The following is a 144179-nucleotide window of genomic DNA, read 5'->3' on the forward strand; positions in this document are numbered from 1 at the left end:
GCTTTCCTTGGCATGGCTGAACACCTGCCTGCCCGTGGGAAATGGTGACCAAATGCCTTGTTCTGCTTTGATTGTGTGTGCAGATTTTGTTCTACCTTTTAAATTGTCTTTGTCTCAACCCATGAGTTTTCTCACTTTTACCCTTCTGATTCTCTTCCCCATCCCACCGTGAAGGAGTAAATGAGTGGCTGGGAGAGGCTGAGTTGCTGGCTGTGGCTAAACCACAAAGACCCCAGGAGACAGAGAGTAGAAGAACCTGTTATTAGGTCAAGGAAGACCTTGTGTTTAGGGTTGGGAGACTGTGTAGATTATTGCTATGGAAATTAGTCAGTTAGTATGTATACTCATTCCCTTCTTTCCTGAGCAGTTTGTGACCATTTGGAAGATAATAAACACCAAGATTTTATCTTCTCTCTGTCCCAAGAAGAACTAAGAAGAATTTATACCACAATGAGATCAAGCAAGGCTGGCTAAGTGAGAGTAAGAACTTGTATTATCTCTCTGTGTCAACCAATAGCATTTCCTCCCTGCTGACTGCAGATCACAGTAAAAAACTCTATATTTAAAACAAAAATTTACTAAGGATTTTATACTGTTGTATCAATCCTTTAACTTTTGAGGATGCATCCTGAATATATTTTGTATTTAGCACTGAATTAGAAGCTAAATACATACAAAATGATATCATTTTGTGACTGATTGCATACTCCTAATGTTCTTGTTTCAGCCCATTATTTTGGTGCTTTTAAAAGATGCCACCAAATAGGTCTTGTGGCAGTATTGCACTGAAGGGGTATTATTGTACTTACAGAGGGTTTCAAAAGATATTAATTCAGAAAAAGGAATATATTCTCCAGTTTCCTCACTTTCCTCTTCTTTGATTTCTATGAACTGTCCATACATATTGCAGTTCCAATATTAGGTGTGTCTGAATCATTCTCACAGAAAAGGAAATGGACCTCAAGTGGTCACTTAATTAATCCTCTGCATTAGTGAGAGCATTTAGAAATTTAATAAACTCTAACCTCAGCCCCATGAAACTTGGAATAAAAGGAAATAGTTCTCTAAGGTTTTGTGCATTGAGGAGCCTGTGCTGCAGCAGATTTGCTGGCAGGAGTTGTGACCCTGTGGGGACCCACATGGAAGCAGCCTGTTCCTGAAGGTCTGCACTCCATGGAAGGGACTCATGCTTTGAGTCATGAAGAACTGAAGCCTGTGGAAGGGATATATGTTGGAGAAGTTTGTGGAGGACTGACTTCTGATTTGTTTGGTAATAAATTAAATTAATTTTTTGCCCAGGTTATATCTTCATGACATTCATATTTTTCCACTTCTACTTTGTCCTGTACAGTGTTCTTTCCCAGATAGCAGAGTCTAAGTCAGCTCTCACTTACATGGAATCCAATTCACAGAGCCTTTTGCAATAGAACAAGGGGTCATGATTTTAAACTGAAGGAGGGTTGATTTAGATTAGATATAAGAAAAATGATTTTTACAATGAAAGTAGTGAAACGCTGGGACAGGTTGCCCAGACAGGTGGATGCCACAGACCAGCAAACATGTAAGGTCAGGTTGGACAGTGCTTTGAGCAACCTGATCTAGTTGAAGATGTCCCTGCTCATTGCAGAGAGGTTGGAATGGGTGACCTTTAAAAGTCTATTCCAATTTAAACTATCTCATGATTCTTGATTGTCCTTGTTGTCCTTTCTGAACCTTTTTCAAATCTTAGACAGCTTTTCTTCATTTTTCCAAGTCGGAGTCATTGGAGCATTTTACAGAATGAAACAATGAAAGCGTTACACAGAAACAGATCACAACAGATCCCTGTGGAGTCCTATATACCATCTTGCATTTGGAAGCTGATCATGAATAAAATCTTGTTGGGGTATGTTTTCTTTACATTCAATTTTTACATAACTTTTTTCATTCTCACTTTACAGCATTGTTACGTAGCCCATACTCCCCTGGTTTGCCAAGATTGCAGCAACACCTGAAGCATCATTAAAGCCAAAATACCCAACACTGAATGCTCTGTCACGCTTTACAATATGTATTATTGTCCTAGAGGAAGAAATGAATTGACACGCTCATGCTTGTAGCTGTTTCCTTGCACAGTTCCAAGTGTCTGTAGATTTTGTCCAGGCACTAAAAGGGCAATGCAGTTGGTGAAGGGTCTGGAGCACAGGTTCTTTGAGGAGCACCTGAGGGAGCTCATGTGGTCTGGCCTAGAGAAAGGGAGGATCGGGGTGACCTTATCACCTGAAAGGAGGCTGTAGCCAAGTGGGGTTGGTCTCTTCTCCCAGGGAACCAGCGACAGGATGAGAAGACATAGTGTTAAACTGCACTAGGGGAGGTTTAGGCTGGACCTCAGGAAGGAGTTCTTCACAAAACGGATGATGAGGCATTGGAATGGGCTGCCCAAGGAGGAGGCAGAATCACCATCCTTGGAGGTGTTAAGGAAAAGACTGGGTGTAGCACTTGGTGCCACTAGGTGGCATGGTGGTGTTCAGTCATAGGTTGGACTCGATGATTTCAGAGGTCTTTTCCAACCTGATCGATTCTGTGATTCTGTCCCGCTTAGCTGCGTTTGCAGCCCCATTCCCTTCTGTGCTTCCGGGGAAATGAGCCCGCACGGGCAGGATCACCTGGCAGGGGCGGCTTCAAAAGGCAGCGCTCTTTTATTTTTATTTGTAACACAGATCCATTTTCTACGAGATTTAAAAATTCATCCCCCACACCCCCTTCCTCCCTCGGAGAAAAAGCAAACTGAGGGAGTTCGCCTCCGCCCCCAGCTCCGCCCCGCGCATGCGCGCAGCATCCCGGGGTGGCGGCGGCCTGGGCGGCCTCGGCGCCGCCAGCGCCGCAATGGGCTGAGGGAGGGCAGGCGGTGGCAGCGGGGGGTGTCCGCGGCTCCGGGCTGGGCGCTCCGAGGATGGAGAGAGCCATGGAGCAGCTTAACCGGCTGACCAGGTCCCTGCGCCGCGCCCGCACCGTGGAGCTGCCGGACGGTAGGAGCGGGGCCCTGACATAGCGGTCGGTCCAGGCGGCCTCCGCGCCCGAACCGGCGGGGATGAGTTGAGGCGGCTGGGGAGGATGGGAACGGGCTCTCTCCGCTTCTGACAGGCTCTGTTTGTTTGTGGTGCTGACAGCAACAGCGGTGTCCCCTTCCTTCCCCCGCTGCCTCGCCGCCTCCGTGGCGGGGCGCGGGGGATCCCTGCCGGCTGCTGCCGCCCTGAGCCCGGGCGAGCCGGGGGTGCCGGACGCCGGCTGTATTCGCTTCTAAATCCTTCGCCAGGTGCCTCGTCGATGACAGAGTAGTGATGAAAAGTCTTAGTGGTTTTTTTTTTTTTTGGTCTTTTTTTTTTTTTTTTTTTTTTTGTCTTTTAGCGGTGCTGAATTTTGTTTGGAAGGGTATCGTAAGTCACTGTCACCCGTCACAGCCTAAATTTTTTTGGCTCTAAACTGCTTCACATGGGTGCTGGTCCCCCATATGAGGATGGATTTGAAAGGAGAGCTTCAGGCTCTTACGGCAAGTGGTTTGCTGTTCCAGCCGGGTCCAGTTTTTGGGAGGACTAACTGTAAAACTCTTGGATGTGCAGAATTTCTGTTCTTGTGAGTCATGTGCTGTCACTGTGCTTTCTTCAGTGTTTACTTTAATGGATGAGTCTTTGGCTGCCTGTCTGCCAGCTTTCATCTGCAGTGGTGGAGGAGAGGGAGTAATATTTTGTTTTCTCCGTGCATTCCCTGTTTGGACTTCCTGGTGTCCTGCTGAACTGTGCAACTTCACCCTTCACTTATTGTCACCTGTCTCCGTTCCAGTGTCTTGCAGTGCAGTTGCTCATAAATTTCACCTGATAGGCAAGTTTCAGGCAGATTTTGCTGCTGCTTGTAAGCCTTTGAATGGCAGCAGTGAAAATTGATGTAATACTACTAACTGAAGCTTAGGCTTACAGAAATAATGGAGTAGCATCAGTTAAACTGATTGAAGATGCTCATATGAATAATACGTTGCACAACCTTTGTCAATTGGAGCTGCTTTAAATTTACCTCAGTACTAATGTAGGCAAATTGATTCTGAATTTTTGTTTGTTTTCTTCGCATCTTGGGCATTTTTATCTTACATTTTATAGGTAGTTATGTCTGTGGAATGGCAGTGCAAGTGCAAGCCTTGAGACCTTTGGAACAAGTATTTCTGTCATTCTCTAGTGCAAGTGCAAGCCCCGAGACCTTTGGAACAAGTACTTCTATCATCCTGTAGTGCAGAAGGAATGTGAATTCTATGCATTCCTTAGGAATTGCACGAAACAAATCAGTGGGACTGATATTAGGAGATAAATGGGCTTAACACACTGAAATCTCAAACTGCATTGCAAGAAGGTCTCTGCTCAATGGCCATCCAACTTTGGGTCCGTTTCAGCTTGTTAGGTATCTTCTTTCTTGACCTTGGTGTTCCTTAGGTTTCTGCAGGTCTGCCCAAACTCTTCTTGAGAAGCAGGTTTGGCTTGTAGTATGTTGTTCCAAACGTGTACTGACAGGATCAGCTTGGGATATTCCATGCTGGTCTAGGATAATATGTAGTTTGGTGGCTTGTTGTGTGCTGTGTCTGGCCTCTTGAATTATGACTCCCCTCCTCTTTACCCCCACTGTATTTGAATAACTTTAATTTGACATTTAATTTGAAAGATACATAGTTTACTCCTCCATCCTTAAAGTGAGAGTCATGGTTCTCTTGCAGGAGATGGAGATGTATGTTTGAATTTACTTATGCTGAAGAAGGCAGTAAATCCCACTAAATGGAAGTATTAAAGTTCCATTGCATGTGCCATAGCCACTAGGGTATTATGTGCACAGTGCTGACACTTCTTTAAGATTGTGATCTCTTGTCAACTTCATGATGGTATCTCTGAGGAAATAAAGTGGTCAGTGTATCTTGCCAGGGCAGGATTCGAGATGATGAATTTCAAGGGTTTTTTTCTTTAAAGCAAGTCTTAACACTTGAGTCCAGTGCCAATTAATACCCTGAGCTCACAAGTAGAACTTTTTTAATCACTCTCCCAAAGTATCCTCCAGCAATTGTTTTCTGGACGCTTGAGAGCTTGACACAAATTTCCGGATGATGCTACTGAGGCTCAGTGACTGAAAACTAGGTCTTGTGGCCCAAAGCTGTGACACTGTTTGGTGTGCCTTTTTTTTAATCTTTATATAATTGCAAGCAAATAAGTTCGGTGAGTCCATGAGGTGTATAATACTTTTTCTCTACCTGCTGTCACGTAGTTTATGTCAGTTGGATTTTTTTATGACTAGAGAAAATAATCACCAAAGACAGGCATAAAAGATCCTTAGTCCCACACCCTCTTAATTACTTCTTACAGAAAAACTCTGGGAAAATCTGCATGTGCTCCACTGTGTAATTTTTGTTAATAGAATAGCAAAAGGCTTGGTTTTGTAATTGTGCCATAAATGTTTGTTATGGCCCAGCTACACTTGTATTTAACTATGGACTTTTTCTGGATCACTGCACTTGCAATATAATTAAATATAGTTAGAATCAATATTAAGCATTTCAGTTAAGTGTGCTGATATATGTAGAAGTTTTTTTTCACCTTTTTTAGATGTCTTGTATGGGGCCTGATTGTGGAAATATATAAGGATGTAATGTTTAAATTTAGTTGAAGTTCTTTAGTTTTTTTTTTATTTTTATTTGGAGAGCTTTATCTTCCTGCCCAAAGCTCTTTGAAACAGAGTTCAAGATATTTTTTTTTTTAGTTGCGTATACTGGGAGCTAATCATGGATAGATTTTGAAAAAGTGCTCAAATATTTTCCACAATTGATATTTATTTAGCATCTATTTAATTTTGTTTCAGGATTCTTTCTCTCTGTGTCCCCTCCCTCCCAGCTTGTTCTTCCCTGAGCAGTCAAATTCTAGGGGTGTGTGTTGGAGATGGAGTTTTCTGATGCTCTCAGAACTCTGCCATAAGAAACACTTTGTAAAGAGTTCAAACTTTAGCTTGGTGATGGTTGGTGACTCTCTGCAATGTTTAATCATAATTTGTTGTTTTGGGAGGCTTGTGTCTCTTGCACCATGTGTTTTCTATAAGCAATGTTGATTTTTAAAAATTTTGTTTTAAAATTTTTGTAGCTGATGAAATGTGATTTGAATTTGAATTATCTCTGTCCAGTGTTCAAAGGTAATAATAGATTGTTAAAAAGATGCGTTGCTGCTTTCTTTTGTTAGCTAGGGACACACAACTTCAAATGGCTGATAGCAGTAGTAACCTTGGAGCAGTGTAGAACAATAACAACAAAGAGCATAGCTGCAGCATGATAACAACTTCTTGGATTCCACTTCATAATTCTGAAGAATCTTTATTTAAAATTCAGTAGATGCCGCCTTGCCTACCTAGTGGAAGTAGTGGTTATGTAGAGGCATGGTATGTAAAAGAAATGATATACTGTGCTTGTTTGGGACTGTTTTAATTCTTCCTGTTCTGGTTGCTTTGTAAGTTTGGATCAAGGAAGGTGATGAGGAAAAACTTGAAAATAATTTTTTGAAAACAGTCCTGTATTTCCATACCCTGAAACCATATATTTGGGTTCTCAGAAAGCATAGCCCCTCCTGTCATAAATTAGTGTCTACATGAACAATCTGTGGAGATTGTACTCTCAAAAATGGGTAGCTTGTTGAAGGGAAAAATTACAATAATTGTCCATAATGAAAGAAAAAATTACTGTGCAATAAAACCATTCATAATTATTATATGTTAAAATATTTTAAGTTTTGTCAAATTAATCTTCTAAAAAGAGTATTTACTTCGGGAAGTCTGTAAGTGACCAAACAGGCTCATCACACCCATGCAGTGTGCTAGCATTTGCAGCAGTAGTGATGACATAGTCTGTGTGGCTGAATGTCAGTGTGTCTGACATTCAACCACACAGACTTTGTCTTTGGCCTTTCTTTGTTTGTCTTCAAGTGTGAAATATGAAACTGATTAGCGATTAAAAAGTAAAATGAAACTTATTGTACTCAGGTATTCAAGTACAGAGACAAAATGGAATGGTTATGAAGTAATTTTTAAAAGTCACTACTACAAAATCATAGCCACAGGACTATGGAAGTCACCTTGGAAGATAGGAAGCGTCCTTCTTTTTAAAATTAAATAGTTAAGTGTTTTTGTTTTGTTTGGATTTTTTTAATGCACATCTCTTAAAAACTTGGATTTAGTGAACAGGATTGTCAATTCAAAGAAATTGACACTCCACTGAAAATTCTGTATTTTTTACTTTGTAAAAGAAAAAAAACCACATTGAAGTTTCATATATTACAATTCTGTTAATTCTCTCTTTTATCTAAATAAATGTGATGGCCTTTTCTTTTTAATGAAACTTTGGGTGTGTAGAATCTGTGTAAAAAAAATTATCTGTTTCAAGTGAACACTTGAAAATGTAAATAAGTGTTGCTAGATACATTTATTTAAAAAAAAATATATCTTTATGGTAACAGAGTAATTTAATTTCTTCCCAGATAATGAAACTGCTGTCTATACACTGATGCCAATGGTTATGGCTGACCAGCACAGGTGAGAGCTTCTTTAAATTTACCTTTTTTTTTTTTTTTTTAGGTCTGAAAAAGCCAGCCTGTTTGCTGAAGTCCTAGCTCCTAAAGCACTCTCAGAAGTCCAGCTGCTGAATTGCTGAGTTGTGTTCTAATTTGAAGTTAGTCACTGACTGTGTGCATCCCAGCATACTTTTGCCTGTTTTGATTTATGCCATAGACTGGAACTGGGATTTGTTCTGTTGAAGCACATAGGGAGATTTGTCCTAGAATAAGAACAAAAATGTTGTTTTGTAATTGTGTCTTAGTTCTGGGTGTGTATTTATGGATGACATAGAAGCTCTTAGTCTTATTAGACATCTCATAAAGACATGGAATAAGAGTTGGACAATGAGATTGAGACTTCTGGAATTCCTCATATGAGCAGCTGTTTCTCTTACTGAGTTGTCCTCAAAGTGCTTGGAACCTGGAGGCTGTATAATGCCAGCTAAGTGGTGCTTCCTTCCATGAATTTTGTAGGGAAGCAGTCAGTAACTCTTACTGAAAGAGAAAGCTGCTTTTCCAGGATAAACGTTTGTTCTGCTGTGCAGTATTTTGAGATCTCATGCAAGGGTTTTAAATTATGTGATCAGCCCATTACTGGAAGTTGAAAGGTCCTATTTAAACTTTTTATCCTGATCTTGTATCCTTCTACTTCATCATTTTGATTTCACATACCAGTCTTTCCTCTGAACTTTGCCTGTGTTTGGAAAAACTGTTGGATATGTGGTTGGGGTGATTGTGATAAGGGGGGAATTGAAAATTTATATTTTGTTTAAACCAAGCTGTTGAAGTGCTTGTTTTTCATATTTGTAAAGAAGTGATTTGGTTGTTTGGTCTAATTCTTACTAGTTTACATTTGGAACAGTTTCCCAGTGTCACTGTTAATTTTTTAGGTACAGTAAGAAATGGAAAGGTATTCTTAATCAGCAAATGCTTAAAAATGATGTGATCTCTTAGTAATTAGTTGGATGGAAAAGAAATAGTGATTAATTAAGAAATAGAGTACTCATGTACAACTTAGAGTATAAACTTTGCTTGGATACTGTGAGCTATTTTTAAAATTAAAACATTATTTTTCTATTTGAAGGTCTGTCTCAGAGCTGCTGTCAAATTCAAAATTTGATGTGAATTATGCCTTTGGACGTGTGAAGAGAAGTTTGCTTCATATTGCAGCAAAGTAAGACTTACTTGAGTCCAGTCCAGAGGTTAACAATGAAAATATTGCCACAAATCTAAGGCACCAATGTAAGCTGGAAAACTCTGTAGTGTCAGTTAACATTTTGTTTTCACACTTTTTATATCTTGTTTGTTCTTCCTAGTAATGTGCCTCCCTCATAAAGAGGACAGCTTTTACGCATGGTATCAAGTGGCATTCCAAATTCCAGTGAAGGAAGTCTGGCTAGATACATTTTTACCTTTCTGTGAAATCTCGAGTCTTTTAAAATAATGCAGCCATGCTGTGCATCCTGTGTAGCTGGGTTACTCTTGCCTTTGTAGAGGTAGGGAACTCTTATTTGCAGGTGCTGATTGTTTTTGGGGTATTCTAAAACAACGGGAAGCATTTGGATGTTTGTTGGGAAGCAGCTGTTCCACAGTACTTTGTGTGACTGTAACTGAAGGGAATATAACTCAGGAGCTCACTTCTAGTAAGTTTTGTATCTTGTATAGAGGGCTTCAGTGCAAATTTTGATCTACATTATTTATTGTTTGTATAGCTCTTCAGTGGGGATGACTCTACTTTATATGTAACTCTGCCAAGAAACAGACAGGTTACCATCATATAGATAGAAATTAACCAGATAGTTTTTGACATGACCTTTCAGGAAACTAAACTTTAAACTGATGAATGAATGCTCTGTATTTATTTCCCCTTGAAAGTTCTTTCATTTAAATGGTAAAAAAAGTGCAAAAAACAAAAAAAGGAACTAGTAGAAGAATTGCATATATATAGCTCTACTTGATCATAATAAAGGTGGAAGTTCCAGCTTCTTAAACAGACTATTAGAAATAGCTGTTTCCGAACTATTTCATTTCAGAATTACGTAGTGCTTATATAAAATTTACTTAAGGAAGTACTTATAAAAATGCAAGCAAATTTTTAGCATATGCTTTAGAAGTATATTTGAAAATACACTGTATTTCCTGATTCTAAAAATACAAGAAGTTGTGTTACACTTAGTTTCTGGATTGTTTTTTATCTTGACTTAGTTATTGGGTCACAAAGGGGTCAAGCTGCTGGTTTTGCAACATATTGTACAGTTAGTCTTCAGTTTATTTGGGTTGTTGTGTAGCAGTTCTGATGTTGGGAAGATTTGTAAAAATTTATTAGCTGGTTGCAACAGATACAAAAGTACTCTGTTTATCTTTTCAATCAGCTCTTCCTCTTAAAGAGTTCAGGAGCAAGATAAATATGTAATGCAGAGTTTCTGTCCTCTTAGTGACATTGGTTATCCTGAAGAGCTGCTATATTATGTAAAGTAAAAGAGTTCAGCTCTTTATTACAGGTTCAAAATTGATAGCAAAGAAATATTTGTACTAGCAAATAAATATTTGTACAAGTTTTGGAATTTTCCTGGTATTCAAACTTCTAACATAACTTCCAGACACAGAAGCATAACAAATCCCAAAATCTTTAATGGAGAATTCAGTCCTGTTAACAGAGTAGGGATGAGGGAGGTGAGAGGAAATTGAAAGCAAAACTTATTTAGTTTAAAGAATTAACAGTCCTAAAGACTCACTGTTGTGTTTTAAAGTCATTAAAATCAAAGAGTAGGCTGGCATCTCTTCATTGCTACCAGTTATATTTGGTCACTTCTTGCTGCATTAAGTGACTTTCCTTTAGCTTTGTGTAGCCTGAACTATGAGGGTGTAAAACAATTTTATGTAAAGATGTTCTAGTGAGTGTGATCTGTACCTAATGTTGCTGTTGTCTTTATGCCAATACTGATTTGTAAATATCCTTGTTACAGTTTTTCCCCTTTCTTATTTTCTTCTTAGCTGTGGATCAGTTGAATGCCTTGTTCTGTTATTAAAAAAAGGAGCAAATCCAAACTATCAGGACATCTCAGGATGCACTCCTCTCCATTTAGCAGCAAGGAATGGGTAAGTTTTTAAAATCCTTAAGCTCTTAAACATTTTTTGCATAATACACTTGAGCTGGCATGTTCTGTAATATTTTTGCATAGTTCAAAAAAACAGCTTTGGTTTTCACTTTTGAAAATCGAGAACATGGAGGTTAAAATCCTTACTTTGAGTATTCACAGAATAATATTTTATAAATAGTAAGTCATGTCTAAAATACCAATTCCAGTACCAGTTATTTTAGTGTTTTCTGTTAATTGGGGGCATAATGATTCTTACAACGGTAATTGAACGAGGGATACATTCACCTTCCAGTTAGCTGAGTAAGAAAAAAGGCTTTGGAGGGCTTGGAGGGGGTCAAGAGACTTCTGATTTTTCTGAGATGGTGTCTCTAAGAAAATTTTTCCTGCAAGAAAAGGAATACAATGTTGGCACAATGTTAGGAGAGAGGCAGAGAAAGAACTCCAAAGCAGTGAGTAAGTACTTTTTTAAGATCCTACTTCTGGAATTGTGTTTGTGAAAACATACACAATTCCAGAAGTAGGATCTTAAAAGTGAAGGTAATGTTGTCTTTTTTCTTTTTAAGATGTGTGTGATACAATAACTGAATTGTATCACAGCTGGTACTTCAGGTGAGGAGGTGGTAGTGTTTAGTGGCTTCTGGGTATGTGTGAGGTCTATTTGTAGGACAGGAGAGAAGCAGGCAAGTGGTGTATGATGAAATGCAGAAATACACTCAGGAGACAGTAATGTGGAAATGAGCTATAAGAAAAGTGTGAAAGGTACGAAATAAAAAGGAAAAGGAAAATAAATTTGTAAAGGTAAAGCACTTAGAGCATTAAAAATGTTAAAAAACCAAACAAAACATGAATTAGGAAAAAAATACCTCTACTTTTATTAAGAAAATGCTTGTACTTAACAAGGATTTGCTTAGTTTTACAATGACTGTCTCACTAAGTAATGATTTAGTGGTGTACTGTAAACATGTCCACTGACATGTACAGGCAACAGTGAACTTCATGGACTTCTATTAGCTGAACTCATGCTTTTTGTCTTGAAAGGGTGGTTCATGCAGAGCTGAAACTGTTAGAGTAGTGGTTAAGTGGTTCTGCACTTTCCACAAAAACAGCTATGATTTTAGCCCTATGTTGTTGTTTGCTACCTTTGCACTGTCTGTGAAGATCACTTCTTTCACGTGCTCAGTACTGTACTCCTTGTAAATTGGAACCACCTGTTATGCCTAGAACAGTCATAAATTAGATTTAGTGGAGCTCTAAGGAGATATTTAGTCTTTGTAAGTTATTTTCCCTGACTGGATTTTAATGTATTCTTTTGCTTACAGCCAGAAAAAATGTATGAGCAAGCTGCTGGAATACAGTGCAGATGTCAACATTTGTAATAATGAAGGCTTGACTGCAGTAAGTGCTGTTAATTATCATGATGTTCATAAAATGAATGAAGACTTTGGAGATTCTCAGTTTTTAATCTTTTGCCATCTCACACATAAAACCAAACTGCTATGTGTCCAGTGCCATCAAGAATCTCAAGATGTGATCAAAATATCCAAGCATATGATTGTATTGTTCAAAGCTTCTCCTAATATTATACAAAGCTTCTCTTTGTGAAAGTGTTGACAATAATACAGCCAGGTTTAAAATCATTTTTATAGGCTAGATATATATCATTGCTAAAGGAAACACATGTATATTCATTTTGTGCTTAGATTCATTGGTTGGCTGTCAATGGACGAACAGAATTGCTTCATGATCTTGTTCAGCACGTCAGTAATGTAGATGTTGAAGATGCCATGGGACAGACAGCCCTTCATGTAGCTTGTCAAAATGGACACAAGACAGTAAGTTTCTAAACTGTATGAACACAATTGATTTGTGAAGAACTTGGTAATGCCTCAAAGTTGTTGTGGTTTTGTTATAAACATCAGAGTAGTAATGCACATGGTAATGGCTACAAGTGTGAAGAATGCTGTTGTGTGTCTTAGTATCGACTGCATGCACTTCCATGGGAACAACTTATTTATTCTTGTGGAGGTGACTGATCACAGTGCCTATGGGTGTTGAGATGACTTAATGTATACTGTTCAGCTCTTCTGTGGTGCTGTTATTGGCTTGTTATTATCAAGTTTTTATGTAATTTTAAATGTTTGAAAATGTTTTGCCTTATTTTTCAGAATATGTTTAATTCATAATTGTGTAAGCGATTGTGTGATTTTGAAATCTGAAATATTAATTTACTGTGAATAAAAAATGAAAACAGAGTTGGATCAGTTATAGTTTAACTTTAGAAGTAAACAAGCTCAAATAAACTCTTCATTATTGATCTGTGCGAATAATTTTTATGTCTGGCCTTGCATTAGGGCTGACTATTTATATTCAGAGTATAGGTTTGGATACTTTACTTGAACTGCATTAGAGCTCTATAGAGTTATACAGATTGCCACCAGAACTATTTACTACTGAAAAGAATAAATTGTAATTCTACCTAGATCTTTTCTGTTGTCCTTGTCCGTGCTGGATTTTAGAAGACCAAATTCTGAAAAACTGTTACCTATAAATGTAGCAAATTTATGTGACTGAAATATAACAAAAGTTGTTTGGGAGTGTGCTCAGCGTTTTCGTATTTTAGACATGCACTAAATATTTGCAAGCCAGTAGTGTTTTCCACTGCTCTTTTTCTAAAGGTGATGTTTTGTTCTCTTGTAGACAGTGCAGTGCTTGCTGGACAGTGGTGCAGACATAAACAGGCCGAATGTTTCTGGGGCAACTCCACTTTATTTTGCTTGCAGGTTATATATTTTTAACTTTTGAATACCTTTTGCAATAACTAATTAGAAATTACAAAATATAGGAAATATAAAAGCTGACTGTTTAATCTTGTCTCATTTTTGAGTGTGGTTTAGTGTCTTATCATAATACTTAGGTTAGTACTGAATGCTTATGTAGCTCTTTCTAACAGACATGTTAAACACATACCTACCTGTACATGTTCTAGCATGAATCATAAATTGGTGACTGCTGAACCCTTTTCTGAAAAAATGAATTCTGCCAATTTAGTTTATTTTGAGTACACTAAAACCAGAGCCTTTATAAGGCAAGTTTGGCTATTCCTTAATGTACAGTATGGTATTACAGTATACATGAAATGTGCATATAAGTGTCAAAGTTACAATATTGAGTTAAAATTACATTGTTGCTTTGATCAATTATGCTTTCTTCATAGTTAAATTTCAAAAGTAAACACATATGATAAATGATCTTTTGTTTTAATCAGATAATTTCTGCAATTTGTTAGAACATTTTCAATTTTTGCAATCCCTGTGCTTTGATTACAGGTTAAATAGTTCACATAAGATTACTGTTACTGTAAGCAAAAGGAGAAATGGACTGACCTGCTGCTCTGCTAAGAGCTACATTCTGGGAGCTGGTGTCTCTGGAGTGTTGACTTGTGTATGTTGACTTGTGGCAGTTAAGAAGAAGGGAAGTAGAGAATGCTGCTAGCTGCAAGCTGCTAGCCTTGGTCCTTGATTTAGGGGCTGATATTTGTACACACTTTAAAAGAAGTAAGCAGCTTGTCTTGGCTTGGAGGTTTTTCACAGGAAGGGAATGTGGCAAGTACAGGAGTCATATTCTTTAGAAATTACCAACTGGAGCATCTGGCAGGGTAGAATGAACAGGGTGTGTAGTACAGCAAACCTGGAAAGAAAGGTTGTAGGTTCCTGATGACAGGGAGGGCAGGATATGGTGGCAGTGGCAGATGATAGCTGCAGGAAGGGTATCAGTATTCAAAGTCTGAGTCTGAAGCATCTGTTTTGTCAATGTGTGGGGTTGTGCACTTAGTCTAGAGAATTACAATGAAGATGCTGCTAGTAGGCCATTAGTCTTAGCTCCTTTCTGACCTTTAGTGTTTGGATTGAGACAAAGTCTGGTATATCAAATTAACCTGTTGGCTTCCTGGGCTGGAAGGGCAGGACTGAGGAGAACTCTTCTGTCAGTTATTGAGAGATCAGTGAAGCTACCTCTTGCCCCTCAGCTGTTAGTTGTCACTTTACCTGTGCTCTTTCTGAACTGATAGGCTGCACCTATCAGGCTGAGGATGCAGGCAGCCTCTTGGATGTTCCAGAATGCCAATACTCTTGTCCATTGGTGTAAAGGGTGTACTGCAAACTAGCTTGAGGAATAAAACATTACTGAAAAACTTATATACCTTAATTGCTATGTCTTTTTTATTAGTCTTTCATTTCACCCTTAAGACACTTCTCTGTTATGTTTGGCAGTATATGCACTTAATGCTGGTAAAGGCAATATTCAAGTAATCATTTCATGTGTTCCTAAAGAAGTAAACCTCTGATCACTGGTACTCAATTTCTCATTTTTTTCCGAAGAAAGGATTTGGGAAAGTGTTGAGAGGCATAAATAGTTGTTTTTTCTGTTTTCTAGGCAATGCTAGCATGTTGGGAAATTTTTCAGAGAATTGAGGGTCCTATACAGTCTATAACCAGATCAGTGAATAGACTTTGAATGCAAAAGTAAACTCGTTACTTCTAGAGGCTATGCAAGACATTTATATATAGAAATTAGAGCCGTTTGAGTGAGGTATTTATCTCTTGTACAAAAAAAAAATTAACAGTAAAAACATCTTGCTAATATTTTATTGATGGTTAAAGCACAATTAGATTGTTTTCCCCCTAATATGATAGAAGTGAGCAAAGAACTTGGCAAGGATAACTTCCTCTCTGAAGTAAATTAGGATGTAAATTGAGAAAGAGCTCTCTTTTTGCAGGAAATGCAGCTCATAAATATTTGAGGCGAGGCTAGGATGAATCATTTCTGAATGATGAGAGCGACTCTGACTTCATAAGTAGCCTGAATTTTGCACTGCTCTTTTGCAGTAATCTTTTCTTCTAGCTTCTGTTGGTTTTGTTTGTTAGATTCAACAAAGACAGATTTATGACTCAGATCATAAATGCTCTAGTAACTGTCTTTCTTCTCTTTTGAATAGCCATGGTCAGAGAGACACTGCACAAATTCTTTTGATGAGAGGAGCCAAATATTTACCAGACAAGAATGGTGTTACTCCACTGGATCTCTGTGTACAGGTATTAAGTTAGCAACACTATTTCAGTGAATTTCTGTGACTTACTACAGTGTCATCTGATCATTATTACCTTTTCTTATTCTTAAGGCCTCTGAGAGATGGTAGTCCTTTGGCAAAACAAGTGCAAAATGTAATTTTTTAATAATGAAATTGATCCTACAGGCAGGTTCATAATTTCTATGCTTTGCATAAGTCAGGTGCAAGAATCATGAGAAAGAGTTTCCAGAGCTCCATTTGATTAGGAAGTTTTGGAATCCTTTGTATAATGGTAGTACACGATTTAGGTGCTTACTTGTTAACAAGTAAGAGGTAAAGGCGTGCAGAAAGGAGTGATTTTTTTTTTTTATCTCAAATAATAGATTTTATTTTCTCTTGAGGAGATGTTGCTATTAAAAACAAAACTTACATGATGATGGCTCTTACTTGTCAAAGATATTTCTATATCTGGATGAGGAACAAAATTCTTATATATTTTGAAGTAATGTGACATTTTCAACTGCAAAACAATTTCCTCATCACCAACTGCTTGTACTACATCCTAAAGTGATTTTTTTTTGATTTGGGAACACTTACACTTTTTTCTGTCAGATAAGTTGCAGGTCAGTGTGTAAATAACGTGATTGAATGGAAGCCTTTGAACCTTTGCTAGTAATTAGACTAGAAAACTGAACTGAAAGCTGAAAAAACTAAGTCATTGGAGTGAGTGGACATCACGCTACCTTTGTGCATGTCATTAGTTTGTCAGGATAAAATTGAAATTTTCTGGGTTTTTTTCTGTATTTTCAGACTATTTCAACCTCAAGTTATTTAATTTCTGAGGTGTCTTCATGTGCCTAAGACTTGCACTTGAAATAGTTGTGTGTATGTGCAAGAGTGCTGTCTCCAGTACCTGTGGGATAATTTTGGAATGTTTAACTCTGGAAGTTTTATTTCATAGACTTATCTGTGTAAGACCTTGATCCAGTTAGGTTTCTTACAGTATTTCTTTTTGCATATAAGAAACCAAGTAAGTCCTCAGCTCTGGTCACTGAGAAGTGTGAGTTCACTATACTGTCTCACTGCTGACTCGATTGTGAAACTCAGTCAGATTTTTTTTTTTCTTTGTTATGGCAGAATTACTATTGCTACATAAAGCCACACGGAGTATGATCAGTTTCAAGGTATTCTGCAGCCACAGACCTGTAAGACAGTATATGGCAGGAGAGGTTTAGATTAGATATTAGGAATAATTTCTTCATGGAAAGGGCTGTAAGGCATTGGAGAAGACTGCCCAGGGAAGTGGTGGAGTCTCCACCCCTCAAAGTGTTTAAAAAAATGGTGAATATGGCACTTGAGGATGTGGTTTAGTAGCATACATAGGGGTGGTGCTAGGCTGATGTTTGGTCTTGATGATCTTAAAAGTATTTTCCAACCTAAATGATTCTGTGAATCCTTACCAGTGTGTGCTTAGTGGTAGAGTTATTATTTTTTATGATTAATGTTTTGAGTTTCTGCTTCAGTCTCCAGTTTTGCAATCCCTAGGGCACGTTTTTACACATAAAACTTATGTTAACTTTTTTTAGTTGTGAGTAGTGACACCTGGTGTTTGTTTTGTAGTGATGATCTTACTGTGTTCAAGATCATGCAGTATACAAGTTCATGATGCCAAGTAAGAATGAAGAAAACAATATGTTTTCTTTCTTTTTACATTGTGCGTTTTATTCTGTGCTTAAAGGTCTGTTTTTCAAAGTCAATACATGCTTTCAGATGACTGAAATTATGGACTCAAACAATTCTTGCAAACATTACCTTGATCTTGAAGATTTGACTTTCATTAATTTTTACGGATTCTGGGTGGGTTTATTTTTAATACTTAATTTCTTGGTACCAGAAACAATTAAATTAATCTTTTTAATGTATGGTTTTTACTGAGGTAATGTCAACTGTCATTCACAGAGGAGCCCCTGAAGTTGCAGCAGTTAATACGTTACATGGTTATTTTCCCGGAGTAGAAGTTCATGCATATTCATGTATTAGGTGTCTGCTTAAAAATGCAGCTGTGTTAAATAAGGTTTGATACAAATAAACCACAAAATCAAGTTATTTTCTTTCCAGAAAACATTTTTTTTCAGAAGGGTGTGAAGTTAGTCTAAGGCACATTCTAAGGAGTTATACTTGTGTATTGATTTTAAAGTTAAGTAACCCTTTCATGGGTTTATCCTATTTCTTCCTGTAACAGGTCAGATATGTGCCCTATGAATGTTTAGAAAATGTTTGTTTTGAAGAATTAGATTCTGGGTGTAATTAAGTAGGTATCAGCAGGGGGAAGAGAAGTGAAATATTGCAATGTTTTTAATCTCTGGTGATTGTTGGCTGAAGTGCTTTTCAACTGTACCTTTATTTTGGTAAGTAGGAAAATGTTTTAAAAACTAGAAAAATGGGAGTGGATATATGTGAGCCAGTATACTGGAAAAAATTGATTCTGTCTTCTCCCAAACATTTTGGGATACCTAACTTTGCTACATTTTTGAATTTCAAATTATTTTAGAATAGGATTTCTCCAGCATTAAACCAAATCGTTATCCTTAATAACAATAAAAAAAGATGTTATTGCCTGTAATAGTCTAACTCTCCATTCTAATGTTTCTTTTAATTAAAATGTTTTCTTAGGGTGGTTATGGAGAGACTTGTGAAGTCTTAATACAGTACCATCCTCGGCTTTTCCAGACAATAATTCAAATGACACAGAATGAAGATCTGCGGGAAAACATGGTAAAATGGGATTCTGTGTGTTATAGCCAGGGATCTCTCTGTGTGTGCTGGAGAGCTTAGTGCTTAATATTAGTGGCAATCAGTACCACAGTAGTTGACCACTAGGTACCTTTCTTTCCTCATGGAAAATGGGCAGTCTTCACATAATTTTAAACACAAGAATTTGGAATTAAACATAGGATCTGTTTTTATTTAGTGTTCTAACTTTGTACATTTGGCAAAGTGATCTAAACAGTTTAAAGAGCAGACATTGCAAGCTTCAATACAAAGGTACTGGTAGAGCATTCCTAGAGCATCCTATATATACAGTTACTTTGTGTAACAGGGCCTATTTTCCTTCATTTAGTCATTATCTGCAGACATCCATTCTAGGATGTGTCTTGAGGCTGAATCATCTGGAATTAACTTAAAAGTATGTGGTATGAGCACTCATCTGTATGAAGTTGTCTTGTTAGAGTGTAAAAGATTGCAGCCACAATTACATTTGATGATTATTTCTGTAGATGAAACGACTCTGTTTCTTTTTTAATGGTTCTCTTACACCTTGCTTCTTTGGTTGTTGTGGGGTAGTACAATCTAAAGCAAAGAAAAATCAAGGAAATAAGTTTAGTTTCTTAATTGTGTAAGGGAAATGAAACATGGGATGCCTCTCCCCCCTTGTAAATCTAGCTCACTATGGGTTTTTAATACATTAGTTTTTTGAAATTACTGCAAACAACCTTACAGACTGTAAAAAAAACCAATTAAAATTACTTAATTTAGTTTGCTAGATTTTTGGTGTTTTTATTTTCTCTATAACTCCATTACTTCCACTATAACACTGAGGATTTCCAAGTCAGTGTTTAAATTTCTGAGACAAGGTTGAGTTTTACAGAGTGAAATGATGCAGGTGAGAATTCTCAAAGTGTATGTTGGATGCAAGGGGAGATGCTATAGGTGATTTAAATTAAAAGGAAAAGAATTAAAAAATGGAACAAAAAGACCTTCTGTATCTTGGTAGAAGTGAAGGAAAATGTGAGAAAATTTTTTCATCTGTCTGAGTAATGGTGGAGCTGTGTGCAAAAACAAGATCTTAATGAGAGTGTATGCAAAATATGTTAGCTAATACATGGTATAGTTCTGCTTCATTGCCAAAATGTAATCATATATTGAAAATTTTTTTCTATGGCCGAAACTGAGTTGTTCTGCTTAGTCTTGGGTAATGACCAGTGCATATTATCTGGAAGTGATGACATAAGAAAACTGGGTATGTGTTACAAGTCAGGACTCGTATTTTAAATGCCATAAGTTGTTCTTACGAATTAATAATACAAGGTTAAGCATTCAGTGTTTGTAACATTCTGTAATGTTAAATACCCTGTAGTACATGCATTGACGCTAGAATGTGTACCTTTGCACATTTGCAATCTTTGTAAATGATAATGAAATGTTAACTGAGGCTAGATTACAGATTGTACAGTATAGATATAGATATACATTATTATAATGCTTGAGTGATAGTGTTCTACATAATTAATAAATTATTGTTGATCTGATGATCCTTGACACAATGCAATTGTTTTTGTTTGAATCCTTCAGTTGCGGCAAGTTCTGGAACACTTGTCTCAGCAGAGCGAAAGCCAGTATCTTAAAATCTTGACAAGTCTTGCTGAAGTTGCTACAACAAATGGTCACAAATTGCTCAGGTAAGTGTGAGGTCACAGGTTGATAAACTACCCCGCAGTTAGTGCCACTTAATAGTTTTAATAGTTCAAACTATCTGATGCTCAGCACATGCTGGAGTAGATAGATCTCAAATCTGATTTATATGATAATGTCTGTTTAGATTGCTGTCTTCACAAAGGCTTCAAGAGAAAAAGTTGGTGTCCTTGTATAGCTGCTGGTATCTAGAAGCTTGAGTTGCAGGGAGGTGTGTTTTTTGTTTGGTTAGTTTGGCTATGTCAGCCCTAGAAAGGGAAGCTTTTTAGACAACTATCAAATAATTTATTCTTTTTTTGTCTTCACCCTTCTCATTTTTTTTTTTTCCCTTCCACATTTTTACTTTTCTACGTGCTTCCTTAGTATGCTTGAGGAGAGTTTTGTTACTTCAGACACCTGTCTCATGTTTGCTGGCTCTGGTTGCCTTACATGGCTAGTAATATATATGAGATAAAAAATTTCATCTCTCAGTGGGCTGTCTCAGCAGCAGTAACTTGGGGAGATGCATGACACAGGCAAGCATATTTACGCAGTATGCTTTTTTAGTTTTTGTGGCATCTGTTTCAGTTTGTGCAAAACACTTTGTCTGCAATTTGTTGGAGAATTTTATTGTTTTCAACATCTAACAGATTTTGGTGTAACCTTTATGCTTTACTAGAAAATTTTTACTGAAAGAGTCAAGGGTCTGAAAACATGAGTGAAGTTCCTTATTAACATGTTTTAGATGGCATTTTGGCAAAGAGAGCTTTGAAAGTGTTCTGTAATCAGAGAAACCTGTCAGCATAGGATGTAGAGGATTATGACTTGGGAAGCTTTTTTTTTACTTGGGCTGGGGTTCGAGGAGCCCATTTGTGAGATGGAAAATAAATAACATATTCTTGCTCCTAGATACTTTATTTTCTTGCCATTAGTCATGTTACATTTAAATGGAGCTTGTAGATAGCAGGTCAGAACTCCTGGATGATGGTAGGAAATTCATTACATCATTAATAAATCTTATGCTGGTTCACTTTGATGAATAAATGTAAAGATCTGAATCCCTTTAAACTTTGTGGTTTGAAGGAATTAAAATGTATAGACATTAATGAAATTGCTGCTGCAAAGAAAACTTTCTGAAGAATTTCTGCTGTTGCAGTGTGTATCAGCTTATCTTGTAACACATTCCTTTTTGTCTCCAGATTTCCTTAGAGCCAATAGATCTCCCACAAATAAATTGTGGTAAGGTGAAAAACCATAGTGCAGGAAAGGGTTTCAAACTTGCTCTGTATAGGGACATTATTGGAAGTTGTGGTAGCTGCATTACATCATACAAGGTAGTATTTGCTTCTGTTTCAGTGTCTTCATAGGTAAATTAAACTGATTGTCCTTTAGATTTGATTTGTTACTGTTACTGCTCTTCTGATTTGAGCAATGCTCCCTCAGCCAGTGTGGCTGTAGAAACAGTAGCTCTGTGCCTGTACTGTCTCTGAATTTGAGCCTCTGTGTGCTCCTGTATTGCTGTGTATGAGTGAGCCAGTGGAGGCTGAAGACAGGATCGAAGGGTTGCATTGCATTGGATGAGGACTCATTTCTAGAGATGCCAGTACTTGGAGTGTCCTGTGGACTCTTACTGGCCACCTTCTCTTTGGTACTTTGTAATACAGAAATGTGATAGCAAAAGAAAACAATTCCAAGACAGTTTCACAGATGCAGTTTTGCAAAGACTGTGTGTCTTTTCTCTCCAGCTTGGTTTCCTGGCAGAAGCAGTGAATTTCTACTTCAAGAATTATTTCTCAGTTGCTTTCTTATAAATACAATGGGGATTAAGGTAGTACTTGGTGAATACTCTGAGCTTGGGCCTCTTTCCTCTCTCTCCTTCTTCCAACACAAATGTGTAAAATGTACTTTGTACATGAAAACCTCCAGTAATGATATTCTTGCATGGCTGAACTTAATATCACCTCTATTCATTTTCTGGGTACTAACCCACAACCTGTTGCTTTTGGGTTTGTCTTTTGTTTAGTTCAAAAGTGTATAAAATTGTTTCTTGTAATGCTTCTAGCAAGGATCCAGGAGTGCCACTAAGTTTTTGCCTGAAGACTTCTGCCTTGAGTGCAAGCAAGGATTGTGTTTCACTTAGCATTATCTTCACCAAGTATTCCCTTTTTCTAAGAAAATAATTGACATGTGACATGATTTGGTCTTGCTGGTGCAGGTTAGGCCTAGATGTTTACAAACATCATCAGTAAGCTATTAAATGCCCTCTAAGGTTTTTTCTACATGTGTTGGTCCTTATCCTGGAGACCAGGAAATTTCACCAGGAAAACCCTGCTGCTGAAACATGATGAACCTCAGTTGAAATATTAGAAGGTTTTATTTTTTTTTTCTCTTTTCAATAGTTAACTTCTCGAGTTAGGTTAGCTTCTTTTATTCATAAATTCTTTTGGTATATAAGCAAAGATTTTACAAATGCTAGCTTTTAGCTGTGATGAGAGCTTCTGGTAACACAATTGCAGACTGCCAGTCAGGGGATTTTCTTTACCTGGTTAAAAACTTAACATTCCTACTGTAGCACTGTTTGCTTTCTCTGTTCCTTTCTTATGTTGATTTACTGAAAACTTACCAGGTTAAAGTATAAATTGTCACAAGAAATTTTTGTATGGTAGTTTGGTAGAATTCTTAGTACATTGCTTTTAAAAGTTAACTCATAGTCATTAAAATGTAGTGCTGAAAACAAATAGGTATTTTGCTGATGCCATTGGGTGAATGAGATCATCATAAAGCTATGCTAGCTATTAAACTAACTGTGTTTCAGGTTTGTGTATTAACAGATTATTAATTGCAAGAGATATTTACAGCACCCTGTAAGATGTCAGTTTTCTGGTGTCTACTGATCTGTCTGGAAAGCATGCTTTTAAGTTACAAGTACTTTAAGGATAGAATTGAGTATATGCTCACTTCTGTAATATTTATAATTTAGTAGGTTTTGATAGAAAAATAATTAATTTCTTGTAGTCTGTTATGCATTCAAAACGGGAGAATTCTTACTACTTGGGGTTTAAGAAAGAAAACCTAGTTGAGTTTGGTGGAGAATGTTCTGCTTGTGCATAAAGTAATGAATATCTCATATTTTGCATTGTTTTGGTACAGAGTTCAGTGTTTGCCAGTTCAATTAAGGAGACATAAAACTTTTAGTATATTTGTTGGATAAATAAATAACATAGTGGTGGTTTTGTTTAGTATCTTTTAGATTACATTTTACTTGAGTAGAAAAGTGGCATCCTTACCATCCTGATCTTTTGTCTGGTTGAGGTAGTTAATGGGCATCTAGAATAATAGCTGGTAAGGATGGGCTGTGGCAGCATATCTGATCAGTCAGTCATATCAGGCTTTTACTGTTGGTTGCTCTGTTTTCTGGGTTGAGAAACATTTTCATCTGGATATCCCAATTTGCTTCATGCACTGAGATCCTTAGGAAGCTGGATTTCCTCCTTGGGGTTCATAAGAAGTGTATTTAAAAAAAAAAGGAGGTATTTTGAAAGATCTAGAATCTGTTGTTCTTACTTCTAGTTAAAGTTACCTCTACATGTTAGTAAAATCATAATGCTTATATTTGACTTCTGGGGCTGGTGCAGGAAATGAAAGTTAAAATTTTCTAGGGTTTGAAGCTTAGGGCTTTTTTTCAGCATATGTATCAGACCCTACCATTACATTGCTTGCTCCTTATTATACTAAATTGTTTCATCTAGGAAAAGAAACTTTAACATGCCAATTTTTTCCCCCCAGCTTGTCAAGTAATTATGAAGCTCAGATGAAGAGTCTCTTAAGGATCGTGAGGATATTTTGCCATGTCTTTCGCATTGGCCCATCCTCTCCCAGTAATGGAAATGACATGGGCTACAATGGAAATAAAACTCCAAGAAGTCAGGTGTTCAAGGTCAGAAAAGTATATGATGTTGTTAGGAAGATAGACGTTAAAGAGATGAATTTCACAAAGCATGCATTCATTAATCAGACATCTCATGAACAGGAAGTAAGTTTGGTTGATGTTCCCTTTTTAAGTTAAACCTACCTCTCTCCTTCTCCTGTATTTTTTTCCCCACTGAATGAACTAATTTAGCCACTGATGCACATCTCATGTTATGATTTCTGTTTATTTCTTATTTAATAGATTGTTTGTTAGGTGTTGAAGGTTTAGCTACCCAGGTGACCTTGGTAAATTTTGGTTTTATTTCTGTTAAGAGTATAGTAATGTGAAAATATGGTGATATTAATATAATAGATTATATTAATGTAATTTCAAAATGGCAGTTGGAGATACGCAGATGGACTGCTGATCCGTAAGCTTTATCCAGCTTCACATGGCAAATGGAAACAACTGAATTCTTGATCTGTTTGTTGTTCTCACTGTGTTCATGAAATCTTTTCCCAAGTTGTTCTTGGTTTTTCTTATTACGTGCTTTGAAACATATCAGCTCACTACTACCCTTACAAGGTTACTGATTTATAGCTGTTTTCAAACACATGCTTTAGGTAGCTGCCATTTAGAGGTTTAGTTCCTGAAGGTGTTTGGTATTTTTATGTTTGTTTGTTAAGGACTCTCTCTGTAGAAAGTCAAAGATTGCCTTTTTGTAAAGATGCCCCAGTTTCCTGTGTGCCACTCAGTCTCCATTGGATATACAACTGCCACATATTTTTCAGAGCATCTAATAAAAAAGAACTGCAGGGTAATTTTTCTTCTCCCATCTTACTCCATACTCTTACAGAGCACAGCTCATACCAAGAAATTTAGGTGCCAGTAATTGAGGATTTTTCTTTCTTTTACGCTTCTTCCACTGTGTTGTGAAAACAGTATTTTGAAATTACTGCAATTATTTGATGATATATGTTCATCAGGTTACTTCTAAGGGGTTTTAAGACAGAGCTATATTGATAAGATTGTGGAAGATGATACACTTAATTCCTGTTTATTTAGTGAAGTATCTGAGTTTTTGTTTAAATTTCTTCTCTTGGAAAGAAAAAAAAGGATTAGACTGTTAAAAACAAAAAACATGCAAGCACTAATATTTGTTCTTCTGGTAGCATAATAGTTTTAAGAACAAATTGATATATATAAAGAATATAAAACTAGTGCTTGAGTCTGAACAAAATGTAATGAGTCTGTACATTTTGAGTCTGTACAAAATGTAATGCATTATTCAGTGTGCAGTGTAATAGTTGTCCTTTGGAATTGTTCAGCAGAATAGGGCAATAATGTGGGTTTAACCAGAATTCTGTTTTTAAAAAACTAAGCTGTATCCAAATCACAAGAATTATTTTATTAAAGGCAGCACTTTCTAACAGTTTTAATGACAATTGCTCCAAGTATACCGAATTAAATAACAAGCAGATGTTAAACACACTTCATACAAGAACTGTCTCCAGTGAGATATTCTGCTACCAAGCCCAAAAAGGAAAAAAGGAAGGTTTCCTGCTTTTCAACTCTACATAATTTCAGAAGTCAGTATGAAATTAAAAAAACCATTCAACTGCAGTTTGCAAAGGAAGTGGTTTATCAGTAGAATCACTTATCTGCATGCCCAAATGACTTTGTATGATGAAAGAATTTTCTTAAATTACTGTGCATTTAATTCTTGTGCAGTGGACTTATATTCAACTGCCACAATTGTCTCAGAAAATATCAGTGATGCTTTCACACTTGTGTGAAAACAACATGTATGTTTTTAATAAATAAGCAAAATATACTACTGTTGCATTACCTAACAAAACAAAAATTTCAGGATATTTTAAAAATTATTATTGCAATTATTATAATTTATTTAGAAGTTTTATGAGGGAGGCAACTCTGCAGGAGGGCCACTGTTGTGTCCATGGTATTTTAAAGATTGATTTAAATTTCAAACGCAGAAATATAAAAATACTGATGAGAACTTATTGTTGTTTGGGAGTGGGCACACAGGTCTGGAAATGCTGAGTTTATCTACAGTTGTGGTTGGTTTAGTCTGTTCTTGCCTAAATTTTCAGTAGACTGGATAGTAGGAGATTAGATATAGTGCTGAGTGAATTGGATGACTTCCAGTTTTCTCTTAGTCCTACCTTTCCTTCTGCTTTTTTGGCCCTTCTTTGAAAATATGTTTTTGATGGTCTTTTTCACCTTTTAGAAGGAGATAAAAAATACCTGACTTTTTGTAATGCTTCATTAATTTTTTCTGTATCAATGTACTGATTGAACATATTTTGAAGAGTTGTCACTGTAATGTAGCTGGGAAGGGATTAAAAATGTGAATAGTGAACTCAAGAACTCAAACAAGATCTTACCAGTGAGAAACTTTGAGTAGTAAATTTGACCAGGTTTACACTTGTTACTTTTCCATGTATTGCTCTTCCAATTGCTGTTCAGTGTGATCACATATTAGGGAAACTTGTTGCAAATTTCTCTGTAATTGAACAAGGTTGGGAAGTGCTTAATGTTTTTTCCTTGTTTCAGATACTATTCTTTTTTAGAATTGAGGTAACTTCTCTGCTGTGACAAAGTCACTTCATGGATTAGTGATCTCCTGCACCCTGTGTCTTAAAAAAGCTATCTGACATCTGCCAAAAGATTTTGCTTCAGTGTTGCAGTTTGAATATGGATTTGGTTACTGGTCTTGCTTTCTAGATGAGTAAAGAGGAAGGCATTGCATAGGTAAATTCTTGCATTTGGGAGGTAAGGTGTGCAGCTGTAAAAGCTGGGTACTCCATCAGACTCAGCTGTATAATTCTACTGCGAAATAAGACAACTGAAGTTTAAGTGGAGGTCTTTTTTTAATATGAGGTTCATGGTAAGAATTAACTGAAGAATGCTGACTAGTAGTTTGAAAAAAACATTACTAGTGGTTTGATTGAATATGTTCATATGCCACTTGAAAAGATCCCTAGTCATGGATGACAACATAAAATGCTGACAGTCATGGATATAGAGGTGATGGGCAATATTTAGAAGTGTTTTTTTATATCCTGAAGTTGGACTAGAAAGAAAGAAAATGAAATGTTAAAGCTGCTGTGCTTGACTAGACTTTTAAGTGAGTTTAAGATCAGAAGCTGTGAAGATCTAGCTTTGGAAAAAGAAATTGGGTGGAAAAGTTCTGAAAGGTATGCTAAATCTGTTGGAAATAAAAGATAAAACACAAGATATTGGGGGAATATGGTGTCTGGCAAGCTAAACATTGGCAAGTTTGAGGGAAAAACCCTAGATTTTAGTACTCTAGTAAATAACTACCTGTTTTCTCCTGAGTTATAGGCTGAGAGTACATCTGCATTTTAATTCTTCTGTGTATTCAATTAATCCTATTTTCCATTAGAAAGTTTCTTTATGTTATGTTTTGTGGTAAAAGTCTGCCAGGTGGGTCTTGGGAGGAGGATAACTTGATTCTGTATGGCAGACATTTATGTAGAAAATGTGTGCTGGAGGTATTCAGATCACCATCTAGAGAAATGTGTGTTCACTAGGAGCACAAGCATTAAGTGAGTCACAGACAAAGTACTGAGCAAAGACTACCACTATTAGTTAGAGATCAGTCTGGCTTCACCCCACACTTCTATTGGGAAAAACCAGAAGCATAGTGGTAAATTTTTAAATTGTGAATTTCAGCAGAAACTTTTAATACAGAGCTCTTATGAGAAGTAATTTATTGTGTATTGAGAGTGTGTCAACTATGAGGTGCAGCTGACAGTGCTCCAGATAGTATGCAGATACTGTGAGCAGCTCTTTATTTTCAAAAGCAACCTGAGAATCTGAGTGTCTGCTAAGTCTTTGAATGTTTTCACTGCTGAAAAATGTTGATGCAGCAGTAACATATGGAAAAAGGAATCCATGTAGAAGTTCACTCTTACTTTTGGATTGCTGTAAAGTACTTGAGTAGATTATGTCCCTGTAGGATTCATATCCCTATGCTCACTAGGCTGTGGGCTTGTGAATCAAGCCCTTAAACACCATTAAGGGGCAGCACTGTTAGCCCTTGTGGATTTTTTTATGCTTGTGAGAGAGCAACAGGTCTTATCCCTTTTTCTGCTCTGTTGTAGGCCTGCAGCTCAGAGTAAATGTGCAGTGAGGGAATTGTACTGGATTTCAGTTATATTGGGTTTTAGCAGGTGGTAGTAAAAAAAACATGTCTTTGTTAACGTAAAATAAAATGTATAACCTTATAATTTGATATGGGATTCTGCTGATACTTGTTTCTATTTCATAAAGCTAGATGGTAGTGACTCTTACTCTGAAACATCTGAGGTACTGTCAAAATGAGCTGTATGAGCTCACATTGTGCATAAAGCACATTCTTACTAGACATGAACCTGAATATGTGTGGTGTTCTCTGGGATTGCCTCCATCTTCTTGGTACAGGAAGCTTTTTTGAGCAGGTTGTTCCTAAAGAACTGGCACTCTCTTACTTTAGAAACTCAACCTATGTATTCCTGTTTCTCTGCTTGGCTGCAGTGGTTAGGCAGTAGTGTGCTATGTGAAGCCAGACTTTGTCATATAGTTCAGTTCTATAGCTCTTCTGTAGTTCTTTCTAAACGAGTTTTTCTTTCTTCCATCTGCTGCTTGATTTTCCTTCTATATGAAATTTTCTCTTTGTGCTGTTTGGCTAGAAGTATAGAATTTTTTATGATTATTTGCCTCTTATCTCTAACATGACCTCTAAAGGATCATTTAAAGCTTTAAAATGTGCACGGTATTTATTTTCCTTAAGAGGATTATCACATTATTAATGTTATCTAATGTCAGCATGTTTCTTTTTGTCTGTTTTTTCATGTGTTTATTGCAGCCACTGGAACTGCTCTGGCATTCTCTGGATGAATGGCTTGTTCTGATAGCCACAGAGCTGATGAAAAACAAAAGGGACTCTGCCAACATTACTTCTATTTTATTGAAGCAAAAAGGACCAGATCACCCAGATGCTACTTCTGCGCCTTCTTTTGCCACTGCAGGAGTTGAGGGAAGAGAAGAGCTGTTCACTGACGCTGTTGAGTTAAAAACATATGATATGGCTGGGAAGCAGGAAGCTTGTGCTGATTGTCAGGATGTTATCTCCATGACAGCAAACAGGCTAAGTGCTGTCATTCAAGCCTTCTATATGTGCTGCTCCTGTCAGATGCCTCAGGGGTAAGGAGGCAATTCATTTTTCTTACTCAAACTATTACCATTTTAAAATCATACATACTTTCTGGGAAGAATGTTGATACTGACCACATTGTATTAGTGACAGTCAAGGCTATGCTGTTTAATGCTTTCACTAGTTCAGTTATTTGAAGGCTTTTTTTCTTTTTTTAATGGTTCTAAGGGCACAGCACTGCAAATTTTCCATAGTGCTGCTGCCTATGAATGTAGCTGCACTGGGGCACATTTTGTTTTGAATGTCTAATGGCTCTTTGTAATCATGTAGTATACTTGTAGGTAGTAGGATTTTGATATTTTGAAGCTTAGCTGTATTTGCTGAATATTTGCTGAATTAACCCTGAATTTAATGTGATTATCCAACAAGAAGAGCTATAAGGTCAGAAGAAAAAAAAAGTGAGTTATCTTTGTGTTTGAAAATGATAGCTGGGGCAAAACTTGCTTGACTATATGATATATAATAAGGAGAGTTCAGTCTCAAAATAATGCTCTCTTGGAATCCTGTCCCAGGTTGACAAACATGTAGTTTTGTGTGGAACATGCAGTTCAGCTTAGGTAAGCCTAAAATCATTGAGGTCTGGTTTAAAAAGCAAACAAGTGTGACCACTTGTAACTGAGGTCCTAGTCTGTCCAAGATTGTTATGGATTATATTTATGACTTTAGCTCCCATGATTAGAAGTATTAGATTAGGCAAATATTACAAGCTCCCTGAGGAATATAGAAGCAAGGATCCTGCTACCTGTCAACTCTTGGTTATTCCTAATCACCATAAGGGTTTTTCTTTCTCTGCCAAACTGAGTTGAATAAAAGGTTTTAAATTGGCCAGTAATATTTGTCTGGGGCATAGTTCTCTGTGGATGTTCTGGAAGATGATTGGTTGTTGACATTTTTGCCTTTTCTGTTAGAATTCTGAAATTTCTGTTTCTCTTTATGAGATCTTAATGCTATTGAATATTTAGTTTCATGATGACTAGTTAAACAGCATGTTTCTATTTGTGTAGTATTTTAAAAAAACACCAACAATTTACGTAATTTAAATTAGTTTCGATTGCACTAACCAAAATCATCTTACGATTTTTAAACAGGATGACATCACCTCGTTTTATAGAATTTGTTTGTAAACATGATGATGTCCTTAAGTGTTTTGTAAACCGGTAAGCTTCAACAAATATGGACCTTGTAATCCACCCCTCTGTTCCTCCCCAGCAGTAATTAATTTTTTTCTTCTTGCTGAGTTGTATTTTTAGATTGTTGCTGTGATAGATGAACAATATGCAATTTAATGGTCTTGCTGAACTCAACAGTGTAGATTAATGATTCAGAGCTCAGACTTAAATGAACTCTTGTGCATATTTAAGTGATCTATTTGTAAGATTAAAACTCTATTTCACAGAGAAACAGAATAATTTGATGAATGGATTCTTTCCTTATATTTGTTCCAAATAAGGCCTTCCCTTTTAAGGTAGATGAAAACTTTTATTCTTCCTCAAATGTATGATGACTTAAAGGAGTCTAAACCGTGTTTGTACAGTTGGCTCTTTCCAGAGTTTCTCTGGGACTGCTAGGTTTATAACCTTCCTTCTACGTGGGGAGCTGCTTCTAATCCTCCCATGGTTAACAGATGAGGTAATGTAAGTTGTTTGGGAACAAGAGTTAGGAAGAGGTGATAAAATAGAAGAATCTCTTGAAACTTGTCTATATGATTAATTGCATTGTTTCTTTATGTCGACTTTTTGTATTGTGAAACTTTATTATGAAATCTCTAACAGGCATCTAACCTATTTTTCTTTCAGAAATCCCAAAATAATTTTTGATCACTTTCATTTTCTTCTGGAGTGTCCTGAATTAATGTCCAGATTTATGCACATCATAAAAGCTCAGGTAAATGTCAGGAGGTGTTACAACTTCTGTCAATATACAAAGGGTGTTTAAAAAAAAAAATTTAAAGAATTTCCATTTGGGGAGGATGAAAGAACTAAACACGGCCTCTAATGCTTCTGCATCTGTAATGTGGAAAGATCATATTAAACAGACATGGCAGCCAGATTTCTGTATTAATAATTCTCTAAAGTACATGGGTGAGTCCATTTGAGATAACCAATGCTGGATGTGTCTTACAAGTCCAGCTTTCAGTTAAAGAGTGAAATTTCTGTTTGTAAATCTACTTGTGCATATCTAATAGATTGAACTTTAAAATGCTTTACTTTCCCCTAAATGACTTATATTTTGAGACAAACCAGAGGATAAATACATCACTATTACTTGATTTGGCCATAGTGGCACCTCTTTTAATGAAGGATCATGTCATCTTGTTGTCCGTTCCAACAGCTTTATTTACTAAGATGTGAACCTTACTGTGCTTTTATTTTTAAAGATAAATTGCTTTTATTAATGCAGTTTCATTTTTGGGACATGTTGTAGGTGTATTGTTTAGTCAATCTTTCATTGAAATGTGTGTGTTTGAAACTCACTACCTATGAGTAATGTGGAGACCCCGAGAATTGATACCCTGTTCGTTAGATCAACTCATGTACATGCTGTGAATTGCAGGGGATGAGAAAGGCCATACTTGTGTCATATCTGTCTCAAAAGGGCTGTAAAATGTCAATATAAACACTGAGTCAAACAAGTTAGAACCTTCTCACCTAGGAATTGCTTTGTAAGGTTTCTGGTTCTTTTGGGCTGTTTTATATTGCCAATGAACCTTACTGTAAATAGGGCTGGTTCATATCCCTTGTGCTTCTGTGCTTCGCTGTGGTTGATTATCAGGAGTTTTACAGAAGCCAGTGACTTATTTCTTATCTAAGTTCCTTCATGCTCTCCCCTAACCTGGAAGGAGTTCTGTGCTATTTTTCTCTTCTGCAGAAAACTTAAATAGCTATTTCTGGATAGCTGGTGGTCCAGTCTTTCTGCAAGCACTCGAGTGCATGTCAGTCCTTTCTTCTTCCCAAAATAGTGTATGGCATACTGGGGTGACTGTGCTCATCTCAAAAATTAATTGAGAACTATGCATAACCGTTTGCTTGAGGGAGAGGACTTATTCAGGGGAATGCATGTGTATAATATGGTTTGCACCTTGTTTTGTAGCCATTTAAAGATCGCTGTGAATGGTTCTATGAACATCTGCACGCCGGGCAGCCAGATTCAGACATGGTGCACAGGCCTGTCAATGAAAATGACATACTTTTGGTTCACAGAGGTATTGTATTCTAAAAGGAATTAGTGTGTCTTTGAAAGATAATGAATGAAAATGAAAAAAATTAATTGGTATTTTGTATTTAGATTCTATTTTTAGGAGTAGCTGTGAAGTTGTGTCTAAAGCAAACTGTGCAAAATTAAAGCAGGGGATTGCTGTGAGATTTCATGGAGAAGAAGGCATGGTGGGTAAAAGTGCATTGTTTTCTTTTACGGCATTTTCATATGGAAATATTAATTCTCATTCACAAGTGTGTTATTGAGCTAAAGCCTACTTTAAAATTACTTAAAAAGAAATATGTGGTTGCTCAGCATAACTCTTGAGTGAAAGTTTTGTGTACTAATATGTTTTATTCTCTTGACATGCAGGGACAGGGTGTGGTGCGTGAATGGTTTGATATCTTATCGAGTGAAATAGTTAACCCAGATTATGCCTTATTTACCCAGTCAGCTGATGGTATGTCTCTTTCCTTTTTTTTTCTTTTTTTCCCCTAAGTTTAGGGTGTCATTTTTTATAAAAGCATTTTTAAAATAAAAAAAAAATCTGTGTAGAGGCACAGATTATTTCATGAAACCTAAAAGGAGAGGTTCAGGTCTGCCTGTTTGAAGTAGTTTTCTCCAAGGAGGCTAGGACTGGACTGTCTCCTGCCTGCATTTGACTGGAGACATGTGAGAGGAAGTAGATACATTCTCATCCTTCCTTTGAGCATGTTCAAAAGTTGACAGAAGCCAAGCCCATTAGAATGAGTAAAACATGTATATAGCAATACAGTAAGATGGAGGACCAAATTTAGCAGTTGGTAATTACCTTTTTTTTGATGATAATTATTTTAGAGCAATGCTTTGGAGAGTGGCTAAGCAGTATCATTGTAATAAGATGTCATTACATTCTAAGACATTTCTTTCTGACATCTTCTTTGTGTAAATGAAAAACCCCAAACAGACTTTCAAAACCCCAAGATAAAACTGTTGCAGTGTTTTCAGATGCTTAGTGTATTTGATAAATAAAAACTTAATTAAAAAAAAAAAAAGGAAAGGAACATGATAATATTTTTGTTTTGTAGGAACAACATTCCAGCCAAACAGCAACTCTTCTGTAAATCCAGATCATTTGAACTACTTCCGTTTTGCAGGCCAGATCCTGGGGCTGGCTCTGAATCACAGGCAGCTGGTGAACATCTACTTCACAAGGTCATTCTACAAACATATTCTTGGTATGGTTTTATTAAAATCTTGCTTATTAGTCGTAACAATTGGCTGAGTAGTAAACCTTTCCCTTTTTTACTTTTGTGTCTGTTAAAAATGAAAAAGCCTTGAAAATTAATGTCAATTAATGTCTTTGTAGTCTTTTATGTACATCAGAGTCACAGCAATTCTTTGCATCACAGTTGTGAAATTCATTTACTCTTCTGCATAGTGTCATTCTTGAGAAATGAAAATGATTGTTCTATAGTTAACTTCAGATAGACAAAGTCGAAAATGTTTGTGGCCTCTGGCAAAAATCTATTAGGCATTCTTGATCATGTCTGAAGTTCTTCACTTGTGCAATGGTTTTTAAAAAGATGAAGCCCTGCCATTGAAAACCTATCTGTCTACCTACTCCAACTAATAGTACTTATTTCCCAAAACAGGGTTTCAGAACTAATGCAGGTTCATCCTGTCTCCTTAATGAGAGAAGTTAATTCATATGCTTTTACTGTAGTATTCAAGAGGATTGGACAGACGTTTGTATAGAAATGTAACTTCCTTAGTAGGATAACCTCTGTTAGCTGGCAGTATCTGTGGTCTAGGACTCTTCTCTGCTCTTCTTTAAGAACCTTTGTGCCTCTTGATTGCTGAACATAATGCCTCTCTTCTGCATTGTTGTGAAAAATTTCTCTTGAAAGAAAATGTGGTTCCCTGTACATTCTTGTTACTCCTACAAGTACATCAATTTATTTGTTGTTGCATGCAGAATTTCCTTGGTGTTCAATCACTAATATTTGGAAGTATAAGACAGCTTGATGGTTTTCTGTCATTGTTTTGTCTACCTACAGTCTTCCTGTGATGTTTGCTGAGTCCAGGGCAGATTAATTCTTAACTTCAGGTTTGCTGTTTATCTTCCCTGCAAGTGTTCAGAGAACACTTGCAGTTCATTGAAGGTGCAGGCTCAGTCATCTTTATCAAGATCTTCTTCACAGGGCAGTGTATTTTATCCCTCTCCCTCAGCTTTGCTTTCTGTGAGAGTGACTGTGCTGGGCAAGAGCCAGTGGAGCACAGCCAGTCTGCAGTACCATGTTTGCAGTGCTTCCTCAGGCTCCCCTAGTCATTGATCTTTACACAGGAAAGTGGTTCTAAAGTAGAGGTATCATTGCATGGCACAGTTTGGTACTGACTTAAACCTTGGCCTTTGACATCAAGAGTGAGTAGAAGAATTATGAGTGATTTGGGTTTGAAGGGATCTTAGATACCTTGGGCAGGGTACACCTTCCTCTAGACCAGATTGCTCAAAGCCCTGTACAGCTGTGTCTTGGAACACTTCCAGGAATGGAGCATCCACAACTTCTCTGGGCAACCTGTTCCAGTGCTTCATCACCCCCACAGTAAAGAAATTCTTCCAAATATCTAATTTAAACTTATTGTCTTTCAGATTTAAACCATTCCCCCTTGTCCTGTCACTGCTTGCCTGTGTAAAAAGAAAATTCCTCTCCAGCTCTTTAGGCCACCTTCTGATACTGGAAGGCTGCTTGAAGGTCTCCCTGAAGCTTTCTCTTCTCTAGACTGAAACAAGTCCAACTGTCTCAGGCTTCAGTCTTCATAGGAGAGGTGCTCTGGCCATCTGATCATCATTGTAGCCTCATCTGGACTTGCTCCAACAGGCCTGTCCTTATGTTGGGGCCCCAGAGCTGGCTGCAGTGCTCCAGATGGGGTCTCCTGAGTGTGAGGTAGAGGGGCAGAATCATTGCCTTTGGCCACACTGCTTTCATTGCTATGAATAACGCTTACCGGCTAATTTCCTTGTGATGTATTCACAAAAAAGAAAATCTTATTTTTCTGCTGTTCAGTGTTACCTTAAGAATAGTGAAGTGTTGTTCTTGTCACCTCTTTTGGAAAGGCTAATGCTCTTTTGGACTGCTAATGATTTTGGGTTCCTAACTGGTTTTGGCTTGTGATTATATGCTTGATTGTTGGTTTCTGACAAGATGACCTATTACTTTTTCCTTTTTTTTCCCACTTTACTAGAATAAGTATTGCAAACCAGCAGCAGTCGTTAGTCTCTGTTAATAAGATCTAACTGGTCTTGTCATTCCAACATTCTGTTTTACAGGCATCCTGGAACTTTTTAGAGGTTTATACACATTAAACTTGTTCAAGGTCAAAATACTCACAATTCTTTATCACTTCTTATTTCTTATCAGAGACAAATAACTAGAAAAATTGCATCTCCACTTCTCAGAGTAGTTGCTTTTTCTGCCTCAATCACTGTGATTTATTTAAACCTTTCCAAGGCCTTTTCCATGAACTTTGCGCATCTCCTATCTTCTTGTTTAAGGAGTTAGAGTTGCACAGCAGTGGGTGCTCCTGAGCAGATTTGTTTTATTTTTGCTAGCTCTTGTTCATGTCAAATACAAGTTATCTGGTTATAGACATAGAAATTCCCTTCAGCTTCTTAAATAAAGGAGTATGAAATCTCTTGCAGTCTGAGACTGTTTTCATTCCTTTGGTTTTTCACCTTGCCCTGAGTTCCTTGTTTTCTGTAGTGAAAGTATATCCATCTGTTTATAGCTCTGAAATCACCAGTTGTGTGCTAAGCCCTTCTGTGTCTGAGGAACACTGTGAATCTCTTTCAGAGAGGAACTCCTCTTTTTAACCAATATACAGGCTGTGGAAGTGACTTAATTAGAAGCTGAAACCTGTATGAATAAATGTTCATACTTTTCTTTGAGCCTCAGGTGGGTGCATTATCTTTTTCCACTGTGGTGAGTTGAGATCTTCCTGCAATAACATCTGGTAGGTGAGGAAAGATCATTAACATATGTGATGACTCAGCTAACACACAACTAATGTGTTTTAGAAGGTTTTAGATATGTAGTGTGCACAATAGTTTTTTTGTGTGTGTGCTGTGAAACCAAACAGTGTTCCATAGGTCTGCATGTTTATTGAGGCTGCACTCTATTCCAGATATAGCACAGGAAGAAATACAGTCAGAAATTAGTAAGACCTCTTAGGTTTACTTTTCTCAGACTTCTTATTTATCAACCTTCTGCTTAAACAGGGGAGGAGCAGATGGTTTCTCTAGTGCTGTTTTCCAGTTATTTTGCATTTCTTTACAGATATGGTTACTTTCCTGTTAACTTCTACCTTCAGTTTACAAAGACAGCGTATGCATTCTTAACTGTCCTATCTATTGTTACATTCCACTCTATAATGGAAAGTAGTCCTTGAAGTGGCATAAACAAAAGTGAAAATGAATTTCTGGCTCAGTGTATTTTGAACTGGAGGCCTTAAGTCTTGAATAATTAATAAGCTTGTCTCAGAACTTACCTGTATCTCTTGGAAGTTCTGTATTGCACAGAACATACCTGCTTCTCACAATTATGCTAAGATAGATTTCTCTTCAAACTGCTAGGGCCTCAAGGGTATACAAGAGAAGGATACATAATACTTTGGGGATTCACATTTTTCATGATATATCTGATGGAATTTTTTTATAACTGCCTGCTTGAGTCTCTTCATTGGTAAAATATCTGTCAACCAAATGACTGAGCTTAGTGCTTTGGTCTCACAACATGCTGACTATGAGTGAACTCTCATCATAACACTTGTTGAGTTTCTTCTCTAAAGGAGTCTCAGATTCCTACTTTTCAGTCTTCTTTTCCCACATTTTGTGCATATCCCACAGAGACATCATTATTTCCATGTTTCGTGTGTCAAATGCACATATGCTTGCTAGTTAGCAAAAGTGAAAGTCCTCTGGAAACTACTAGACAGCTGTTAGTTTTTTTATTTTGAGAGAGGTGGCAGTGGTATTTAATTAGTAAGTTATCCCTCTCTTAAACTGGAGTGTTGCTTGATTTTATTTGAAAACCAATGCCTTACAGCTGTGTATATATTCTTGCAGCGCTTGTCAGCTCTTCCATGGAAATACTATAACATTTTTTACACTTGGATGTTTTGCAGTGGCTGCTAACCATTGAATTTTTTGTTTCTCTGGGGTATTGCATCCACAATCCATAATGTGCTAAGGCTTCTACTAATGGGCACCCTTATGACACTGCACGGTGTCATAAGACAATTCCCAGATATTGTATCTGTCTTGGTAGTGTTGAAGTATCTATCATGCCAGAGTTAAAATAATCGAGGTCTGCTTTCTTGTGAAGAGGGTAGCTCTCTTGCATATACTAGGGTATATTTGTTCTGGGCCTGTTTGCTCAAATGTGCTCGAGTGCCATGCCTCTGAAGGGGTTTGTAAATGTTTCTGTACCTGGATAAAAGTCAGATTTCTAGCAATTCTCCTTTTAAATGCTTCTAAAGTACTTGCAAGTTCAGTTTGAAATGTAAAATTCCAATAATAATAATAATTTCAATAATTTTAATAATTTTAAACTGTATAATAGATCTCATTTCAAATATGATTAAAAAGAAGAACACTGAAGAGTAATAATTTTCTGGGTACAGGAAGGTTGTCTCCCCCTCACCCCCCAAGTAATGTTCTGAGGGAAAAGATACTGTTATAGAGAAATATGATATTTGCATTGTTAAAATTTAGGTAGAAGACTTTAAGACTTTGTAGGAAACATTTAACGTTTAGTGTTCAGAATGAGTAGATGCTTTTACTGAAATCCATTAGTGAACTAAAATGGTGCAAATTGGTTTTTCCTGAGTGGTATGCCATTTGCTTCACTAGGAGGAAAAAGATACGGAGGAAACTTGATCCTATAGTCCTGTAGTATTTTAAAAATACAGCGTGCACAGTTCTGCTGTAGTTAGCAACAGCACATCCCTTTTTCTCTTTTCCTGTTACTGCATTATTCTGGTTTCTCTCTAGAGGGCAATCTTCTACCATGTATTAAGTTAGAATCCTTTTTGATTTTTCCTATTTATTTGAGCAGTTTTGTCTTTTTTTTTTTTTTTTTTTTTCCTAGGCATACCTGTAAATTATCAGGATGTAGCATCTATTGATCCAGAGTATGCAAAGAACTTGCAGTGGATTTTAGATAATGATATCAGTGATCTGGGTTTAGAGCTGACATTCTCTGTTGAGACCGATGTGTTTGGAGCAATGGAAGAAGTGCCATTGAAGCCAGGGGGTGCAAGTATACTTGTTACACAGGAAAACAAGGTGAGTATACAGGTTTATTCAGAAGATGGTAGTATTGTACAAGCTGTTGGACTGACTTTCTGAATAACTGGAAGCATGAATGGTATATCTGTTTTGGAGAAGATACGAAAAGATTGCAGTTGTCAACACTCTTTCCTCTTTTTCTAAGTTAGCACGTTAAAGAGTTCAGATTAGAGGTTCTTGTCTCTGACAGAACTGTGGAAGGAAAATAGGATGAATTGAAATGAAGGATTTATTTTAAAAGTTACAAATACTCCGAAAGTTAAGCTTTGGGTATATATACCAAGGAAATAGAACAGTAGCAATTGCTAAAAATAAAATTATAGGTAATGTTGCAAAGTGTGCTGCCTGCTAGGCCGGTCTATAGCACTGTATTGCTCTAATTAAAATGCAGATAATGGACGGAGTAAAATTCTGCAGGAAGATTTTTCAGCCATTTGCAAGTCTCTTGATGTGTATGGAAATAACCTACTTTTAAAATTTATTAGTAGCAGGTTGAAAAGCCCCTGATTCCTCTGCAGCATTAATTCAAACAAAGAAATACAGGAAAACACAGCGACATTTTGAAGATCATATAGAAATTATGATAAACACAAGTCTGATTGAATCCTGCAGTTCCTGACTAAACAGTTCTGAGTAACAGCAGGAGTGTCACGGGGAGACCTGACCTGTAGTTTTTTATAACATTGACTCTTGGTCCTGATGTCTGCTTTGTGTTCTGATTTTTTTTTTTTTGTGTTGGGCTGGCCGAGCCTGTTCTCTGTGCTCAGTAAGCATTTGGCTTCAGGAGTGGTGCAGCAGCTGCTGCACTGGGGAGCAGCCACTTGGTGTCAGCCTTTGTTGCAAGGACATTGCAGTTTGTGTTGGAGCAATTGGCACTGGATTCTTGTAGCCTTAATCCTCATTTTCATTAAGGCAGAGTGTCATTCCAGTAGCAGGAATACTGTTGTTAGCCTGATTCTGCACTGATTCCTGCAATACAGTCATTTGTGAAAGAATACAGATGGTAAAAGAAGTCTAATTATGAAGGTAGTGGATGCTTAATTTCTTTATTATGTGTTGGAGAAAGCAAGAATGTTGATTCTTGTGTCTGGTCAGTCTTAGCTTCTCAGTATATTAAAAAAATGTATTTAACATAAATTGTAGTTCCATAACTACTATTTAAAACCCATTTTCAACTAACATTAGAAGTTTGCCCACATGGGGGTGGGCATTAGTAGCCCATTAGCAGCCTTATTTGGTTTCTTAATTTTAGAACTAGGGCACAGTCTAAAAAGGGTGATTGAAAATGTGTAGCGATGCTTCCATTCTATCTCATCAAGCCTTCGTCAACATGGCAGGAGGGGAGTAGAGTTTGTGTAGCTTTAATTTGAAAGGTGGTAAGAAAGAGGTGCTCTGGTGGTAGCTTTGAAACGATTAATATTAATGCATTTTTTGAATTTGAAGTTGCATAATGTGAAGTCAAAAAATAATTGTAAGGTGGCAGTGTTTTGTTCACTGGCAAAGTTGTTGCCAATGGCCAAGTTGTTGAAAATTGAAGATGTGTATTTTATTGGTTTTGGGGGATTTTTTTCCACTTTGTTCAATGTAACATAGTTTTGCAGTATGCTTTAACTTAGCTGTTCTATCAGTTTAAATAGGAATGTATCTACTTTATAAACAAAAATCTCCTTTTCCCCTCAAGTGATATCTTGTTTTTTTTCCACCTTTACCCAAGGAATAATAGATCATTGTTTAAAACTCATTGTATTTATTATACCTCAGGGAAAAGAGAATTCAACTTCTAAAATAATTTGCTAAAAATGCACACTAGCAGGTAACCTGTTAAAATTACATTATGATTGAATCTTTATCCCTTAAAAAACCTAAACAACAAACACATACACAAAAAAATCCCCTGTGCCAAAACCAGAATAAAACACACCCTTGCCCTTCCCTGCACAGAAACCACCCAGCAGTCCCTTTCTCTCATTGAAAACGGAAATAGAATAAATGCACTACTAGTAAGAGCTATTTGTAAAGTGTTATTTTCTTTGAATGGGGTAATTTTATTTTTTTATCAACTGTGTAATAGGTGAATGGTTGTGGGACAATTAGATGATGCAAATATTCATGTCTTGCAATTGCTGTGTCCATGTAGCCCAGCTGAAATACAGTTATAGCTTGGTTCAAATGCCTTTTGTCATGGTAATGGAGAGACTTCAAAGGGAAAACTCAGCCTTGGTCCTGAATTTATCTTTGCCCTTTGCTGTGTACCGTTTTGCAGCTTTCTACTTTTTAGGAAAAAAATAAAATTAGGTGTAGTCAAGGTTTGACTTTATGTTATGTTAAAGAATGGTGCAGATCTCCACAATCCTGTGGCTTTCTCAGTCCTCCCAGAACCTGTCTGTGAGCTGGCTATTCTGTTTGGCAGTAAAATAGTAGGTTTTTTTTTTTTTTCCCAGGCAGCTTTAAAATGGAGCTGCTCTCTGAATCTGAAAATCATCATAACCATTGATCCTCGTCTCACAGTATAGGGGCCTGTGAAATCAAGGAATCTGCATTATTTACCTCAAAGTGAAATACAGAACAACCCCTCACCCAAACTATACTTTGTCATTATATTTGTGATGCCCATTTGATTTGTTCAATCAAATCTCCCTTCCTTAAAGAAGCCTGGATCATAACTTTATGTACTATGTAGGAATGCATATGTAGGTCTGAAATGATGTAGGTATTTCTGTTTTGTAATGTGCTCCTAAGGCTTCAGAGGGGAAAAAAATGGAAATGAAGTGCACAGAAACCAAAACAAATTGACCAGGTTGTTTACTGACATGTGTTATGTAAATTCTGTGCTACAGGTCTTTCATCGTGTGCCAGTGCTGATAGCCAGGATGGTTGGCTGTTCCAGGCTATTTTAAACATTTCTTGTTACACCTAAACTACAGCAACTGCTTTCTCTCAAAGTGTTCAATGTAGTATTTTTGTCATGCATAAAATAAGTAAATTTTTTTAAAATGGATTTTTCAAAATAAGGTTGTGAATTTTTCTTTCCTCAGCCCTGTTTTTCTGGGTAGCCTAATTTACATAAGAACAGTTTAAGAGATGTAAAACAAGCATTTCTGATCCTTGAAAACAACCAGTGTTAGCATTGTTTTGAATCCTGGTATTGCAAAAATTTTTGATTTCTTCTGTATTCACAGACTGACTTTTGTCTAGTGCAGTTAATCTCCTTTGGCTGCCCTTCAGTCCTTAGAGAGGGGAGCTGTCTTCAGCTCCACTGATAGTAGAAGCAACCTGGGAAGATTTCTAGACTTAAACTAGGTTTTTGAGACCAGTACTACAGTTGAAGATATTATTAGGTCATGTTCTTCTTCTTCAGAGCACTTCACAAATTAACTGTTCTCTCAATCTAATAAAATGGTGATAATGCATTTAAAAGTATCTTTCAACTGCAAACAACCCCTCTGTACATCTGTGAATGTAAGGAGCTTTGTTTAAAAAGTATCCTTCTGTTTTGAAATGTTGCATAGTTAATTCTCTTTTTCAGAAAGGGAGGAAAGAAAAAATGCTTGGTTGCTTTTGTGCAGGTTCAGAACATAAAAATTTAGGTTGAAATATTTTAAAATTAAAAATCAAAGTAGTATTTTTGTAAGATTGTTCTCTTGAAGGAAGCTGATAGTTGAGATGGTTTAATTGGGAGATAAATTTCATGATTTTCTTATTAAAAGTCATGATTACAAAGTCAAAACATTTCTTTAAACAGAGTACCTAAATAATCTAGCAATAAATTTTGTTTTAAAGTAGAAAACTACTTTCTTGAGTAAAGAAACTTTATTAGACTTCTGTAATTTGGTCAGGGTAGATGAGGCATGTTTATAGAATATTAATGTAGGTACTTTTCCCTTCTAAAAGGCACTTGTCTCCTTCTAAAAGCCTTCTTCCATTAACGCCTCCTAGGCTTTTGTGTTCTTAACAAAATCAGAGTTCTGGTGGATTCCTTTTCTGGCTGGCATCTTTTAAAGGTAAAAGAGTCCCCAGATCTCTAAAGCATGTTATAGTCTATTCCCTGGCTATGATGGAAGTTGTTTTCTGGTGTTTTTCTTTTTTAAAAACTAAGGAGATTTTTCAAGACTTTCTTTAAAAAAATGTAATTCTTATTAAGACTAATAAACTCTGTAGGCTTTATTATGTATTATTTTAGGCTTCCAGAGACAGGCAGGGGAAAGCAAGGAAGCTTTTTGTTTCACAAGTATTCCTTCAGAAGTTAGCCCTTTTTTCTAGGTAATGTCAGTTTGCTTAAATGGAGTATTTTTGTTTACAAACATTGGTGTGTTTATGGCCTTAACTGAGCTTAATGGAAGGGGTATTAGGTGTGGGCATGACAAATTAAGTTTTGTTTACTTCCTTTATCCTAGTCTGAGTCCCTGTTTTTTGACTGGTTTATGTAACAGTTCAAACACTTCTGTTTTGTAATTGTTTTAGGAAGGAAGGCAGAAGAGCAGAAGGGGCTTATTTTGGATTGCTTCCACATGAAAAATGCAAAGGGACTCTTACTGCCTTCCAGTGGAAGAGATTTGTAATGCATTGAGGACTGCATGCGTGTGTGTGGGTTTGTTTGAGCACTGTGCGGTTTTGCTGGGGTCTATCTTAATATTGTTTTCTGTGTTGCAGGCTGAGTATGTCCAGCTTGTGACAGAGCTCAGAATGACAAGAGCCATTCAGCCTCAGATAAATGCCTTTCTACAAGGCTTCCATATGTTCATTCCACCATCTTTGATCCAACTTTTTGATGAATATGAACTGGTAAGATGAAATGCCTACGTACTTTTAAATGCTTTGTTCACCATATTTTATCAGCAGTGGAAATGATGTAGATGTAAAGCTCAGTGACCACAAAATAAAGATTTTGTAGATTTCACGTTGGCTTTGTTTCCTGGGCATCTATCAGTGAGGATCTCATTATTTGTATTCCTGCTTTTTCTAGTTACTCAGGATTACCATCTTCCTGAAACTTCACATGACAGTAATAAATGCCCTAAATTGTAATTTCAGTATGGAATCAGCATGTTGTGGCCTTTAAGTCTGTGCATATTTTCCGTGAGGAGGACAGAAATCCTATAAGAGTAAGAAGATTCTGTCTATTGTCTTTACTTTTTCTGAGTCGCAGAGTCAAATTCCAGTTGTTGGTGGTTTGATCTTCTGTAACCAACGCATCTCAAATTGTTTCTGAAGCCATGGCAAGACTCAGAGGTTTTTTCTTTTAGGTTCTTTGACAATAATTTTTCTCCCTTGCTAGTGCATACTTAAATTAAACAGATCATGTGAAGTTTTCTGAATTCAAGAATCTTCATGTATTAAAATGTAGTTGTGGGTTCCATAAGGTTGCAATAAAATAAAAAAGCGCTGCAAGCTTTCTACTTCTTAAAATAGCATAAACTCATGAAACAGGTGGTTAGTCAGGAGGACTAATCACAATCTGTGTGCTTCTCCTGAAGGAGCTTTTGTTGTCTGGTATGCCAGAAATTGATGTGAATGACTGGTTAAAAAATACAGAATACACCAGTGGCTATGAGAGAGGAGACCAAGTTATTCAGGTAAAATTATTTATTTTTTTATTTATTTACTTACTTATTTTAAACAATGTAGACTGTTTAATCCAAAAAATGTGGTTTTGTTGTTGTCATTATCTGTGTGTGTTTGTGGAAGCTTATTTTGGCTGAAATTTGTGGAGGTCTTTTAATACTGTATTTCTACATTAAGTAACTTAATTATTTATGAATTTGGTACAAAAAAATCCATAATTTAAATAGCAAACTTACAAATATTCCATTTATTGTTTTATCAATATATTTTCAAGTACTACAAGTATTTAATGGAAAATGCAAACTAACTTTTTTGTCATTTAGTGGTTCTGGGACGTGGTGGAAGAACTAACTCAGGAAGAGAGAGTGTTACTATTACAGTTTGTTACTGGCAGGTGAGAGACTCTTCTGTAAGAACAGATACATTGTCTAGATACTCTGAAATAAGACAGAGACTTGAGAGACCATAAAAGATCATCTAGAAACTGTTTTGCATACTGGTTGTTCTGTACATTGAAGTAGACAAAGTGTGTGTTAATACTTTTGCTGTCTCTGTTGCCTGCAAAATGATTGATTACTAATTTATTATACTTGACCACTTTGCAAGAGGCCTTTGTTGCTGTCCAGGCTGTTCTTGACAAGGCCGTAGTGAATTTAAATGAGCTTTATATTCTTTTTCCTGTTGCATGTTTATGTGACTTTTGGCTTTTCCAGCAATCTGCTGAAGCTGTAATAAATGAGATAAGTACATTCAGTCAATATATACAGAATATCCTTCTCCTCAAGCTGAGTTGAATTCAACATTAGTGTAGTGTGTCAAGATAAGTAAAGATGTAGCCTTATGGAAGACTGTCTGCTTTATAAAGGTTTTCTGTCCTAAATTCTATTACTTCTCTGGTGAAAGCCACTTTTATTTCCCTTATGGTTTGGGTGCAGTGGGGGAATGTTTTAGCAATAAATGCCCCTGTGAGCTGGGTGAGTTGCCGAGCTTGTGGGTACAGACGTTTCACAGAGTGGATCCATGGACATAAATGTGACGCCTGAGTTGTGCAATCCAGTCTTTTTCTGGTAGCAGGCAGAGATCACAACATCTTGGTTTGATGTTCCCTTAATATTCTAGGATTAGTAGAGTAGCTGAACTTTTGCATGTGAATTTTGTGGTTAAGCAAAGATAAAATACAAATTAAGATCATCAAAACTACCTTTTATATTAAGGAATTTCACAACCAGGGATGTGTCATCAAATGGCCTGGTCTCCAAATTCTATTAGTTTCCCTTGATTGATTATGAATTTCCTTGGTTTGAGGCATCATGGATGATTTGAGAAGGTAGTTGTATGCACACAGATCTTTTTGTCTTCTGAAGAAATGATTCCTGAAGTTGTAACGGCACATGCCAACTGCTGGTCTTTCATTTTTAGTGCACTGGTCCATTTCTAAATTTAGACAGCAAATAAGGATCTTTAAAATGTAAGGTTGTGTTTCAAATGCTTCTTAAAACATTCCAAACGATACTGAAGTGGCATTCAGTATTTTCACTGCATTTGGGATAATCTCCTGGATTCTAAGAGGCGCTTTCTATCAAGTAAACAGTTACACTGTCTGATTAATACGTGTGTCAGCATCTTTCGTTTAGGTCACAAATCACCTACTGTCTTGTTCTTACCCATTTGCTTGTTAGTAGGAAAGAAATTTTTGGTGTGACTTTAAGAACTCTGGTCTAGAATTTAAAACCAATCTGTTTAGGATTTTATTTTTCCTGTATCGCCTAGGAGGAACCCTTTGTTTTTTCTTCAGTGTTTGAAATGCAATAGATGTATTTTCCCATAAATATTTGACTTTTGAAAGCTATCTCTAACAGTGATAGGCAGCTGGCATCTTTGCACATAAGTCCCCAGACAGTCCTACTTTCTTTTAAATGGAAGATTTAGATGCTGACTTTTCTGTGAGCCTAGTACAGTAGTCGGCTGATACCTTAAGTAAAATTTTACATTTTAAAGTATACCTGATTTCAAACTATGATGTTTTTCTGGCTTTAGTGAAGAATTTGCTTCTATGGGTACTGGTTGGCAGGCTACATTCAAAAGTCTTTTTTTTCCCTCCATTTCTCTTTATTCTCTTCTGTACATTCACTTACTTGATTTTTGTGTGTGTGTGTGAAGTGGAACTGTTCTTTCTTTCCAATCAAAGACTGAAATTAATTTAGTGAATTAAATAAAATAGATTTGTGATTATGTCTTCAGTGTTTTTCTGACATCTCTAAATATTTCTTAAACTTTTCCTTTTGCTGCCTTCTCCCATTTTTACATCTCTTTCTCTTTTTCTCTTATGAAGTCTTGCTTTTGTAGTTTCAGTGGAGATAACATTGCATTTGGTGTTAATACCAGTTTTGAGACTCTTTTAATAGTAAAGTAATTGTCATGAGCAAAGTTTGAACATATTTGGAGGTCTTAGCACACTCAAGAAAAAGTCTAAATGTTTTTGTGGCTCATGTTGGGGATCTGAAAGTTCACTTATGTTGCCATTTATTCTTTCTCATCTAACAGCTGCTTGAGATATTCCCAATTCTACAAGCTTTTCTTATTTTTCTTCCTCTTGATCTGTTTGATATTTATAATAGTATTTGGCTAATTTATTGTTAATTTTCTACTGGCAATTTCTGATGGAGTTTTTAGTGAACAGTTGGAAGGAAGTGTTGACAGCTTGATAGATTCTAAATGATAAATTCTACTTTATTTAAATTCTACAGCTGCAAAGATTGTATAGAACTTCTTTGGGGACTGTAGTTTTTGTGGAGCAATAAGCAATATGTTTATGCTCTTTTAAGGAAAATTCAGCATAGTTGTTAAATATGAAAGATATGTCTACTGTCATATAAGAATAATAAAACATAAGGAAACAAGCTTAAAATTTCTTATATAGTGTTTTTATTCCAAGCAAAAAAAAGTCATTGCAGAGGAGGCAAGTCTGTTTGGAATGTGAGCCAAAACCATGGTATAAGAGTACAGATGTACCATCTTTACTGCTGTTCTGAATTGTTGCTGTAAGCACAATTTCATTTGTATCAGAAATTATACGCTGCAAATAATCAGCCCTTCTCTCCATAGAGGTTACTTAGTCTAGCAGTGTTTGAACTATATGCTCAGTATTGCTGTTGTTAAGCTGGGTAATACAGATTTATGGGTTGGATACTACAGCTAGTTCTAAAAGGTATGTTTAAAGGGTATTACTGTGAGTTGTGTCCCAGCTCCTTCACATTCAGCAGCAGCAGCCATTATGCTTGTGCATTTTTGCCAGGTAGTTTTACTGTGAGTGGAAACATTACTTCTTCTGTTACACTTGCTTCTGGCTTTTTTTTTTTTTTTGGATGCAAGGGCTGTGCTAGCAAGATGTTATCTTGTAGTGTATGTCAGCTTAAGTTGATATTATGAAAATATCTGAATTTTATTCTATTTGTTAGTTTTGAATGACAGAGAGGGAGTCTGAACAATGGGCTATTGCCCACTTACACCTGGAGTAATCTTTAAATAATATGTTGGTGAAGGGGAAAAAAAGAGTAATATGATTAAGTGAGATTGCGTTCCTGAAGATGCGAGTGATTTTTTAGTGTGTTCTAGTTTTGCCATAGTTTGTCACTGGGCTATAGTGTGACTGATGTAATGGCTTTATTAGTTACTTGAAATATGTGGCCTGAAGTACTAAATGAACAGACAAGTCAAGGACACTTTGGTCATTTGTCCCACAGATAGTAATCAGAGAATAAACTGTTTTGTGATGTAGCTTAAACTTTAAACATAAATAGACATGTTTGTCTTAACTGAGATAATGCCACAGTATAAGAAGGATATAAATCTGTTAGAAGGCATCCAGAGAGGCCATGAAGATGTTGAAGGGCCTTGAGGGGTAGCCGTTTAAGGAGTGGCTGAGGGCACTTGGTCTGAGACTGAGACTTGGAGAGCTCATTGCAGTCTACAGCTTCCTCAGGAGGAGAAAGTGGAGGAGCAGGCACTGATCTCTTCTCTGTGACCAGAGACAGCACCCAAGGAAATGATGTGAAGCTGTGTCAGGGAGGTTTAGGTTGGATGCTAGGGAAAGTCTCTTCCCCAGAAGGTGGTTGGGCACTGGACCAGGCTCCCCAGGGAAGTGGTCACAGCACCAGCCTGACAGAAGTAAGAAGAATTTAGACAGCAGTCTCAGGCACATGGTGTGGTCCCTGCAGAGTGAGGAGTCAGATTTCAATCCTTGTGGGTCCTTTCCAACTCAGAATATTCTGATTCCATGAACATTCTGCTACAAAAACTGGTTATAGAAATGAGTCCTTACAGGCAGAATTATCTTAAAGGTCAGCCAAACAATATATGGTGCCTATTGTCAGTGGACCAATGTGTTACTTGGTCTTGTGATTAAAAACTTTTAAACAATGAGAATTTTTATATCAGTAAGAAAAAGGGAACTTCCGTCAAAGTATTAGTAACTGTCAAATTATCCTAAGTAAGATATTTTCAGTGTAAAGATGACATTTTTTTGTCTTAAAACATTATTGCACTGCTCTAATTTCTGTACATTTTCTCAGTTCCAGGGTGCCTCATGGTGGCTTTGCCCACATAATGGGTGGCAGCGGATTGCAAAATTTTACTATTGCTGCTGTGCCATATACTGCAAATCTTTTACCAACATCAAGCACATGGTATGTTAACTATTCTTATTAAAATATCCTAAAACCAGGGCTTTTTCATGTCAGTCACAGTCAAAAGCACAGTTCTTTAGAATATTAAAAAGTCCCCAAAAATTTAAACAGTTTCTGCAGTATTCACTCTCCAACATGAAAGTGATGTTACATTATGTTTGCTCATTGTTTGCAACTTGAGTTTGTCTAATTAAAGGTAGTGGAATTAATAAAGGAATATTAAAGTTAAATTAGTGTATTATAACTTTCTGAAGTGAAAAACAACTTAATTTCCTACCATATATTCAAATACTCAGTGGTAAAAGTCTGCACAGGCTGGTTTTTTTCCATACATGTGATTTCTTCAGATTTTTTAATCAGAAATCTTTACTGTTGAGTTTTTTGCTGAACTGTAGTGTCCACTTTTTTTTTCTTTCCAGTATCAACATGCTCAAGTTACCTGAATACCCAAGTAAAGAAATTCTGAAAGACAGGCTTCTTGTGGCATTGCACTGTGGAAGCTATGGTTACACAATGGCATAATGAGGTCTAGAAAACCCATCTGACTGTTAATGTGCAATTTTGAGTGGCAGAAGTAATTTTGGAAACTGTCAATAGGAAAGCATCTTGGATGCTGCAGCCCATTGGCAGGGCTGGGTTTCAGAACAGCACCATCAGCTTTCCCTCCATTATTGTGTTGTCAAGGTAGCTCTGATTTACCATCATAACAAACTTCTCAGTATGCTGTATTTTCATTTTTTTAAATTACAGATCTGTATGGAAATCAGTTTACATGCTTTTCGTTATTACTTCAATCTGAGAAAGTTTGTCAGAATCTCTTTCCACAGTTTGTATTTGATTTCCAAGCATGTGGTTAAATGACATTTGCATTGCAGTTTACTTTGCACTCAGATGGAATACTGCAAATGGAAAGAGTTGTACTTTATGCCTTGTTGCATGTGAAAGTGCCATTTATTTTTGCAGACCACTACAGAAAGTTCAATTGGAATATTGTACAGTAAGACAGAGCTGATGTATTTTCCATTTCTTTGCATAGTAACAGAAAGAAAATTTTATAACTTTTTAGTATTCTAATGTACATAATATGTAAAGATTAGACTGTTATGACTGGAAAAAACCAACAGATTGAGTTTATCTAGTTTCTATTAGAATTTACACTATATTCTACTAAATATTTAAAGTATTTGTGACTTTAAAGTCAACTTTCAGTTTAGAATTTGTAAATATTGTTTAAGATCTGTATCCATTGTTTGAATGCCTTTACTCTTTCCTTGATATAATTGTATGTTCAAAAGGTATTAATTAAATTTTAATATTTTAACCAGAATCTGAATGTGATGAATTTCTGTGTCTCTGTGGGCAGATTATTCTTTTTTCTACCAGGATTTTATTAATGTTTCTATTTTAAATTGTCGTGGAGCCGGTATTTCAGGAGTCACTGTCAAAGTGTATGGATAGACATAAAAAGATGCACCAGGAAGTAAATTGAGCTTATGAGGTTAACTGCTAAACTATGATAGTTAGAATTTCATGTCAAAAATTTATATAGAATTATTTATTGCTGTTTTTTTTCAGATTTTATTTATTTTAATCTAAAGCATACATAACTTCTCTGGGGGAGTGAGAGAGAAATCCGTGGACCGTCTTGCCACAGTAATTTTCCTCTGGACTAAGCTTTATACATGAACTTATTAGCTTAGTTTCCTTTTTGGTTCCGTTTGTGCACATGTTGTATAAATGTTGGTTTAAATTTTGAGACAGAGTCTGTGGCTGCCACATGAGGAGAACACCAGTTTTAGGTGGTGGAAAGAGCAGACACTTCCAGCAGAACAGTCCAGGGAAAGCTGCTTGGCTCTTGCTTTCAGGAAAGGGAATGAAGTCTTGAAGTCAGACAACAAAGTCTAACAAATGCTCTGGAAAGGAGATACGACCAAAAAAAGTGCAGTTGAGAAAAACCAGAAAATTTGGAAATGGAGTGACTACAACCAAATGGACTGAGATGAAATGAGGGGCAGTGAAAAGGACCAAAACTTGCCAAAGTTACTCCAGTTAAAATCCTGAAATGAGGAGAAATGAAGAAAGGAAAACAAAGAGAGAGTAGAAGAAACTAAAGAAAGGAAATGTTAAGAAAAACAAATCCAAAACCAAGTGAAAACAATAAAAGTGAATAGGATGACAAGAAGTGCAGGGCAATGGACCAAAGCTTGCCCAATTAATCCTCATTGAAATCACAAGATTTCATTCCCTTTCCTGAAAAGAAATGGGGAGATGCTGTTCTTCTCTGGCATGCTTGAGGAAGCTTAGGCTGTTTGAATAGGTTAGATGTTTGAGAATGTCTGGGGTTTTAACATTTAATCCCAGTTGCTTTGGATCCTTCAGTTTAGCAAAAGTACTTGGCTTTCTTGCACAGCTGGGCTGTGCTTGGTTCCCTGGTTCTATTGCTTATTTTATTATGTGCTTCTGCAAGGTACATTGATAGAGGACAGTGTTTTGAGCAGTACGAGGTATTTGTCAGGCATTGGGTATTTGTTTTGTTATGTAAACTGGGATTTTTGTCTTTATCTAAGGTTTTAGTTTGTTAACTGCTATGCAATCTGTGCTTTTTTTTTTTTTTTTCCCCCTTTCACATGTTTTATCTAGAGTAATATACAGCAATTTCCAGGAAGCCAAAACATTGCATGCTCCTGCAGTGTTCAAAATAAGTCATTCTGCAAGGCTGAATGAAGACAAAAAAGAATTTTTTTTTCCCTCTTCTGTATTATTCTGTAGGTGACAACAAGCTGAGTTTGGTCTCAAACAGTTCACCTAGCATGCTTGGCAGCTGGCTTTGAAATGTAAGGGAGAGCAGAATTTTAATGTTTTCAACAGCTTCCTGTGACACATCTCCCTGTTACAGCCTCACAATAGTAAAGCAAATTTTTCTCGTTGCCTCTGTGCCCCACGTTAGTCATGTCCCTTATGATGTATCTTGTAGAATTTCTTGTAATGTTTTCTCTACTTACCCCCCTAAGAGATTAGAATGAAATGCCTCTAAAATCCTCCTGTAATGAGAAAGCATGATGTAAATATGTAGATAATGGGAAGGGAGCTGTTGATGCTGGACTCTTGGTATAACATCAGCCTTGTTACTGCTTGTTTTGAACAGGGTTTTTTTCCTGCTGAAACTGAGCAGTGCTGTTGATTGCAGCTGACCATGTGAAGTTAGCAGGATTTAATTACTGCATTGAAAGACTGTTTTTTGGGACACCTGTGCCCTATTAGCAACAGGGTATGAAAAGCCTGTTGAGAAACTATAACTTAATATAGCTTATAGTTTAGAATGGTTAATTGGTTTATATTTGTTCTCCCACTGTGCCAGAACAAGGCAGGGTGAGTATTTTATCTTGGAAAGAACAGAGCAGATGTCTTGTCAGATCATAGATCATGAGTGCTCATTAGCTTTTATTATCTTTATGAAATGTTAGATAGCAAAGCCTAGTTTTTGATGCTTGAAAATGTATTGTGCATCTAATGTTGCAAAACCATTAAAACCATCAACTGTGAAATGCAGCTTAATGACTTCTACTGTATGTTCCATAGTCAAATAAGATGGAAAATGGAATGAGAGGAAGATGGTGGTTGGCCTGAATTTTCCAGATACTTGGAGACTTTCACATGCACAGTAGAAAAAATTGTTAGGATCACCTGTGCTTTGGAAATTATGGTTAAGTCAGTAGTTTATTCAGCTATTATTACTGAGAATTTTTAGCATGTCCCTAGAAGAGAATTCGTCTAGTTAAGAAGTAAAATCAGTGAATTACTAAAGTGATGCTAAGAACTAAAGCCTTAAATCAACTAGATTAAACCTCCTCAGGGATTCTTGAGTTGTAAAGATAAGCAATTTTCAAGTCAGAACATCTGTTTTTATCCAGACTTACTAGAGACAAGAGACAAGATAGACAAGAGACTGTGATACATGTTTTATAGACACACTTGTCAGTTCAACAACATTTTACACTCGAATGACACTAACAGAGTTAATGTACTTCTGTGGGACTGGCTGTTGTTTAGAGGCAGTAGGAATTGCACCATATAAAGAAACCTAGTATAAGGTTAGTGACTTAGTCTTGGGTTAATTACTGGCTAGTTTCATTTGAAAATAGCTCTGTGCAGTTAGGTAGATTGAAACATTTCTGATTATGTGTGTAAAGCAGTATTTCTAGTTTCAGTTTTAAAAATCTGCATGTAATTCAACTAAGAGAATATATTAATCAAAATGGAATTAAGATAGACTGCACCTTAAGTTTGGGTTGAAAAATGGCATTATTGCATGTCTTTCCATAAGTGGTATATAATTTAGTTGGAGAACATTGTTTTTGAAATTATCACTTAATATGTTTGAAATGCTACAAATTATGCTCCAAACACCACTAAGAAGGGCTTCAGTCCACTGAAATATTTCCTCTGAGATCAATGCCATTTGTGTGTCAATCATTTGTGTTAAAAAGTCTCTCATCGGAAACACTTTGGTCTCCTTATTTTATTAACTACTTTATATTAATAGATTTTCTCTTATATCAGAGCCCTCCCAGATTTTTTCCTGATCTTTTTCACTGAATGTAATGTATAACCATTGGTAGGAATAGCAAATAACATCCCTAAATTTGTGTGAGGTTTTTCCCATGGGAAATTGTTTAAAAAAAATAAAATACGCTAATATGATTGGAAACTAATGCCAAAAGAGCAGAAGTTGATCAGGAGTACAAACACTATGAAGGGAAGTGTCCCTGAGCTCACTGTTTGCAGCTGCATGTACTTGCTACATTAAGTGTTTGTGACATTCTGTGCCAAGAGTTCAACTACTCAGTTTCATACAACGCCAAGTGATTCATTGGAATTATTAGGATACTCCTGGGATGGCTTCGCCGTACTGATTGCCTCTGACATACCAGTTTGCTTAGATTAAAAAGCAATTGTTGCTGTCTAGTCAAATTTATAACCCCTGGTAAAAGGAAACTGAACCCAAGTGCTGTCCAGTATATAAAAACACCTTCAGTCTACAAATTACATGGATTAGAAAGAAAACTGAATACTTGAAGAATGATACTAGTTAACATGCATAGGGGAAAGATTTCACAGGTATCTTATAGACAGCTTTTCTGTGCTGGTAAGTTTATTCTGATGTATTCAGATCAATGTATAAGCACTATTTTAGATTAATTCTTCTAATTGCTCTCTTTATTTCTACAAAGTGATGCAGCTATTGATTGGTATTTGGATGCCTGTGGATATTATGACTGCATGGCTTTTCGGTGTGTGTCAGCTAAAAATGGGATTGCACTATGGTGAATCTAAATTTTGTGTTAGATTAGGTCTGGAGAGGTGGTTTGGAGACAACTACTGTGCTTTACCCCTGATTTGTGGGACATATTAGGGATGCTCTTAGGTGTAGGACCATAAGTGAGAAAAAAGAGGAAATAAATGGTAGAGGTTCACTTCTGAAAGTGAAGAGTATCTTCAGGAAAGAGGTGAGTCGTGTCCTGAGTATAAATGTGGAATAACAGGGGTGTTTTGAGAACAGATATGTCATTCAGCTGGCAGATGGGAAAAGTGCCTGGGCCTTGTAGAAATATGATCCTTTTTTCTTCCCTGCCTGGTCTGAAGGCTGCAGTCTGCTGCCACTGAGATTGGGAAGACTGGTTGGGCTCAGCCAGGAGGGTTGCTGGAGCATGGTGGATTTTATGTTTGATGCTAACTCAGAATGAGCTTACTGCTGACTTGTCATTTTGGTATATCGCCCCCACCCCACCCCTTAAGGTAGATTTTTTGGCAGCATTTGCTAAAGTGAGTTAAGGTTCTGCTGAAAGGGCACCACTTCAAGTTTTATGTGAGAAGGGACTCCCTTCTGTGCAGGTGAGATGCTCCCCATTAAGCACAGTGGCATAAATAACTGTTGAAATGTGTCTCTAGTTCAGGAAAATTCTAAATGTAAACTCCTTGGGCAGGACATGTTAATTGTCCTATCTGTGCTTTTGGTCCTTAGCACCTTGACATCATTTTGAAATGCACCTTAATTATGTTGTGTGTTTGTTTCGGGAATAGTCTCTGTGTGTCTTTGTTTAGGTTGTGGTTCTTTGTGGAAGTGTTTTTATTTTAGCATATTTAGAATCTCCACCTTCACCGTTGACTGGATTGTGGCAATTTAAGAACTGTCTAAGACCAGGCAAATGTATTTTCAGTCTTTGTCACACAATACACAGAAACTCTAATGAACAGCAATCTCCTGGGTCTTCACTGGTAACGCTACCAGAGGACTGGACTGAAATAATAGAAATGTATGAGTGAACAACTGTGATAAACTTTAATGTAAAGCTATGCTTTCTATAAAGTGCATTAATACTTTGGTTTAAACTGTCTAAAAGCCCAGCAGTGTGTAATTACAGCTCATAGCAACGTGCACTTTGTGTGTGTGTGTGTGTGTGTAAATGCCTGAAGAGAAGGTTTTTCTTACTGTCTTTTACAGAAAAAAAAAAAAGAAAAAGGAAAAAAATACCTTTGACCATGTCTTGCCCTGCTGGCCTGTAGGTTTTGTTTCTGCTGTTCTCTCTGTCTTGTTTCCAGTACCAAGCTTCTCAGTTACTCAGTCTTGACTGGTTTGATGTGAGTTCTCCAGGGGCTTTTGCTCTGTCATGTATCTTTGTAGTTAACAGACAGCAAAGTTCAATGGACAGGCAGATGACAGGGAGACTGCTGTGGCTCATGTTTGGTGTCTGCGTTGGGCACTGACCCCCTTTGTAACCTCGGAGAATCCCTTCGTGTCTCTGCACGTAGGCTGTGCTATTGCACTTAGACTGAAAACTTCTGAGGGACGGGGACAGCCTCTGTGTGTCTGTGTGACACCGTGCAGAGCAGATGGGTTTGGCAGGGATATGTGGAAGTATCCAGACACAGTGTTTGTGGTTTTACCCAGGCTTTAGTTCTGTTCCTTAGGGACTGTCCTTGAGTGGGGTCTCAGGAGTGTACTTGCACTTCTGTCTCACCCATCCTGCTGAGCCCTTTTGGCAGCTGGAGCAAACTGGAGCAGATGGCTGTCATAAACTTGTGCTTAGGAAACCTTGGTATCTTGGAAATGCTGTTTAGTGCTCACCAGTCACAAATTTTGAAAATAACAATAAAGTTTTGAAAGTAACAGAAGGGCTCGATATTAACCAAACTCTCTCCAAGGCTTGTATGCTTGGGGAAGTGTGAGGGAATATGTTCATTCCTGTGATCTGTCTGGAAAGCAGTCATGTCTGATAACCAGTGAACTGCTAGGGGTGCTCCATCCAAGTGTGACTCAGGTGCTTTAACTTGCCCTAGAAGCACCATCTTGTCAGGAACCTTTCTAGCCTCGATGCTGGAGGCTTTTACACCCAGACACTGATGGTTTGAATGGAGGGGGTCCTTCTGATAAGGTGGGAAATCCCCATGGTTTAAGGCTGATTCTTTAACTTTCAGATAAATAAGGATCTAAGTGTTGCTTTCCAGTTTGTGACAAAGTTGAAAAGTTGCTTTTAAGCAGCAGGAGTTATCCTATGGCAAATCTTACTTTCTCTTTAAAGCAGAAGTGAATTTAATTTTCAGAAGCCTTGATGGTGAGTGTCATACTCTTCTTATTTGGGTCTGTTTCTGTATCCATTCAACATCACCTGGCAACTTCTGTCCCAGGACTAACTGCCTAAATTTGAACCCATCCCAAAAGTCCATCTTGTGTCGATCCTACCTTTTTTCTATACATACAAGCTCTCACTAGTGCAATCTATGCTGAGAGTCTCCGGGTTTTTTTCTGTTATGTAGAGAATCTAAATCTAATCTGGACCTTCAATATGTATTTGCAATGAATATGATTTTTGGTTTAATAAAATAAAACCCACTGCATTTGTATCTTTTAAGGTGAGCAGTTATATACATGAAAAAGCTTTAGGTCTGTATTTGAAGTGGGTGGCACTTAAAGAAAAACCTCAATAATTTGGGGAACAAGGTGGGGAGTTCCATGATTTTTCTAGAAATGTGCTGGTCTCTTCATCCAGAGTGCTATCCTCCAGCTCTACAGAGCTTTTTAAAAAAATACCTTATTTTTCCTATGACTGTGGAATACTGGATCTTTCAATTTCATGCAATTACCCTTCCCTTCAGACAAATCAAACTTCACAGTGTCAGGAAGGCTTCTGAGCAGGCTGGAAGGCAGGATAGAAAGCTGTTAACCAGCAAAGAGTCTGCAGGGTCTGAAGGTCTCTAATTTTGAAGGTGACACATAGTTATGTGGTGATTTATGCCAAGCAACAACTCCTACCATCCCTTAAAAAAGGAGTGCCAAGTATTTAAAATATTTCCATTGATTTTTCTGCCTTAGGACAGCTATTTACTCTGATCCTGGACCATAAAGCTGTGCTAGTTCAGTATGTCTGAACCTGCTTAAGTAAGGGAACTTAATTATTTTGACATTTTTATCTGAATTCAATCTTTGTAGGATACCAGGTCTGCTAGCTGCCAAAGGCCAAACTAAGTGTGGGATATCCTGTTCATCAGACTCATGTAAATTGGTGGGTCAGGGAAGGTCTTTATTCAGAAACCTTTGCTGAGGTTCCAAAGGCTTTGAACTTTTGAGCAAAAGCATCATCATTATCCATGACTTGTTTAAGAAAATGGTCTTCTGCTTGTAAATTGGTATAAGTTGCTGGAATGGGAAGATCATACAATGTGCCTCTAATGAATAGTATTTAATTCAGAGTTAATTAGTCCAATTCTTTCCTCTAATGAATTTAGTGTTCGTATGTCAGCCTTTTTTTTGTAGCCAGCTGTCTATGGGAGGTGTGAATTTGACCTTTGAATAATATGCCTCAAAATTTCCTCCCATTTTTGATTTCTTTTTATTGCCAAACTGCTAAGTTTATGTTCTGAGCAGTGATTTATCTAAATCTTTAGTGAATTCAGGTAACACAAATGAGGACACTTACCTTTAAGGAGCCTTTCTTTTACTCTCTTTAGATTCTCTTTCTCCACGTATAAGACCACCTTGAAATACAAAAGTTAACATCTGCCCTACACTACATATTTTCATATGTAGTCTTGAGGAGTTCTTAAAATTCTGAATTTTGGAGGAGCATGTGTTTCTGCTTATGTTGTCCTAAGACCATATTTCCTCTTTATTGCTGGATCTCATTTGTGGCAGGAAAATACTCTGATCAGCAGTCTCTGGGGAAAACATCAACGTCTTGATAAGGCATTTCTTCTGCTACTTGTCACGGGGTACCTAGGGCAAACTGGGGAAGTTTCCATGAAAATTTGGTATGCACAGGCTGCTGAATACATCATCTCTTTGTTTCAGAGCTGGGACAGCAAACATCACTCAAATGTGTCAGCAAAACAGCTTTACTTAAAAGAGGATAAAGTTAATGTCTTGAGGGAGAAGCCTGATGGGCAAACAAAGGGACTGTAAAAACTATTGAGGCCCTTTTGGATGCATCTCCATGAACAGGCTCCTTTAATTTCTAATTGTTTCCAGAAACTGCAGGAGGGCTCCTGCAGTGCTCACCTGAGTCTTGCCAGCTCTAGGATGTGCTCCACCTTTCTCTCTAGCCTTGGTGTCTGCAGCTGCCCTTCTCTTTCTGTTGCGTCTTATTTTCTCTCTGTCCTTCCTCTCATCTTTCCCTGTTTTTCTTTGGACAGGGAGAGTTATCCTTTCATTTATTGCAAAGAAAGCAGGTCAAAAAGAAAGAGCTCTGTGTTGTGGAAACACTTTAGCTATATTTTTTACTCTGCATCAAATCTTATTTAGTTCCTGGCACCAGAAGAGCCAGCAATCTGAGATGTGCTCCACCATAGCCCCCCCAGCTGGCTCCTATTGCTTGTTTTGTGTGTGGATGAGGCTGCTCTCCCTGCACATACACTAAGCACATGCCTGTGCCAGCCTTGAAAAATGTTAACCCTGCATTCCCCTTTAGCTTTCACAGCTACTTCCACTTTTCATTAGCAGCTCTGATTATTAGGAGAGATGCTTTAAAGGTTGGCACATATTAGAAAATGCCGTGTGGAAGATCTTGGTGATGACAGAGGAGACTCTGAGACCCTTGTCATAGGAGTGAAAACAGGAAAGTTTAATACAAGTCAACTCTGAACAGTTAATGAAGGTCAGCTAAACTTAACTAGAGGCAGCAGTAACTTTAAAATGCTTCTTGCTCCAATCTTGCTGTACTCTTGGTGGTATTCAATACTTATACCATGTGTCCCAGCTGAACTTAAAAGATAACACTTTTAAGACCCCTAAAGCTGACACCTTAAAAGGCCCCACAGCCTCTCCCAAAAAAACACCTTTGTGGCAGGTGTTCTGACTTTCATTTCTGTGAGAAAAATCTAATTCCTACAGAGGAAGGATGCGTATGGAAGGATTCTTCCATAGCAAGCATGGGTGGTTTTTTGGTTTGGTGTTCTTGTGTTTATTTTTTTAATGTAAATTTCACCTAAGTGAAATTGAATCCATCTTGTCTCAAACCTGATAAGTCAAGGTTATTCCTTTTGCCACCTGGATTCTGGTTTGACTGTGAAGCTGATATGAATTGAGTGGTGATGCCCTGGCCCTGTGGCCTTGAACACTCTGCCTAATGCAAACCCCAATATGCTGATGTGAAGGAGTTCTCTGTATTTACTGCTGTGTGACCATGCAGGCAGTACTTCTGATCTAAGCACTGACCAGTGCTGCTTGTGGCACTCGGTGAGATGGTAATGGTCAGCAGTAGATAAGATTCAGATAAGCCAGTGGGACGGGTCCATCAAAACATTGACTGTGGAGCTCTTCTTGGAAAGCAAAGGCCATACATTTATCGATGCTGCAGTTACATTCTGGTGCCTCCTTCCACTACCCACCCAGCAGCTCTATTGCTGGCCATAAAATTAAGTTATTTTGTCACCTATGGTTAGTAATTCTAACTTAAGCATAGTAAATCTAATGCAGAGATATTTACTTACTGTAAATTTGTCTCCCATGAAACAAAGGGGCACTAACTTTGCAGACTTATGTAAAGGGTATCTGTTTCTGTTAAAAATAATGGAAACAGCAGGTTAGGACATCTTGTAGAGTAAGTGTATATACTAAGAATCAATAAGTGTTTTATTAGTGTGTGGAGATTGTTTGACTAGAAAGGATTTCTTAAAAAAAAATCCAATTGCTGTAAAAAGATAAAAACATTAACTGTCTGCTTCACTTTCATTTAAAATCTTGTGTTTAATTTCTTCTTTGTTGGTTACCAGTTTCTGTTATTTTGCTGTAATGTTTGAACTTGGAAGAAAGTGGCTTTAAATTATTGCTTTTATTTATTCAAATATATTGTTGGCATCATAGGTTTTACAGTTCCTATTAGAAGTTTGAAAGATATTTCTTGCTACACTGAAAGAGAAGAAAATTCAATTTAGAAGTATAATTTCCTACCACTAAGACACTCCATAACCTGGAAGAGATTAATAGAGCCTTATGACAGAGACTTGATTTAAAGCAGGAGATTAACACTGCTTTATCAGCCCATACCACAAGTGAATTAGCTCAAGAAATCTGTTTGATGTTGCAGAGTTGTCTGTTAGAAAAAGGTCTCTGGATATTTATTAGATCATCACTGAGTACTTGCTGTAGGTTTGTCTATCTGGCAACACAGGAACAAACTTCACACCAGCCATGCTTATTTTGCAGTAGCATGTTTTATGTTATTCTTTGTTATCCCACAGGAAGCTGAAGTCTCAAAAATAGGGGGATAGTCTCTAATAAACTAAGTTAAATTATCAAATAGAATTACAGTGATGTTCTGATTTCATTAATATTGAGGACAAAAAAAAAAAAAAGCTTAAGCTGTGTTTTAATTGGAAAGGTTCTTTCCCTACACTTGTTGTAAATATATTTTTTTTTTTAATCAACAAAAGCCTCATTTCCTGTCCTACATATACAAGTGTTTATCTTTGGAGCGCATTAAAGGTGTTCAGAAGTTGGGCCTGACAGGCTGGTAGATGGACAGATGTACACAACTAGCAGAGGGAACTGGGAGCTAATGTGCCAGGGCTGCAGCTGATCACTGCTCCAGGCTGGCATTCCAGCTCTGCTTCTGGTATAAATTATATCAGCACCAAATGAGGGGAAAAAACAAAAAAGTCTCTGGCACTCAATCCATTTCTGTCATTTGGCAGCTGTGCTCTATATCTGAAGATACAGACACCAAATTAACTGGTAGTCCTTAAGATCCTGTATGCTTTATTTGGAGTAAAGGAGAAATCTTGTCAGGTGCATAAATAAATATAATGTATGTGCTTGTGTGTATGCACAAGATATGCATGTATGCACACAAATGCTTTTTCCTCCAGTACCTTTCAATTCTCTTGGAAAAATGTCTGAAGCAGCTGTTGTTGGAAGTTCAGCTAGTCCAAAATGAGGTCTGCATGATTTTGTGTAACTTTGTTTTTTATTTATCCTAGATTTGTAGCATCCAAGGTTTTATTTCTAAAGCTCTTTCTTCTAATAGTTTTTTGCCATGCTCTCTATGCAAATGAGTCTGCAGAATTGTCTTTCTAACATACAGATTGGATGATTGTCACAATGATATGATTTTTAACACCAAGCTTGTGTTTGTTGCCCACAATAAGGTAATATATAGGGGCATTATAATATAATATATATAGGTTATTATATATACATTATACTAAAATATATAGGTAATCTATAGAGGTACATTCTCAAATGCTGCACTGCAGAGGTAAATGCAAAAAGTAGCATATTGTATGTGCTAGGTATGCAATGTCAAATTCTTAAAAAGTGCCTTTTCTGGGTATCTCAAATGTTTCTTTGGTGCACATAAGAATTAACAAGGCTGGTAAGGTGTGTAAATTTTGCTGGTATGAATATCTGAATTTCATAAAGCCAAAAGAGTATATTTGGGGTGTGGAGACAGAAGTGTGGATGGGAGAGCAGCATTTATGTGAAAACAGCTTGAAGCCTGTTTGTGAGACTTGTCTTAGGGAAGAGGGAAAGGGAAAGCCCTCTCTGCATCCAGGCAGGAGCAGCGGGCTTTGCCCCATGCCAGCAGCATGGGCATGAAGTTCTGCTGATCACAGTGAAGTACCAAACCAGTATCATAATCTGCAGCTTGGGGATGGGACAGCAGCTGGTTAAAAGGGTCTAACTCAGATAAAAAGGCTAAAAAAGAGCTAAAAAAGAATTGTGGAGTGTAAGCAAATGATCAGAGACATAAGAGCTGAAGTAAAGGACAGGTACCTGAGAAAATATTGTCCTTATTTGTTTTCACTTTAGGATTTCTCCAAACTTTTTATTCAGTTCAGCAAAGGCTTGAACTACCTTCTTAAGCTTGGTTGAAGCAGGCCACAGTCTCTGAATACTGCAAGGAGCAGGTGACAGCTATGCCCGTCTTGACAAGGTTTCCACATCTGTTTCTCTCGGTGAGCTCACACACAGTCACAGAGCTCACACAGAGCTGGGTTTACCCCCATGTAAAGGGCAAAGAGGCAAAGCCCTGTTACCTCAGGGAAGTTGCAGTCAGTGGAGGTGTTACCTTGTGAACTCCTGAGGTTTCCTCTGTGCTCAGTTTCCAGGGGCTTCCCTTCCCCTGTGTGCCATCAAGGAAAGCGGTCACCATCTGGTCCAAAGTGTTTGTAAAGTTCATCGCTGCAATAAATGTTACTCTGCATGAATACAAACAGGCTGTTGCTCTACTGCATTTCTGGAGTATTCACACCAGTATGCCAAAACCTTGGAATTTATTAATGCGAATAAAATTAAACTGGGTATTTTCCAGCAGAAATTGCCTTGGCAGAGCACTGGCTATGATGCTGTTGGGGACACCTCTGACTTGCTATGGTGCTCACTGAACCATTTTTTTGCTTGTAGGCAGAATCAAGAAACTGCCTGCTTTATACTAGTTTCAATCTGAATGTAGAAGTCTCTGCCTATGTTGTCTTTTGACTTCTTGTATTGGAGGCCACAAGATATATGGGTTTTTTTTCAGGAGTTTACTGTTTGTGAGCTATTAAAATACATTTTCTGGAAAGACTGTCGGCAAAGAGAACTGAAGATCTGGAGAATCCACCTTTTTCTTTACAAATGTGTTTTAATAGTTAAAAATCTTACATATAATACATGTAATACAACTTACATATAACTTAAATTTACTTGACTTCAACTGATGTTGGAAACTTGACCATTCAATTAAATATTCCTTCTGTAAGATGTGCTTTCCATGACCACGGCACTTGGACACCATGGCCAAAATCTTTCTTGCTTCTAATTAATTCCTGAGACTTCTAAATAATTTGAACTCTGTGCTCAGTATTGTGGAATACTCTTCAGTACTGGGGATTCATATCAGTTTCCAAGTTTCCAGTTGTACATCCCTTCCTATCTGTCCCATAACAGTCTCCTCAGAGTTTATTTCACAATTTACTGTTCATCTGGGTTTGGGCTTTTTTTTTGTTTTTTGTTTTCAGATTATGGACATGGGAGTGTCTGATTGAATTTATGCAATCCATATATAGGAAGCTTTTAACTTACTATTCCAAATTTTAAATAGACAAGGACTGTGATAGCATTGATATGAATATAGATAAACAGAAAATCCCAATGAGAAGCATGAAAGGAGGAGAGCCTATTTACTTATTTTCTCTAAAGCCAGACTCTCAATCAAGTGCTTGTGCAGGTACATACACAGCATGGAAAAAAGATAGAAGGAATTTGAAGTCCACGTGCAGCTGCAGACCTGTGTCACTGGAGTAGCAGAAAAGTGCTGAGGTAGTTTGTATGACTGGATCTAGTGAAGGGCTCTGCATCCAGTGATAGGCTGGGACAGTGATGCTTCGCTGACAGGGAAGCTGAACGGAGTTAGGAACAACTGAAGTCAACAGGGCAAACACCAGACTGTGGGATCACATAGGCTGCATCCCAGGGTGCCAAGCATTGGCTGATAAAATTGCAAAATCCCTCTCTATCATCTTGTAAATGTGACGACCATCAGGAATGGGACAAAGGCAAATAAATGCCTTTTTAATGCCATTTAAATGAAAAGTGAGGAGAATTTGGGGAATTTTTGACCTATCAGCCTAATCTAGTTCTTAGTTATGGAGCTTGTCTTCCTGGAACCCATGTCCAAGCACGTGAAGGATGTTAAGGTGACTGGGAACAGCCAGAGTGGATTTACCATGGGCAAATTGTGCCTGGCCAGTCTGTCATGTTTGTGTATTGGCAAGTAGATGAAGGGATTGTGGTGGGGGATGTTTATGCTTTAGTACCATTCTGTGAGGTGCAGAGGGAAAGAATGGCAGAGACCAGAGGCTAGCTGCAACAATGGAAATTCCAAGTAGATATTAGAATTTTTTTTTGTCCAGCACAAGGGTGGCCAAACACTGTAAGAGCCTGGCCAGAGAGGTTTTGGTGTGTCTGTTCTTGCAGACATTCAGAGCTAGAACATGGCTATGAACAACCTGATCTAGTTGATCTGCTTGGAAAAGGAGGTCAATCTACTTGATATTTTGAGATCCTTTCTATACAAACCTGGGATTTGAGAAAGACTTAAGTCTCTAGTGTGCCTATCTGATGGTAGCATCTCAAATGCAGATCTCCCACTTTCCAAGTGACTGTTCTAACTAATAGAAATGATGACATTTTCTTCATGAGAACTGTTGGCAAAACCTAGCTTTGCTTTCATACTAGCAAGTTCTGGAGGAGGTAGAAATGACAGTTCTTGGGAGTTACTTTTTCTATGCCCTGTTTCATCTAAAACCAGTTTACTCTTGAACAGACAAGATAGATAAAACCAGTTAACAGCGCAACATATTCTTTATTAATGTATTTTTTGTAATGTAGTGAAAACAAATATTTATTAGGAAATTTTCTTTTACAGCATTTTCTTTCAGAAAACATATTTGACATTAGCCAGAAAAGCAATTTTCATGACAGAAAACAAGAAATAAATCGGACTTGCCTTGTGATTAAAGAGTCTGTGATTTTGCTATGCATATTGTAAACTGCATGAAAGCACCTCTGATAGGACCAGAAAATCTTCAAGGTTAAGTGTCACAAGTTTGTTTAAGCCGTTCTCTTTTAATTTGCCTTGGAGGATATGTTTTCAATGAGAGGCTGAAGTCTGCTGATTCTTGCAGTCATGCTGGCATATTGCCACATCATCTGGACAGAATGAATTCTGCCTTTCCCCTCATTTGAAAATACATTCCAGTGTGGTGACAGTCATCACCCTCTTCCCTTCATGTCCCTCCTACCCCAAGACAAGCTATTCCTCTGGCAAGGGAGGCCTCCTCCAGTGCAAAGGACTAAGAGCAGGTCTTTGAGCAGGAGTGAGGGGGTGGCTGCATTGCTCCCTCTCTCATGGAACTGGGCAGGCTCCTGCAGTGCCTCCCAGTCTGGCAGCAGGGAAAACCATCACGTTGTTGCTCCTCCTGCTGGGATACACTTTGTTCCTTAAAGCCTAGAGAGATGTGGCAAACTCAAGGTTGTTGAAGTTTTGCTTGGGTAATATTTTGCAGATGATTCTAAGTGTATTTCTGCAGCCTGACTTACATTGTCCATCTGGGATTTGTAAGGGGCCTGCAACACTTCCAGAAGTGAAGGGAAGACCATCTTCTCCTGACTTCCTGGGCAGCAGAATAGGTTTGTGTGGCTGGAGACCAGAGACACTGTCCCTGAATACTCAGTCCATTGTCAGAAACTTCATGCTGTTCATAGCCACAGATTTTAAAAGGTAGCAAAAAAAAAACCCCAAACAAACAAGCAAACAAAAAAAAAAAACCCAACAAAAACTCACCAAAACTGGAAGAGCTTTAGAACTAGGTAAAGGTGTCTCATCTTTTGAGATGCTAACTTAAACAGTTGAGACAGGGATGAGATTTTTGTCACTCACCTTCACTTTTATTTAATGTGAAAACCTAATGGCAGGTGCAAGGGGCTGTTTGTGAGGTCCCCTAGAGCAGGGGCTGCCTACATGAAGCCCAGTGCTTGAGGAATTCAGAGGCTTCTGAAAAAGGGTGTCTTAATATGGAGTCGTTCACTCAAACAGGGATATTCAAAATTGGGAGTGAAGCTTTTAATTTTGGGGGCCAGTTAATTTCTTTAGAGGCCATGAAGATGATCTATGCCTTCAGGCAAAAGTTCAGGGATCAAAAAACTGCCTCATCCTGTTGTAAAAACGTGGCTGTTGCTCAGCACAAGAAGCAGGTTTATGTGAGTTGTATTTCAACTATTCTTTTTGTCATTTTTTTCTTAGATCTCTGAGCTGTCTATAAGAGTAAAAAAGTTATTGCTAGAGAAATTGGAAACTGGTACTTGATAAATAGTGCTACATCACTCTGCAAAGAACAGTTGATGAATACTACCATTGTATGTGAAATGTTTCTTTTTTCCCCCTCTTTAATAGCAACATTTTAAACTACGTTGTCCCACACAGGGGACTGCTAAGTAAACCAGAAGTGACATATGATAAATGTAAAGCTGTGGTTGCAGCTCCAGGAATCGATGAATTGCATGTCTCACAAGTGGAAGGGCAGTCATGCTGTTGCTGCTTCCAGAGTGATAAATGTAATTCAATCTATGAGCAGCAAAACATGAGTGTAACTTGCTAATGCAACTGCTTGCCTCCAAGAGGAAAGAAAAGTTTGTCAGAAACTGTACTGCTCTGCTGTGAAACCTCCTGCAAAGTATTTAGTTCTAAAGTTTGCAAGGAATCCAACAGAGAACCGTGGTGGTGTATAAGTCAATAACCCAGAGAATGTTTCTCTAACAAATGTGGTTTAGCACCTGTGAGTATTGTTAATCCATCTCAGGCACAGGAGCACCAAAAAAAATGTCACCTTGAGAGATACTGGAACAAGAAAGATAATAATGCTGTAGATGAAGGCCATTATTTATGCCACTATGAATGTGAAGATGGACCTCTGGGAATGACCTCCTACAACTCAGCAAGTTGGAAAGCATGTTTTGAAAGCTGTTCTGTAGCAAATGATTAAAAAAAAGTCTAGAATAAAGAAGAAAATAGAGGTTGAAAATGAAGGTGACATGCTCCAGTTCTTGTGGGGACCCTGATTTTGACCTGTGCCTGGTGGGCTGCTAATCATGAGTGGTTTCTGATAAAGAACATGGAGCAGCTTCCTGCCAAGGCTGCTTGATTTTCATTTCATTTTAATTCCATTTTGAAATCATATTTAATAAATATTTAATAAAGGATATTTTTTTTCCCAGAGCAATTCAAGGAAATTCAGGCAGTGTCACAGTTCACTGAGCTTGTGCCAGGGCACTGCAGTGTTTCTGTAAGGTTCAAAAAGATAATTTTTCATGTTAATATGCTGTTAAACAAGCCAACCCTAGCTGTCAGGACTGCCACAGCAAGACCTTTTTGGAAGGTTGCTGTCAGAAGGCCAGCAGACCGTTATTGAATGGGCATGTAGGAGCTGATAAATTCCTTATGGAGTTCTGACGTATAGAAGGTTGAACAATAGCAATGTCTTAGAGCATATGGAAGTGCTCTATCTAGGAAAAGTCTAGCCCTCCTGTCCCATTAGAAGGAGCTTGGGAAGATGGTTTCAGCAGTTGCTTTTCTCACAAGCTGGATAATGACATGAGATATATCCATTTTGAACAGAAGAAAGTCAGAGGTGTTTAATTTGGAAACAGAGCCCTTTTGGCTTTTGCATTTTAACTAAAATGCCTTCCCACCCACAGAGCTTTTTCCTAGACCCTGGTTTTACACAGGGCAGGTGCACAGACAAATGCCTGCTTGGCTTGACGTGAGCTCCTCTTTACATTTCTAGAATTTACTGCAAATTTAACATCATTTTGATAGACTGAAAAGAAGATGTAAGAAAAAAACCCAGACCATGTAACTGAATAGAAAAAGTGCAGCAGATTTCCTGGGGTTTTCCCCCCTCTTCATTTTGGTTTAACACCCTCTGCCTCAATGCTTTGAATGGGAAATATTGCACTGCCCTTTGGCACTGAACTCCATCCCCTACTGGTCTTAGCAGGAGGCAATGCTGCTCATGCTGCTCATCAAGACATTCTGTCCATGCAAATAAGATGCAGATGATTGCAAGTACTTGTACCACAGAAGTGCTTGGAAGTCCAGATGGAGCAGGTGAGTGGAGATCTAAAGAAAGTGCTGCCCAACATTACTGATTGCTAATGGTATAAAGTAAGAGCATTATCTGTACAGCTCCAAATGTGTAGGAACTTTCAGGCAAACATTAAATACAGGGCATCTAGCTAGCAGTAGATTTTTAAGCTTCTGGAATGGGAGACAGGATTGGATGCAAATGAGCAAGAAAAGGCTCATCTGGCTACTCCATGGAATAGAAAAATTTGAAATGAAAGACACATTTGTGATAAACGTGATTGAAGTTCCTTGGGAGAGTGCATGTGTTTTTAATAACTTAACATGAATGTATTTGTTTTTTTGTCAGAATAAAATGCTAAAACCAGTCACGAGGTACTGAAGCAAGGGAATCTCTGGACTGTGGTGCAAGTAAATTCACAACCCTCAAATCTATTCTTAAAACTCCTGATCAGAAGTAAACATCAAACTGTGGTGCCACTTAATAGTGGATAAGAGATTCCAAATAGATATTCTTATCAAGAAATGAACTATGAATACTTCCTCAGCTTCTAAGGCTTATTCACAATAAATCTCTTCTCTACACTTGCCATTTTCCCAGATCCTTGTATGTTTTTCTGTCAGTGTGACCTGTCTCTGGGGGTGACAGTGATACTCCCCACACTTTGCTGGCAGCCCAGTTTCTGCCTGTTTCACCTCTCAGACAGTTTCACAAGAGACTCAGGGTATGCCTGGTGCCTCTCTAACCCTGGTGTGGTTTAAAGGTAGTTATGAGTCTTAAGAAACTGAACCACAATCCAGGTGAGTGTTTGGCTGGTAGTAGTTAGAAACCAAATGCTTTGTTATTTTAGGCTTCATTCTCTTTTTTTTAAGAGCTGGCTCCAAACCCTTATCAACTCAGTGAAAGTGATCAGTAACACTTCCCCCAAACTAGGAGAACTTTAAACCTTTTTTCTCTGCAGTTTCTTTTCAGAATGACTGAACAGTTGCTCATGCACTGTGCCAGGTGCATTTCCTTTCTTCCTCCCTCTCTCCCTCCTAAGGCAAGTTGAGGTGAGCATACTGGATGAAAAAAGCTCCTGTGTAGTTATTCCTCCTTTTTCTTCTGCTGGTAGTAGCCCCCTTGCTTGCAGTTATTCTTCCTCTAGCACAGCAGTAACTGGCTTCAAGACCCTAAACTGATGACTTTTTTTTTTAGTTTCTATCCCTTACAGACATACTGTCAAGATTTTGAAAAATGCTGGTAGGCTATAGAGAGTTTAAAGCAAAATGTGGGGGAGCACTTCATGTGGCATGGCCTTCTGAACACCTCTGGATATGCTGTTTGAAAACAGGTATTCAGGTGGAGAGTCCAGGTCTCTGTTTATCCCTCAATCATATTTTATCTGTTCTGACTGGGGAAAATATTCGATGAATCTGAAAACCCAGTTTGCAGGATTTCAGAAGAAGAAAACTGAAAGTCTTGTTGAAAGATCCTGGGTCTAAGAGCCTCTTGCACTTTACCCAGTAAGATATTATCGATGAGACTTGTTTAAAATCTGCCTTCTTCCTCCCTGCAGCCCCCAGAACCTGTGGCATGGGGTTCAATGTTTTGCCAAGCAGGGGACCACTGACAGTTTCTGGCAGAAAGAGCATGATTGTCCTGAGTGACTGAGGTGCAAGTAGTTCTGTTGTTTGTTTGATTGTTTTTTTTTTTTTTTTGTCAAAATTCATTTGAGAGTGTTTTACTCTGAGGTTTTTTATTTTATCAGAGGAGTTCTGGGGTCGGCTGTCTGTCTCTGCCCCCATACACGCTCAGGATGGTTCTTACACGCTGGGCTTCAAAGGATGAGACTGGACGCTAGGTTTTTTCGGTCTTCAGTATTGTTTATTATCTCTTATCTAAAAAGTCCTTTCCCTGCCTGAAGGATCTGACCAGCACGGCAGCCAAAGGCACTCTGCCCACCCCCAAGGCGGCTGCATCTTTTATAACAAAAACTACGTATATCATATTTACCTTTTGTCCCCAATACCTATCATCTTCGTCACTAACTACACTCTCATCCCAGACCAATCCCCAAATGCCAACACCACCCCAGAAGATGGAAGACAGGAAGAAGAAGGAAAAGCCTGGTGGCACACCCTGATTCCTCCATCTTGTCTCTACAACCCCCCTGTACCAAAACCCCAAAATTTTTGATTCACCCTATAATGATATCTTCCCTTCACCATTTACACCCGAGTGGTTCTCGCAGGTTCCATTTCCTCATACCTCGGTGGCACATCTCTAGATGGATCAAAATCAAGCCACCAAGTGCTTTTGGCAACATTCCAGGACTCCCGAGCCCCCCAAGGGTTCTCTTGGTAGCTCTGGACATCAGGAGTGATGTGCTGAGCTCCCACAAGGAGTGAAATGAAATTTTGCTAGAGGGGGAAAATTGCACTGCTCTGATTGTGCCAGGATAACAGCAGGGGCACAGAGTTCCCTCCTGGCATCCAGGACAGACGTGTGAGTACCACTAGGAAGGCGCTTGATAGTGGAACCCACAATTTTCATGCTGCTCATCAAGACATACTCATGTGGCCAGCCCTTGGCTCCTGAGCCACGTGCAGCAAGATCCCATTGCTGGATGCTGTTTGGCTGAATGTGGCTGGGGGGCCCTTGGGTCTGGCTGGATGTTTTGCTCCATCCTGCCATGGAGCTCCGGGGTCTGAGAAGCTGTTATCCCATGCCCTTTCTTGTGACTTTGCCACTCCTCTCCCCTTGCCTTTCTGACATAAAAATTGTTTTTAATGGCTCTTGGTCATAGGGGTTTTGTACACTGCTTACAGGGTCAGTAAGGCTTCTTGGTCCCTTGTCTCACTGCATAGGGAGAAAAAGAAATAATGTTTGTATATGAGACCATTGTGAAGCCGTTGGTGTCTACATGAAGGGTTATGCTGATAATTAATCAAAAATAGCATCCATATCTGGGACAGTTCTATTTTTATTTCAAAGTCTGCCCTGGGACTGTAGAAGACCTCTGAGAAACTGTTGTAAGAGATGAAAGAGCTGAAAAATTCCCAAATGGCACCTAAATAATAGGCTGCAAGGGCAGAGAGGTGGGAATGGAGGCTCCTCTGTTCATGTTTGAGGCTAAATGTTCAGCATATCAGCTTTGCAACAGCAGTGAAGTGATGGGCATCTGTTTCTCTGACCTCTTTCAAGACAGCATTTTTCTTTCTGTATCTGAAATCATTCCTGGTTCACCTTCTGAGGACCTTTCTAGTTCAATCTACAAAGCCTTTTGCTACTCACTGTTCCTCAGTGAAAAGCCATTTGGAAGGCAATGAATCGTGAAGTGGTCTGATAAATAGTTGGCAGAGGAAAGATGCTCCAGTGCTTGAGAGACTAGTCAGGGATTTGGATGATCATGTTGGCTTTTCTTTTTTAATACTTCTTTTTTTTTTCCTCTACAGCAGACTTCCTAAAGAAGCTTGGGAATGTAATTTAGCTTCACTTTGCAGCTCATGAAAGTGTTGTGGGAAAGGCATCTGAGGTGATTGGTCATCGCAGCAGGATGGTATCAAAAGAAAGATTGGAGCCTTCTCTATTGTTTTTTGTTTCTTCTAACTTTTGGTTAAATACACTGCCAATCTCAGTTCCTTTCATACCTCTAACTGAAATATATTAAAACAGACTCAACTTTTATGGGACAAGTCCTCCTCTTTTACTCATGTTTTGACTCCCAGAGGATGCAGCTGTAGATGGGATCTGGAAGAGTTCTTTGGGCATCTTCCTTTCTGCTGCATTCATGTTAACTTCACACGGCAAGGTTTCACCAAGGGCATGATTGTGTTAATCTTTGCAGACTGATGGAACAGACCAATTATTTCTATTTATTAATCTCCAGTGTCTTCACAGAGCATTTAGATCTATGGAAAATTATAATAAATGGTGCTTGACAACTGACTCCCCTCACTGATCTTGGTGGTGAATGGTGCAATCAAATATCATTCATGAAAGCTTGAATAGGTCAGTTGTTGACAGAGCTTTTGGTGTACCACATGTAATTGCAGAACTGCTGTTTGTCTTCCTACTGATTCATAACTATCATTTTCTGTGCCATTTCAATGTCACTTTTCTCATCCTGATTTCACATCATGATCCAGAAAGACATTTGCTATTAGCACAGGTAAGAGGATTTTTCATAGCACTTATCTGCTGAAAGTCACCCTGAGCAAACACACACCTGAAAGCAAACATGCCTTCAGACAGCATTTAGCACAGGCAGCCAGGGTCCCATGGGGTGAAGAGCAGAATCTGCAGCAGATTCATGCAGCCCACAGTAGCTCACAAAATAAGGGTTCTCCTTCCCACTCAGTTTCTGAAGGGGATCTCCCTGCTTTATTTACTTCCCAAGAAGCAAACACTTCTTCCAAGAGAAACCTCTCAGCAGAACTGAGAGCTTCATAACCGCATCTGACAAGCAGCCATTTGTTTAAGTCCTGAGGTCCCTCTGTCTTGGCCAGTTCCTGATGGATTCAGAAAGATTGACAGAGAGAGGTTGTCTCATTGCTGCTACTCCTTTTCCTCTTTAGCTGAACTTTTTTTTTTTTACTGCGCTCCTGAAACATAGTGAAACTTGAGGACAGCTGGCCAAATTATCTGGAGGCAGGTAACCTGTTTGTACAAACTGCTGTGTGGCATCATGGGGTAGAGATCTGGAGGATCTGATCATGAAAATAAGAAGTTTGTGACATAAGAAACCAGCAGTGTAGGCTTTGCATATCTTTCAGCTGAGCTCACAGAAGAGGTTGCTTCCCTTGTTAGTCAGGCTGTGGGGAATTGTGTGCAAGCTTTCGCTCCTGCTTCTTCAGGGACAAACCATCTCTGGAGTTATGTGAGCTAATTCACATGGCTTGGCTTGGAACATGGTGAGAGGGTTTGGACAGGTTTCTCCACCTAGATACTGGTAGGGACAGTGGCCTCCAGTGAGAGAGAAAGGTGATCAGCAGATATGATGGTTCCCCTTTTTCTGGCATAGCTGAACCTGGAAGAAGATAACTACTTGAGGCTAATCAGAATTAACTTCAGTCTGTATTTTTAAACATAATGCTGCTGCTAGAAAAGAGCTCAGGGCACGAAAAGCAGTAGAGCGTTTCCTCTGCCCCCCCGTGTGTGGGCACACTGAGTCAGGAGTTATCCAGGCCCTGTCTCAGCCTCACACCCACTTGTCTCTGGCCCTGACAGGCAGGCAGCTCTGCACTCGTGTCCTTGACACATAGCAAAGACAGAAGGTGACACCTCAGGTCAGGGCAGACAGCTTTAGAGCATCTCTTGACAGCCATGAGTCAAACTGAGGCCGATCACAGACTTGACTCACAAATAGAGACCACACAAAAGTAGTGGGTTCACAGCAGAACTGCTCAGTGCTTTTTTTGGTGATGCTAATGGGTTACGCCCTTTTGTCCTGTGAGATTTTTACACCAACATCTCTAAATCTGCCTCTCATCCTAAATTAAAATTGGTCACCTTCTCCTTAGGGATACAGGTGGGTACACTCTGGGCTTGATGCTCAGTCTTGTTCTCAGTGGGGAAGGCAGAGCACTGAACCAAGGGTCCTGGATGGTTTTTTATTAAGGCAGCAGTCTTGAAAAACCCATTTTCTATCTAGCAAATTAAATCCTTGTAAATACGTGCTAGACTAACTTTTGGTTTATATGCTGCAGCTTCACACTGGTGATATAACTAAGGGTTATATCATCAGGAGGGTTTTCTTCTACCCTTCTGAGCTCCCAACAAACTCCACTCTCTATGGTGGAAATGAATCAACACATTAACAGCTTTGACTGTTGGATGGAGAACTGTTCACCTGTGAGATTCATCCACCTCTGATCACTGAAGCACAGTAACTCTAAATATAGTGATGAGGAAAAAGCCCCAAGACTAGTTTGTAGCTTACCCAAGTTAATTAAAACAAAGCCATAATTAATTGTGTATCCTTTTCTGTAATTTGGCAAGCTCTCAAAAAGCTGCCTTGGTAAGACATGATTTTCACCACTTCACTTGTCTGATGAAGATGGCCATTTTCACAAAAGCATTCAGAGAAATAGATTAGGACTTAATAGCACCAAAGCACTTGAAATCTTCTGGTTCAGATGTCAATCTTATTAGTGCCTGAGCCTTTTCAAGTAGCACAAAAGCTATTTATTTACAGACTGACACATAATAGCTTGCTTTATTCCTTCTCCCTCCCCTCGAAAGAGATAGTGTTTACTCAAAATCAGCTCTCTTCTTTGGTATAAATACTAAGGAACACTGTCTATCTTCAAAGCACTACAGACATTCTTTTAAGCATTGACTGCTGTTATTAGCTATTACTCTAGGCTTAAATGGTATTGAATTAAAATAATTTCTTAATGATAATATCCTTCTCATAGGACTTAATGGTTTTTAAATTGGGTTTTGGCAAATATGAGACTAGGCAAGGATGCAAGCCTGGATCTTTTCCAGAGGCCATTTAAATCAATGAAGTCATCAGGTTGTATAAACGCAACATGCCACAGCACGACAATTAACATTTACTGGAATGCTTGCAGAATATTACAAAGTCTATCAGCTATGGATTAAATGTACCTGAGATGCAGCCAGTTTCCTAACAAATAGAAGATGAAAGCCTTTTTTACTTTTAGATTGACTCTGCTGATCTAATATGCTGCAAACAGTAGAAAATGCCAGCAGGCTTTTCAACAAGTCTCTTTAAAATGAACCTTTCTATACAGATGGATTTTATTAGATTAATGTTAGAAGATGTAAAGAAGTCCAGTGATACCCGTCTCCTCTGTATGAGTGGAAGATGGTATGCATGTTCCTATACATACCCTTGTTCAACCCTGACTGGTGTGTAAACTGTTACATCTAGTCAAGGACTGGTTTTTTTATGCATTTTCTGGGTTTTGTCATTTGTAATGACTTCATATTTCTTTTGATATTTCTCAAGATTTTGCCATTCAAATGAATAAGGTGCCTTCAGATGTCTAGGGGTCAAATGAAAGTGTGGTCTCAACTACTTGCAGCTGGTATTTGTTTCTCCTGATGATATATGGCTGTTGGATCAATGGGTGCACGCCTTACTTTCACAAAGCTGAAGATGTTTTGGATAATCTTAAAAGTAAATGAAACCAAACCAATCAACTCATTCAAGTCCCATGTCCTTTGTTTTTAAATTCTGAATTAATGAAAAAAATTCAACACTGCTGGAAAAACAACCCTAAGGTTGATGACGGGGTGGGAAGACATCAGAAAGGACAGGAAGTTCTGAGGGTTTGAGTGCTAAGGAGAAGGGAGTTGCTCTCAAAAGAAGACAGTTTTGAGCTCATTAGTTTTATGGGCAAATTTTAGATCCACCCTTGCTCTTCTCTTTTGCTGTATGCATCAGGCAGTCCTTGACACAGAAAACAGTAATTTTGCACAAGTAACATGTGATTTCAGAAAATGATGATGTTTATGTGGAGGGTGAGATTTGCTGCTCCCCTTCTCCATAGTGCTCTGAAGCAGCCATATTTTGTGTGAAAACAGGAAAACCTTGTCCCTAAGAAAGTAACTGTCCTCTGCAGGAGCTGATAATTAGAGACAACAAAGCTGTGCTGCAGAATCTGAGCAGGAAATACCTGAATATATAATGCTTTTTTTTTTTTTCGTGGACCCTCAAGCTGTAGAGTGAGTTTCTGGGACTTTTGGTTCCTCTGTCTTGGAACAAAACACACACTCTGAAATGGCAATCACAGTGGCAGGAGATGCATTGTGTGGTTGTTTCTGGGATGCACTGTTGTTCTGTAAGCAAAGCCAGGGCTCCTGTTGGATCCTGAGAAGGAGGGAGGACTGCCACCCAAAAAGGCTGTAAGTAGCCTTATTCCCCACAGGCATTGTGAAGGAGACTGTTTTGGAAAGATTCCTTCTTTATCTTCCTTTCTCACTCTGTTTTTTCAGACCAAGTTAATTATATTTGCATATAAACTCACTGTTTACTCCTGTGACAAGACCATAGGGATGATGGTTTTGGCTGGAAAGGATGCTGTATTTGTGGGGGAAGGAGGATGGGACAATGGGGTGGGGCTGAGGTTCCCTTTTCCCTTGCTCCCTGATGCTGTATTAAATCTTGTTGTTGAGTCCTCTGTCCTGTGTAACTTCTCATAGAGATTTCTTGGCTGCTTCAAGGCTAACTTTTTTTGTGCTTTTTTAATACTTGTGCTTACTGCCATTTTGTAACCTTCCTCTACTTCAGGTAATTACATTCTGTCTATTGAAGATTCCTATTTCTGGATCAATAGAAGAAGTTTATTCTTCATTTCCTTTATAATAGCTATTGTATAGTGCTGCAAAATGGCTGTTGTAGCCGGCTGTAATTCGTCAGTGAATGAGCAATCCTGCAGCCTGAAAAGCATCCAAATATCTTACGGGATGAAAAGCGATATCATCATTATTGGTAGCTCAATTGCTCCTTTGACATCTCCTATAAGTATTAGTTGAGAACTCGAGGGTTATCTGGGCCCAAATGTTGTTCCAATCAATTATCTGTGCATTTTCCCCATCCCATCTGATGATTGCTTCTGTCGCTAACTGCTGGTGTCCCACAGTGTCCCTTGATTGAACTTCAGTCTGCGGAATTCTGTCTCTAGTTCCCTGCTGCTTCCCAGTCCTCTAGTGCCCCTGTGCAGGACTGGGCTCTTGAGGTTAGGATTGCTGCTTTCCTTTCTCTCTCAAACAGCTGCTGTGGCACTGCAGTAGCATCTAGACATAGAGCAACTTGGCCTTCAACAAGCCTGCTGGCAGCATTCTCATGTGTAAAGTTATGTGCTTGGTGACAAAGGAACTGTTGAAGCAATCTAATAATTCAAGCCTGATGATATCAGCTTCTGCCTTTTGTCCCTGAAACAGGAGACCTTCTCAGGATTTTGGGTTACAGATCACAGAGTGTTTTGTATTTAAGAATTCTTGGGTCAAATAACAGGAAAAAAAAAAAAAGCTATTATTGCTGCATGGCTTTGTGAAGCCAAGTATGTGCTTGATTTTCTAGTAGCACATTGTATTAAGCTGGCACCTCTAATGGCTCTGTCTCCTTAAAGGGTTTGGGAGACTGAGAGACAGTAATCACATCTTGAGCAGAGAATGATGCCCGAGCCACTGCAAAAAGCAGGTGGGAATGTTTCTGGGCTGGTGGTGTTTAATGCCTGAATTCTGATGCTTGAAAAGGCTGCTCGTGTTTTGGCTAGTGATGGTAGATGTGCCCTGTGATTTTAATGTTTTTAAACACCATCTCAAAATTGGACATCCCCTGATGGAACCCAGTGTGATGCTACTAAACAATCTGTCTAACAGACAATGAGAACTGACACGACAGGTAGCTTGCAACGATGATGTTCCAAAGAAAAGCATAAAGAGATGTGTCATTTTGGTTCAAGTATTTTGAGGGATGTGAAATAAATTAACTTTTACTTAGGAAATGGGCAAATGTCATATTGTGAAGAGAGGTAAGAAAAGAGTGAACCAAAATTTGGAAGCCTGAGTGAGGCATGTTCTCCACAGTCATTAAAAAACCTGAATTTGTCTTGTACATTTTTGTGATGATGAAAAAAGAATCCTCCAGTTTTTAAATGAGCTACTGCACAGAAAACATGCTTATAAAGCAATCTTCTTATTGCATCTGCCTCACCATAAAACCTTTTGGTATAGCCTTTTTTATAACTCACATCTACACATGCATCTCAAGAAAACTATTTGCTTTTGAGTATGATAGTGAGGTCTATTGAAAATATTAAATAATAAATTATACAACTTTCTCATTCCCTTTCAGTGAGATGCTTAATAGACAAAATTCAAACACAGAGTTAATTCACCTGTAAAGTACTTGGGCATCTGAATTAGGCTTTTAATCTGCAGCAGCTGAGTTATGTCCCACTCCTATAATATTTCTGGAGGGAAGGCTGGACAGGTAGAATCTACATTTTTTACAGATTGTAGGGATAACTTATGCAGACAGCTAACAGCCTGTTCTTACTAGGTGGAGAGAATTTATTGGAAGGGCTCAGGATCTTGCTCTTCCTGTCACTCTGGGTGATTAGCTTGTTCTTCCCCCTCAAGAACTGATCCATTTGAGTTCAGCCCTGAGCTGACTAAAAGTGCTGCCTTCTGGAGACATGGGTTTGCAATGTGAGGGGAGGGCTGTGCCTACTTGTGCTCCTGACCAGGAGGGAAGATCAAGCTTGTTAGCTTGTTTTTAATTTCTGCTGTTGGCTAACATCTGAATAGAGCTGGCAGAATATATGCCAATTTATGTGAGCAGGAAGACTGTCATGGTCTAATGTTTGTAAGGCTTGAACCTCCAGACTTTTCTCTGAATACTCAAGAGGCTACTCAGCTGGAATGTAAGCTGGCAACTCAGCCTCCTGAGGACAGCAGGTATCTGTCCAAACTGTTCGATATTCTGATCTGAATAACCACGAGCTGAGTGTCAGTTAAGCATATTGTTCATCTTAGAGGGTGAATATCAATATTTCTCTTTTCCTTGGGGCAACTAGAGATATAAAAAGCTTGCTGCTTGATCAGGTTCCCACATCAGCTTCCATGATTCTCATGGCAAGCGGTGTCTCCCTTGACCTCTGCTTCCTAAGCTGCCCACTTGCTCTCTGACAGACAGAAATCAGAGGCTTGAGACATATCCAACTACTTTTGTCTGCCAATTTTCTCCAGCCCCTTCAAACTCCTGAGGAAAAGTACCGGGGGTGGCAATCATGAAGGGATTCACTCTGTAAATATCAACAGACCATGAAGGTCATTATGTCTGTTAGCAGCTCAGAACTAGTTGTGAGAACAATCCTCTGAACAGACTTCTGTAAAACCCCCCATGTCTGGATTCCAGCCATATGGGGAACAAAAACCCAAATGGATTAAAATCAGAAAAAAAAAACCCTCGTTTGATAGCATGTTAACCAATTTTTTTTTAATATCTTAATACCTGAAAAGTCGCTTGAGATTGTCAGATGAGAGACAATATGGAAAAAAGGCATTATTGCACATTCTGTAGTGTGTAAGAGAGTTACACTGTTAAATATTACTTGGAAAAATGGCTTCAGTGAAACCTGTGCATTTTACAATGTCAGCTGATGGAACGGAAGATGCAGTATCCAGGTTTTATGTTGGATCCATGCCATTCTGTGTAGTATTTGCCTTCACTTAAATTTATTTAAGATGATCTGCATAATTACCAGTTGCTTTCCTAGTTAAACTTGACCTCAGACTGGGCTAGGTGATTTTGATAAGACAAATTACATCTTGTCCTCAGGACAAGTGAACAAGATACTAACAGAGAAATATAAAGCTGGAAATAAATAAAATAATTGTACCTAATGGAGCAGCATAAAAGGGGTGCTTTTTATGGTCTTTGAGAAACATTTTCAGCTTGCAATAATTTATTTCCACAGCTCACAGAAGCTACATGAATAACTAATATTCTCTGATAGCGGCTCTACTCTATTAAGGAGTCATCTTTGCAGTAAAGGCAAAGAAGAATAAAAAATGTTGTGAAGACAAGGTAAAGCTATTAGCAAATCTCCATTCCAAAGTTGTTTCCTACTTGTAAGCCATTTCTATCAAGGGAGCAATTTCCTGTGTGCTGCTATTAGTGGACAATATTTTCCTTCAAATAACGGGCTATGGATGGTGACTAACCACAAATGGTAATATTCTCTCTATTAAAGGCCTGCACAGCACACTTTAATGTTCTGCCACGGCGCATTAGAACATAGACTATTTCCAATGTGAAGACTCGTTTGTTTAGAAAAACCTCTCTTCCTCTCTCATTACCTCTCTCAAAACAGCTGAATGAGAGGGGAGATTCTTATAAAATTCCAGTTGTCCTGGACTTCAAATGTGTGTTCTATAGTTAGCAAACCTTGGAAGAACACTTTACATGCAGCTTATAAAAAAAGACAAAGTGTGATGAACAAGGCAACAGGATCTGTGCATACGCCGTGAGATTTGTTACTGCTCATGTTGCTGGGCTGTGCAGACACGCACACAAGATAAACTGGCCTGGGATTAACCAGGTGCAGGATAACAGCATTCTGTTATCTGTCCCTGACAAATTACAGGCTGCTTGCTGGAATTGCCACTTGCAGATAGCAGTCATTTAGTAGTAAACTGCGCTTGTTTTTTTCCCCCTAAAAGCCTGAAACAAGGACATGTTTGTATAAGTACATTGAAATATGAAATGCTTTGGGTACATGTAAAGGAAATGTAAAGCTTCCTAGCCTTTCGTTTCCTCTCAAACATTTACTGCATTGCAGGTCTCTCCAGCTGAGTAGCAGTGACAGTGTAGCATACCTCATACACACCGTGCTTTATGGTGTCGTGGTAATGTATGTCTAGGGCCTTCTTTAAGCCTGTGTTCTGCTTTTATAGAACTGATTTTGATTAAAGAGAATACAGAAACGGTTTTTTAATGTTTTGAAGTGTGACAATTTATGAGGGAAAGTAAATGCTTTACTCTTGAGTGTTATTGCAGGATTCATTGCTCTGGAGTAAATGTCCCTGCTCACAACTGAGCTTGTGTGGTGGAGCAAGCGTGTAGCCCACGATACTGAATTTCCTGAGTTAGTTTTGAATTATTCTGTTTTCAGATAATATTATGTTTTGAAAACTGAAACTGCAAAAACAAGTGCTACTGTTTTGCACTTCAATGCCATGGCACTTTCTTTTCTAGAATTGTCTTAAATGACATATAGTCCCATGTCCTAACATTAGAGAATATATTAGGGGATAATTTTACTCACCATCAAGTGAGAAAAACAAAACCTTGCAGCTGCAGGAGATAAGTACTGAGACTACTACATCTAAAAAGCATTTACATACAAAGAGAAAATGTAACCAAATCACAGCAAATGAAGCTCATTTTTTAAAAGCGGTGTACGTTATTGGTGTAATGGATTACCAGAAAGCTGCACCTTTGTTTATTTCCTTTTCCCTGTTTCCTCGCTCATTGCAGAACAGACTGGGGAAGTTTAATAGTGAATTGTCTGAAGTTCATAATGAAATATCTGGATCAGCAGTTACCAAGATGTTTATGAATCACCTTAAAAAGAAAATTGTGTCACTTCCATTTTTGCACTTCCTTGTTCAACTGTTTTAGGCCTCAATAAACTAAATATTTTCTAGAATATATAGCAAAATAATGCCAAGGGATATCTAAAACATTCGCTTACTTTCATTTAAAAATATGTCAAGTCTTTCAGGCACTGTGTCAAAAAGAAACACAACGAAACTGTCTCTTTTTTTCTCACTCTTTTTATAATTTACAAAAAAACAATTACAAGGGCCATAAACAATGACTTTACTCATTTTTGGCTTGCTGCATCTTGAACTTGCTTAATTTGAGTGTGCAGCTCTTGCTTCTCTTGTTTGGATCACTTCCAAACACGTGAGGCGAAGTCTATACTGCAGTATTACAGCAGACAGCCCTGGTAAAGTACTCATTTTTTGCCATGGCTCTTGAAACAGCCAAAAGACAGTTTCACTGCATGTTTTATGGTAAAAGAGAGACGAAAAGAGCAAGATAAGGGAATTCAGAGGATGGGACACCAGGTGTGACACAGCCTCAGTTTCCATTTTCATCTCAGCACTTGGGATATCTTTCAAATCCATGGAGGCTACATACATGCGAAGGGGCACTCTCTGTCATGATGCAGAACAAACTCCAGTTAATTATGTTAATGAAATTATCTACCAAGGATCAAATACAACTTTGGGAACTGCTGGCTCAGTCTCCTAATTTCTGCCTGGACCGAGGAGTACCTGGGCTATTGCCCAGGGAGAGCAGCAGCCAGACTGGGTTGTGGCAGTGGTGGGGCGATGACACTGACTGGCAAACAAAACAAAACAGGTACTCAGCCCACTGCAGAGTTTGGGTTCTGCCAGCTGAGGCATGAGAAATGCAGTGCAGCAAAGTGCATTTATTTGCCCGTATAAGAGTGAGGCAGCAAATGAGACTAGCAGTTTGTTCTGGCCTTGAACATCTGACCAGCGGGTCTCCTGTGCTACCCACCCTAACTTAGCAGCAGGCTGCTGTAAAAGATGCTGCTGCTGGTGGTTTCCTTTTCTGAATACACAAGGCATCAAGTGAGTTAAAAAATTATGCAAGATGTTTTCCAACAGCCAGTGTAGGAATATGTTAGATGCTTTGCCAGCAGAGTCTTGTTACTTTTTGCTGCAAACTAGATTTTAAAGATTTTACACCTGTTTGTTTCAACAGTTAGGAGTGTGGGCTCAGGCAATAATGCAGGAAAACAGAGGTGGGCTGTTCTTTCGAGACACCTACAGCCCCCTTTGGAGTGTCCTGGGTACTGGTGTGTGGCAGATTTTACTTCTCAGCAAAATTCAACTGACTTTATTACAGCTACGTCAAACATTAGACTAAGCTCAGAACACGTGCAGAAAGCTGCCTTTTGTGGGTGTGGGGACAGATTTCAGCAACTGTCTTTCTAAGGGATCAGCCACCACGTCCTCTGCTTCTCAGAAGCTGTTGCCTTTTGGATGCAGTGCCAGCTTTGCTGGAATGCCATTTTACTGCTGTCTGTGTCTGATGACGTGGGACTGGCTCCTCTGGTCATGCCTTGTAACCCTTTGAGTCATAACTACAAATACCTAATTGCTCCCTTATGTCCTATATCACAGGCAAAATTCTCTATTCCTCCTCTATTCCCCTCCAGAAACTTTATTGCAAGTGGAATACATTGAACCTTTGCCATATTTGAAAATATGAGGAGATGAGGTCTGAGAAAAACGTATTTTGCCTTTCAAGTAAATGATTCTAGGATTAAAATCCAGAATAGTTCATTTTCCCCCTGGCTTCAATAATTTCTGTTTTTTAGGTACACTTCCTAGCTCTTAAAAGTGTAAATTTTAGAGTTTTTATGTGTCTGTAAATCAAAAACTGCAGAACACATTTTAGCCTCTTGGAAAAACCCCCACAACTGGACTAAGGACTTTATTGCCAAGCTACAGCATCATGCACATATGGAGATGAGTTAAATTCTTTGAAAAAGGGAGGAGGTTTATAATGGGAGTGCCTTTTGGAATGGAAGTGTGAGAGGGCACCACTACAATAAATCCAGAAGAGAGATAAAATGAGATCTTATGATGCTTTCATGCAGTTTGGCAAAAAGTAGTTTTGCATCTGAGTTCAGTTGATTCTGCCCAGGAGAGGCTATTAAAAGTGTACTTTTCACATGCTTGTGTTTCTGCATGTCCTTCTTTCAGTTTTTCTTCTTTTGCTGCAAAGAAAGTCACAAAGTCAATGACCCAAAGGCTGAGATGTGCTCAGGAATTGCTAAAGATGAGATATTAACTCCTCCAGTACTCCCCACTTTGCTCTGACATGTCAGCTCCCCTTGGGGCTGCTGAGCCACATCTGGCCCTGAGCCAGGCTCACTTTACAGATGTTTGGGTGGTTTGGGGGTGAAAGCATTTCTCTGCCCATTGGGAGCTGCCTCCGAACACTCAAGGAGTGAAAGGGATAAAGAAAGCAGCTCTGTGCCGCTGTGTTGGGAGCATCCAGGCAAAGTGCTAGAGTTGTCTATGGAGATTTTGTGCCCTCTAGAAATGCCTAGGTGACAACTACCCCAGATTTTGGGCTCTCTTGTGCCAGCAGAGAAGTGTAAAATAGCCTTGCTGAGACAAAATGACCCACTCTTGAGAGGTCTTGATTGGGAGCCTGGATGTTTCCAGAGGTCCTAATAAGGCCTGGAGTCCTGTTGAATCCGGAGGAGTTTGGCATCTCCTGCAAGTCAGAGTCTGATGTGGTGGTAAATAGGTTTTTTAACCTTTGTGGCAGCCTGAAAGTGTTCAATTTAAGGTTTCATACACTGGGCAGACCAAAATAGAAGGATTAGAACAGAATGAGAAGCAATGTGCCCTGGAAAGTGCAATTATGAGGAAATCCACCTGAAAACATCTGTCTGCAGGAATAGACCAGAGGAGACGTTTTAATACATCACCAGGAAATGAGGAAGCTGCACCTGTGGCTCAGCAGTTTGAAGCCTGATCACATCAGCCCCTGTGTCACTGTCATTCCAGTTGCTTGTTACTCTTCTGCATGAAAAGAGTCAACTTGACCATCAGGACACACAAGGCACAGAAACAAATCATTCTTTAGCCATACCTGCTAAGAGAGATGGTGGCTAAGGAAAAGGTTGGTTTATTGCCCAACAGAGCAAGAAAATGTAGACCAAAAATAGCATTGAAACAGAGTCCCTAAAGCCCTTTCCATTTTCATTTTTATATTGCAGGTTCAGTACATCCTAATTAAGTGTGAGAAGGTGGAGAATATCTGCCTGAAGCTTTCAAATGTACAGCTTCTGCAGGGCAGCAGGAAGTTTAAGACTAGGGTGTTTAGAGCCCCAGGTGATCCTGGAATCACAGTAACTTATTTCTACAGGAAAAGAGAGTGTAGGTGATGTCTGGGAGAAGGGCAGATATAATCTTTTTTCCTGAAGGATGAAATGGGTGGAAGAACTACTGAAGGGCAGTAAACTTGAATTCAGCTGCAGGAAAATACCTGAATAGATGAGCTACATACATGTACCTACTGGAAAAAAACCAAAATCAAACCAAGAAACTCTAGAAATTTTTGAGGCTTCTGAGTCTGTCTTTACAGCATTTTTGGAGGCACAGTGGGAATTATGCAAGGTAGAGGCAAAACACCTTAGAAAAGCCATCAGGCAATATTTCACTATCAGAATGGAAGTGTATCTGCAGGCATCTGTTCTTTCTCAGGTACAAGTCAATGATGTTTTTAATGTCTTACTTCAGGGATAAAAAATATCCTATTAAATTTCAAGTCAGGAAAAAATGAGGAGGGGAGAGCAGCCACATGAAGCACGGGTTAAGTGATGTTGAAAACATGTACAAACAGACCAAATACAAAACAAGAAAATGGCAAAGATTGGACTCCACAGTCACTGAAGTTATTTACTGCTGCCAAAATTGGGATTAAGAACAACTAACTGGAAAGCAATCCTGTGAAAAAAAGTCTAAGGACTTTTGTTGTGGATCACAAGCTGAATATTCTTTCAGCAGGATAGGGAACCCCATAAAAAAAAGGAAGGAAAACTTTACTCACTCTTCTGCTTATCACTAGAAAGGCCTCAGCAAAACTAATGGTCTTATTTTGAATGGACCCATGAGATTTCTTGCCAAATGATTGCAGGAGTAGAAAAAGTTCACGTGAGTTAAAAGACAACGTGGCAAATTAAATGTTAACAGTTTCCTATTAAAACCAGCATTTTCTTTAGGGTATTGAAAAAAACTCCAGAAAATATTGTTTATGTGTTTGATCTGAGCGGAACCCTCAGCAGGTCCGAGGTAAACACTTTTCAGGCTGCCACACTTTTGTCCATTCTTCTCTTCTGTGGTGTTCTCAGAGCCAGCAAGGAGGTTGAGGGCTGGGATTGGAGATTATTCCAGAAGATGCTAATGGCTGCTAGCAGCTGCCCAGTAGGTTCTGGAGGTCGTGTGCTGAGAGATGGCTGAGCAAACTGCCTTGAGAAATTACTGCAGTAATTGATTGGTTTCCTCTGTATTTAACTCTTGTATTATGTGTACACCTTACTAGTGCAAGTTCCTCTCTCCTGCTTCCGTCCTGCTTCCTCCTTGCCATGTCCAGGCTCTGCTGACACCCTCTCTGAACATTGCTATACTGCGTAATACTGCTTTTAATTTTGTTCCTGCACATTGTTCTGAGGTAATATGGTAACCCAGGTAGCCATCCAATGTATAATTTGGATTTATGCTTTAAAAATCTGCCTGACTTGAACAATAGATTACTGTGATTGTGAAGGAGATGCTGTCCTTTCCTGGGTAAGTTCTCATAAAGTTTTATCAGACAGGCTGAAAAATAATAAAAGGAAGAGGAATAATAAAATAGGACATTATAGTAACAAAGGAGAACAACAATTGAGAACATTCAGGCTTCAGACAAAAGCCAAGGGCAAAAATCCATCTTATTCTATGAGGTTAGTGCTGCTTTTTTGGTTTTAATCCTTTTGCTTTGGTGCATTTCACTCCTACCCTTTGCAGGGTGTGGAAGCTGAACATTATATTCTGGTGGTTTAATAAAGCCTATCATCTTGTTTATTTCAATCATTTCCTCATTGGGCTGAAAGCTTTAGGGATTTCTTTTCCAATAATTCCTCAGATCTCATTCTTGGCCATTACAGTGCAGCTGATTGCTTCTAAGCAGATAGTTCCTCCTTTTCATTCTTTGCTTTCAGTCTCATAATTCTGTGCTTATCAGCACTGAACTTCATTTGCATTTATTAGCTGTGTTGGTATTTAAAATATCTACTCTAAGACCTTCTTTATCTCACTGCATTGTTTCTTATTATTTGCTGTCTCTCCTGTCTCTCCCAATTTAACTTTAAATGCAAACTCAAAGTGTTCCAAACGGTTGTCAAAATTCTTCGCATAAGCTGCCGAGTGTGGACTGGTTCCCATTTCCCAGCTACCAGACTCTTTCTAGCCAAGAGATTACATTTTCCAATTGCACTTCTTCTGTGAATCTCCCTATAGCTCCAGCTAGTTCCACCCCCCACTCCTCCTTTCCTTCCTGTCTGAGGGACGTGGCTCTCCAGAGCTCTTGGCAGGGCTGCCTCTTGTTCCTACAGACACACGGAAAGCGCGCACGTCATCGTCCCACGTGTTGGGAAGAGCATATTGCCTCAGTGTCTGCACTCCAGCCCTGCCACAGGGCAGTACATGGGCAAAATTAAATCTACCCTGACAGTGCTGGCATTTTCACACAGTGCCATCACTGAGCCTGGTGTTGTCCCTGGAATGAGAGGTGATTTTTTTAGTGGCTGAAGGCACCAACAGGATGCTGGTAACAGCTACCTCAGGACAGGCTGGTTACAGTCAAAGCACAGAGACTGGTTCCAGTTTTTGCTTCTGGCATAGGCTTCTCAATTTCAGGCAAATAAATCTCCCTGTCTTACTTTCCCCTTGTGTGACATGGAGACTATAATGCTTATTAGCAGAATTTCTCTTGTTTGTTTGTTATTGTTGGTGGCCTCTTATTTGTATTTAAAGAGATGCATTGTTCCCAAATAGAGCAGAACTAAGAAGCTGCAAGTCCCAGGATGGCCATGGGAGGCTGGAGAGCTGCAGTACACACAAGTGTTAACACAGCAGCAGTCACCTGCAAGACTGACAGACAGGCAAGGACAGGATATTTGAAAGGGTATCAGCTTCAGACTCCTTGTAAAGGAGTTGATGCTAATCATGGTACCAAAATTCAGGAGTCTTTAAAATATTGTGTGCCTGTAGCCATAACTTCAGTATCTCTTCTCACTCCCATCAGAAATTCCTTATTGTTTAGAGTTGTTGAACATGGCAGTCTTCCTAAAAGGTGTTGTCAGAGGCCAGGGCCACAGGGGGTACAGGGTTTCTGCACTAATATCTGGACCTCATGGAACTACGTATGGGTCCAATGCTACAGGCAATTATTACCACAATTTCCTTTCATCTGAATCTGAATCAATTAGTTAGAACTGAAACTGAACTTTTAAGGTCTTATTGAAAGTCCAGAAAAGTCAAAACACCATTTCCATTGGCACTAGAAGGCTGCAGCAGTCTCAAGGGCATAGCATTAAGGAATCTAAAACTGTTCTCCAAGTTTCTGCAATGTTTTAAAACTTGAAGGTACTTTGCCATGCTGACTATTTAAGGCAGAGGGCTATAGTGATGGGAAAGTACAGAAATATTCTGCAGTCTGTGGAAATTTAAAATGAAGCAGCCCACTGTCCCTGACAGCCCCATACAAAGCTCTGAAAAGATAGGAAACCATAAAATACTATTTTTGTTGCTGTTAGCTGTAATGTCTGTTTCTTGTGGCTCACACAGAAGGTACAACCTCTTCCCTCACTCCCCTCTCCCCCCCACCCAAATTAAACTCATAGGCTTTCTCCTTTTGTTTTAAATTGTAGAAGAAAATTATGGCCCATCCCAAATATAAAGGTGAAAAAGTCTGAGAATTTTGGTTTGGAAAAGCAATTAGATACAAATTCCAGAAACAGTGCTGCAATTTCCATTGCAAATATTTTGAAAGCCACTTTCTGAAACTGTGAATTGTTTCTATTCTATCACATCTTCTGGACCTTTACCTTTGGATAGGCAAGAAGCAAGTAAATGTTGATTGTGCTAAAGCATACTGTCAGTGAGTTGGAGACACCAAATTCAAACTGTCTACTAAAATAATTAAAAAATACTACGGTCATTTTGCATGCAAATAGTTTCCTAACATCACTTTTCTTGTACTTGTTTTGCTGGTGTAAACATTTCCTCATTGCTTTCTCATTTTTCATAGTGAATAGGATTTTACCTCTTAATGGATATCCTGCTATTATGGGACCTAAAATTTGGTGATTCTTGCAGTCTTTCCTGGCTTTGGTACCTGGCAGTATGTGTAGCTTGGCTAGGTTGGTTTGGTTGGTTAATTGTAGTTGGTTTGGGGTTTCTGTTTGGTTCTTTTTGTTCCCCTCTCCCTTTCCCCATCCCCCTGCCCTTTTTTCTGTGGTAATGGGTCATTGTTGGCAACATTCTGTGACTTAAGATGCATTAAGAGGAATATCTGATAACTTTTTAGGATGTAAATTGCTGTCAAACGATTTGCAAATGTTTCATGGAACTGGGCTTGAAAGAAAAAAAATGCCATCTCTTAATTCTGCTATCAAACAGGTCTTCACAGTGTTTTTTTATTCTAGGCTGACCAGGTCTGTTTTCACTTTTTCACTTAATGCAATCTGGATAATAAGAATAATTGGCATAATAAAATATTAAAACTCTTGCATAATTATAGTGTTGGTGATGTTTCTTATAAAGTTGTTTGCCAACAATTTTCCCTTTTAAAAAACAATTATAATAAATCTGCTTATTAAGCTATTCCACAATGTGTATTTTCTCATGGAGCGTAATTTATTGAACAATATGTCAGTGTCTGTGAGTGCATTTAGTGTGTTTAACATTTTGCACGGTCCTTTTCTTCTTTTTTGTAAAAAATCCTCAACCTTCTCAGTGTTATAATTATGTTTACTTCATTATTATTCCAGCTATGGTTGTGTATTCTGTGTTAGCTTGAGTTATTGACGAATTTGTCTACACACATACAGGCCTTCATGAAGACATAAATTAACTGTCAAGTGAAGAATTTGGGAAAGACTTTTGAGGAAGGCTAGCACTTCATTTTTTTGCACTTTTCTCCTTAGCATCTGGACTGAGTCATAGCAGAAAACCTTTTTTGTCTCAGTCTTATGCCACATTCTTTTATCTTGCAGACATGCTTGTGCTGCAGCCTTGGAACTGTGCCCTCTCTCCTTGACTGCTTGCAAGGCCCATGATCCTCCTGCACCCAAGATTTGGAAGAGGTTCATCCTTTCTGCATCAAAGCATGACAAGAAGGAAAAACAAGTGCTTGAAAAAACCAAGTTATACAGAAAAGCATTCTTACAGAACTCATGAAGTCCACCAAAAAGTGATATCAAGTGTAGAAAATACTCCATAAATTACCAGCTTCAGGAATTGTCACTGTCTTTTGTAATTTCATTATCTTGATACATGTTTTACCTTCTCTCAGTTCTGCAATTAAATATCAGCAATATATTCATGTCAGGCCCTAGCAATGAAAACTGCATGACAGTTTGTACAAATTCTAGTTGTTGACTTCCTAAGACACATCGACTTTTAAGCAAGAAAACCCTTTAAATCTATTCCATATCATAGTATTTAATAATTGTCCATCTATTGTTGCCTCAATTACAAATTGGTGAAGCAAGCCAGGTTTCTTGGCAGTTTAAGTCAGAATGTAAAAAAAAAAAAAATTAAGTTCTTTTTGTTACTGGACCTTGTTTTATTCTAAATGTATGGAACTAAATGCAATTCTTGGTCCTAATGAACTTTGAAATCTTCATTGAGCTTAATTGGTGGAGTATTTGAATTTATGTCAAAGAGCCTTGAGATCTGTGAAACTATTTTGGGTACCTCTGGTCTGTTTTAAATGAGCTCACAGGGATTCTGAAATGGATGAAGAATTGTTATTTCAATGTGCAAACTGAAGAAGCCCTGTATGCTCTGAGTTTGCTTGAGGCTAGATTAATTCAGATGAAAGGGGATGGTATTTCTAGTATTTCAATAAGACTAATGGAGCTTTGAGTTGCTGCTCATCTTTTCCTGTGAAATTTGGGAGCCACAGGGAACATTATGACTATCTGATTGCACAGCTAAAATATTATAGATGCAGAATCTCCTGAGGTATTTTATCTTCCAGCCCAGTAACTTCTGGTGCATTTGAAGCATGGGTGGCTCTAGCAAAATTTTCAGAACTCCATTTTGAAATCTGAATTCAAGAATCTAATTTTAAACTCTCTCTGAATGATGACCATCTCATAGAGGCCTTAAAACATCTTATCTCTTTCCTGGTGATAATTGAGTACTTCACCACCTGTTCAATGATGGCAGGAAGCAAGTGCCCCCCTGTGTGATTTGTGCACTCAAGGGGCACGAGTTGAGCAAGTGACAGCAGCAGAGCAAGACTGGAGACTTTTAATTGCAATCCACTTTTCTGATGGGTTTCAAGAGGACACCTTGTTTTTGCCAAGCTGAGAAAAGTGACTGGGTAGGGCTACTCACCCTTAGAGGGAGGAAATACTTCTGTTCAAATTCTGTAAAGAGGCTCAGCTCTCATGAGTCAGATGGTGGCTTCTCTCAGGGCCATCATTTAGTCAGCAGCTGATCCAATGTTTTCTGTCTCTTGCTAAGAAGTGGAGAGCTGCACTGAAATTCAGGGTGCAGTTAATGGCGCCCCTTCCTTTTCCCCTGGGTCATGAACATTTGAAGCATACCCTCTTCTGTTTTGTTTCGATTTTTTTTAACACAAGCTTCATTTATTTAGGTCTCCACAATTTTGCTCATGTGACAGGGACAGCATTATTTGCTGTATGTTCTTTTAATGAGAGTAAGGCACGTGCAAGTGTGAAAACTTCCTACAACTGGAAGCCAATAGGCAAACCCCTAAAATTCTATGGGTAAGACATGTCCCTGCAGACCTGAGCAGAGGAAGCTTTAAACATTCCATCATGGTTACGAGAGATTCTGGTTGAAAGAAAAATACCCCTTTTTTGACAAAACAGTGACAGACTTACGAAAAAGACATCTCATTTTAAATAAAGCTTTATTCATCAGATATGGCTCATGAATCCTATTTGGGTGAGCTAGGAATCATATAACCACAGCACGAAATATGTATTAAACATGTTGTGTAAATTTGCAGTGTGTCTTCATCACAGTGCAATAAATGACAACAAGATTAATGAGCCTAAGACACTCAATAGCAATTGAGTCAGCCTTCAGACCTTTTAAAAGGAGTCAATGTGCTTTGGGATGGGATAAGAGTAAACTGAAGTCCTGGATTTGGGATTTATTCCTAACTTTGCCCTGGCATGGAGGACGAGGTGCAGACGGTTCTGCTAATCTGTTCCTGCTTCTGGACAGATCTCAGGAGGGTCCTGCTGTCTGAGAGGGACCCAGCCCAGCCCAGTCCTTGGTGAGTCAAGTGACTTCAAGCACAGGAAAAGAGTCAGGGTTTTTTTTTTCTCCTCTTCCTTCTATCTAACTGAAACCTCCATACTCATGTCCTGGGCTTTTTTTAAGACAACCACTCTGTCTGAATCCTCAGCATTGGAATTTTCAGTCTGGGAATTGTAAAATTTAAAATTATTACTCAAGCTCAGGGAGTTTGCCAACTTTACTTTCTTTGATAACACTAAAGGGAAAAGGTTCTGTTGAAAAAACCTATCTGCTCTCTTCCTGTAACCTATTTGTTAATCATGTTTTGGTGACTGACTTTTGGGCACAATCCCAGGAATTTTTAAGGCAGTCTTTAATAACCACTAATATGTCTGCATACAAAACCAGATGATTATTATTCATGGGTGAGATTACGCAGAATTAAACTTTCCAAAACTGCAACGAACATTCAGCTAGACGTGAAAGTAAGCTGAATTTCCATTTGGTTTGCTTCTTGCTGAGCCTTCAAATTATAAAGTGAAGTAAAGCCAAAAGATTAATACAATGAAAACAAAGATTGGGAAATTAAATGACACTATGCAATTTTCTGCCTCATCGGGCTGGCACCAATAATATGCAAAGGAAAGCCTGCTTAGTGTTGGTTAGCAGCTGTATAAATGTGGCACAATCAGTCTCCTTCTCCAGGGAAGGTATTTTCTTGAATCATATAGCCATTGACTCTTCCAATTACCAGAGACCCCATGAACAGCTTGAGGCCCATTTTTTTTTTCTTTCTCTGTTCTGCTTTTTCGCATTACTCCTATTAGAGTTTACACAGGTACATGATTTCTCATTATCTCTAATATTTTAGAGACAGATAACAAGAACATAGAAAAGAAAGAAGGGAAACCCTGCAGCCTTCTGCCACCTCCATAATTAAGTATTAATATTTCAGAAAATGTTACTTTAGGGAACGCATAATGGACCGTGTGTTAATCATCTCTTTCAATGTGCTTTTAATCTATTACATATTCAGTCTGCAGTTGGGGTATTATTGGAAATATGTCATTGCTTATAACAGTCCAGGGAGAGGCATCATCATCTAGTCTTTGCATTAGTTAGATATTAAAAACTATGTCCTCATTATTTTAAAAATTTAAGTAACGCTTGAATATTCTGTTACATGGGTATGAGCCCAAGGAGTATTTATTCCCAGCCGGTTTAGTTTGCTTCACCACTAAGTTTGCAAGGCTTATGACCTTGGGAGGAAAGTTTTATTGTCTGTGAATACTCTGGTGTTCCTGCAGTGAAACTCAGAGCCCCACTGATGGCTTCGCCTCATCCTGGGGTTTGTCCAAGGGGCAAGCGTTGACATTCTTACACTGCAACCTCTAAGGAATAACTCTCAACTGGTGTTCAGGAGGACTAGTGTACGTCCCATTTTTAATACTGACATGGTGCATGACCCAATTAAGTTTATTTTGCTTTTGTTTAACTTCGTATTTTTGTTTCTTTGGTAACTTTAAACCATAAAGCTTGAAGAGTGGGATATGCCTCACAACTGGGTGGTTTGTACAGCACCTCTGGGTGCAGCAGCCCAGGCTTTACCACTTCTGTATGGAACAAAAGAAACACTTGAATTTTTTTTTTTTTTTTTTGTATTGCTTATACCTCCTGGGACAGAATGAGGCATGCATGAATTAACATTATCTTGGTATTCTCTTAACTACTGAATATGTGAATCTTAATGTACTTAATGCTCTTACTGTTCACTCCTCTGTTATTTTATATTTCATTTTCTATTAATGTGGTCATTATATGTGAGAGTGTGGCATTTGTCTGGGGATTTTATCAGGCTTTGCAAAGCACATCTGGTCAGGTAGCAGAAGACCCATCAGCTGCAGGTGGGAAATATGTAACCTGAGGGAACTGTGCAGGTACATTAGCAAAAGTGGCAATTTCCCACTGATCAGCCAGCTGATGGGTTTGGTAGATTCTTTGTGGGGTGCTGCTATTTACTGCAGATGATGTAGTGTTCTATATTTTAGTAGATATATCTATTTCTATCGATATCTATTAGAGAAGAAATGGTCTTACCCTCCTGTTACTGCACCTTTTTGCCTGGATGTGATATTATGACATTGATGTTTCTTGCAATGGTTTTAGCAGCCTGACATTTTCTAGTGTAATTTCCACTATTTTTTGTCCCCGAGAGTCTGTTTTATCCAGTAATCTGCACCTGTGGGTGTTACACCTCCTCTTAGATAGGGTGGTTCTTGCACTTGTAGCATCAGCACTAGCAAAACTTCACAAATTGATTTGGTGATTGTACTGAACAGAAGTATGGATTTCAACCCCTTTTCATTTGCCCTGAGTAATGTCTACTCAGTTACTCAAATGTGTGTTTTCAGGCCTTCTGTTGCACTGCAGGTAGCACAAACTGCTTGTTGGGTGTAGGAAATACTGTCCTTTGCAAATTTTCAGAATACCTTGGGTATATATTGTAAGCTACTCTTACAAATTAGCTTGCGGTACATACCATGCCTGGCGAATTTTCCTGTGGCCTGACTCATTGCAGTGCTGTATAATGTGTTTCTAAGTTGAGTTACTTTGACAAAATGTCTGCAATAATCAAGTATCAGCAGGCAGTGTTTCTGCCTATGTTCATATAAATCACACACCAATTGCTGCCAAGCTTCTATTAGGTGCATTATGAGCTATCAGTGCTTCCTGCTTGCTGTTTTTGGGGTTTTTTTTCTGATACTTTACATAAACAAAGCAGTCTAGGAGAATTTATGTTACCTGGGACATCTTTCTGGAAAATTCTCGCGCACTTCTTTGCCTTTTGTACAGCACCACATCTTAGTGTCCCTCACAGACTTCCTTCCAAATGACTGAAAGAAATATTTTTTCTCTAAACCACTTTGGACTTGTTCATATCCCACATTCAGAGCCTGAATTATTTTTTACTCCAAATATCTCTGATGCCTGACATTCAGGCCTCAATGACTGTATTAAAAAGAAATCAGTGGTATCTACACGCTGCGCTTCTCTTCCTGTTTCCCTGTTTCTGTTGGCAGATCATAAGGATGAGTGAACATCTGTCCCTTCTCTTTTATAGGCCATCATCCTGCTGCATGACAGGACAGCTGCTACTGGATTTTTTTATATTTCTTTGACTTCTAATTTGAGTCAGAAGAGTGTCATTGTCGTCCTTTGTATTTTGGATGCTTTTGTCCATCTCCTCCACTACCAGTTGCTCTCTTCTATTCCTCAGACCTCATGAAAGCGCTGATGTTTCTCTTTATCTTTGTGTAAATACTAAGAGAGTTCACAGCCTCAGCATGGTTCAGTTCTTTCATGGATGATGGTGCTTTAAACCCTTGAACGTCTTCTCCTCAGAGGGTTAGATCAGATCACTTCCCCTTTTCTAATCTCATTCCCTTTTCTAAGATACAAAGTGCTTCTAATGTATAGAAATGCTTTCTTCCTGACACAGTAATGGAAGTAGGGATCCCTCAGCTTCCCCCAGCAGATGAGAGTAGACTGTACCTGTTCCTCTGCACTGAACCCAGCCTTTGTGGAATTTGTGCAAGTTACATCTGGGAGGGTGGCTGTGGTACAATTTTCCCTGTTTTAGCTGTATGTGGGTCCCACAGGCCTTTATACTTTCAGACTGGCCCAGCATGTGTTTGGTTTTTTATTACTTGTAGCAATCAAGCAAACCCATTCTGAGGATTCCTCCACCTTTCCAATTACACTTAATTATGCTGCATGCTGGAGCTGCTCTCCCACTTTGGCCATAACACTCCTGACATGCATTGCTCTGCATGCACCACTAGCGCTGCATTCAGTGATAGTTTGAGTTCTTCATTGTCTTTCCAAATGTCCCATGCCCTCCAACATGTCAGTAAATCTCTTAATTTCCTCTGCCTTGAACTGTTCCTTCTGTGGATTCCACTGTTTATTGCCAAGATTATTGATTTTTGTAACTTTCAGTCCCACTGCTAAATATCTGTTTGGGTTCTAAAAAAAAAAAAATTTTTCCTTTTGTTCTAATCTGAATGAAATCTTGACAGTTTCCCATTAACCCTGTATTCCCAGGCTATGTGTAGCAAATATCTCCTGTGTCCTGCTGTTGCCATTCACATTCATACATGCTCAGGTCCAGAGCTTAGCTTGTCTCTTTTTTCATTCTCTTTCTGGGATATAACTTACTAATGCCTTTCTGGGAGTTTTGAGGGTTGGTAGCAGCTTTCCTGCACCCATTAAAATGCCAGTATAGCTGTAGCTCCTCATTATCTCTTTTCTTGCTCTGTTTCATGGCTTTGTAGCAACTCTGCTTTAAAGGCGAGGGAGGTCACTCGTGGACTGGTTTTGATGCACTGTCCCTCCCTAGGCTGCCATCAGTGTTGCAGGCAGGTGATATGGCCCCTTAAATGAAAAGTCCATCAGCTTTCCATAGAAAGAAGAACTGCAGCCCACCTCTTCTGTAGTCAGACTCTTTGCTTCCCCTTCCTCAAATTGGCCTGAGTATTTGCTCTTACACTGGTCTCAAGAGCTTATGGACTTGTACTAGGTTTCCTTTGAGGAGATGTTTCTTTTTCACTAACCTTTCATTCACTTAGCAGCAGAGCCTGCTGCTAGCTAGAAATTCCTGGTGATTTTTATTCTGCCAGACCTTGTATTCCTATAAGGAAAGCTGCCTCTCTGTGCTGTTGGCACTGCCATCGCTGTCCCAGGCACAAGGGCCTGCCACCAACCAAGCAAATCAACCCCAGGAACAGAGCAAACACGAGCATTTTCAGCTCCCATGCCTCATGCAAATACAGTTTTGAGTGTTATTCAGACTCGATAAAATCCCTCTGTGAGTTTAGGTTGCTTGGGTGGACATGAGGGTCTGTAGCTAAGTATGCCCAGGTAGCTGCAATGCTTAAAAGACTGAGTTTTTCCTTGTGCTGTATGTCTCAGGGTTTCCTGGATATCAAAAGACTCAGAGGGAGAATGTTTGCTCATCTACTCTAACTGTAAATTTATTTCCCCAGCCTAGATAATCTTAACATTTATCTTATGACTCCTTACAACTGCTCTTAACTATTCTTGCATTTCAGATCCTCTGAAATTTGGTTCCTTGGGTAAACAGATAATTTTTTTCAAAACAGTTATTACAGCAAGGACAAGAGTTTTTATGTTTAAATCTCTGACTTTCTAGCCACTGCAACCTTGATCTGTAACAAATACAAAATCACTTTTCTTCATAAATTGACACATAATTAAATAATAAATTAATTTAGTTGCACCAATTAGAGTGGTGGCCTGAAATGTAATAAGGGTTCATTGGCAAGGCACTGTGACTGCTTTATGTCACTTTCCTACAGCTGTAATAAGTAACTACTTTGGCATGTGTTTTCCATTAGTGACTACATTAAAGGCTTTCTAGGGGCACAATATAAAGTGACCACTAAAAGTGACTTGTGGCCAATTCTGTGATGGTGAATAGGGTGTAGCTTTACAAGGGCTAGTGTTGTTAACTTAATAACTAGAAAGTTTCTGTACTAAAAGCAGGCTAGATAGGCTTCCCTGTGGGGTACAGGGAGGCAGAACTGACAACTGAGCATCAAAAGAATTGAGTGAAGAGATGTTTAAGTTCCCACAGGTATGGGAATGGGAATCTTCCTGTTCTCTAGCCTAGGTAGGCAAGCACCCAAACCTTGACTGGAAAGAAATGACTGGCTTCTCCTTTTGCATAAGAGGTCACAAAGCTGTTTCAGTAGTTAGGGGTCTTGAGTGGCTCCTAAAGTGACTGATTTGATCTCACTCTTGGTTCTCCTTCCCTGACATCCAAGATCCCAGTGATGAGATCCCATATTTACTTAGGAGCAGAAATGTGGAAAGCCGTGTTAGATTTGAATTCCCCAATGGCTAGGTTGTGGTGTGGATCTTCCCCTGCTTACTCATCCAAGTCAAAGGGTGTGATGTTTGGAACCTGATCTCTGATATCTGAGCATGCTTACAGGATGTGTCTTCCCCAAAGGGCTTCAGATTACTGCACAAGAGATTTTGGTGAGTTCAGTGGTAGTGTAATAGAAATATCTGTGCCCTGGAAATTGTACAGTCAGCATGGTGGCAATTATGGTGAAGATCTAAATTTTAGATTTTGTCACCTGAAACTTCCGTGAGATCATCCAGGTGCAACCACAGACTTAACTTGCCTCTCCCCTGTGTGAATGTTTCCCAGGAAAATATATGCCTGCTGGCACTTCAGACCCCTGAAGTCTCTCTGTCTTGGTGTTGCCTACCAGTGTTGCTGGTTGCCTACCACTCAGGTGTGCAGAATCCTGTTGCCTGTTGAGAGGAGTGAGAACTGTTTCAGCCTCCTGCAATCAGACTTTTTTATGAGGTTAGAGCAAGTATGTCTGATTAAGAAGTGCTGGCACTAGCTAGCACAACTGAGCTCTTGTCTGAAATCAGCTAGGAGCTGCTGTGAGGAACCACAGGAAACCTCCAGTGTGGTTTCTCTTAAATGTCTTCTGTTTTCTTGGTCTCACTCTCTCCCTTAAAACAATTATCTGATGCTTTTTCCTGAACCATAACTGCTTGCCTTCTGTCATTGCCAAATGTCATTCCTACTGATGGGACAATTGTTACTTAATAACCCCAATGATACCTGTAAGATTTACATTAATTTCCTGGCAGCTGTTCATTATACCCTAACCTACTTTAACAGTTACAAATAATTTTCATGAAAAGCAAGTCTTCTTATTTTAATGCTATTTTCTCAATTCCTTGTGGGAAGTATGGGTCAGCAGTTTTCCAAAGTGTGAGAAACACTGATAACTGGAGATATGCCTTTCTTCTTATACCATATCCTGCAGGATGCTACTAGAAGTAAATAAATTAGTACATGGTATTAGATGTTTCTCTAAAATAGGTTTGGTTTTGGTTTAATGCTAACCCTAACATAGTTTTCTTTGTCTTCAGCAGATGGTCAGTGCTTATTAGCTACAATTCCAGCTTATAGATGTTCAGTTTAGCATTTCAAATGTCTGAACTCACTCTCAGTATGACATCATCAAGATTTTTAGAAATTTCCTTGCTGGGGTGAAGGTGGAAAAAAACCTCCCATATGGAGCTGTCTTTGTTTTTGCTTCTGTCTTGGTACATATATATATATATATATATATATATATATATGTCTGGGGGGACCTGCAACTGAATCCAGTAATATTTTTTTCCCTGATTACTTCTGTCAGTTGAAGCATCATCCCATCTGTATAGCTGGTGCTGGTGTCTTGCAGTGAGTGTGAGCTGCACGTCTTCAGTGGTGGCATTTAGCTGCTAGGCAGTTCTGAATCCCCATCTGAAGTGTCTGATTGGACTTTTCTGATGTTGAAGCAGACTTCAATGTCAGACACTTGTGAACACATCAGTGAAAAGCATAAAGACATTTCTGTTTGCAGGATAGGACGATTGAGGGTTTTCAAAATTATCTTCACTGTAGCTGGAAAGCAATAAAGAAATAATTTAGGAGGTCATGTCCATTTTAAGTATAGACACTTCTTTATCTTCAAGAACCAAGGCAGTGTCAATTTATATGCAAACCTATTCTGCAATTACTTTGAATGTAAATATGCTATGGGGCTTTTGAAAAGTGGTGACCCTGGCTTGTACATATTCTCCCTTTTCAAGGGACAACTGTAATAATTCCTTTTTTAACATAAAATCCTGTATCAGTTTCTTTGCCCAAAGCTTTAGGAAAAAAAAAAAGGTGAAAACATAATGAACAGGGCAATCTTGTCCTGAATCCTAATGGCTTTCTGATGAGGTAAACAATGACTCTTAATTAGAAGCTAAAATTTTTAATTAAGATGATTCTTCAGTAATTATCTCAGTTGTCTGCTTCACTGGATTTTAATGAAAAAGATTGATTAGGTATAAAACCAGTAGCATAATTAAACATTCAGGGTCTACATTGGTTATTGAGGTGAAAGTAATGTGATTAACTTCAAAGTGCATTTTTCAACAAATGGTCTGAGACAGTGAAGCCCATTTCAGGTGTCAGGCTGCCCTATTCCATCTCCCTCCTTCTTATCCATGTTTCACAAAGTGAATATGCAGAACATCATTTTTGGGTAATAGTTATGTTGTGTGACAGATTATAATGGCATGCTTTTAGCTAAAACTGTCACAGTGGTTATGAATTCCACACGACAAGGGTTTTTAGTAAATGGACTGGAACTTGTCACACAAGAATTCAGACCCAAGAGTAGATTTGTTTTTGTTCTTATGAGAGGTGTGAAATAATTAGTTCAGCAGTTTTGTTTTTACATGTGCTCAGAGCACTCCGTAGGAGCTGACTGGAGAGAAATGCCTTTCTGGGGTTGATGTGACTACAAGGACAGTGCCAATCAGCAATCTCACTTCTGCTTCCCTTACTCTCACTCAACACCCCTTACTTTATGAACAGTGCCTTTGAAAACATGAGTAAAAGCTTATCGAAGTGCAAAATTTGTTCTGAAGGATAAATGGCTGCTGTGCTTCTGATTGTGATTTTATAGCCTTACTATACCAGGAGAAACTGTGTTTAGACTCCTGTTAGCTAATTGTGGTTAAACCTTGTTGCTCAATGTTACTGTGAGGTAAACTGGTGCTTTATTTATTTATTTTTTTTTTTTTGAAAGTTGTTGCCATTACAGCTGGAAAGAAAGATGTCTGTACTGAGGAACTGACCTTCAGAAAATTTTGAGATCAGACTAGCAAGCTTTCAGATGTAGTTGTGATCTCAGTGAGAGAACAGCAGCTATAGACATATATGGAGGGATGCTGGTTTCCTGTTTTCCTTTTTGCTTCACAAGACAGAATTCAAAATTCCTATCTGCTGTTCAGGGAGTCTCCTAAAGCTTTTGTCACGGATCAATCTATTTGGAAATATCCAACAGTGTTAAGCTTCTTGCCAGTTACCAGAAGGAGAAAATGTGGTAGAAGTGCCAACAAAGTCTCTATGTACAGCCATTCCAATGAAAGACTTGCACTGGTTCATGTTCAGGTTTAGTTTCCCAGCGTGAAGGCAAAAGTTGTTTTCCTATGACTGCTCTGGCTCATCAGAGAGCAAGACTTTGAACCACAGGATTAATTCTCCTGTTACTTCACTACATCAGCCCACATCAATTACTGTTAGACTTAATTATTTTCTCAAGTTCCTCAGCTAACGAAGAAGACATAAAATTACATTTCACACTTTCCCCATTAATTGTTGGAATATTTTCCTCAGTGCTAAACTGTCGTAGATAATCATTAGCCACATTAGCAAGAAGGGTAACACTTTCTGTTGATTGCCCAGACCATCAGACTTAATGTGAAAGCATCATGATGGAAGAGCTTGTGGTTTTTATGAGTTCTTGGGCTTAGTCTTCCATGACGTACAGGAATATTCTCCAATTACATGGTTCTAACTAGATGGGCACAAAAGGAATTCTGCCTTGTCTTCTATTTTCCCCACCTTTGAGAATGTATTTTTAAGAGACCTTAAAAAAAATTTATGTTCTTTGTTTCTGTGGTATCCTGAGTGGAGAAGGCTTGGAAAAATGCCTATCTATCTTACCCATATGGAAAGAAAAGGGAATTCTTGCAGGGACAATTCTTAGTCTTAATCATCAGAAAATCTAGCTAACAACTAAACATACTTCTGTGGCTTTCCCTGTTGTAATGGAACTATTTATAAGGAATCAAACATGCTTGTTTAAGTACTCCCTGCTTGGGGTGCATTGAATTTAAACATCTTGCTTTCTTTGGTGTTTCCTTCATGTTTGAAGAGTCGGTAGCTCTTCTCTGTTTACTTGACAAATGTGGGAGTACAGAACCATGAGAAAGCCTGCAGGCTGTTTGTGGAAAACACTACATACCAGGTTCAACTACCAGTGCCCACCGCAAGAAAAAAATAGCTCAGTGGAGAAATTTCTTTTACAAACAGTCCTGCTTGTTAAAGGAATATCCCTCTGTAGACCCTGGCACCACTCAGAAGAATTGGAGGAAGCAGGTTGTGCCATGCATTGTTGGTGGGTGACATTTCCTGTACACCATGTTTGGAGCTGGCTGATGTAATTTCTTTCTCCTGTGTAATGCGACTGACACAATCCCCAGATATTTTGGATCATTTTCTCAAAGACACTGTTTTACTTCTTACTTGTGGTGACAGTAAGTAGAAGTTCAGATTTTTTCATGAGCATTTTAACCACTACCCCTTGGAGAGTTTAGCTAATCAAATAAAAGACTGGAAAGAAAATAATCCAGTGTTTGGTCCTGTAGCCGCTCTAATTTTCTGTTGAAGAGTGTGTTGTGTGCTTAAAAGAGACCAGGGTATACAGTTCTGTGTACACCAGATTAATCAGGGCCTGAAATCTGTTGCTGCCCAGCTTCCCGGAACGCATTTGTCACAGCAGTCTTTTGAAATCAATTGAAATGTATCTTTTCCTCCTGCTAACTGACATGATAGATTGGTAATAATCAAACACCATTTGTGCAATGTCAGTCTAGCTTTTCTGTCATGAGTGATTGAATATCCTTTAAATACCATCGTGGCATTGCTCCTGAATTGAAACCTAATGAGAAAACTTTATAAATGGACTAAAGTCATGTTTCTAACTCCCAGTGGGGCATTCAGCACAGACACACCTTGCTTTATCTCTGTGCTTAGCAGGGATTGTTTAACAGGCTGCTCCTGCAAACTGTCAAGCCAAATACAGAGTGTACATGCAGTACTTTAATTAATGTTTAATGATTCTTTTCTGATCAGGCTTAAAATCCTCTCTGTGCAAGTGATTATAGGTAATTCTGCAGCTGTAACAAGATCATTTGATAATAAGGCTGATAAAGAATAGCAATTACTTAAATAACAGCAGCTTAATATCAGTAATGACTATCTTCTTCTTGTTCAAGCTTTGTGCCGTGTGTTAATACAGTGTAATCTTGATACTAATTTTCATGACACTGCAATTGAGCATAAACATGAGTAGAGTGGAGATTTCCCAAGGGAGAGGGATTTTCAAAACTTGGTTCCTTGTAGTCTTTGACTCCAGTTGATGGTAAGAATGAGGTAGTACATTCATAATTTACATGATCACTGTAATTTTTAGTAAGTAGCAATTTTTCTTGCTCAGTCTGGTCAAATCAGCATAAGGCTCTGTTGTATGCTTTGCCATGATTTCTGGCTCACAGGGAGAAATAGTCTATTTGTGGAACTCTGCTCTGAGGCTTGTCAAGGGCTACATCTGCGTGTGCAATGGGGAGCAGCTTCAATAATTTTGAAGGACAAATTACTGTAATGTTTTTCTCTGAAACCACATAAGTTAGAATCTACTTATGGTTGATTTGTACTTTGGTAAGGAATCTGCTCATTTATAAAATAAGTACTATAATTTTGCAAGACAAGTGGAGGAATCACCTTTTCTCTCTGGGAGATTTGAAGCCAATTCACATGCACTTATGCTTTTTGTGGCAGGATCAATGCCTTGTGCTAATGCTACAAAATTTGACCTTGCAATGTAGATGAAACTGAAAGGTAACTACTTTTCCTCCACACTAACAAAAATATTAATCTTCAAATAATGATAACTGACTCAAAGGACTGTGATTGATATTCAGGAACGTGGAAATGGCAAAATGTTGTTGTGCTGTTTGGGGCTGGGACAAAGTACTGCTATAGGGCTGTGTTCTGGTTTTGTGCTGAAAATGGTGTTGATAAAAATAAGGATGTTTTCACTATTGCACAGAGCCATGGCCTTTTCTGCTTCCCACCCCACCAAAGAGAGGGCTGGGGGTACACAAGAAGTTGGTCAAGTGACAGCTGGCCCCAGGTGATCAGAGGAACATTCCGTTCCTTACAGCATCGTGTTCAGCAATAAAATTGCTAGGAGAAGTTTGTCAGGGATGCTGTTATTCAGGGACTGTCTGGTAGTAAGCAACTGGGTTTTTTGCCCATCATATTTTTTTTCCTTTTCTTTCTTTTCTTTTCTTTTTATAAGATAAACCTGTCTTTATCTCAGCCCATGAGTTTTTTACCTTTTGCCTTTTTTGTTCTCTTTCCTGTCTCACCGTGAGCATGGAGGAGTGAATGAGGCTTAGTCGTCTGCTGGGGTCAAATGACAATAGCAATAAAGAAAAAATGCCACCAAATCCCTTTAGAATTTTTTTTTCTAGCTTGCTCCAAATTATGACCTACCTGACTGGTCCTGGCTCTTCATTGGTGACCCTGAGGCTGAATAAGAGCTTGCTTTACATGGTTTGGGTGTTTCTGAAAACTGAAGCCTGTCTGAGTCAATAACCAGAAGACAAATCTCAATTACAAAGGTAATGAAATGTGAAAAGAGGAGGAGAAGTAGCCCCTTCTTTATTTGCAAAATAGAGCTGGAGATGACAGAGAGTGCACACGCTTTGGACGAGAAGACCGTGCAGTGAAAGTGTGAGAGGGAGCAGAAGGGGGAATAATGGTTGAAGTTCTCTGTGCAAGGGAGCAGAGCTCCACTCTGAGGCTTGCCATCCATCCCACATAGCTGGTGAATGTAGGAATCCTGCCTCTCTGCCAGGTATGGCTCATGCAGGGGTAACTGTGCTACTTTTGGAGGCAGGCTAGTCAATCTTCACACTGGTTCAGAGGTCCATGGCAGACTGAGAGAAAGTGGCATGGAGCTCAGCTCTGCTTCCACTAACTTGAAGCAGAGCAGGTGAAATGATCTTCAGTCAGGCTTTTACCTGTGGAATATATTGCTCTCCTTTTAAAAGGAGACCAGTCAGATGTTTTTCCTCCTTTTACCCAGGTATATATTGGCATATATGTAACCATAGCAACTATGCCTGGAAAAATTGAGATTTAGGAGTTTTTAAATTGCCTTCAGCATAAGTTTAACATTGAAACTTGAAAGCAGACAATATAGCTTATGGAGAAGTAGATTATAAAAATGAAAGGAAATTTTATTGCTAAACTTAAGCCAAGAAAAGTTCTAATAAGTGAAAGAATAGCTTACCTCCCTTAAACAGGGGAGGTAAGCTATTCTTACATTTTTACATCTCATTAACATTTCAGCTTTACCTCCAGGCAAACTATAGGTTTTTTTTTTTTTTTTTTTGTGAGAAAATTGATATCTACTGTCATTTACTCAGAGTAACTATTTTTAAATATGGGTTCTTAATACATGCTGAGCTCACACGAGTTCAGCTGAGCTTTGTTCAAACGAGTTCAGCCGAGCTTTGTTCAAGTGAGTTTGACTGCTTGGCTTATGGATTTCAACAAAGACTCCTTCAATTGTATCGTTTACCCTGCTTTGAACCCCACTGCCTGTGCCTGAACAAGTGTCCAAGTCAACACTTACAAAGCAACATATAAACGTGATCCTTTGGTTTTTGTACCTGACCTAGAGCCTGGGAGAGATGTACGAAGCGACGAACACCCAGGGGAGCAGCAGGTGTGGGCAGGCTTCTGCTACACATGAGGAAATGGCAGATGGGTGCTGTTAAGATTAAGGACCCCAATCACCTGCAGTTGTTTGTTTTTGGAAAGATAAAGTCAAGGCACCTTAAATCACTTGGGTGGTTTTGGGAATTCAGGCTCTACAAAATGAAGCAGTTTATTGCACACTAATCATGTAACGCTTCCTGGAAATGGAGTGATAGGAAACAAAAGTACTATGTCTTTCTTTATCAAAAGCTTGAGAAGATCTTCAAGATAACGAGTATATGAATTAAACTTGGAAAAGGTTGAATGTATGCAATGCATTCCCACTCCTTATTTAGAAAACTTTTTTTTTTTTCAGGAGAATAAATGAATCCTCATCTATCTCCACAGAGGATTTTTGCACGTAGAAAAAACCCGTAGCTGCTTAGGACTTCCATCTGCCAGAAACCAGGCTTTAAAAAAAAATTAGTAAGTGCAGAGGAATGCCATACATATATGCACACTGGAAATGAAAGGCTTTCTTACAGCTTTGTTAGTTTCAAGTGCAAGCTCACTGCTTTAACCAGCACACTATTTAGGTGCTCAGATCTGAGGCCTGATGCTGAGGAGGAAGAGCACAGGTCAATGTTGTGGTTATCAGGCAATGGGAGAGACCTCTTTGTCTTGATACCTGCTGTATCATTTGGGGATCTTGGGGTGCTGGATGCTGAAATCAGACTGAAATCTGCTCATCTCTTCTGCCTGGCTGAGGGGCTGGAGTGCCCTGGGAGAGGGAAAGAGCTATGATAAGAGTCACGGTTTGAGAGTAGGCAACAGGCAGTGTATGTAGGAAGAGATAATACTTTAACTGATACTAGGAAATGTAAGCAGAGAAAAGTAACTCGTCTATTCAAATGTAAATCAGTGTTTTAGAAAATAGTAGGCTCAGAAGTGAATCACTGGCTGTCTAGAGTAGAGACAGTCTTAAAGGGAGCTCACAGTTCTCAGCTAATCTAATCACCCATCCTTGGTGTCAAGGCTTGCCAGAAAAGAGTGGATTTGTTAATAAAGTAGTTCAGGGTTTGCCCTCTCTAGATGAGGAATTTACATGTTAGTATCAAGAAAGATGTGCTAATTTAAACTTAATTGGCCATAATTTTGTCAGTTTAAAGTTTTAAAAAATGTAGTATTAAATAAAAACCTTGTAATCAGATATTAAATATATTAATTTTAGTATTTCATAGTTGTAGTTGTAAAGTAAAATTATATTTGTGAACAGAATATCCTAAATTTCTTTGTGATGCAATACAAGTAATTTAAAATGGTATTTTTAAGTCTTAGATGTCTAAAGCTGAAGGCTATTTCTTTCACTGCACTGAGAACTGGAGTGTGGAGTATTGCATCCGGGTCTGAAGCCATCAACACAGGAAAGATATGATCTGATGGAGGTCCAGAGGATAGACATGAGGATGATCAGAGGTCTGGAGCACCTCTCCTGTGCAGGCTGAGAGAGTTGGGGTTGTTCAGTCTGGAGAAGAGATGGCACAAGGACAGAGCTTAGAGGAACCTTCCAGTACTTAAAGGGGGGTCTACAGAAAGAAAGGGACAAAGAAAGAAAAATGAGGACAAAGTTTTTAGTAGGGCCTTTTGTCATAGGAAAAACGATTTTATACTAAAAGAGGATAGATTCACACTAGATAGAAGAAAGGAAATTTTTACAGTGAGAATGGTGGAACTCTGGACCAGGTTGCTCAAAAAACTGTAGATGCCCCATCCCTGGGAATATCTAAGGTCAGGTTGGTTGGGGCTTTGAGAAACCTGATGTAGTTGAAAATGTCCCTGCTCATTGCAGGGGGTTGGACTAGATAACCTTCAAAGGTCCCTGCCAACCCAAAGCATTCTCTGAGTCTATTCTCCACAGATCCAGAGCAGAAATCATGACCAGTAGTTAGATTTCAAGTACAAGAATAATTTTAATTATAGGAAAGCGCTCAAACATGAAACATTAATTTCCTTACTTTGCCTGTTGTATCGGTCTTGTCCAAGGGCACAGGGGAACCATGGGGTTAGAATGCACCATTTAGTTTGGTACTGAGGTAATTCTGAAGGAAATGAAATATGGCACAGATGGAATAGTGGAGTGCTGCGCTGCAGTAGCTGAGCGGCAGCTGCTCAAATTTTGGAGCACAAAATCTTACAGATCTGGAAAGCAACCAATATGCTCCCAAAGGAAATGGGAAGCCTCCTGAGTGACATGTTATATTTCAGGATGGAGGAGAAGATGGTAAAGCTTTGATGTATTGTACCTCACCTGTGATACTCGAGCACTTTGTTTTGATAGTTTTAAAAATGGATCTTGGAACTCTGGATACCTGCCTTTGATTATTGTCTTTTAGCATTTATTCCTCACTCTGTGGACAGATTGGTTAAAAATTTGTCATATTTTGGCCTCCCTTAACTTTTTCCTTGTCCCTCAGGATGATGCCAGGCAGCACTGAACCTACAGTAGTGGTGTCCCACTGCTGTGCTGACCACAGCCTCTCGGGAGCTCCTTGCTCCTGTCTGCCCTTATGGGGCTTTGCTGCTGCTCACCCTGGGCTGCAGGGGACAGCAAAAAGAGAAGCTTCAGCAGGAGCTGAGTGCACACAATACAGTATGAGTTGCATGTCAAATGCAGGTCATGTGCTGTTTGCTTAAGAGATCTAATTATTTGCTGGGTACTTACAGAAAAATTATTCTCTGTTGTATAGGACGACATCTATGTTACTGAATAGGAATTTTAACTCATTCAATGAAAGGCCTTATGGATGTCTAAACTGTCAAAGAAATGTTTAGTACTTGATGAAATATGTCAATAATAAATATATTACTTGATTTTTGGACAGAACTGAGTTATAAATACTGAAGCAATGAATGAAGAAAAACATGATAACATGATTTCATAAGGTTAAATCTTTTTCCCATTAGTGACTAATATTTTTGATGTAATTCATTATCTCTTTCTTCACAGAGTATCTGTGCTGATGTATTTTGAATAATATACCTTGGGAGTGAAAAATAATGCCAGATAGTAAATCAATAGGAACATTTATTCTATTTGTTCATATCAGCTACTGTTTAGGGGACATTAAAATGACTGTAGTATTTATACAACAGCACTTGCTCTCAGACCATTTCCAGTAGTGTCATATTTTCATGAGTGATGCTTACTAATATTTTCTTACTTTGTTCCTCAAGAGAATGAATAAGAAAGAGCAAGCATTGATTCCCAATTTGGGTAACTGAGTGAAGAGGCTGAAGTGAGATGAATATTGTCAGAACTGATTCTTCCAAGGGCTGATTTCAAAACGCTTTGATTCCTAAAAGAAAAAGATCCTTAAGTATCAATCAAAGCCACAAAATGTTCCTGGCTCTTCTCTAAGATGATCCAGTTAGCTGAAGTCTCTAAACATGGATGTCTTACTTTGTAGATTTCCATCAGGCTGTGCTAGCCTGCACAGCAATTCCCAAGGGATATTCTTGCTTCTGGAATGTCCAGTTAAGTAGTCACACTGAGAATGCAAATGTGGGAAACATCATGCCAGTGACTCATGATGTCTTTGCTAGTTGAATGATGAAAAGTGCCAATCTGATGACCTGGCCAAAACACTAAGAATGTTCATGTTTCTTGTGCTGATCAAGTGCACATGCCAGAAAGAACTTCTAGCTCTGCTATAGCCTAAATCCCTGGAAATGCTTGAGTGGTGGAGGCACTTACCATACCAGACCTTGATTTGGATGGTCCCCAAGTCACTTTTATTTTAAGAAAGCCATCAGAGAGAGGATTTCATGCCAGGTAGTCTGTCACTGGCAGTACATTTACATGAGGAACCAATGACTGAGCCATAAAAAGTAATGTGAAGAGTAGCTGCCACTGTGAGATTTCAAACTCCCTACGCAGAACACAAGGAGCTCGATGAAGCCAATAAAAGTATCTCTGGAAAGATAACAGCAAGAATGTTGCAGCTGAGGTAGAAAAAGCAAGGTCTGAGGTAGGTTCAGGTGTTACCAGACTCAAAGATGTAGGTACTATAAAAGGTGACAGCAACAAAGACCCTGTGATCATTTTGAAAGTAAAGAAACTGAATCTGATGGATTTCTTACACATAGGGCCTCTAGGTTCCAAAGAATTCCCAGATATCTGGCCAAAAGACTGATGAGATAGTCTAAATGTGGAATACAAAGTTTCTTATCACTGCACAATTACTCACTATTTAAATAAATTGCCTCTGTCAGAGGGCAGACTGTTTCAGGGATGACTTCACTGGCCTGATTTCTCACTTTGCCAACCATGCTGGTGGAACAGCAATCCCGTTTGAATAATGTTTCTTGAAAGTTGGGTATTAGTGTAAAATTACAGCAAGTCTTATAACAGGACTGCAAAGTTTAAGTATGTTTAGAATTACATTTATAGTTGTGTTATTTACTCCTATAATTAATATCCATGGAGAAATCTTGCATATTGACAATTGCATAAGACACCTGTTGTGGGGATTTGCAGACTGTGTTTGATTAGAGAGTTGTGCAGTGTATCAATATTTATGAGATAGATGACTACATACAAAATATTATGAATGACCGAATGACCATGAATTTTTACAGTGAGCAGATTTTCAAAAACCCCTGCATGATTTGCCTGGCTAAAGTTACCTCATTACGTCATGTGTAAGCATGTGGATAACCAAGACTTTGACTGCTTTCTCATTTAGGCTCAAATCATGACACTAACACAGAGGTTGTGTTGTAGCCTTGTTTTCAGATCATATTTTCCTTCACTTTCCTGGATATTTAAGAATCACCTACAGTTCTGTGTTGCTGATGTGTAGTTAGAAGTTAGAACACTTGAAGAATTAATTGACTGCTTCCAGAATAACCATTCCTTGTACTTATACAGCTGCACAAAATTTTCACCCTGTAGCTTCAGAGGAATTATAGTGTCCTGGAGTTTCGTAAAATGGCTAAATATAGTGAATTAGCACCCCAACATACTCATTAGAATGGAAAAAGTCAGCTTAAAAGTCCAAAGTTTGTTCTCTAGAAATCTCAAATGAGAGCAAATTAGTGCGATTGCAGTGTTCTTGGAGATACTTATCATATTGCTGTGGGATGAAAGACAAACATTATGTCAGTAAAACTCCTGTGGTCCTTTCTATGAAAAACATCCATCAAGATTCCTCTCCTCTCCTCTCCTCTCCTCTCCTCTCCTCTCCTCTCCTCTCCTCTCCTCTCCTCTCCTCTCCTCTCCTCTCCTCTCCTCTCCTCTCCTCTCCTCTCCTCTCCTCTCCTCTCCTCTCCTCTCCTCTCCTCTCCTCTCCTCTCCTCTCCTCTCCTCTCCTCTCCTCTCCTCTCCTCTCCTCTCCTCTCCTCTCCTCTCCTCTCCTCTCCTCTCCTCTCCTCTCCTTTCTCTCTGTCACATAAACTTTTTTACTTTTAAGAATATGTTAGATGTATAAATTTCCAAAGCATTTGGCAATGATTAGTTTGGTTGGCTTTCACTTTTTGTACTTTTTAAAAAAACCCCATTGATGGCATGTGACACTTTTTCTGGGATGATTTCAAAGTCCAAAACTCTGTGTTTAACATGTTCCATTTTACAGCTGACACACAACAACATTTCTTTATTCTGTTCCCTCAGTGACCATAGCCACAGAGCAGCCATGACATAATTTCTGAAATACTGGCAAACTTTATCTTGGGATAGAGAATTTCTGAATGGGAAAATATAAACTTTGTGATGCACTCTGGGTAAGATCTCATTCTAAAATAAATACCTCTTTTTCTTTTGCTTCCCAGCAGTTAGGTGCTGGGAAGCAAAAGAACAAAAGTGGAAGAGCCAGAAACCTGATTGTGTAAATGCAAGACCCCAGGCCTAAATTCATATTAATGGTCATAGTGGAATTAAGAGATTTTGCAAGACCATTGAAATCCTTCTCAGCTCCTTTTGATACACAACTCAGAATAATACTACTAGACTGACAAACCATGTACAAGTGGCTTGAAGGCTGTTGCTCATGTCATGCTCCCCCTCTTCCTGCCATTTGGAGACAAATTCCCTTTTCCTTTAACTGCAAGTGAAAAGCTACAGTTTCTTGAATCTCCAGCCCTTGCAATTGTTATAAACTCTGCATGATAAAGGTTTGCTTGTGATGTAAACTGCAGGCAGCTTTCCATTTTTTCAGCCTAAGCAAAAGTCAGGTTTGTCTTGTGTAGCTAGGATGCTCCAAAATTCAAACTTAATCTGGTTACCTGAATTTCAGCCTATAAAAGGGCTATAATGTTTTGGAAGTGCTAATGTATGAAAGTTTACAGTTTTTGGATAGGTAATTTTAATGGTGGTTAAAAGACTGGAGATTAGAGATACATGTATTGCCAAAGCCCAATTTCTGTATCAGTAAAATAACGAAAATATATTTTGCAGTTTATGGTAGTATAATCAATTCAACATGATTGTGTATGTTTCATGGTGTTTTTTCCCCCAATCCTAATACAATGCTTTAAAAGACAACTTTCTTAGATGAAGACATGGTACAGTCAACTCAAAATTGTCTCATACTTGGGCACTGAGAAAAATCAGGGCAAAAAAAGAGCTGCTGAGAACAAAATGAATTGTTTCTGTCTCCCAAGTTTTGCTACTGAGACAGACAAATAAAGGGGGAGTTTTTTTAAAATTCTACTGACAGTGTTTGTGCTCTGAGACGATCCTGCTTGGGTAGGGAGGTTGGACCAGATGACCCACTGTGGTCCCTTCCAGCTGGACCCATTCTGTGATTCTCTTACTCTGATCTACCCAAGCAGGAGTATACATCTCCCTCCTACATATTTCTCAGTTTGCTTATAACAGTGGTTTGTGTGAATGGTGACAGAGTTGTTAATTGGAGACCAGCAGAATTACCAGATGTGCTTGAGGTGTGCCAGCAACACTGCTCCCTTCTTTGCAGGGTGCAAAGGATTTACCCTGCAAGGGGCTGTGGCTGGGTAACTCTGTCAAACCATCTGTATTGCCCCCAAGGCCTGTGCTCTGATGGTCCCAGGGGATAAATGGAAAATCCACATCTTTGATGGCCCTTTTTTCAGGTACTTCTGGATAGAGGTAATGTAACCCATCTAATCAGGGGTTCTCAGACTGAAGCTGCACAGCCTGATATTCCCTCTCATGTACTACCCAACTGCCATGGAATAAAAATGCTGTGTGCAACCTCACTGGCCTAATGAAAATTTACAGAGCACAGCTTAGGCCAAGAGGCATAGCCTAGGTCAACAGATGCAACTCCAGTCTGAGAAGAGTCAGTGGATTTACGAAATACCTTTCTTTTCTCAGTGTCCAAAGTCCAGCTCTTCAAACATGTTGTTACTCTCTGTATTAAAACAACACCTTTTTCAGCCAAAAAAAGGACACAGCACTGTGATGTGAGGGTGGAAAATTAGGTACTACAAATACGGCAAGGTGTCTGGAGGAGATCAGACAGACTCATTTTTATTAAAATTGGTGTTTGTTTGCATGAGAAAGTGAAGCCACTATGAATGAACATTTTCCAAGATACCAGTCTGCTAATAAACTGTGAAAAGATACCGAAATTCATCTATTCATCTTTTATTAATAGCTTCATAACCAGGATAGTGGTTGTGGTGGTTCTCTTCCTCTGTGAAGAATATTAACTCCTGGCAATTTTGACACTTTTCATCTTTGTTCTTTATAGGCCATTTAAAAACAAAGACTTTAAAATGTGATCAGTTGTAGTGGCTTACATGGCCAGGTACTCAAAGGCACAGAGAGAATAAGATTTTATGCCCTGATACATATACATCGTGTCGTTTTCTGAAGACTTGGAACGCCTAGAAGGAAATAGAGATCATTAGATAGGAATGTCTTGTTGTCACTACCAATAGTCTATCTTCTCTTTATTCCTAATTAACTGGTATTTCCCTCTTTTTGGTATTTCCCTCTTCTGCTTGCCTGCCAAGACAAATTGGATCAAATATCTGTTTTTTCCGTTATTTGAATTATTTCATTATTCACCAAAGAGGTGTTTGGCAGGGTGGGTAAGCAGAAGAATAATGAAATGAGTTGAGAAAGTTTAATAAACATAAATAAAACTTGAAAACAACAGCTTAAGGTTTTTTAGCCTTCGATGACCCTTTGATTACTTCCATTTTTCACTCCTGTGTGTAAGTATGCACTGCAGCAAATAAAGTAGGGAAGGGAGTGAGCGGAATAAAACTTGCCATAAATAAAAAGGGAAAACCAGAAAGAGGTAGAATTGGACTCGACCACTTGAGTAAAGAAACACTTTTTGTCGTAACTCATATTTGGCAAATGCATCTGTTGAAAAAACAGGCTGAACTATATCCTCCTACCTTTGAAAGCTTGCTGTTTTTTGAAGCTGAATAAAACGGTCCAGATCAGTTTCACAGGGTGCATCTTTCCATGGGAGACTTGACTTGTTGCTCCACATGGAAGCTATGTCTGTGGAGGGTCTCTGGCTCCTGGACCCCACAGACATGCACTGGTTATATTTTGATAAGGTCTGGTTTAGAATGAAGGAGTTATCTGTAAGTTGAACACCCACTTTATTAGGGAATACACTCTGAGGCCACACAAACCAAAATAATGGTAGGAATGAGGAAGAAAGTCAGAGAAAATTAGTGCTGTTACTAGGAAATCCTAGCCAGAGGGACCAGCTGTTGGGTGCTGCTGTATTCAGGAGTCTCCTTTTTCTCAGCATAATGCTTCTGGGAAACATGTACTGCAACATCTCCTACTCCTACTGGAAACATCTGTTTTGTGTGTATTAGCTTAAAGGTAGAAATAAGGGTGTCTCTCAATGGTGGCTGAGATTACGTTTCATAATTTCATATGTTCTCTCGAAAAAGCAAAATCCCTCTTTTAAAACTCCTATTACTTTTAAAATTCCCATAATGATGGTTAAAAACCCAAATCTCACGACAAGAGGGTTGTTATACACTTTTTACTTGCCACCTCTGGTCTGCATTTCAGCTATGTGCTAATGCTTTCACTTCCTGCCTCAGGTTTTCCAGGTTGATGTATCCCCGTCCCTTCTTTCCAAAATTGTTACCCAAGGGCCAGTATGGTTGTTTTCTTGTTGATTCTATTTGAATTACTGAAACTTTGCACACTTTTTTCCCATTTGTTTTTTCTTTTCTTTTTTTTTTCTTTCAGAAAACTGTCCTATCTTTTGCTTGTGCAGTTTTTCGCCACAAAAAACAATCCTTACTTTTGTGGGAATACAAGTGAATTCTGACTGGAGCATTCAAATCACTGCAATTTAAAAACTGCCAGACCAAGGGTGACCTTCAAACAGAAGGTGCAAAAGTTTCAGTTTTCTAACATGTTTTTAAGAAGAATTTAAGCCAAGAGCATCCACAGGCACACTAATTTTTCTCCTTCCATCTTCCAGGGAAAGCTGATTTGATATTTTGTGAGAGCAAAATATATTGACAGAGACCACAATCTCCTTTATTAATGACTGCAAGGTTGCGGTGTGAAAATTTGTCTCAGTCTTCGATGCACTGCAAATGTATTCCTGCATGGCAAGCCTGAAATTGCAGTAATACTGTTTTCTATTATGTTGTAAATTGACCTTCTACAATAAAAAGGCAGCACAAGAGAACAGCCTGGATAATACTACAGTTGCTTCTTGGATTTTTCAGAGACTTGGTGCTTCCCACCTTTGACCTTGTGAATTTTGCAGATAATAAAGAAGTAATAAATACTTTGTGCAGCTTAAGTTCAGTGTAGGTTAGATCAAAACTAAAAGGGGACTGTGACAAACTGTAGCTGAATTTTAAATGAGTATAAGACTATTATGACTACTGATGTCTTGAATCCTAAGTTCTATATTAAGGTCAAGATAATGGCTCAGTGTTTTATGAGCCTTTGTAGTCTGAGCGGCACCATCTCTTTAATCTTAACTTTGCCTCGAGCCAAAATAAATCTCAATGTTGTAAACTCTATTGTAACATAACTGCCCTGTTCAGGAATGATCATTTTTTCTAAATGTCACTAATGTCTTGCTGTGGCAAAACAAGAAAGGAAATCTGACTCCTCTTGAAATGGCAAATCTGGAAGTATTATAGCTTTTCTGTGTGAACTGAATCTTTATTTTTGAGCATTCTATCTCCAGCATTTTGAACTTGTTCAGTTATTTCCATCACTGCGAACTCAGGTTGAAAAGAAAACTGACTGCCATCTTCAGTGGCATTCTCGGAATGTGCACAGCTGATTTGTTTATGCATCTGCTGTACCCCAAGACGTATTTCAATAAATCAAAAATGGAACTTATGAGTGTCTGTCTGAATGTTTGAAAAAGAACTGCCTTGATTGGGTGGAGGGAGAGAAAGTAGCATGTAGGGTAGGGACTTTTTTCCATGTTGCAGCCCTGTAGTTTTGCTGCCTGAATCAAAAATATGTATGACTGTTCCTATGCACAACACCCAGTATAATGGATTTGTCAGAGGAGCTCTTCTATAGGTAATACCTCTGTGATTTTCCTTAACATTGTGCTGCTACAGTTTTTTCCTCATATTTTGTTTTTTGTACTTTATTGTCAGCTGTTTTTTTGTTGTTTGTTTGTTTTTTTTACATTTGCATGTATCTATTCAGCATCTGTTATTTCTTTTCAGGATCTTAAAAAACTGGGAGATCGTTTAGAAACACAGATAGACTCCTTCACAGTGTACTGTGATAGAGTTTGTAATTTCATACTGCATTTTTTGATGAGACATAGGATGCATCCTGGACTACTTTGTACATTAGGTGATTTCCATGTTGCCACCCATTCCTAGAAAAAGCTGATAATAAAGTGCATGGATGGATAGGTATCATAATTATTTGCCAAAGTGAAACAAAGAGTAAGCAATGTTTAATAGTCAATTTGTTTCTTTACACTGTCCTAGAGAAATATCATGGGGAGAATGCATTTTTTTCTCTGTTTTTTATACGCAATAATTTTATATTTGTTCACTCTCATATTCCGGATGCTCACCATGTGAACGATATCCCTGACCATGAATGGCAAAGTGGACTAGGTGATCTTTTGAGGGCCCTTTCAGCTAAAACCCTTCTATGATTCTATTTAGTCTTAGCTCATCCAGTCTGCCTCCACAGCAGCAAAGAGAGATGCAGGCAGAAGATGATTTGTTGTAGCCCAAGTTGGTCTGTGTGAGACAGAAGAAAATAGTTGTTCTCTAGTAGGACTTGCCACTCCCCATTGCATGGAGGGGACCTTGTTCGGTGTTCTAATAGGAAATATAACAAAAATCACTTTCGTAAAGCATTTTTAATGGGAACATTCAAGTATGAAATATTCAAAGAGGGGAGAGATGGTGTAACTTTAGCACTGATACTTTGATACACTGATACTCTGAAACCAATTTTTTAACCCTGGAGGAAAATCTTACCTCTCATGCTAACCTGCTTTGGTACATGGCAAACAAAGTTTGCTGTGTTTTTTTACCAGTAGACCATTGTAATTCAATTAAGATTCTTGCCAATTGCTATTCAAAGCCTGGATGGCACACCAATCTGCATCCATTTCTCTCTCCCTTTTTTTTTTTTTTTTTTTTTTTTTTTTTGCTTGAAACTGCATTGCAAAATCCTGGTTTTTATCATCACTTCTTTGAAGCTTAAATCTGTTCTCTAAATACAATAAAATGTTATTTAATGCTCTCTCTGATGTATATTTATATCTTCAGAATCTCTGTAAGCTAAAATTGGTCATCCATGCCAGACACTAGGTCTACCATTCTTCTTTCAACTCATTCACCTTGCACCAAGGAGGGTATGTGGATAAATTACTTCTTTTCTGCTGCCATGTTTGCCATCATTTAACAGCCTGGTGACAGGGCAGAAGTGCCTATAGGTTTTGAATCGTGTTTTCTTGTGAAAATTATTCACTAAAAGTGAAAAAATTTTCTAGTATGATGCAGTCAAAAAAGTTCTTCCCTCCATGGAAGTGTTGCTGAACACATTTAAAAATGTCTTGTGTTTACAAATCCAGCTTTCTGTTAAAGCAACAATGTTATTCAAGGCTATTTGGTCTGTGCACATTAAAGAGTTAGGGTTTTTTTATTGTTACAGTAGGATCTTGAGGAAAAACCCAATAAAAATGATTGGTGTAAATTATTGTACAATCTCTGCACCAAGGCAAGATTTGTGCAAGGCACTGTACAAAGTGAATTTTGTTTAATTTTGTGGTTTTTTTTTTTTTTTAATTGAAAACTGCAGTACTTTCAGACAAGGATCTGGAATGCTGCCACCTTACTCTCCCTTGTATTTCTGACCAATTTATGGCATAAGAGCTTCTGGGTATAGAGTGCCTTTTAAAAATTTTGTACAGTGTTAGGACAATGACATTTCTTTCCTATTTGACATCTGCTGAAGTTACTGTATTGCTAATAATAATGCTCTGAAAAAGCACTGTTAGAGCTTAAAGCCCCTGGGGACTTCACATGGATGATATGATGCACAGCAGCTCACCTCTGCAGAGATCCTGATTCATGCTCTTAAGGAAACCAGGAGTCTTGCTGCCTTAGACATTTAAACTTAACTTAACCTGAACTTATTTATGATGATAGATATAAATCTCTGCCCTGAGGAACAGTTACTGCCAGGATCTTGACCCTGCCTTAACTGATTGTGACAGCTACTGTACTTCTATCTATCAGGTATTCTTCCCAATCCAATTGCAAAGGGAACTGGTTCTAAGAAAACCCTGTTTAAAGTCTGTCTGGTGGCAGAATTTAATAACTGTTAACCTAACCCAATAAGCTGGTAGCAGCTTACAGAGAATAATGCATGTGACAAAATTAGACACCACCAGTGAGTATGGGCAGCTCTCAGGCAGAGCTGGTCTGGACTTCTTTGTGAGCACCAGCACCTCTTATGCTAGGGAAAATATTTTGCAGTGGTCATTTAAAACCAGGTCTCCTAAATGCTGTCCTGTGTTGGCAACAGGTTGTGATTTTAGAGTAGATATCTCTGTTTCCTTCCTGGCTGGGTGCAGAGAAGAACCTGAAAGAATAAGCATTTTGAAGCCTGCAGTATGACAGTATAAGAACACTTGCAAAAGCAAGTATAAAATGCACTTTCTGCCTATGCCTGTGCAAATAAAACATGATTGTTCCAGTCTTGAACTAAAGGAAATGTCAAAGGAATAAAGAAATTCTGTCTTTTCTTTCCCATGTTGTAAAATGTCCATAGTGATTTTTATTTTATCTTTGTGTTGTTTATCTCTATCAATGTGCCCATTGGTAACTTGTACATAAATACTTGGTCAGGTTTCTCATTTCACTACAAATATTGGGGGAAGATATAACTTGTATTCCTCTACCATGCAAGGCACCCAAATAATAAATTTTCTGTTTCTTAATATTTTTAAATTCAAGAAATTGTTAGTTTCTTCTATGGCTTATCTTAACATGTAAAAATTTGGGCTGATTTTTTTTTCTTTCTTACATATAGAACAATATAACTTTTGACTAGTGTCTTTTGATTTTAAGCTATTTCAATTTTTAAAAAGATTTCATCTCAGTAAGTAAGTATGTTTCTTTTTCCTGCAGCTATTTTTTTATGTTCAACAGTCCTCCAAATTTAATAATGAAAGCAGATCAATATTTTTGCAAGTAATTATTATATGTGTTAGAGTTCTTGCAGCTGTTTCCACAAGGCTGTAAGAGATGAATGGAGAATAAAACCCCTTTGAACACTCTGTGCATATGCAGACTCATTTGGGAGACAGCTGCATATCACAGGCAGGTACAAGGATCCTCAGTGCCTGGAACTGAAGACAAAGAACTCGCTTTACCACATATGAATCTCAAGGGTGTTCTCATTGTCACAAGTCCCAGACTTGTTACATCCTCTTTTTAATCATTGCCTCATAAAGATGCAATTAATTAGAGGTATTTTAACTGTTTGTGTTAGAGTGGGATGGTCCAGGACCATTAACTGAGTTTGAAGGGGAAGTAGAGTGAGCAGCCCCATGGGCAGCCCCTGGCACTGTGCACCTCACACCTTCTCACCACTGGAGTCCCTCCCAGCGCTCATTGCTGTTCTTCCTGAGGCTTAGGAAGCAGATAATTTATCTTCCTAATTATCACTGCTGATCGGGAATGTTGCTCTCCTTTGAGGTTGCAGAGAGAAATGGTCTCTCTCCTTTGAGCTGCTGAGTACTGTCTGCAAAGTGGAAAGAAAAGCTCTTTCACCTTAGAGACAAAAAACCTCCTTGTTTGCTTTGTCTTATAGGATATTTAGTGGTTATGAAATTTGTGAAAGGCACCATGGAAATAATTTCAGAATAATATACACTGGGCTTTATAGAATTATTTTGGTACATACAAATGAAATATGTGATTGTAAACAGTTATTACAGTTGTTTAATGCTTCAAAGCATTTTTTTATGCTGGCACCTGAGAATATTTATATTTCTACAAAAGTATTTGACAGAGCAGCCTTGTTACATGTGTGATGGCTAGAAAAATCTTTCCTTGGAGTATATTAAATCTGAAGATGCATTCTAGGACACTTACAGCTCACAATTTCTCCCTCTTTCCCTCTAAACAAACTCACAGCAGGTATGGCATGCATGTCCCTCTGTTCTGGTGTAGGAAACAAGTGCAGAGCTGCCCATACAGATTGCATATTAGAGAATTTAGCTACCCAAGCTGCAAGTGACATAGCTAGTAATAAACCTAGGTAAGATTAATGACAGGAGGGTGGGAAAATTTTCTCTGAAACTGAACCACTTTGGTGGCGCTAATAATTGTTATTCATTACAGGTTAGTTCTAGCAGCACAACAAACACTGTTGTCAAGCTTGCTAATTCCCTGAGCTTGTTTACCCACTTGTTTAAGATGATTTTCTGCTTAGTGCTGTTTATTCATGTTCCTTTCTATCCTTTTCTAGGGTTGGTTTTGATTTTTTCATGTTCTCCAGAGCAAGTGGATATGTTCCCTCTTTGCAGCTCTTGACATGGCAAAACCTGCTAAGAAGATGGAGTGAAAAGTGTCAGAAATATAAAAGAAACTCTGCTGCTTCTCAAAGAAAGGAACAATTCTGTAAGGTTGGAGATACTTTTTAGCAATTGAGCAGAGGCAGTTATGCTTTGATTAGCTTGAAAACACACATCTTTAAAAAAGATAAATAGTTTTTTGGGTTTCCTTTTTTTCCTTAAATCTTTAGCAAATGAGTTTGTTCTAGGCTCATTTACACTGAAAACTTCACTTTGGGATTGAAAGATAGATGATTGCCTTATGATAACTACGTAGTACATTCATAATATAATTTCTATTTTTTATATTCCTCTTACTTCAGTTTTTCATGATAGCCGAAATTATGGGAGATTTATGAAACAAATTATTTGAAGAAATTAAATAGTGTACAATACCTTTAACTTCTACTAAGATTTTAGGATAACCATGACACCTCTTTGTTATCACTTCTCCTCCAGTTCTCTTTTAATGTCTCTGCATTACACAGCTGTCCATACAGTCTGGTAACAAGAAAAGAATTCCAGCTGAAAAAAATCACAATGTCCTAGCAGGATGCCTCTCTACTTTCATTACTATAGCAACCAGAAAGCCTAACCAGAATTTGGTAAAGAATATCTTTTAAATTTTGGATTGATTTTTCAGAATTCAAGAATCTGATTTCAAGTCAATAGAAAATAAATAAATAAAAAATAAGAACAAAACATAACAGGGGAGAAACAATGCAGTGGTAAAATACCCAAGGCTTTATTCATAATATCCAAGTGTGAGTAACAGACATAGCTGGCTTAAATTTCTGGTCCTTTGATATTGAATGAGGAGGTTGACTCAAAGACCTTAAATTAGCCTTTGCTCTGAATTGCCTCATGGAGGAATCTGTCCTTCTGCCACTGGCTTTAAAGAAATTCTGTATGATTAGCTGGATGAAGTAAATGATATGAAAATTTGCCCCTCAGAGGATGCTATTTTCCTGTGTTTTCTGTTAAGAAAGAGGGACTTCTCTAAGAGAGGGACTTTGTGTATACTTGAGTGGTATCTAGCATGATGAGAGAGGATTCACCAGAGAACCTCTCATCTGCTGTCATGGTAAATTAATATTAAAATAAGAATTTCACATTTGAAGCAAGTTGTTCATACTAGCAAGAATTATTAATAATATTTATTTAAGGAGACATGGGGGGCCCAAGTAGAATTCTTCTTCTTAGGGGAAACACCCAGAAAAATCCAAAGTATCATGACCGAGTCACTGAAAAATCAAAAGAAATGAAAATAAGTAACAGCAGCTAGAATAACCCGAACTGCTCTCCTCTCTTCAAGACCTGATCATGCCAATAAATTTAATGTCCAATATCAAATACTGAAATGCTGGAAGAGCGTGAGAAAGCAAAGAAACTCTGACAAAATCTCATCAACATATCTGAGCTACGATCTTGCCCTTAAATTGGATTCCAACACAACATGCTGTTCAAATGACCCCTTCTTAAAAAAACTGCCAAAAACTGCAGTAAGTGGAGACCTGTGCTGGCCTCTGCTTTAGCTGGGTAATATATACGCTGGAGAAAGGAAATAACTCACAGCATAATCAAGTTAGATCTATAATTTCTAGGGTATTTTGTACTGTCCTTTCAGATAATGTAAGGTCAGTAGATAAATCTAAAAAAGTAAAATGTCAGAACAAGCATCAACCTTGTCTTCTGTAAAAAGGGATCTTGACATAATCCAAAACAAAGATTTATAAGATCACGTCCTTGTAAATAATGTTCCTGAATGTTAAGATCAAAATGGTCAATAAGAGTTTAACATGGATTGCAGTCCTCTCAGTTATGAACACACTGGTAAGAATTTCTTGTTCCTTCGCCATTCCGTGGATACAGGAAACACAGGCTAGATGCAATATCAGTGTCCAAAACTTAGACCAAAGTTCATTTTTTTCTCACATTTTCCCTTATTACTTTGTTTATTGACAAAAAAGGTTTATGTCTGGATTCATATTGCTGTTTGTGTCTTGGATGACTACTGGATAATGATGCTGAGGTAGGTCTCTCTTCCACCTGTAACAATGTTACTGAGCTTCAAAATCTGGCAAGTTGTATTTTTGTAATGCCGTCATTATTCACTGTGCTTTTTGGAAAAATGTATTGTCACCAGAAGCATCTGTACAAGAAACAGGAAATCAGGAATGTAACAGTAATTCCTACTATAAAGCAATATGACCATTGAAACTTTTAGAAGGGGCCACAAATCTTTACAATGCAAGGCTACCATTGGAGACTGGATTGCTTCACTGAAAAATGTCCTGTCTTCTAGAACTCTTTCCCACCTCATTCCAAACATTTTTAGCAACAAACTAGTTTGTTTTTTCTTTGTATATAATTTTTAGATAGGCAGTAGATGGGCAGTAGCTGAGAAGCCTGGACTTGTGCATTTCACAGGAATTGAGATGTGAATTCTGGCCTTCTCAGAGACATAACTTGCAAATGCATGAGGAAAATTACATGCCTGTCTATCAGGGTTGTTCGAAATACACAGGCATATATGGATATGTGTGGTTAAATTGAAAGCAGACCCCCAAAGTTTTATCACCATTTTAAACAAATGCAGATAGAGTTCATTACTTTCAAGACCAAATTTCTATGCTTTTCTGTTTTGGTTCAAAATTAGGAACACGCCCCTTTATTGTGTGAAGCTCTTCAGATTTGGTTTCTAGGCCTCAAGGCAGATATGGAAAACTAGGGTGAGACTGTTCCACTTCACTGGCGCTCATGGTATGCATAAGCTTGTAAAACCTGGATTCTGCATGTCTTCTATATGATATCATGTATGACTCTGTGCCATGTGTGCTTATAACTGAGTTTATTTTGACATGATAAGGTGTAATTTTCACTTCTTAACACCTGTGCAGAATCTATTGCCCTGTAATTCACTTACAGAGTATGTACAATCTTACACAAGCAACTAAGATGTTTCCTTTCTGAATGTAACAGGCCCTGTATTAAGACTAAGCTGCTTTGCAGGCTTGCACGGAGAGCACAAGCTTTTAAAAGTCCATGTGAAAGTTTGTTGAGACCTCTGATAAAAATCAGAGCTTTTGCAGCTCATCAATTGCTACTTAGAATAATAGGAATAAGGGCTATTCTCTCCTTTTAATTAACTGGCTGGTGGATGAAGCACTAAGAGATAAACTGTTTGTTAAAGCTTAAGAGTACACCACAGAAGTCTGAGTCAGTATTGTTACTTGAATGCATCAATGAATAACAATGAAAGCCATATAATGAAAAGTTTTTCCTCTCATTTAATTCTAATATGCCGTAATGGAAGCTTGTGTGGTATGAGAAGCCTTTTCATATATAATTATATTGTTGAAAGCCCCCCAAAAATGAAAATTGTAAATTCTGAAGGCCGCAGAAGGACAGATAAATGAATGGCAAATTCCACTGAGCATTTTATCAGCTTCCTGCCATTCTCTGAACAGTGCCAGATAAAACCCCCAGTGCTTAAAGGTCTTGTGAAAGGCTCTGCATAAGCTTGTAAAATGTGTATTAATTATAGAAAGTACATCATAGTCTCCTCAAACTTCAGTTAGTTTTCTTGAAATACACAAACAGCTCTAGCACTTCCCCATCTGGCTAAGATGGCTGCTTTAAGATTAAAATTGCTGAACTGTCTTTAAGAAATTAATTGGCCAAAGACTCTTATTATTTGCAGAGTTTTAGCTTATATCCTGCTGTTTTTCACATTCTTTCTATTATAGACAGAGCAGGTAGTGAGATGAGCCCTTCACTTGGTTCAACAGATACTGCTAAAAGACACTGATTTGAAAAGCTCAGACCTCATCACAAGCATTGGGCTCAATCAGTTTATGATGGCTATTCATGCCAACAATTATCCAATTTCCAAATATGAAATTAGGGAAACATGGTGTTCTGTCTGACCTACAAAACTTGAAAATTTTGTATATTTCAGAATTTAGGAATGTGTTATTAGGAAATGAAGAGGAGAAGCAACCTGAAATATTTTTTGGGTAACAGCTTGGGAAAAAAATTCTTAATCTGAACACTCAGAGGCAGGCACACACACAAACAGAGGGGAAAAAGAAAAGAAAGTCGAAGTTTGTTAATTTTAGAAGCTGAAATTTTTCAAAGATTGAGCATAGCCCATCGTCTCCCACTCTTAAATGTGGCATGCCTAACAGTTGTTGGGAAGAAGTGAGAAAGACCCTCCCTGAAAGTAGCTTTCTTGAAAACACTGAAATGCTTCAATGACAGACACGCTCAGGGTGAAGGCAAGGATGGGTTGCTGCTCTTGGGTGCTCCTACTGCTGCCCTTTAGGGGAAGGAGAGGGAAAGGAGAAAGAAATGCAGCTGGAATGCAGACTTCAGGAGAAAGAATGGAAACAAATATGCCATGATGTTGGGGAAATATGTGCAAAGATATGGAAGAAGTGATATCAGAAGGTACCAGAAAATCTCACAGAAATGGGAGACTTGAGCTGAATGGAGACGGAAATGGAGATAAATTGTATAAAATCAGTAGAAGAAACATTCTTGCAGAGCCCAGGGCTGAAAGGATCCAGTTGAAGTCTGTCTGTCCATGAAGCAAGCCTATTCCTTCCTTTTTCAAGTAATTCTAACATTTTACAGCAGTTTCCTGAATTGATGTTATTACTGGTTGGCTTGCTTGCTTTAGTTCATTGGGTTTTTTAATAATTTTTGCTATGGACAAAATTCTTTTGCATCTCCCTAACATTTAACAGGCCCATTGGATCAGCTGTTGGATCACCCAGAGACTTCAGAATAGTTATAAAGTCAAAATAAAATTATGTTGAGGAGCAAAATTAGTGCAGGTAGCTTGGTATGCAGCTGAGGTGGGAGCTGCACGTTGAGCTCCACGTGATGGGAGCCCCAAGCAAGAGGCCAAACCTGGTGCTGACCCTTTGCACTGGAAAGAGCACGGGGACCTGTGGCCCTGCCAGGTGACTGGACACTCAGGGACAGGGCAGGAGACAATGTCACAGAGGAAAACCCCACACTATCACATACAGACTGTGAGGGTATAAAAGCCCAGGAGTTCCTTGGTTTGGGGTCCCTGCTCAGGAACACCAGCCCAAGCTGTTATTCTGTTGTTACACCATGACTAAGCTCTTCTAAGGATCCAGATGCCTGAGGCTCTGCTATGGGAAGCCGAGGGTCAAGCAGGTAAGGAAACCTGGTCTGGCTGTGTGGGTGTGGGGTGTGCAGGGAGTCAAGCGAGGCACCCACTGCTCCTGGAGCCACCTGCTGCAAAGGGGCCTGTCCCAGCTCAGGTGGTCCAAGTGTGTGACTGCCAGAGCAGCTCCCAGATGGACAGACAGAAAAGCTTCCTTAACATTTACATGGTTACTGTAATTGGAATGCATGCTACATTGCTATTCCTGCAAATACTTATGAGAATGTCAACAAAATACATTTTTCTGTTGGGGATTCTTATGTGTGGAGAAACTTTGTTTTATCTTGGTACTCTTTTAAAAATTGTTTTACCAGACTCAGGAACTACTGTGCACATATATTCTCTCTTTTTTCAAAGGAGAACTGAGAAGAAAGCAATTCCCCATTTTTGCAGTAGTACTGTGAATGTGAACAAAAGCAGCTTCTCTCCATTGCAGTCAATCAGAAGTTTATGTTGCAAATGCATTTCAATTTTATCTCTTGCTTACATTCTTCAGCAGTTCCTCTTTTATGCTGACACATGAGAGGCATGTTACCTTTGTCTTAATATTGAGGTACAAGTCAGGCTTGTCCTTTGCATCAACCAGGCCCAGGCTGATGCTCTTTGAGACTGGTAATGCAACTTCTGTTGATCATCATCACACAGCAGTGCTGTCTTTAGTTCAGCACTCATGGCTGCGCTGTGAAGGGTTGTCCTCTCTCCCGTGCTGTACTTCAGGGATTGTGAAGTGGGTCTTAAAAACCCCACAGCAAGCAAGATCCACTGCTTCCCACCATCTAGCAATGGGTTTATTATATCCTGTAGGGAGGTCGCTGAATGGCTAGTCACAGCTGCAATGCAATTCCTCTAGGAAGTCTGAATGATCTGATTGTTCTGTTTTGTTGGTTTTTATTTTTTTTTTGAGAGAAGGTCATTAATTTTCTGAAATGCTGCATTTAAAATGAAAATAAGTTTTCTTAAATCTTCACTATTTTTATTTTAATTAATTTTGCTAACAGCTTCACCTATGAAGTATGACTGAGTGAAGTCTTAAGCTGGCTAATTGAATTTTCTTCTTTAGCCTGTGGTCAAGGCAATTGTGGGTCACAAAAACAGGGCAGTGAATCACAGTCTGGGAAGTCAGCTGATGGCTCCAGCTGAGTGTGTTGGGCTTTTTGTCCATGTGTTGGCAGTTTGCTGGATCAGAACCTGGGGTTAGGAGCCTTGGATCTCAGCAGGAGGAACAGCTCTGCCTCTGTGCTTGGCTTTTAGTAGTTTTTTAGCAGAATTTAATTTGATTGTAGGTTAATATTCACACTTGTAAAAATCCATTATTAGGGCTTGGATAGCTCTACTAATGTGTTTTGTAAACTCCATTTACACCTGCACAAATCTTAGTGGGAGTTCAGCATTCACTGTAAACAATAAAATGTTTGGCTAGTTTGCTCACAAGTTTTTGTTCTTTGCCAGAGGCACTTAAAAAAAACAATGCTCCAGAAGAATGCCTAGAAACTGTGGTTTTTAATTTTTTTTTGTTTCTCTTGTTTATTGCTGCTTTTCAGTGCCTCATCCACTTTTCCCTAGAGAGTGGAGAATAAAAGGAAGTTCCACATAGTATTTTTCCTATCCTAAACTGGAATCCGAGATTTCCTTTTTTGGTCATCAGCAGCTGAAGCAGGTAGTGGAGTTGTTGGCTAATTTTTGTTATAGATGAGAGTAAATTGTAGAGAGCTGTCATCTGTGTCAGTCACTTTTGGTGTTTGTGGCTTGTTTGGAGAAAATTTCTGGTGTGTGACAGTGCAATTTCAATCAGGTTTGGATTTGTTCCAGGACCACTTGATTTGTGCCAAGCTTTTCCTTGCATAAATGTCTGCTGAGAGTTTTAGAGGGCATAAAAAACTTCCGTTTCTCAGGAGATGCCTAAGATATTTTGTTTAGCAGATCAGAAAGAAATTTAAGAACATTCAGAATAGTATGGAGAAGTGGGAAGACTGGGAATCCTCCAGCCATTTCAGGTATGCATCCTTCTATGATGACATGTAAGGGCCAGGTGGAAAATGTCTTCTGTGCTTGAGAATATGAGCCTTTCTGCTTTGCCCCCCACTGTGGATGGTAAGGATTGACTGGAAATAATGCCTGAGTGGGTGTAGCTGTAGACATCCTCTTGCTGTAAGCTGGACAGAGAGGTGGCTTCAAACTTTACAGTGTCTTGCTCTTGTTTCTAGCCATAGGGAACCTGGATTTTTAAAAAGCTCCTTTGTTTTCTGGAATATTATTTTTAACTATGTTCAAATTACAAAGTTGGAATTGTTTTTTTTCTGTTAAAGCAACAGTGCAGGCCATGGATAAGCTGTAGTAGAATCTGCTTGGAAGAAGCAGATCTGCCCTTATTCTCCTGGACTCTCCTGCTTGTAACAGTTGAGTAATTCTATCAGAACCATTAGGACTAGAAGTAGAGTCAAGGAAGCCAGGAAGATTGTTTATTTGTACCTCAGTTGTATCCATTAGTTCTCAAAAGTCATGAGATATTTCCATCTCATATTTGAGCTATCACCAGGACCTATATGAATAGCAGATGCTTCCCAACAAATTGGGTATCTCTTTTTGAGCTCAAACACACAGATGTGAAGTGTAAAGAAGAACAAGACTGGAGATGCTACTTTTCTGTCTGTTTGTGTTGTGTCAGGAGCTGCCTCTACCTCAGAGACAGTGACTAATAATCCAAGTTGGTGTGAGAGGTTACAAATGCCTTTGGCTTCTAAAGTTGGGTCACCAAAAGAATGCTGCAAAGACCTAGAAATAATCCCTATAGTTACTCCTTATAAATTAATTTTCAATGTTTTTTAATACCAATGAACATTAACTTGCAGCAAATAATGTCAAGACCAGAGAAATTAAATAATATGCATTTCAGAGTCTGGGCAGAAACATAACTTCACATGAATATTTGAGTGTGTGTATACATGCTCTTTTTAATCCTTTGGTTGCCCTAAAAGAATGGCATGGATTGCTTTTATACAGATTTTTTTTACTGGTCTTTACAGTGCTTATTTCTTGGGAATTAAAATGGAATATTGAAATAAAGCCTGAAATTCTCTTCAACAGATTTGTTAAGGAGAAAAAAAAAAACCCTGGATAAAATTATGCTACAAAATCTCTTTGCAGTTGATGTCTCACTGTATTAATAACAGTGAAAGACTTTTATGTAACTTCATCCTTATATAAAGTCTCAAATAGAGCCTCACTCTGTTTGATGATGACTAAACCATTGTAAGATCCAAAATCAAATTTTTGTTGAGTATTCTACCACTCCTATTTGGGTTCTGCTACATCTTAAACTCTATGCTGGTTTCTGCTACAGCTCCTATTTTCATGTACAGAGGAATTAATTTTAACTATAAAAATATTCCTGCTTTGGTCTCCAGTTGAAAGAAAAAGCATTCTGTAAAATAATGAAAAATAAACATATTTCTTTAATTAACAGCAATATTTTCACATATCCCCCACTTGAGCTGAAATGACAGAAAGTTAAAAGCTAAAATTTGTCACGGAAAAGTCCAATCTGTGTTAATTTCTTAAACAGATTGTCACAAAGACTTGAGGTTTGTCTGCAGCAGAAAGAAAAAAGAAAGATCAATTGAATTAAAAAAAATTGGATAGATAAATTCAGCAATGATTTTTTTTTAAGCAGGAATGTTAATGAACTCTTTCAACTATTTTTTGTTACTAAGCTGACTTTCAAACTCACCTGCCTCACAGGCCAGCTGCACTAGTGCAAGTCCAAAGTCAAATCCAAGTACTGCACTTGGATGGCAGAGAGACCATTTAATTACTGTCTGAGGATTTTTGCATCAACTGGGACACATTAACAAAGGCAATTCTGCTTTAAGATGTCCTTAATTTGGTCATATATAAAAGTCATCTGAAACATTTAAGCTTTCATCACACAGATGGAGTGATTTCTAAATTTGTAGCTTATTTAGTTAAACAGTGCTTATATGCATTCACATTAATAAGTCCCAGCTCAGATCTTCGTCATTAATTAATGATGGAGTTGCTAAATCTGACACAAATTATACCAAGTTTCAAACAGCACTGTCTGTCTGGGCACAAGCAGCCTGTGAGTTCCAGCAGCAGAAAAGGCAAACCCAGCTCTTGTCGGTGGCAGTGACAGTGCAAAGGAAAATACGTGGGCTGTGTGTGTGGGCAGAATTCTTTCTTATCCACTGTGTCTCCCTTTGAGTGCTTTTGCTTATCAGCACCTGCCACTTATTTTTCCCAGAACCTGTTGAGATTTTTTCTTTAAGTATTCACTTTTGAGTTGTGTTTTCATCTTAAAGAATTGTTCCATACAAAGCCTCTGAGATGGGCTGTCCTATCCATCTATGTGTACACATTGCTAGTGCAGGTCCCTTTCACATCTTTATTCCTGGAATCTCTTCCTCTGACACCTGCTGTCTTGCCTTGCTCACACCATTCACAATGTTGCTACAAAGATAATTTCTCTATTCTACTAATTTGAAATCAACTGTCTCTTTCAGTTCCTGAGCTGCCATTCCTTCTCTCTCAAACGTGAGTCGCTTGTCTTTATTTTCAAGACCTTTTGTCATGTCTCTCATATTTTTTGTTTACTACTGAAATGTCTGTTTAAATCCCTGATTGGTTGTGATATCCTGATGAATTGGAGATGACCACAGATAAGATTTTAGTGTTTTGAATCATCTTTTGGCTTCCAAATTTAGATTGCAAGATGCTATTTCAAAATGAATAAATTTGTAGATGTGCCCTTACTCATCTCACTGTTTTCAGCAATGACCTCCAGGTCCCTGATTCCTTTTCAAACCAAAAGTAGCAGATTTGCATTGAAAAAATGCTAGGAGCTAGAATTTTAAAGACTTACACTCTATTGTGAACATATTCAAAATGAAAATGCATTTTGAGATTTTACAGTCTGTGGAAGCAGAACAACGTCCATAGTAAATAAATTCATGTTGTTATTTATTCTATTGGAAAGAATACAAATTCAAAGAATGAGAAAGATGACACAAGAGAGAGGCTTGGATTCAGGTGGCTGAAAAGTTTTGAAATGCTCCCAGACCCTCCCCTTAACCCCAGATAGACTCCTTATTCCTAGGAGCTGGTACAAGTACCCCTAGAGCATTTTGTGGGCTCAATGTACAACTGTGATAGTTCATGAGCAGCCTTGGTTCCCCCTCCCTTCTTCATCTCTCAGGAGAGTGAAAAAACCTGTCCAAGCATACACCACTGCACTAGCTAGTGCATTTACTTTCCAAACCAGCAGGAATTCACTTATTAATTCACTCTTCAAAACATGATTTATTCTGCAGAGCCATCTACTTTAATTACTATTTGAGCTTTCTAGAACCACAGGTCTGGGTAATTATTTTCATTGCCTCCCCTTGGTTGCTTATGCTGTATAGATCTGCTGTTTAATGAGTCACTCAGAGGCCAGAAGGAAAACTGAATTCCTGAAGTACAGGGTGTCTAGACAAAAATGCACAAGCAAATATTTCCACTGTAAGCAAAGAGATAGTGTTTGCTTATGACAAACTGGTTCTGAATAATTTATTTCTAAGCTTGATGTGAGGTAGATAGATCTTATCATAGGGATAAGAAAAGGGGAGAAAGGAATGCAGTGATGAGGGCAGTAATTAATTTAATTATTGTTATTTAGAATGTTGAGAGTGTAGCCCCACTGTGTCAGACACTGCTAGCATATAATAAGAGACAGACAGTTGCTGCAGTATAGCTTTACACAGGTCAGTAATGCCAAAGTTAAAATTTATACTTTGGATAAAATCATATGTGTATGCACTATCCTCACATAATTGTACTTGGCATAGGTTTTTTTTATTTGCTGCAGCTTTTATTAAATGTTTACATTACAAGCAGCTGATTTCCACTTTTCATTACAAATACAGTCAACACAGTTATCCATACAGGATTTATTTTATTGGTGGATTTACAGTATCACACATGGGGCAACGTGCTGACTAGCTGTGTGCAGAGCCAGGTGTAGCTGAGGGGTGTTAAACTTGGGTGTGATGCTGCACAGGTGTGGCTGGCTGAGGTGGTTGTGCAGGCCCACAGGCACAGGGGACCAGACAGTTCCTGATATGACAGTGGTGTCCCTGCTGCGCTGGGCTCTGGCAGCAGCCCTTCCCCAGCCAAGCAAGCCGACGACTGTCTGTGCCAAGCAAGCTTGCCCAGAGAGCACCCAGGCTGCTGAATCATTCTCATTCAGCCTGCCAATCCTGGAAACACTTTATATAGATAAACTGCCGAGACTGTCAGCAAAAGGAAAAGAAATCTGTCAGAACTGGGTTGCTGCTAATATATTTGGCTGGATATGAGAGACCCTGAGCTGTTGCTGTGTGGTATTCTTCAGACCTGCCCTTGAACGTACAATTTCCACCTTTTTCTTAATTTCTCAGAATATTCCAAATATCTGTGCTTTCTGATAATGTAGGATATGCTACAGGTCTGAATAGGAAAGAATGTTCCTATGTTGTGGAAAATTTCCCTACTGCTTCTGTAGCATAAATGGAATTTTTTGATGGTTGATCAGAAATTCTGTTTCATGGTGTAAGGTTAGGGATAAATGGCATCTTACATTGATACTGAGCACTTTTCTGATTGCATTTCTTTGTATAACATCCTTAGAATGTTGGCACTAAATTAAGAAGTTTAATGAAATTATGATGACAGAGTTAAAGTATGTGCTTAATGATTTTGTGTAGAAACAGAGATGAATTGAGATGTGCTTTGTGTACAAGGCTGTGTATTTTGTGTAAGTACTACGGAAAGAGAGACGCAGTTGAGGGTACTCAGCCCTATACTGGAAACAACATGAACTAAAAAAAAGAAAAATATGAGTAAGAAAAATAGATTTGTATTCTTCTATCTTCCATGGGTGTGTTTGCCATCTCTGGTGTCAAGCCCTGTTTTCTGAAGTGTTTCTCCTCTAGTAGTCAAAACCATCTCTTTTATCATATGTCATGAAAAGATAGTTCATTCTCTTGCCTCTAAGCTATCACACGCACTTAGAAAGAAACTCATCAATATAAATGTTTGTGCCTATGTCTGATTGGTTTCTCGTGTTTAAAAAGGAAGAAAAGGGAGATTGATTGCAGAGGCCATAAAAGTAATGATGCGTTTAATGAAAACATACATTTTATAGGAAAAACACGCTTAAAAATTACTTGAAGCTGCTGCATATGAGTTAATGAAATTAAATGACCTTCAAAATTTTGCTAATTTGACCTCAGGTTATCCCTTTGAGCCTTCAGCCAGTTTTACATTTATTTGCATACATGGCATATACTTTTTTACATTTAGTCTATCTCAAGAGCTTTCAGCTCTCCCCGTTGAACAGTGTGGCTGCAGGGATACACTGCAGTGGCTATATAGTGTGAAAACCTGGCTGTCTGGCTGTCCCTGCAGTGGCAGCTACCCTTCCTTCTCCCAGTCCTTCACTTTATGGTGTTGCCATAAATTTTCCTTGAGGAAACAGTGCCCCCTAAATTGTATGTTGCTAGCTACTTCCTTTCATACCAAAACCAAACCATAACCAGGTCCAGCCCAAAATGTGGCCGCATAGCTGAGTTTTCTAAGGGAAATGATGTCAGAAAGCCCCTATAGATAGAAGTGAACAGCTCTGGGATTGAGATAGCATCCACTGTCAGGCTAGTCCATGTCTCCGAGGTAGTGCTTGTTCATGGAAAGGAACACAGAAAAGAACACAGAGTGGAGACTTTGGTATGTTGTAAATGTGGTGGTACTGGTGGCATCCATCCTAATGACCACTCTTATGCCAAGTGATACTGAAAGACTCATGTTCACATTGGTCAAAACTATTCTTCTGTACAATGGATGAGTCTTCTCAATACTACCTAACATTTGGATTCTGGTTATGCAGCCCTTTGGGCTTTGAGATGTTGTAGTAGTAATCATTAATTATAATGAAAAAATTAATTATTCATTAATAATTGATTGTATTAATGGGGTTTTGTTGTTTTACATTGGAGGTAAATACTGAGGAAGCTGTGTTGCAGCATGCAAGTTTTTTTTTAAAGTTTTTTACTAGTTTTTTAGGTTTTTTATGGTTTTTTTATTATTTTCCTGGACATATGTTGTGCAGCTCCAGCTGTGGTTTAAGGTGAGTGGGGAAGTTTGATCATACAGAACTGGGAGGCATTGTGAGGCGCAGTCATGTCCATAATTTGGCCTTTACAGAAGCTAGTCCCCAGAGGGAACTGTCTGCTGAACCTCACCTGGGTTTATTCACCAAGAGCCCAAGGGTGAGGTAGCACATGCATGATGTGAGTGTGCAGGACTCATCTTCCTGAGCTAGTACAAGTGGCTGTGACTTGTACATCGTCTCTCAGGTGGGACAGATGTGGTACCAGGTGCAGCACTAGGATGGATCACATCCCTGCTCGAGCACAGACTGTCATGGCTCCCTGCTTCACTGGTGTCTTACCCCTGAAGAACTTCCTCATTCGTTTATGCTATAAAACACTCTTGGGTATACTTGAAACACCAATGAAACTTATGAGCGACTGAAAACTCTTGTCCCGAGGGTCCCTCTGGTGGTCCTTGGTGGTTGTCAATGCTAAAGTTATACCTAACTGCTTGAACTTCGTGTTTCTTCCCAAATTTGGAGCTGAGTTGGCAGTACTAGTCTGGTTCACTATTTTGTGTCCTCTTTTTGGTTAAAGTTCAGCATGGTTTGCAGATTGAGCACTGTATTTTTCCACCAGCTGGGCAAATAGCTCTTCATCTGGCAACAACCTGGCATTTAGTATCTTGTCTGAGTAGCTGGAAGAATCGTAGGGATGAAAAGCCCCCAGTGCTGAATGAAGGTAAAAGTCTTGACCAAAAGACTCAGTTACATGGTACCTCTTCAACCATCACTCTGGGAAATGAATTTGGCTCTTTACAGATATGCATTAGGAGAGGCTACAGTTGTCCTGAAATTTTGGCACAGCTGCAGGTACCTAGGAGCTGAGACACCCTGTTTTTCCTCTAACCTTGGCAACATCTGAAAAAACCAGACAGGTACCACAGTCCATTTATTGCAACAGGGAAACAGCAAAAAAATAGCCTGTGTCCCACTGGAAAGGGTCTGGAATGGAAAATGGCATATATATCATTCACTTCTGTCTACCTGTTCTGCCTGATGTAGCAAAACATCTGTGTACTGTCCTGTGAGCATCTAGCTCTCTGAGAGGTACCACCTCACATCTGAGTTCATAAACGGGGAAGACGTAAGCCATAAAAATCCATGAGAATCTGAACATGGCCTTGTGGTCACAGAGAAACCACTAACTGGCAATCGCAATTGAGGGACAGCATGAAACTGAACCACACGTCTGATAACCCTGATTGTATTCACCTAGCTTCAGACCACCAGGCTGTTGGAAGACTAATTTAGTGCTGGGCTACATATATCTATATATATATATAGGGGTTGTTTTTTTTTTTTGAGGTAGAGGAAATAGAGTAGAAAACCTTGTTTCATTTAAACTGAATTGAATATCTTTGAGTAAAACAGAAAGCTACCATTTGGCTGTTTATTTCTCTCTCATTTTAAGATTTCTGGATGAGGGAAAATAATAGACAGTTTTTAAAAGTGGGCACAGTGGTACTCATTTCTCTTTTAAGATGCATTGTAATGTCCTGGGACAATGATTTGCAGCATAACAACACTGTTTTACATTGCTCTAAAATTATACTAACACTGTTTTTGACAAATCTGTTTGGTGGTTTGGTGTTTTTTTTTTTTTTTTTTTTTTTTTAAGACAAGCCTTTTTCAAGAGTTCATGGAAAGACAGTAACATTTAAAGTGTTGTCATAAACCACATGAAGGTCTATATAATTCCACCTCAAATCCTAGCTTACTATTATACTTAACTCTCCCTCTCTACTGGAAAATGGTAGAAGTTGTTCCCATGGCTGCAGCATGCTGCTTTATTTGCAGTTTGGGATGCATAGAGATGTCATTTTCCCTCGGGGAGATTCAGATATCACTTCTAAGCCCCAGGTCTCACCTGTACAGGGGGAAGAAACCAGTGTAAGTAGTGGAAGTGATGCTAATAAATTCAGTGCAAGATGAAGACCGGCCCCCTATTGGTTGCCATCCCACAGCTACTCCCTACTGAATGGTTTTGTCTCATTTCACCACTTCTTTGTCCCCTCTGGATGCCTGTGTCTTCCCTGACAATTTTTCTTACTGCCTTTGTGGCTTTTGGGTCCACAGACTGCCTTAAGGTGAGCTGAGGATTTCAGATATTCATGATCAGTAAATTTCACTGTGCAAACAAAATCATAAATCCACAGTGCGTGGGCAGGGCTGTCACGTTTTGGAATGGAGCTGCTTTTGTTCCTGATGTGCCTATCGAAAATGCAGCATGGACTCTCCATTCTCTGGGCTCTTTCATCTTCTCAGTGAACTGTGGACCTGAGTATTTTATTCTGGCATCCACAGAATTTACAATGCCTGTTTTGAAGCAGTCTTCCTGATAAGATGTATTGAGGAAACAAGGAAATAAAAGTAGGCAAGGTACTTAGTTCAGGCATTTTTCTTCATAGGCAATGAGACTGATACGTTTTCTGGCTCTCAGAGTAGGACTATTATCCTTTTAAGAAACTTTAGAACAGAAAGAGGCTGAGGGGCCCATCTAGGTCAATCCGCTCTAAATCTTCAGACATTATGTGATTATTTTTAAAATATGCAAAATGCAACAAATAGTTTCAAAAATATTAGAAGTCTACCAGAAAGTGCTACAGAAGAGTTTTCAAGAAGTTTGTGGTTCAATGTACCTGTATCAGTCTTTACCATTGGTTTCTTCTGCATATTAATGGGCGCAGACAAGCTTCTATATAAAATGCTGCATAATTTTAGTTTAAAATTTGGTCAAGACTCTAGATGGTAAATTCCATGTTACTACAGAATAGCCTTAAGCCACTCATTTCTGTCTTCTACACTACAATCTTCTTGTAATGCTGCAAATTATATAGTAATTACAGATGGAGTAACATGGTCTCTTCAACCATTAGTACTCTGCAATTTGCAGTAGCAAATGGAGGATTTCTGTGTAAAAATTAACTTGTGTAGTAGCAGAAAAGAGGAGTTGTAATGACATGATCAAATGCAGGAACTAGGAAGGAGGTTAGGAAGGCTTTTTGCTGTTTTGTGCATGTTAAGTGTTTTCCCAGATGTGCCTGCTGGGGATATAATACAGCTACTGGCTTTACAGACAGATCTCAAAGAGGTCCCATGAAAACTGGATTTTTGTTATGGATGTCCCCAGGGTTTTTTGTTCACCTTATCTTTGGCTAAAATATATATTTAAGATTTTTCTGATTTTTTCCTCCTCTTTTTTATTATAATCACAATTTTTTCCCTGTGCTTGGACTTACATCTTTGGAATAAGCTCAATGATTTATTCCAGGTTTTTTAGGTCTCCTGAATTATACCTGATTATTTTTTACAGAGAAGGCTGAGCTGGGCATGTCTGCAGACATCCTCTGCTGCTTCATTCTCTCTTTGATATATTTTACTTGCTCTTCAATTTCTGGGTAGGTTGTTTCCAGCTAGATGCCCCTAGGTCTTCAGTGTAAAGGAGAGCCTCTAGAAAGAGAAAGGAGGCTGGCAGATGAAAATGGATGACAAAGCTCCATTAACTTTGTATTGGTGGTGAATAGAGTAGGGACAGGTATAAAGCCTTTTTTTGGCATCAGGAATATTCATGCAGAAAATACAATGAACCTTCTGCTTCCTCTGAAGTGTTTGTTCCCAGTGTGCCAGCAGCTTCCCTCTGACCTCAGTTCCTCCCTGGTACTTGCAGGAAACCTTTGTGCACAGCCTTTGGAAAGGTGCAGGGTACTATCTTTCCAGCAGGTGATGATGCTGTTAGACACACAGCTGGCTGGCTGCAGTCACCCAGGAGTAGTACTGGCACAATCCCTGTAGTAAAGTTACAAACCTGATAATTATCTCAAGCTGCTCAACCTTGCATGCCTTCAGCATCTTGATAAGATGAAGGTAGTCTTACCCTGAGCTCTCACAGATTCTCGCTCTCTTTGTAACTGTCAATGTTATTGCTTTTCCCACCAGCTCTTTCCCAAAAACATCCACCTGAGAACACGGCTCCTGCAGGCAGTGTTTGAGTGTGCTGAAGCCCATCTGCTTACAGCCACAGCAGGCAAGGGGTTAGGTGCCAGCCGAGAAAGCGGAGCCAAGAGGGGTCACCCTTCCTGCGCCAAGCACAGTGAAACACAGGTGCAGCACTGTCCACACTGTGTCTGGCCATGTCAGACACAGCCTCTGGCAGGCTCCATGCCCTTGATGAGTTTTGTGGTTGTTCTGTGCCTGTACTGACAAGGGCGTACACGGGCAGGGATGTGCAGCAATTGGAAGATGTAGACAGAGAAGAATTCTCCTGCTTTCAGCCCTACATGTCATCCTCCATACCATTCTCTGAGAATTGGATGTCTGAGATTCTGTTGCAGGAAAACCAGGGCATAAAATTTCCTTTCCAATCCTAAGGTGATTTGGGGGGTAGTGACAGGTAGCGACAGTGCTGCTGGGGGCCTGTGCTGCTGGGGGCTGAGTGACCTGTAGCATGCTCCTACCTGGCAGATGTTCATGTCTCCCTCCAGGTAGCCAGCACAAAAGTTGGGGGTGTGGATGTCCCTCACATATCACTGGCTGCAGTTCCGAGCTGGACATTGATGAGGTGGATCTTGGCCTCCTGCAGGACATCACTTGGCCTTTGAGCTGTGAGCACAGAAAGGAATGAGCACTGAGCAGGTCGTTGTCAGTTCTCACCTGCCTGAGGGTGTCTCCTTCCCTAGGTCTTGGCTTGGCCTCTGGAGAGGTGCTGCTATGTCCTTTCTGTTTGGCTTTGGGGAGAGGGCCATCTTTCCAGAGCCATACATCCCACAGCCTGACTCTGACTTTGGCCTCTTCTTGGGAAAGACAAACCTGTCTCCCAGTGCACCAAGCATGCCCTCAGGACACAAGTTCCCTTTGGGAACTCACCTCTCGCAGCGCTGGAACTCCAGCCAGGAGCACAGCAGGTGTTGTCAGCATGGAGCCAGGCACAAAGGCCAGCTCTAAGCAGGGGTTGCACTGGACAGGCTGCTCCCATTCCATTAAGGTGATGTTATTCCTCTGGTGGACAGCACTGTACTGTTGGTGAACCAGCAGCTGCTCAATCTGGTGCACTTTGGCCCCAGGGCTCAGCTCAGTCAACTGCATGATCCTGATCACCACATGCCATGTACCAATGTTCCTGGGAGGCAGAGGGAGAAAGGGATTGGAGGGACCAGAGCCATGAGCTGCAGCAGGCCAGCAGTTCCCTACCTTCTGCTTCACAAGGCAGAAGCTCCAGGAATATTGGCTGGAGGCTGCTGGGAAGCAGTGGCTCAAGCCCAGCCTTCTCCTGAGCAGTCTCTCCTCCAGACTCTGCAGTGCCCAGGCACTGGGTGCACTCTAAGGAGAGGGGATGGGATCAGCACACGGTATTGCCAACAGGTTCATGTTGAGATATCCCCACCCTCGTCCTCCTTACCTGGCCTTGATGAAGCAGTGGGCTGCTGTGGGGACCCTCCTGCACATACACCCCTTGTCTGGTTGCCAGGGATGCTGATGAGCCAAGGCAAGGCCCCTGGCTGGGGCCTGTGCCACCTGCAGTGTGTGTGTTACACTGTAGTCATAAGCCATGGGGCCACACTTATCAGCCACGGACAGGATTCCACAGGTCCCTGTGTAAGCGGAAAGTCATCATTGTCCTGCTTGATGGCTTGCTGCTGCTCAGGGCTGAGGTTAGCTCTGCCCTTGAGAGGGTCTGCCCTACCCCATCAGGGTCTGCCCTACCCCATGGCACTGCATGGGCAGCAGGCCAAGAGAAACTTGTGGCCTGTGCATCAGTCCACCCCAGCACCTGGGTGCTGGCAAGGAACTGTGGCTTCCCCGTGTGGTATGGCCAGGGGACACATGCAGGCATCCACCAGGGAAACCCCTAAATATCAGCCAAGCTCCTTTCCAGAGCCTGGGGCCACTTATCCACATGTCCCATGTGCCCAGCACAGGCCCACACAAGGTCAGGAGGACAAGAAGGCACAGCAAACACATCACTGCCAGTGGCATGTCAGCTGCAAGAGATGAGGGCTCCTCACCCTCAGCATGGCCACAGGTCCTGCTCATTGCCCACAGTGCCCTCAGCTCCAGGGCTGGTGTTACAGAGGAGCTGGTTCCAGGTCCCAGGCCTCTGAGCCTGGGGAAGAGTTGGGAATGGTGGCTGGGTGCAGTAGCACAGAATCATAGAAACATAGAATGGTTTGAGTTGGAAGAGATCTTAAAAATCATGTAGTTCCAAACCTCCCTCCATGGCCATCTTGAGCAGGGATACTTTGCACTGGGCCAGCTTGCTTGAAGCCCTGTCCAAATTGGCTGGGAACACTTCCAGGGATGGGGCATGTATTCCTGCCCTGGGCAATGCATTCCTCTCTGGCTTTCCTCTGCTTGCAGGATGAGGGTGTGCAGGCCCTGCGGCCGCAGGCAGCCATGCCTGGCTCCCTGCACTGCCTGCCAACAACTCGAAGGAAAACGCTCCATGTGGCATCGCTGCCACTTTGGGAAGCATGTTCACTGCCACCCTGCTCTCTGCAGCTGTTTGCCACCAGCTCCTTCACACAAATAATACAGCTGGGAACACAAGCAGCACGCGAGCGTTTGGGAGTGCAGCAGCCAGACAGAGCAGGCAAGCAGTGAGGGGCAAGTCCAGTAAGCCAAGCAGGCTCACCTTTCCTGTATAGAGCACGGTGAGATTGTTGAGCAGGTGTGATTGTTGATAAGATGGACAATTTTCCTTTAATTCTTTGAAGTAGAAAAATTAGACTGATTTTTTTCCAGTCATGTTGTATCTCAAAACAAGTAAATTCTGTCATGAATGTGTGGAATTTGGGCCTGAATGTATAACATGAAAGATATCTGTGTCACTGCTCTATAAGATTACTTCTCAGCTGCTGTCAGCCCTCTCTCTGAAGGACTATATAACTGCTAAGTACTTCTCACAAAGAGCAAGGCACAGAGAAAACACTGATGAAAGCACAGGTCATTAAGAAGCATTTAGATTTATCTGATAAAATCTAGCTTTGCTTTTTGTGCCAGCTACACACAATTAAACAGATTAAATTAGGCTGCTCTGAGCTCTGGGTGGCCACACCAGCTGCTTCTGATACCCAAGTTGCTTCTTTAAAGTTCACTCAGAAATTTCTACAGCCTAATGTAGTTTTCAGTCTGCAGTGCTTTCCCATAGACGGATAATATTATCCCTGTGAACAAAACCATGTGTAATCCCTGCTCTTCTCTAAAGTAAGATTAGAAGGTGCTTAAAATGTACACAGAAGCAAAGCACACACATGATTAACATCATGAGCTCCTTCCTCAACTGAGTAACTTTCACTGTTTTCACAGTATATATTTCCAGTTCCCTGGAATCAGTGTGGTCATGGCTAGAAGGCAGTCAATGTGACATCTTATACCTTTCTATGCAAAGTGTTTCTATGTAAGCAAATAATGTTCTGAAATTTCAGTTTAACAGAGCTAAGCTCTGGTAACTACAGCCCCCCTGGCAGTGTTACCACCCAGGCTAAGTGCCTTGCCTGTGTCATGCACCAGGCTGATGCATCAGTACAGCTCCAGGTACCCAGAAACCAGCCCAGTGGGAGCAGGCTCAAAATGGCCTTAGACTGCCCCAGATGACTCACTGATACAGCTTTGAAGAATATGAAAACGTCAAAGATCCTTTTCTACAATGTGAGACCCAGCTGCTTTAAAGTGCCTGCCAACACAGGCCTGCAGAAGCTGGATATCCTTAGTTGTATTCTACTTTCTGTCTAATTTACAGTTTGAATTTTTGGAGACTAAGACAGTTATGGCAAATCATCATAGGCTTTTCAATGAGCTGTCTGCAGGAATCCCTATCTGCTGCTTGGAAGTACAGAGCAATCCAAAAATTGAAACAAAAAAGGTAGAAAATCTTCTCTTTCCCTCATCCAGTATGCTCTTGTCATTGCCCATCCAAAGACCCAGAGCTCCCAGGCTTCCTACACTCATCTTTCAGCCTTCCTGGAGGATCATGTTCAAAGAAGGGGACCAGGAATAGTTATGGTCTTCTCCACTGCAAAGCATGTTGGCTCTTCATTTCACTCCTTCCTCTCCTCACCGTATCAAAACGAAGCCTCTTGGTATGTGGCCAGAACTCTCAATATGGAAGAATCAAAGTTGCATTTTCCATTGCAATGTCTCTTTTATGTATGAATATATACAATGAAAAGCTCCTGAAGATCCTTAACCAAAAAAAAAAGGAAAGATGCATTCAAAATAGCATCTAAAAATTAACTTGCTGACTGATCGATGTATGCAGTTAATATATGTATATATACCTGTTATTCTAGTCCCATATGATGACATGCCCGTTTAATGTTTTCATTCAGAGCAAGGAAGAAAAGACAAATGCAAAGAAGAAAGAGTGAAAGACTTAGGAAAGAGGTAAAATCTCTCTTTGAAATTGAGTTAAACTTTATGGGCACCTCAATATTCAAGTGTCTCAAATTCTTTTAGAAGTGCCCAGTTTTCAGGGAGCACCTGTCCTCCCACAGTGATGGTTACCTGAACTGTCAGTGCCAGATGAACATCTACCAACTCTTGTTATTTGGGATATGCAGACCCAATGGGTTTACACTTCTGAATGTCAATTTCTTTCAAAGAGTTGGCAAATGGTTTGCCTGTGCATTGGTTTTACTGTTTGAATGGCTTCTCCATTCTTATGACTCACCTTTTTCTCGGTGAGAGGTTTGAATTCCTGGTATGGCAATAACTGTCCACATAAAAATGAGAGTTCAATAAATTTTAAAAGAGAGGCATTTTTAATCATTGATGAAAGTATGAAATTCTAAATATGTCTTAAAACCACCAAAGGTCACACATGGATTTTCTCCCTCTTTTTCTTCCCTTCCAGTCTTTGTTATAGTTGTTATTGTTGTTTTCTGATTCCTACACAGCTGGATTTTTGACACTCTGAAGTGGCTAAACTTCAGGGATGGAAGTACTTAAAATGGTATCTAAAAATTACACCACTTAATGTTCAAACAACCCTACTGTTTCTAACCCCTTTTCTTTTCTGTGAAAATTTATGGTCTGCCAGAATAGAAAGTAGTGGTCATTTGCATAACTCGACAATTTTATAATGTGTCATTTTAGTGTCAAACAGGAGAAATTAAAAGCATGTGGTACTTTTTTAAAAAATGGAAACAGAAGTCAAAACACTTGGAGAAATACCTCACACTGAATGTATATTGAGTAATATCAGCCAGAAGCCCAACCTCTGCTGGCATAAAGGTCATCTAGAAAGTTCTGTTATTGAAAAAGATGCTGAACAACTAGTCTGAATGGGATCTATTTCCTGTGCTGATTTAAATTTTACTAGAAAAATACAGAATTTGGATAAACTACATGGCTGCTGCCTTTTCATTTCAGCCTGTTGCATCATCCTGTGTGTATAAATATTGGTATCTAGGATAGATGTTAAGTATGCATTCATATTTTTCAATTCATACAGTTTTGTGGTATTATGTCTTACAATTAGGTTGAGACATGTTTCAACTCCAAACCAATTCTCAAGCAAAAAATAATTGAGGGTACTTAAAAACTAGCTGGAAGTGGTTGATCAGACTCTTCAATTAATTAGGAAAAAAATCAAAGAGATGATAGAGAGTGTGTAGCAGAATCACAAGTGACTTCACCAAATAAACTCAAATCAACAAAAAGCTAATAAGAAATCACATAATTACCTACAATATACTCTTGAAAGACAAGAGGAGTACAAAGTATCTGCTACTTTATAAACAGAGGGAACTGAAACAGTAGAAAATATTTGAATAGTCCAGTGTTCTTCCCCAACCAAAGAAGTGCATCTTTTACATGGATGCAAGGATAAAGTTGAAAGTTTCATAAGGATATGCATATTTGTGAATTAAAAAAAAAAAAAACTCTTGCACAAAAATCAAGCTGAGAAAGATGATGTCTAAGTACTGTTAAAATGCTTTCCGCATGTTAAAATATATGAGGGGGATTGTAGTTGTGTCCAGACTGAGGGCAAAACTGGTATCTTGTTGAATGTCAGAACTCACAGAAGTTTTGAAGAAAATTAGAGCTTTACTACTGGGGTTAAAGTCCAGGGTTCATCTGTATGTAGAAGAAAGGAAGGAGCTCAGTCTGAGAAGGAATAAGCTGGCAAAAGCTTTTATGGAATAAACAATGATAACACACATTTTAACAAACTGTCAGCTTATAAAAAGTATCTCTTGTTTTTATTTGGCCTGTTAACAGCAATATATCAAGAGGAAATCACTCCAAATTCCAAATATAAAATGCAGATCTAAATCCTGTCTGAATGTCCTATCCAATACAACAGCAAGTGAGGAAATAAAATTCCTACTGAAGCATGGGGATAGCAAGGAGAAATGCACATTTGCTTCACTGCATTAGCACAGGACTGTCCCACTGCCTGTAAAAAATCCTACTGTGGTAAAGTATCTCTGTTTCTGAAAACCCTAACGGAAACAATCTTTAGAAATCATGACAGAGACTAAAATTAATTATAT

At 38.8% G+C, this 144179-nt stretch overlaps 1 protein-coding gene across 7 annotated transcripts; it reads left to right on the plus strand.

Annotated features, from left to right (window-relative positions):
- The first annotated feature begins 2816 nt into the window (after nt 1-2816).
- HACE1 (HECT domain and ankyrin repeat containing E3 ubiquitin protein ligase 1) lies at nt 2817-91494 on the plus strand. Of its 7 annotated transcripts, none has more exons than XM_059842383.1 (24): nt 2817-3008; nt 7524-7578; nt 8683-8772; nt 10593-10697; nt 12019-12094; nt 12400-12531; nt 13397-13479; nt 15693-15789; nt 18438-18539; nt 20118-20224; nt 24003-24249; nt 29021-29358; nt 30457-30525; nt 31165-31252; nt 32459-32570; nt 32654-32751; nt 32936-33023; nt 33631-33780; nt 38692-38888; nt 43542-43673; nt 44366-44464; nt 44777-44847; nt 49025-49138; nt 89599-91494. In XM_059842383.1, coding segments are annotated over exons 1-24 (2727 nt in total). In that variant the 5' UTR covers nt 2817-2932; the 3' UTR covers nt 89600-91494. The 7 variants fall into 7 exon arrangements, with proteins under 7 accessions (XP_059698366.1, XP_059698364.1, XP_059698363.1 ...); XM_059842381.1 differs by lacking the exon at nt 89599-91494 and adding an exon at nt 71695-71924; XM_059842380.1 differs by lacking the exon at nt 89599-91494 and adding an exon at nt 49558-50465.
- The last annotated feature ends 52685 nt before the right edge of the window (nt 91495-144179 follow it).

The sequence above is a fragment of the Haemorhous mexicanus genome, chromosome 3 (genome assembly GCF_027477595.1).
Source record: "Haemorhous mexicanus isolate bHaeMex1 chromosome 3, bHaeMex1.pri, whole genome shotgun sequence".
Classification (NCBI taxonomy): Eukaryota; Metazoa; Chordata; class Aves; order Passeriformes; family Fringillidae; genus Haemorhous; species Haemorhous mexicanus.

Coding starts and splice junctions, on each gene's coding strand:
- HACE1 (XM_059842380.1), top strand. CDS start 2,933: ATGGAGAGAGCCATGGAGCAGCTTAACCGGCTGACCAGGTCCCTGCGC. Junction 3,009..7,523: donor CACCGTGGAGCTGCCGGACG/GTAGGAGCGGGG, acceptor ATTTCTTCCCAG/ATAATGAAACTGCTGTCTAT. Junction 33,024..33,630: donor ATTTACCCAGTCAGCTGATG/GTATGTCTCTTT, acceptor TTTGTTTTGTAG/GAACAACATTCCAGCCAAAC.